Source organism: Chenopodium album, chromosome 11 (assembly GCF_948465745.1).
Source record: "Chenopodium album chromosome 11, dcCheAlbu1.1, whole genome shotgun sequence".
Taxonomy (NCBI): Eukaryota; Viridiplantae; Streptophyta; class Magnoliopsida; order Caryophyllales; family Amaranthaceae; genus Chenopodium; species Chenopodium album.
In genome coordinates, this window is record NC_137844.1 from 2,932,121 (window position 1) to 3,076,299 (window position 144,179).

A 144,179-nucleotide genomic window follows, 5' to 3' on the forward strand; every position below is an offset into this window, starting at 1 on the left:
TAAGCGAACTTGTGTAGCCCCACATTTGTCGAGAAGCAAATTAGGGAGCAGATTTATTAGCTAACGACTGTTACTTAGTTTCGATTATTAAATATTATTTTATATAATAACTAAAACTTATTGTCCATCACCAATATATATGAATTATGTGTTTCTTTTGTAGGAATGGTCTCAATATAATCGAAATTTTGCTCACCTAACAAAAATTAACTCCTTATGCAAAACACGTTATTCCACAATTATTAGAAGTTGGCAATACCTCATCTACAAATTTACCTACAAACACTATAATGAACTTATTTATCTTATGGAAAAAAAAATTGTGTGTGAGTGTATGACCTATAATAATCACTTATTAAATGTGGTTAATATTTAAAAAGATGCTTGTATATTTTTGTCTAAAGATGACAATAATCCTAGTTTACCAAGATAGAGCATAAACTTGCACAAAGAAAAAGAGCAAAAAAAAAAACAACACAAGCACTAGATGGATGTTAAAGCCTAAAAATTATAAATGGGGTGAGAATTTAAACCCATAACTTATCATACATAGCTTTCAGCCTTTTCACTCTGAATTAGTAGACTAAGGGCATGTTTACATTTACTGAAATGAGCTGAACTGAACTGAACTGATTGGAGTTGAACTGAACTGAACTGAACTAAATAGAGCTGAAATGAATATTTTCTGAGAGAAGGAAATTAGGAGCTGAATAGAACTGAACTGATTGGAGCTGAACTGAACTGATTGGAGCTGAACTGAACTGAACTGATTGGAGCTGAACTGAACTGAACTGAAACTAAGCTGAAGTGAACAAGCCCTAAGACCTCATAGTCCAAAGTGCTAAGTTATGCAACACAAACTACACAAGCCAACAACTTTTTATGTACCAAGTGTAGACAAACACAATAGTGGATTAAGAGTTTAAGACCAATCCATTGTTTCATTTTTACTTCGGCCAATCTAGTGGGAAATTTTTTACCTACACCCCTATATAGGTAGCTCTACTTACATCCCTTCCATCACAATGACGTCATCTTATAATTTTTCGGATTTTGAATAACATATAAAATGTTCATTTTTATGTATATAAATGTTCAATTTTGTATCATTAAATGTTCAATCCTGTTAATGCGATTTGTTATATTCAAATTAGTATTTTTTTTCCTTTTTTATTTTTAGATAGTTTTCTTATTAACTTGTCTTATTATTTAGTTAAATTAATAGGCTTAATTTGAAAAAAAATATCTTTTAATGTAGAATAAAATTAATTCAATTACAATTGTAATATCATTTCAAATAAATACATACTCATTGTTTCTTAAACATAAAAGGTAACTCTTTTAACTTTTCAAATGTACATATGCTTAATTTATTAAAAACAATAAAAAAAAAGTGCAAAACTTAAACTTAAAAAATGTACATATCATATATATGTGCCTTACACAATGATTATTGTATTTAAATTCAATACATTTGGTATTAATAAAAAGTTTATAGAATCATCGTCCTTGTCATACGGTTATACCCCTTCTACTCTTATGATGTTGTGCATTTACCTTTATACATATCTTTTTCTCAATATATACGTAATTGTCTTCAACTTTTTTAATTCCATTGTCCTATGTAATAAGAGATCAAAATATTTTAAAGGAAAATGTTAGTAACAATAAAAAATACACTATAAACAAAGCAGAATAATTAAAAATATTTATAAAAACAAATTTGAACACGTTGCCAGAAAATGAACATAGTTCAATATGAGAATGAACAAGTATTAAAATATATATGAACATCTTTCGACATTAAAATGAACATATACCAAAAGTCAAATGAACATCTTCAATACGAGAATGAACAAATATAAAAATTTAATTGAGCAATTTTTAATATAATAACAAACAAGTATTAAAAATTGAAACAATTATCTTTTAATATGAGAATGAACAAGTGTAAAACTACATGAATAAGTTTAGATATAAAAATAAATATTGTATTAGATTGAAAATGAACATCTTTCAATATGAGAATGGAAATGTAATGCAAAGAGAATGAACATGTATCAAATTTAAATGAACCTATATTAATATGAAAATGATAATAAATGAACATGAATTCCATTTAAAATGATCTTTTTCCATCTAAATCGAATAGTTACGATAGATTAAAATTTACTTGCTAAAATTCGTCAAATAACAGTTTTTAGTGACAAAATAAATAATTATTATTAAATGATAATTGATGTTCAATTTCATAAATCAAATTGATAATTTGTTTTTAATTTTAGTTACTATAATTTGAATTTTTTTTACAATTATAATTTGAATATTAGTCCTTCTACAAATGAACATAAAGACCATCTAATATGAACATTTACGGTAGATTAAATGTTCTAGTCAAAATTCACCGAATAGTAGTTTTAATTAAATTATGTTATAATCACGGAAAATTTCTATAACACAACTCAATTATAAAATCACTTCCATTAAAAACTATGAGAAATTACAAAGTCTAATTGAAATTTCTTATTAGATTTGTGAAGAATTCTAATGATTATTTATTAACATGTGAATGACCATATACTAATACATAAATGAACATTTATCAAAATGAAAATGAACATTCATACAAAAAAAATAAATTCTGCTACGAACTAAATTTACATTTCTATAATCCTACGAAATAGATCAAGTTGTCCATTATATTAGGGTAATTGAACTGTATTTTTAATTATTTTTGTCCAGAAATTTCAATTTATAAGCTAATAACACACACCACAAGTTAAAATAACTTAAATAGAGTAAACCAAACATCATTCTACTATAATCATAAGAAATCATTATTATGATAAAAATTATTAGAAATCATGAACTGCTACTACTAAAATTTCATATAATTGAAGAATAAGACAAAAAAAAAAAAATTAGGTTTTGAACTTTTTTTCAAAAAAAAAAAAAAATTATCAACTTACAATTTGATTATTGATCGTTCATTTAGAAGAGATTTAAGAGTATTTTGATTTATTTTTCAAGAAAAATTTGGAAAAACTTGGTATTTTAGGAGAGAAAAAATTGAAAGAGAAAGTGGTAAAAATATAAGGAGAGAGAAAATGAAAAGAGAAAGTGGTAAGAATATAGGGAGAGAGAAATTTTAAATGTTGGTAAAATTATAAAGGAATCTGATTTATAAGAGGAGAGAGAAAAATAGAAAAAACTGATTTTTATTGTAAAAACTTTTGTATAGAACAAGCGGAGAGGGGGTGCAGGTATTAATACCTACACTAGGGTGTAGATATTAATAACTAGCCAAAAGGCCATGAATAGTTTACTAAAGGAGCTCATGTGCTCAGAGCGTGTCACGTGTCTTAAGGGCCTCATGCTATTTACTAATTTAGGGTATAATAAATAGTACTTCAATTTTTACCATAATCGAGTACCATGCCAGGGGGAGGACACAGACAAAAAAAATTGCTAGGCCTCTCCTCGGCACAGCCCAAAGACCCACACTCCACTTCGTCAACGCGAAACTGGTGCTCGTGACCAGCACGGTTCGAGCCTTGAGCCTCCTTGGAGCCCTCAAACAATGCCAACCAACACCCAGTTGCACCAAGCTATTAATGTAGTCAATCAGTTTTTGGAAGCTACGGAGAAGTACTCCGCTAATTATGGAAATTGAGAGATGCTCATTAACCATAATAAAAGAACACACCCGAATAAAAGCACACAATAACAGTTTTATTGTACGTAGTATTTAGAAATCATGTACAACCCATATTGGCCATATAGCAACAATACAATGCATACACATAGAAACACTAGAAGTCATGAACATTACATATACGTTCACAACAATGCATACATACGTCTTATAGATATGTGGTGAGATAGAAGGTTTTGTTGAACATCACCCATCGCATTGTTATTTTATATATATATATATATATATATATATATATATATATATATATATATAGGCATCGCAGCAAGCTTGTTTTACCTTCAGTCTTGCGACAGATTGTTCATACATTTTAGTTAAGACAGAGTAAGTCTGAGCAACATGACCCAGTGCCAATCCCACAAGCTTCACCTTCTTCTTTGCAGTATTTTTTGCAAGTACCTTTAATGCAAAATCTTTCCGAGCAACATGCCCCGACGCCAATCCCACAAACTTCACCTTCTTCTTTGCAGTATTTTTTGCAAGTACCTTCAATGCAAAATCTTTCATTGCAACAAGCCCCCTTGCCAATCCCACAAGAATCACCTTCGTCTTTGCAGTATTTTTTGCAAGCTCCGTTAATGCAAGATCTTTCCGAGCAACAGGCCCCCTTGCGAAACCCACAAGATTCACCTTCGTCTTTGCAAAGTTTTTTGCAAACACGGCCACTGAGGCGATTGCCAACATCATCAATAAGTACTTTTGCAAGCTCATCAGACTCCATGATGTTTGAGAGGGGAACTGATTCACTCACCACCACAAAGGCAAGGAGAATTAAACTAGCACACAACTTGTTATTCATATTGAATTGGATATTTGATTTATTGTGTTTGCTTATTGTGTCGTAAAAGAGTTTAGGGCCTGATTTTATAGCCATGCACAAGCCAATATCTATCTACAATTGTGTGATTGAAATACTTGAAATATTAGAGAATACTTGAAATATTAGATACACAAATAAAAACGTGAGTAATATAGTAATACTAGGTGCTAAGATAATAATTGCGAGTTGGTTGAGATAAAGAGTGTGGTTAGCAGATCAAAATGCCACATACATTGTGCTTGTAATTAATGTTGTGTTACTGGGGTGGGGCAACCGCCCAGCCCCAAAATCCTAGTTAATCTTAATGATTTGCTTCATATGTCAATCTACGGGTAAAACTGACACTCTAGGCTCTTCACTGAAAGACAATACAGTCAATGTAATGTTATGATCTGGACAAATACTCAAATAGGACACGTATGAAATATTACTGTAACGGCGTTGCATTGACAGATTCTTACACGTTAACGTCAACTTGCGTATGTGACGTTAAACTACTACCAATGATTTCTCTAATTTTAGCTGTAATCAACCGTTCAACTTTTTTTTTTTTCCTTTTTTAGACAATCGACAATGCAACATTAACTGCACTAGGAACATTTACATTGTTGAGACAAACCAACAGAATTTAAAGTATGGAGGTGTTAATAAATTAATATAACTCACATTTTAAAAAATTTAAGTGAGTTATATTAGCACATCCAGTCATCCACACCAATACAGAATTATATTTTGGTTTTTGAATCATAATTTATTCATAGGATCGAAACATTTGGAGGACCAATAGAGGAAACTGACCCGGCCCGTTTTAAAAAAAACCATCCGTTTTAAATTGTAGCCGATCTTATTTAACCCGATTAAATTCAAGACCCAAAAAGTAATTGACCCGAACTCAATCCAAATCCAAATTTGACCCAACTTGAATTTAACTTGAAAAGAATTTGACCCGACTTGAACTCAAATCAAACTATTTTGCCCCGATTTGAACTCAAACAGATCCAAAATTAACCCGATTCGATCTAATCTACTTTTACCCGAGCTAGAGATGAATAATAAAAAAATAAAAATAAAAATAAAAAAAATCAGGCCAAGCCGACCCATGCATAAAAATATAAAATTAAATCTTGTGCCAAAATCTGTAAAATAGTGTCGGGCTTATTGGGCCAAAACAGGTTTTTCGAGCTTTTTTGGGTCGGACTCGGGTTTTAAACTAAAAATGCATTTTTAGCCTTGTCCAAACCCGTACTTTATTCGAGCCAACCTGTTCAGGTCATTTATGATCACCTCTAACCTGAAATGATATTAAAACGACCTAATTTTAACCCGATTTGATTTTAATCCGACATAATTTCAAACCAACCATAACTTTAACCCAACCTATTATTTGTTTATTTCAATCCAACCATAATTTTAAACTCAACTTCAGAACTCTAAGGACGTGTTCTTTTCAACTGATTAAAAAAATATAATAATATTGCCTCCGTTGAAAGTTCACTTAAGTAAGTTTGACGACATTTTATTGGTTTATACAAATAAATTAGTATGTGGGAATTTATTAGATTCACCTTATTATAAATTTTCCAAATATCAAACTTTATAATTTTCACTCATACATAGCCGAAAATATGCATAGTCGAAGATGGTCATTCGAGACCACGTAAATTTGAACCGAGTCAAACTTTCGGGAATATTACTAACTACACCCTCCATTTATTTTAAAATGGGCACGGAGTTTTTAGAAGAGTAATATAATATTGTGAGTGGGTGAATAATTTATCATTGTAAAATAAGATAGTGACCATGAAAGAGAAATTATGTAAGAGAGTAGATATTTTTGTTATTTAAGTGGGGATTATAAAAAAGAAAGAAATAATAAAATAATTTAAGTGGGGTTTAAAGTAAGAGGGAAAAATAATAAAATAAAAAATAAAATATACAGTAGTATGAAGTTACCAAATATAAAAGTGATGCATTTTTTTTAAAAAAAAAAACACCCATAGAAGATAAGTGATTGTATGCATTTAAAAAAATAAAATAAAAAAAATAATTAAAAAAAAAGTATTATTAATATGATGATGATGATGATGATAGCAACAACAACAACAATAACAACTTCCAATACGTTCTATTAAGTTTTAATAAACAAGTAATGATCAGCATCAGTTACACAACTTGTACTTGTTCAATGGATAGAAAAGATTAAGGCCATGTAGCCATAACCATGGGACATGAGAAAGCAAGAGAAAATGAGAGATAGTGAGCAAATTTGGGAAAGCAAGAACAGGAGGAAGTGACAAGGAAGACAAATGGGGAAAAGAGCTAAGATGGCAAGCACGTAAAATGAATCATGCAAGGACAGGGCCGTGTTAAAGGTGGTCGGATTGAATTCAAATGTCCAAAAATCTGCACATAAACCATAATCTCATCCTAGAAATCACTCAACAATCATAAATTAGCATCGACAACGCTCAAACAATCACCAAAAACTAACACCTAAAAATCCTTATTTCTGATTGTAAAATAAAACCCTAATTCCCAAACTCAACACAAAAATCCAACCCAAAAATCACATTTAAAACCAAAGAACAAAAAATAACACCCAATATCCCAATTTCAACAACATTGAAAACCCCATTTCCCAAACACTAGTAGAAAAATATATTTTGGCACCGGTTCAAAAGCCCTCTAAGGCACCGGTTTTGAACCTTTGAGTATTAGAAGGATGCCATTTTATCCAAAAAAGCCATCGGTTAACCAGTGCTAATATTTATTTTTGACATCGGTTAACCGGTGCCAAAAAACCTTACCGCGTTTTTTTAAGGGGTTTTTGGCACCGGTTCCTGTTCAGAACCGGTGCCCTTAATGGCCAATTTTTTTTTTTTCACTTAAATTGATATATAAACACTAACATATATATGTACTTACATATTTTCATAAAAAAATGCTATAATATTACAATTTTCATCCAAAAAAAATACTACCTCCGTTACAGGTTATGTGCAACGATTTGACATAAAACAGAGAAGGAAAATGTCTAATCGTTGCACATAACCTGTAATGAAGGTAGTAAAATAAAATACAAGGTTACAAACAAAGAGCATGCAATATGCAGCTGCACAATAGCAGAACAGGAGCACAGAAGCAGCAGCACAGCAACACAGAAGCAGCAGCACCACGGCAACACAGAAGCTGCAGCAGCAGCCGCCTAGCGAGGTGGCAGCTGTACCAGCATAAGGCAGAACTTGGAGCTTCTTGGCTGAGTCCATGCACAACTGTACTGAATAAGCCCTAATATCATGAAGATTCACCTCTACTATTGATAAAAATCCTTGCACACAGATCACATTGTTCAAATAGGTGCACAAAGCCAGAAATAACTGCATTTGATTTATAAAGAAGCAACCATGGTAAATATATTGTATATACTACATGAAAACTCATGGCATGCTGAATAAATGTCTCCCGATTCTATTACTCTTAGGTTGGGCTTGAGGTGCAAAAGTCTAACATAAACAAATACAATATCACTTTGTAATGTACTGCATCATGTAGGGAATATTTCAAGCCCCACACTTGAGCCCCACTGTGATCATACACTTAAGCATGGTGGCGTCCAAAGGGAAGGAAGTTAGAGTAAAAAGTCGCCAACAAGTTTTAGGAACTTGTAAACCGTTCACAGGGTGAAGATTACACCCCTTCACGATCCATGAGATCGCTAATTCCATAGTTGTCTGGAACCATGACTGGATATTCGGGAATAAAAGTACAAATCCAACCTAAAAGAGATTAAACCTGCCCTAATAGTAAGCCTCTACATTATTCTTCTCGTATTCATGTGCGCTTTCTGACTAACATACAATCAATATATTAACCCTAAACCTGTTTAATTTATGTTGGTTGAATATTAATGCACAAACAAAATTATTATTGGCGATCACTTGAATTATAACCATATTAGCCTAAACAAGATTATTAGTTATCTTATTAAGCGTGATTACAAGTACAAATTCCCTTTAAACCTGCAAGAAGGGCGTGATCAAGCAATAACAATAATATATATCAAGCAACAATAAATAATATCAATCATCAATCATAATAATCTCAATAAAGCATAATAATAATAGCAAGATCCTAGGCATGATACTAACAAGATTAATAACAAATCCTAGCATGTCACTAAACAATAAAGATCAAAGGTTTAGCCCTAACATGATATAAAGAAAGAATAGGAAGCATCATACATGATAATAGAAATATTAGTTATTACCCTAAACATGATACTAGGAAGCAATAAAACATCCTAACATGATACTAGGAATTAAAATAATCAAAGCATGATTTCTATATCAAAAGATCAATAAAGTAATTAAATTACTTACTTCGATCTCTTTCTAATAACAAAATACACGCGTTAGTAACTTCAAGGAAAATAATAAATCAAACAATTAAATTAAATAATTGAAATAGGGATTTGGGACCAAACCCTCAGAAATTATCAACCTTTCATGTCTAGGGCGAAGGCAACTTCGAACTTGGCTAGGTGTGTCTAGAATTTGTGAATGTGGAATTTTGTAAGAGGGGAAGTTTAGAAAAAGAATAGAGAGAGAGCTTCTAGCTTTAGAGAAAGAATAGAATTAGATGATTATTGATTGTTGATGATCCAAAACGGGGAGATACGACCTCTATTTATAAGAAAACAGTCTGGAAACAATAGAAAATACTTCAACTTCTATACGGAATAAAACTGGAATCTGTCGCCAGGCGACATACATCAGCGCCAGGCGACAAGACCAGCGCCAGGCGACAGATGTTAGCGCCAGGCGACAGACTTTGTCGTTTAGCGCTAATTAAAAGATAAAACGCGCTTTTGTACGGAATCCTCTTCTTAATATGATTAAGCAGCAAATTCCGTGTTTATCAAATCAAAATCAGGTTTATCATAAAACACCTATTTTATTCCAAATAAAACTCTTTAAAATATAATTATTAATCCTAATTCCATTAGAATTAAAAGGAACCTTCTAAATATTCTAGAAGATTAAAATCAATTCTAACAACTTTAGCAATAATAATTAATAGGCCCTCCTCTAGATCATTGGGCCACATATATAAAAATCATTTCGGGCCTAATTTAATTTAATCCATAACCACAAATTTTAAGATGCACCATGGTGCACCTAGAAATAGGTGCGCCACGCCTATAGTTTTGAACATTTAGTAAAAAACGCCTATACTTTTGAACATTTAATAAAAAAAAATTTAAACAATTGCAAATTTTGAACATGTAGTAAAACATCTGAACATCGCAAATTTTGAACATTTAGTTAAAAAATCTGAACAATCGCAAAGCATCACGCCTATAATTTTGAACATTTAGTAAAAAAAATCTGAACAATCGCGAATTTTGAACATTTAGTTAAAAAATCTAAACATTGCAAATTTTGAACATTTAGTAAAAAAAAAAATCTGAACAATCGCAATATACCACGCCTATACTTTTGACCATTAATATTTAGTAAAAGTATATGAACAATAACAAATTTTGAATATTTAGTAAAAAAATCTGAACAATCGCAAATTTTGAATCATTACGAGTGACTCATAATAATTCAATAGTTTTGTAATATAAACTGAACATTTCTTTAAAAAATATGAACATAAAAATCGCATGTTTATGTTCAGTTTATGTTTATGTTCAGTTTTTGTGACATGTTCATATTTTTTTTACTAAATGTTCATTTTTGTAAAATGTTCAATTTTTTTTACTAAATGTTCAAAAGTATAGACGTGATGCACTTATTTCTAGGTGCACCATGGTGCACATAATACTAATTGATCCATAACTTCCTCATTATTCATCGGAATTGGGCTTATAATATATCGTTGGAAAGCTCTTTTCAAGCCCAATCCAACTACACTATTATTGGACCTTTATCATGGACTAAACTAAATTAAACTGGCTATTTTCATAAATAGAGTAAGAAAAAAAATATTTTCAAAAACAGAAAGAAGAGATATTTTAATAAAAACAACCACATCACTAGACTTTTCACACTTTCACCTCGTTCGATAATCAAATGACATGAAAGGTATTCATCACTGGGTTTGGTTTTAGGGAGAAACATTTGGGTGTCTACAGTCACAGTCACTCCAAACTGTACAAAGTGAAGTAATTAGCAACATAATATCTTTTTAGAAAGCAAAGTCCAATCAAAGAGCCGAAGATTACCTTTGTATAAGCGTCATACATGGCATCTACTGCAGCCTGCATAATCAAAGTAAGCATCATCCGCTTGGGAGTAAAGCTGCTTAGTCAGGTCATGCACCTTGGGGACCTATTAGTCCATTTAAGGGCAAAGCAACGCAGATGGAGGCAAGGAATCACCTCTTTCTTTTGGGGACGCTTGCCCTTGGATTTCTCACACCCACTGCTAGAAGCATGGCGGTTAGGGGGGAAACTGGAGGTGAATCCTGAGAATAAGAGATAAGAATTGGTCAAAGAGATTGACATAAAAATGAATCAACAGAGATCAAGAAGCAACCCTTACCGTAGGAGGGGTTGGAACCATCATCTCCCTCTCTTACAACAATTTCATACTTAGTTTCTCGTTTAACTTGTTGAAAACATTATCTGCACACATCGACAAGCAGGCAATCAGATAAGTTAAAGGCATATTCCTCTGTTCATTCCATGCCCCTGCCAATACAAATCAAACAAACTAAAATGAATCAACCACTCCTCACATTTAAGGACCTTGATGATTTTAAGCCTTTGTACTCAAGTAATTGTAGACACCCATTTGTGTCTCCCCAAAACCAAACCCAGTGATGAATGCCTTGCACGTTGTGTTATTATCGAATTAGGTGAAAGTGGTTCGAAAGTCAAGTGTTGCGGTTTAGTTTTAATTAAATTCTTTTCTCTCTGTTTTCGAAAACCCACTCTATTTTATGAAAATGTCCGTTTCAGTTTATTTTGGTCCATGATAAGGGTCCAATAATGGTGTAGATGGATGGGGCTCGAAAAGACCTTTTCAACGATATATTATAAGCCCGATTCCGATGAATATTGAGGAAGTTATGGCCAAAATACTAAACTGGGCCCAGTATTAATTGTTATTCCTAAAATTATTAGGATTAATTATAGTTTTCTAGAAGTTTCTAGAAAGTTCCTTTTAATTCTAATATTGTTAGATTCAATAATTAATTAATTTTAAAAGATTTTTATTTGGAATAAAATATGGTTTTATTATCTTAAAAATATATTTTATCTTCTGTACGGATTCCGTAGATCAAGTTGATTAAAGATCGGATTCCGCGTGAAGAAAAACGCGCTAATACAGGCTGTCGCCAAACGACAAGTCTGTCGCCGCGCGACAGACCCTGTCGCGTCGCGACAGAGTTAATTCCTGGCGACAGCGTGGAGTTTTATTCCTTATCAAATTCTATGTTTTTCCGAATTATTTTCATTATAAATAGCGTCCGAATTCCTGTTTTCAAAAATCATTCACAATAATCATTCACAATAATCATTCACAATCATCAACTCTTTCTCAATTCTCTCTATTCCCTCTCAAGAATTACTTAATTCTTTTCTTTCTCTCTCTTTCTAAACAACCTTTTTTTCAAATACAATATTCCGCATTCACAAGACTTAGAGTCTCTTAGCCAAGTTCGAAGTTGCCTTCGCCCTAGACGTTCAAGATTGATATTTTCTGAGAGTTTGGTCCAAATCTAGTCTAAACTTTATTTAATTCTTTAATTCTTTGATTATTGTTTATTATTTTCATTGAAGTTTACTAACTTGTGTATTTTGTTATTAGAAAGAGGTACGAGGCTTCAAAGTATGTAATCTTATTACTCTCTTTCAATGTAGAAAGCATGCTTATTATTGTTTATGCTTTCTAGTATCATGTTAGGATGTTATTATTGCTTTCTAGTGTCATGTTTAGGATGCCTTTATGCTTTCTAATATCATGTTAGTACCATGTTAGGTTTAAAGCTTTGATCTTTATTGTTTAGTGACATGCTAGGGTTTGTTATTAATCTTGTTAGTATCATGCCTAGGATCTTGCTATTATTATTAAGCTTTATTATGCCTTATCATGCTATTATCATTATTGTTTATGATTTATTATTATGTTGCTTGATATATTTTATTGTTATTGCTTGATCACGCCTTTTATGATTGTTAAAGGGAATTTGTACTTGAAATCACACTTAATAAGATAATTAATAATCTGGTTTAGGCTAATGTGATTTTAACTCAAGTGATCGCCAATAATAGTATTATTTGTGCATTAATATTCAACCAACATAGATTAAACAGGGTAGGATTAATATAATGTTTGTATGTTATTCGAAAAGCGCACGTGAATACGAGCAGAACAAAGTAGAGGCCTATTTTATAGGGCGGGTCCTTTCTTTTGTAGATTGGATTCGTACCCTCATCCCCGGACCCTATTTGGTTCAAGACCTTATGGAGTAGCTGACGGTCTTTTGGATTGTCTTTTGGGTTTACAAGTTCCTAAAACTTGTTGGCGACTCTTTTTGTTCTTTGTCTTTCCCTTTGGAACGCCACCGTACTTTAGTGTATGATCACAGTGGGGTTCAAGTTTGGGGTTATCATAATGCTTGAAATATTCCCTATAGTAATAATCCTCTCTTTTCCTAAAGCAGCACCTAGAATCAAAACAACACAAATTACAACAAGAATATGTGATCAAGTGATGGCTAACAAATGCAATTTACAAATCTATTCTCCTTGCACTTACACTTATTGTGGTAGGAAATATTCCCATCATTCCACACAATAATTTTAGATAAATCGCCCAAAATAGGCTGTGTTTTTGTGCTAACAGATTTAGTTCAGTACTCTAAGAAAAAATATACTCCGTATTTTTAGAATAAAACCCTTGAAATGTAATAATTTCAAACAAAACTAGCTACAATTATTCTATCATACAGAAATCCAACAACAAAGAAAACTATATGAATTTGTAAGATTGTAACATTGATTAAGCTTACAAAATTGCAGGAAACCATTAATTCATGAAACCTAGACTACGGTGAACATGAAATTCTGAAATATAAAAGGCATATATAATTAAATTATGACTTGAGAGAGCTCAGAGAGAAAATTAGGCAAAAATGTGTTTTTCTACTCTAAATCTAACAAAAATCAATAATTAAATGAATTACTACTAAAATAAGCACATAAATTAGCAATACAAAGCGAAAATGTGTAAAATTAAAAAAAAAAATCAGATCCAGATTTTACCTCTCTTCCTGTTCTTCCCTGCCTTTACCTTGTACCCTAACCCTAAACCCCCAAATTTAAAGAGAACCCTAGACTCGAATGTGAGTATAATAATAGGTAAGAACAAGTGGCTAGATCTAGAAGCCATGAAGAATTGAAGAGAGAAGGAAAACATTGCTTGCGGCGCAATGATGGTGAAGGAGATCGAAGTTAAGGAAAGAGAAAAGGAAAGGGAAATCAGCGGTGGCTGAGGGATCTGGCCGGCGATACCTTAGAGATTTGGTTGGCGGTGGCTGTGATTGCATGTGACTGCGATTTTGAGGAGAGAGTAGGCAAGAGAGAGGAGAGAGAGCAAGCGAGGGCACTAGAAAGAGGAGAGGATCGAAATAAGTTGTTTTTTTTTTAAGAATTCCCACCGGTTCAAACCGGTGGCATTTCACTAATTTGGCACCGCTTTGGTTTGAACCGGTGCCATTTCTACCCGTCTAATTTAATTCCCATCGGTTTTTAAGAACATGTGCCAATAACTCGGTGCCAAAATGTTTTTTTCTATTTGTGAAATTCAACAAAAATTAAAACCCAAAAATATCCATCAGATCAACATAATTCATCAAAAAACGCTAAATCAAGCTAAGACATTAAAATTTAAAAATTAAATTAAAGATGATCATACCTCATAGAAGAAGAAATTAAATTCTCTACCTGTTTCTCTAATCTCTGACTGAAATTCGCGCAAAATTGAGAGCAAACGGGAAAGCAAGTCGAATCACACAAAACTATGAATCAAAATCAAGAGAAAATGAGTGATAGCTAAAGTAAGAGAGAATGAGTGATAGTGAGCAAAAGCAGGAGAAGAAGGACAGAAAGTCACAAGGGAAAGTGGAAATTTCGTAAAATAAATCAAGAAAAGAAACAAGGGTAAGGAAGGAAATGCACTGTTACTAAGCTACAGTAACAATGAACAGTATTGTTACTACTTATATTTTAGGGGTTAGGGATTCAATAAGGTTTAATAAATTCAACGTGTTCTAATAAATTTCAATAAGTTTAATAAAAAGTTTAATAAGTTTAATTTTGGTAAATTAAGGTCCAATAAGGTGAAGATAACACCTTAACTAATATCTTATATCATGAATTGAATTAGTAAAATATCAAACTAGCAATTCTCGTAGTATAGCCTCGTTGCAAGCAAGATTGTACGCACGGTGGAAGAGTAATACTAACCTTAAAAGGATGAGTAATACATCATTTATCTTCCCACTTATGTGGTTTGATAAGTTATCGATAATTCGATTTTAATTTGGATTAAAGATAAAAATGACACAAAACCGTTCACTGAAATATGAAAAAACATTGCCCCCTTCGTTTTTCAATAACATGGTTGCTAAACGTAACCCTTACTTACTTAACACACCCCCTTGGAATACCCAAATTACCCATTCCTATTTTATTTCTCATTCATGCTTATTTTCTGTTCTCCCCCTTTGCTTCTGTTCCCTATTCAATTGTTGCGAAATTTGAATCTGTAAATGGAGCAAAATTTGGATATTCGAAGAATTAGAGCAATATTTATAATTTTATATACACAATCAAAACATATGGATTATGAGAATTACTAATTTCTTAAAAGTGGGGTATATAGTGCGTGTTTACTATGGTGGGTATTAGTGTATATTACTAGTGCTGAGGTGAACGAATTGCTATTTTCTTGAGTGGGCTTGTTGAAGATTTAGGATTGCACAAAATTTTGGTTGAAATATAAATGTTGGCAATGATCCTGTTGAATTATTAATTGAGATTTCTCAAGTTCTAAAAGAATGAAAAAAAAAACTTGTAGCTTTGCCATTGAAATTAAACACTCTTGGTCTATCATTCTTGCTTTCAATGACCATTGACCAACAACTATATCCAGAATTTCTAATTGTTACTCCGTATTTGCTAGCTATTGGTTGGGCCTCTTGTTTAAGAGCACTTGACAAATGACGGTCCTTCCTTTCATTTCTTGTCGCTGGTTTGAAATAGGCCCTTAAACTATTTTGTTCAATATGCATGAAATAGCTTTACATATTTTGTTCAATCTGCGTGAAAAATGATTTATACTACTGTATTTGATTTGTGGGAAATAAAGTTATATGTTTCATACATATTACATAGGATAAATGCGGGGAAAAAAAATGACAAACTTACATAGTGTTCGAAGTCAGAATCATCATATATTAGAAGCCCTTAGTTTGATTATAATACACTTATCACAAGAAAAATACTTTTCTCTAAATTTGTTAATCACTTTTATAGAAGGTAAGGAAAAGATAAACAAGTACAGTACATATTATTATGAGGAAAAGAAGGTTGCGCTAAGTAAAGTGGGGTTGCGTTTAGCACTCCCCTTAAATAATCCCAACACTTATCTTTTATATTTGTTTTATAGTAATTTCAACACTTATTTATTTAATAAGGACCCACTACTATTTTATCATTTCTCTTTTCTACCAACCCCGACCACTTCTTGTTTATAGTAGTTCAACTTATTTTTACTTATTTCAGAAAAAACAAGTTCAGATAAAAAAAATAAGTTCAGATCAGATTATCGTTTTACGTACAATTTTTTTATCACTAAATATCTTTAATTTCGTAATAAAAAAAATATCTTTAAATATTTACCACTACTGCTACTACTGCTGCTCCTACTCCTGCTACTACTACTGCTACTACTGCTACTACTGCTGCTGCTACTACTGCTGCTGCTGCTACTACTACTGCTGCTATTGTTGCTACCGCTACTACTGCTGTTGCAACTACTGCTACTGCTACTGCTACTACTACTACTACTACTACTACTACTAGTACAATTATTCTATTGCAAATGTTCATTTTAGATGGAGTTTATGTTCATTTGTAGAAGGATTAATATTCAAATTATAATTGCAAAAAAAAAAAATAAAAAAAAAATTATAAATTTATAATAACTAAAATTAAAGACAAATTATCAATTTGATTTATGAAATTGAAGCATCAATTATTATTTAACATTACTTATTTTATCACTAAAAAGTGTTATTTGACGAATTTTGGCTAGTATCTATCATAAATGTTCCATTTAGATAGAAAAAAATCATTTTAAATGGAATTCATATTCATTTAAGATCATTTTCATATTAATATATGTTCATTTAACTTTGATACATGTTCATTCTCTTTGCATTACATCTTCGTTCTCATATGGAAAGATGTTCATTTGCATAATACAATATTTATTTTTATATCTAAGCATATTCATTAGTTTTATACTTTTTCATTCTCATATTAAATGATATTTGTTTCAATTTTTAATACTTGTTTGTTATTATATATTAAAAAATGCTTAATTAAATTTTTTATTTGTTCTTTCTCGTATTGAAGATTTTCATATGACTTTTGGTGTATGTTCATTTGTATGCTGAAAGATATTCATTGAGATATTAATATTTGTTCATTTTCTAGCAATGTTTTCAAATTTATTTTTGTGAATGAATTAATTGTAATATTTTGTTTAATGGAAGTGACTTAAATGTTCATTTAGAATACAATACATGTTTATTTAGATTTTATACATTTTCATTCTGATATATTGAAAGATTTTTATATCTTTATAGTGTGTTCATTTCTTAATTCTAATTGTTATTCATGCGTAAATTAAACGTTCAATCTTGAATCCTTAGATTTTACATACTTTTGTTTGGAATGTGTTGTTGTTGTTGTTGTTGTTGTTGTTGTTGTTGTTATTATTATTATTAAAAATAAAACCTACAAAGTCAATCAAATTACAAGAAATTAGTGGGGAGCCGAGATACTATCTGGGCCCCCACTCCTCTAGCTATAGCGAATCCAATCCTATTGAAGATGTGAGCCGCTGCACGAGCACCAATATCCTGAGTCTTTGCGAACGCCTGAATCCTCTTCAGCAACGCAACAACATCCTTCTCTAATTCCCCCAAAGAAGAAAAGGAGAAAGGAAGAAACCCATAGCCAATAGCCCTGCAACGCGTGCCATACTTGTCCCGCTTCCGCTGAGCCGCAACCGACACAACACGACCAGGAACGAAGTCAGACAATCCTGATTGTGTCAATGGAGAAGACCCCGCTCAAGTCAACACATACATCAAGGCCTCTGTCCCAGGAGTAAAGCAACACATCTGCTGGTCGAATAACCCCGTCATTTCCTCCCGTTAACCCAACGTTAACCTCCTTTCTTGCAGAAATCCCAAAGCGAAAACAATTATCAACAAGGGTATCACGAACAACATTGTGCCGATGTTTAATACCCACCATTCCAGCACAAGACACTGCATGATCCCCAAAAATATCCCCGTCGAAAACCCTTGAGCAAGCGGAACACGGTGCCGAAACGAAGAACAATGGAACGCCCAATCTATAACAAAGAACAGAATGGTAAGTCTTACCGTTCATAGTCTGACCCAACCCCGATATTGGGACGACTCGCAACTAGTCCGAAGTGTGATCCCACTGCGGCTGGGACTTCCATAAGGCAACCTGACGCAGAGATAAGGAGAACGTGGATGTTGCAGAAGCAGTAACCTTCGTAATATATATATCGTCCAATTTCTTCATGAGTTTGGGGGCAGCGATCTCACTAGGGTTATGCATAAGGTCAGTCTCCACGGTTCCATTAAAAAGACATAGAGCATCATCGAAGGCTGGTCCTGAACCTACAATACCAGAATCACGAAGAAGGGTAGCCTGAAGACCAGTAGATCGCAAACGCGACGCAAGGAAAGCATAGTGTCGAACATCACCCGCTGAATAAACACCCAATCCACCATAAGCAAAGGGCAAGGTGGCAAGTCGCCATTGCCAATCACCAAAACCAGACCCCGAAGCAGTCACAATGCGCTCTAAAGATGCCCGAAGAGCCACATTAAACGAAATTTGGGCTGCTTCAAAAAGACGAGGGGGACAAGTGCGCATAGCAAAGTAGAGTTTGGAAACCCCAGTACACGCACGAAGAAGTAACAACTTACATTGGGGATCATCGAGCTTAGCAACAACATCCATTAGCACAATAGTCTTCGATACTCTCTTCGAAACAAGCTCACCACAGAAAGCGGAGCCCGCACTGACAAGACCACCAAGCAGCTTAACACCATGCATAGGACGAGCAATATCCGGAGGAAAGACACCTATGAGACGGCTACGAGGGTCCTCCGTGGGCCAGAAAACTTCCGTTTTCTCAACGTTGACATGAAGGCCAAGACGAGGTCCCTCCACCAAGATCAAATCCATAACCTTACCTACCACCAAGGTGTCACCAATATTAGTGCCGTCATCCAAATACCAAGCCTGTAAACATAAGTCAAAAGAATCCCTGATTCGGCACACTAAGAGGATCTCCCTGTTGCACTCCCTGACAAGACCATAAGGTATGCTCCCCATAAAACAGCCTGGCCGGAGTAGAGTAACAAAATTCAACCCAACGTGAGAGAGCTGGACAATGAAGACGAACCTCACGCAACATAGCCGTACGGTCAACCAAATTAAAGGCATTCTGGAAATCAACCAGAAACATAGAGAGGCTAACATCACCACCACGAGCCTCAACGAAACGATTAACAGCATGGAGAATAGCCTCACCACGAGCCTCAACGAAACGTATTATTATTATTATTTTATTTTTTTAATTTTAAAAAAACTTGAACGATCTCTCATTGTACAGGATAATGAAGTATGGAAGTTGAAGGCAACATATATATTGTGCTCAGATTATATTTTTCATGGAAAACACACAAGTATATGATTAGAGTTGCAACAAGGAGGATATATATATACACACTTTATTATATCAAATGTAACAAATAATGTTCATTTAGCAAGACACATATGTACATTTGGTTCAATTTCATGTTTATAGAACAATTACATGTAATAGTATAGCTGTATAGAAATATGTTATCATTGTAATTAAATTAAATTTATTTTATATTGGAAATTATTTATTAACAACGTTTTATTAATTTAAATAAATAGAAATGAACATTTGATGGTATAAAAATGAACATATGTTGAAACACGAATAAACAAAAATGAACATTGGATGACGCAATACTTCTTATAATAAAAATGATTTGAACACAGTAATCCTTATAAATAAATTTGCTTTCCTTTTATCTACAGAAAATTCTTAAAATTCAATTCAAAATATATATTAATTTGAACAAATAACTCATTGTTATAGAAATGAACATCTTATGATACACAAATGAACATTTACCAATATTTAAATGAATATTTTATAGAAATTTGCAGAAAATTTGTAAATGAAAAGAGGCGGGGGCAGAACATGCGCAGAGGGTGGGGGATGGAGGCAGTGTTCCTTGGTAAAAATTTGTAAATCTAATGATTAAAGAAAAAACAATCTACATGTTGGGCCAAATTGAAGCCCAATCTAAATCAACAGTCCAACACCAAGCAAAACACAGTAGAAGACTAGAAGAGAGAGAAAGAAGAAGCAAAGAAAAAAAAAATGAAGTTGATGAAACTGATCGTTGATGAGTACGATGACTCACTCACTAGTCAAAAATCTGAAAATGCCAACACTTCATCATCATCCAACTCTCAATCAAACCAAAAAAAAAATTAAATAAGTAATTATCCACTTTAAATTCAAACTAATTTAACCCCCTCCAAAAATTAAATCAAATCAATTTCAAAACTCCATTACAATTCCAACATTTTTACGCAAGCTTAAACAATAATGGCAGCTTTTACTTTCATCCTCCGCCGTAAACTCCACCACCAAAACCGCCATATCTTCGATCCATTCTCTCTCTTCCGGCAGTTTTCGTCGTCGGAAAACTCTGGCGCCGGGAAGAATCCGATGATCGAGAAGATTTTGGTGGCAAATAGGGGAGAGATTGCGTGTCGGATTATGCGAACTGCGAAGAAATTAGGGGTTCGGACAGTTGCAGTTTATAGTGATGCTGATCGAGATAGTCGGCATGTTAAATTTGCTGATGAAGCTGTTCGTATTGGTCCTCCGCCTGCAAAATTGAGTTATTTGCAGGTTAATTCGATTATTGATGCTGCTAGGTTGACTGGTGCTCAGGTTACTTTTTAATTTTGCTGATTTTTTTTAAGGTTTTTGTGTGATTTTGTTTATCTAATTAATTTTTTGGTTTATGGTTGGATGATATGTGTCAATTGATTCACGAATTACTATGCTTAGAATTGTTATGTGATTAAACATGCGTTAATAAGAACAATTGACGCGTGATTGTCATGAATTTCGAAACTATATGGAAGTTAATGCTAGGGAGAGTACTAGCTTAGGAATTGTATTTCATGATTTCATGCTTATGCTTAGCTCTATTATTATTGTGAGATTATAGAGTTGAACTTGTGAGATTATATAGTTAAACACGTGAGATTATCTTAGGAATTATTCTGAACAACATGGAGAAGTTCAAAGTTGAACATGGCTTATTCTTTTTGGGGACAGAGGGAGTAGACTATTATGAACTTCTATGTTGCTGATTTCACCATCTTAGGGCTTGTTCTCTTCCGCTTAATTTCATTTCATTTTAGTTCAGCTTCAATCAGTTCAGTTCAGTTCCTAATTTCCTTCTCTCATAAATAATTCATTTCAGCTCTATTCAATTCAACTCAGCTCAGCTCCAACCAGTCAGTTCAGTTCATCTCAGCTCACTTCAGTAAATCAGAATAGTCCCTTAATTCTTAAAGTGTTTGTCATAATCAAATTTTCATAGAGTAAGAGAGAGCGAAAGCCTAGTACTGTACAGGACTAGGTTTTAGAACTTGCATTTGATGCGCCAAGTGATAATGTAGAAAGTTGAAATATCATTAATAGGTGTTATGTACAATGACTCAAAAGTATAAATGTATAAGGTTATGATGTATAATACATAAGTGGCCATATAAGAAATTTCATTGGGAATTTTATGCTGTTTAATAACATTCTTTGTAGATGGAGCCCATGGAGGCTATATGAGTTAAGCTCTTAAGGGTGTTAGGCATTTGGAAATACCTGGAAATTTTTGAATAATTATGGTTGAACTTATATCCGATGAGCCTTTTGAAAAATAATAAAGAGAGTCCACCTTGCAGTGGTTAATAACTTAATACGAAGTATGAGTTCTTTTTCTGATGAGATATCTACATTGTAAAATGTGTATTGAATTGGAGAATTCAGAATTGGCATTACTGATGTAGTGCTGAAGGCAGCTTACTTATAAAAGATCTGATTAGCAATTGCTGGTAGCACATTTGTATATATTACCTGATAATTGGCTCTGTTTAACATGTGGCATGCAGGCGATCCACCCTGGTTATGGATTTTTGTCTGAAAATGCCGAGTTTGCTCAGAAGTGCGAAGACGAGGGCCTCTCATTTATAGGACCCCCTGCTTCTGCAATACGAGATATGGGCGACAAAAGGTGAAACAAGGAATGCCTTATGGGTTGGTTTTTTTTTTTTTTTTTTTAATTTTCAATTTGACTTTATTTGTGGATTTGAAGTGGTTCACATATCTTGTAATTGTTTGGCCCTGATGAGGTTCTCAAACTTGCCAATGTGTGCCATTTTTCTGTGGCTTGCTCTACTTATGTTGTTGAAGAATGTAAGGGTATCTGATATATTAACCTTTCGTTTGGTTCATAGTGCTTCAAAGAGGATAATGGGTGGAGCAGGTGTTCCTCTGGTGCCTGGATATCATGGTAATGATCAAGATATTGACCTAATGAAATCAGAAGCTGAAAAAATTGGTTATCCTATTCTAATTAAGCCAACACATGGAGGTGGAGGAAAGGTGTGCCATGCCTGCCATCTCTTTGTGTTTACTATTTTCTAAATCGAGTCATCATTTATTATGCTTGACTAGTTTTGATAGCGTCACAATGGTATTCTAATTTGGCTGACTCTTGCAAATAAATATTAGATACCTTTACGAATTTGTATCTTAGATTTTCCAAATTGGAACCACTTAACCACATTAAACTTAAACATATGGCTGGATAATTTCTGGGCTTGGGAAAGATATCTGTACAAGTACATATTGGTTAATGTACCGTAACCAAATGTGGTTAGAGACAACTTTTAAACCAAAAAGATTTTGTACTATTTCTATAATATTGTTAATCTATGTTTACCTTATGGAACCAGCTATATAAACCAATTTTTTTTTTTTTTTTTTTTTTTTTTTTTTTTTATACCGACAACGATTTCCTTTTCCATTGGTTCAGACCTATTTTTGGGCAAAGATAGTTTGTTAGTTTGATTTAGCACTTCTTGAGCTCTTGGTGATATACTGGTTACACTTCATCATTTTTCTGAAAAGAAAAGCAATACAGTGAAGCTATAACTTCAATGATGTTTTTGAAAATGAACCCACTCCAATATGTACTGCTAAAAAAAAATCCTCTTTTAGTTTATTATCTTGAATAAGGATGCCTTACAAATTTCTATATGCCTTTTTCTGCTCTTTTCTCTCCCTAGGGCATGAGGATTGTGCAAAACCCAAATGAATTTGTTGAAGCATTCTTGGGTGCAAGAAGGGAGGCAGCTGCTTCTTTTGGAGTGGACACAATCTTGCTTGAGAAATACATCACCAGGCCTAGGCATATAGAAGTGCAGGTCTCCTCTTCTCTAACTCTTTTAATAACTGTGGCTTTCTGTTGGAATTGAAAATATCATTTTTTTTCCTTATACTGTGTTATTGTTATAGTGACATCAGACAGAAAATTTGCATGCTTCAAACTCTGTGAAGCAAAAGATGGGCTTTGTTTTTTCCTTTTTAGTTTGGCCAAACTTGTTAAGTAGTTTTTCTTATTTTATTTCATCTATCTGCTTTTTAGATTTTTGGAGACAAACAAGGCAATGTTATATATCTATATGAGAGGGATTGTAGTGTACAGAGAAGACACCAGAAAATAATTGAAGAAGCCCCAGCTGTAATGCCTCTCTATATTTTGTTCAACTTTAAGATTGTAGATTGGAAGAGGTTTTAACTAAAGTTCCATCGATGCAGCCCAACATTAGCAATGAATTTCGCTCTCAAGTGGGTCAAGCTGCTGTTTCTGCAGCCAAGGTATGCTGCGGGATTTACTTGAACACTGGCTTGATTGTATTGTTTGTATATCTTGTGTTTTCTTATCAATGCATCATTATCCACATCCCAAAATTGTTTCCATAAACCTTTTTATTATATTTTCTCCTTCTGCTTGGAACTTAATTGTTTCGCACACGGCTGTTCTCTGGTTTTGATTAATTGGGACTGGACTGCTAGTTCTAGGTTTTTAGAAGCTTTCTGTTTACACTCAGCATATTGCTTTAAAGCCTGAAGCATAATTTTTCCATTAGGTTCTCTAATTTCTTCAACTTTTGCTTAATCTTTCAATTTATTGCTCTGCTGAATTAGCATGTTTTGGGGTGAAAGGCAGTTGGCTATTACAATGCTGGAACTGTTGAATTCATTGTGGATACTGTCTCAGGTCAATTTTACTTCATGGAGATGAACACACGGTTGCAGGTGCTACTATTTCTTATATTTGTTGGTGTATATCTACAGCTCTACATTCTTGTGAAGTGGACTTGTAACTGGTGTCATGCACATTTTTGCAGGTTGAGCACCCTGTGACAGAGATGGTTGTTGGCCAAGATCTTGTAGAATGGCAGATTCGGGTTGCTAATGGCGAGTCTCTTCCTGTTACGCAGTCAGAGGTGCCATTATTAGGTGAAAATTTCACTTCAATCAAAACCCTTAGTTAGAAGAATAAAAGTATCTTGCTGAATTTCTGAGCTAAATGTAGATGCTGCCATTGTGCCCTTCAGATTGCCTTACTGCTGTTGATGCTCATTTTCTAGAACTATTAATTTATTGGAAAAAAGTTAAGTATATGAATGGGGAAATCAGGATTTTCTAATACTCATGGTATAGACACTTGTAATTGCTCCGAACAAATTTACACTTAAATTGCAATTGTGGTTGTTTTATAGCCAGTGTTACAATAGGTAGAAATTGAGTTGATATATATATCGATGGCATACAAGAATATCTGTTGACCAGTAGGATGCCTTGTAGATTTTGTCATTGGTTGTGTTTGAGGCTTAAAAAATTGCTTGGTCTTTAATTTTTTGCTACAGTTTTTATTTTTGAGTTGTATAAATTAATGGCGGTTGATAAGGCTGCTGCTTCAAAACAATGACTAAATTTCCTTTTTAGTTACCACTATTGGTTTTGATCGATAACGGTAATAAACATGAGTTGACAATTGTAAATTCAAGGCAATGTCTATCAAATTGACAGTCATGCTAGTTGGGTTTGACAATGGTAATAAGTGTGGGTTATTACAGTATTTGTAATTTGTCAAGCATGGTCAAACACCAGATGTTTGTTCTGTAGATCTTTCTGCTTATTTGTAGTTTAAGTAGTTTGTGAAGTTAAAATACTTCTATTTGGTGGCAGGTCATGCATTTGAAGCCCGTATATATGCCGAAAATGTTCCAAAAGGGTTTCTCCCTGCTACTGGGGTTCTTCATCACTATCGACCTGTTCCAGAATCAGAAACAGGTTTTGGCACCTTTTGTTAGTTTTTATGAGTACAATTATAAGTTGATAACAGTGCACTTTTAATAATCTTTACCCCCACTGCCCCATAATTTAGTTGTTTACAGGTGGCTTTGTTAGATGTGTTTATTCGGTTGTATCCTCATATCTTGTTAATTGTCGCACCAAGCTCATTCAGTTTCCCCTTCTATTGGAATGATCAATTTCAATATTGGAGGCACCCTTTGGTTTTTATATTAATGGTGTAGGTGTGATGTGTCTAATTTTTGCATGTTTTTATGATTTGTTAGTGTGTTTCTCCTTCACATATCACATTTGTTACTCCACCTGCCATTTTTGCTGCTCTATAACATACTTGTCAAATAATCAAGTTATTTTCTTTGAACAGTTCGTGTTGAGACAGGAGTTGAACAAGGAGACGCTGTTAGTGTGCATTACGATCCCATGATTGCAAAGCTTGTTGTTTGGGGAGAAAACCGTGCTAATGCATTAGTTAAGCTGAAGGATTGCCTATCAAAATTTCAGGCATGGATCTAGAACTTCCTTTTCACATGCTTTAAATTGTATCTCCCTGGGAGGTAATTTCTTTTGAGGATGTCCGCAGCGAATTAAAATTGATAGTAGAATTAGCATTACTGGTGCACATATTTTTACTCCAACCTTTTCCCTTCTTCATTTGAAGCAAGGAAGGTGGGTTAGGGACCATAAGGGGGGCAAAGAAGGGTTGGGGGCGGGGGGGGGGGGGGGGGGGGGGTGGGGCACGTTTGTTATAAGGACTGACTTGCTGAATTTTCCATAAAAGGTCTACCCGAATGATCAAAGTCACTAAGTGAGATCTCTCTCCTATTTTCCATAAAAAATAGGATAGATATCTCACTTTCCTATATGTTGCAACCTTGGGTGGCCTGTTAGGTTCTCGTACTTTTGGCTTTTTGCTGTGAAGTTCTCACTTTGGAGGTGTGCTTAACAAGTTAACAGTAAAGTTGGTATACTTTTTGCCTGAATTTGACTGTCAATGTATGTTGGAACTCATTTCGGTTCCTTTCAAGCTTCAAATTAACGTGCAGTCTTGCCTACTTACCTCTCTCAGTGAGGATCAATAATGTTAACCTCAGTAGTTTATCTTCTTAAACTGTAAATAAATTGAAAATATGAATTTTTACTATTTATGGGGTGTTTGGTATGAAAATTTGTAATGTAGAAAACTTAAACAAATAAGTGTTTCCATTTCTATTAGTTTGGTATGAGCTACAAGTAACAAATACCGTTTCCAAAGGGTAACTAAATCCCCCAAATTGTTACCCTTATCCAACTAGTGGAAACAAACTGTGTTTCCCTCCTCAATCATAAACTTCTCAATTTGTTTCCATTCCATAAAGATACCAAACATGTATCAAAGGTAATGTGTATCATTACCCTTTCCCTTACTTATATAAACCCTTTCCATTCCGTTTACGGAATTTATACCAAACGCCCCCCTTAATGTTATCTTGTAGCCTTGTTGCATCTGTTTTTGCATTCTGTGCTTGGTTAATAACTTAACATCCAATTATTGTTGATACAGGTTGCTGGTTTGCCGACTAACATAAATTTTCTACTTAAATTGGCCAACCACCGGGCTTTTGAGGATGGGCAAGTTGAAACTCATTTTATCGAGCACCACAGTGATGAACTATTTGCTGATTCAAATAATATGGAGCTGGCAGAGGAAGCATGCAAATCTGCTACACATAGTGCAATGCTTGCTGCTGCATGTCTTTGTAAAATGGAAATTAACATGGCAAAGGGAAATTGTCTGGGTAAACAAATAGCTGATCTATTTTATAATTATCCTAGCAAGGCCATTGAAGCACTGAATAAATACTGACAATTTTACAGGGGAAAGAAGCCCTCTTTCAATCTGGTATTCTGATCCTCCATTTAGGGTCAACTATTGTGCCAAGCGTGATATAGAATTTGAGTGGGAAAATGACTATGGTACTACTGGTTCAGTGCCCTTGAAATTGGCTCTTGCATATCAGCAAGATGGGAGCTATCTTGTTGAGGTACCTATCCTTATAACTAAGGCTCACCTTTTCAAGCATTCCGTGTAATTTTCTTTGTTTTTTGCTAAGCTTAGTCTGTTATTCCTTTGATTGCCATAACTCAAAGTTAGTTTAATTTCACAGGCTGGAGATTGTGGTTCCCCTGGTATCGAAGTTAATGTTGTGCAGCTAGGTGATCAAGATTTTAGGGTTGAAGCACAAGGATTAAGTGTGCTCTTAACTTTAGCTGTCTATACAAAGGTGTGTATCTTTGCATAATGCGATGTACTTCCTGAGATATATGTCACTACAAAAATAGGGAACTGAAAATTCCGTTGCTGCATTCAAGTCTTTCTGAAAGCATTAATTTTCCCACCTGCTTACTCTTTACTGACATGTGATTTATGAAACCTGTGATGCATGCTTGAGTTACCCTGAGATTGAGAAGGTTGTGAAATAAATAGCTTACCAGTTATACGTCTTACTCTCACCATCTTGGATGCTAACAAACTTTATGTTAGATATAAGGCATGCTGTAATTCTGGGATTGTTTTAAAATGTTGTTCCTGCTCGGTCTGCTTGACTTGCAAGAACTGTCAATGATCCTTTAAAAATTTAGAGCATATATCATTTTTTGGCTAAATTTTCCCATATACTTATGTGATAATTAAGAGATACTGAATGTGAAAGTGGAACTGTATATCTTAGCAAACAGAAATTACCCCATGCAACCTAACACCCTTGGATAGTGATTTCCGCTCCAAATTTTGTCATGATCACTATATAGCCTCTATATGTAATGCATGCCTTTCATTTTCGTTGGGTCCTTAATTGTCCAAATTCTTGTTTTCGACTAGGTACTGTAGTCTTTATCAATATTTATGGTGTATTTGGCAGGATAATAGCAAGCACATATACATTTGGAATGGCCTAAAATATCACCACTTTCGGCAAAAAATTGGGCTGGAATTGTCTGGAGAGGATGAAACTGAACAAAGGCCTGCTAGAGGAGCTGAGAAGGCATCTCATTCCCCAGGTTCTGTATCCGCGCCAATGGCTGGTTTGGTGGTCAAGGTTCTCGCAAAGAATGAAGAGAAAGTAGAGGCAGGGCAACCAGTATTAGTCATGGAAGCTATGAAAATGGAGGTTTGTGACGCATACAATTTTTTGTACAACTTTTATCTGTTCCAAGTCTTAGATTCTGTAGTCTTAAAATGCTGTACTTCCTGTTCCAGCATGTTGTAAAGGCTCCTTCCTCTGGTTTTATTCACGGGCTTCAAGTAGCTCCTGGGCAGCAAGTTTCAGATGGTAGCATTCTCTTCATTGTGAAGGTGTGTGTCATCTTCCTGCTGATCATGCTTTCGCATATGAAAATTAAACGATTTACAGATATGATTGCATAAAGTAATTGTTACTACGCTGTTGAGACATGGATTTTGAATATCTATGTATTAGATACTGATTAGAACTTCTTCACATGTACAGGAAAAATAATAAGGTTTTGAGCAGCGCAATTCTTTCGCCAGGAAACAGTGTAGATCTAATATGTAAATGATCTCTTATTCATATGTAAGCTCTGTTAAAAGAATACCAGAAAGGCAGAAACCTAGCTAGTCTTCTTCACGATGTAACAAAACTAGGCTGCAGTGCTGTACAGACTACACAAATAAACCGGAAATTCCTACTTGTATATTACATCTATTTGTCTGATCTTGGACGCTCAGGCAGCAATTCCTTCTGAACTTTGCAATGAATTTCCATTTACTTACAGTTCTTCCAACGGTGGCCTATAGCAATAACAAAGGAAGAGGATGTACTATGCGTCTAACATCTTGCAAATCTTGAAAATTGAAATGATACATAGAATTTTTTATTTTCCAAACTAGTATAAAGAATCATTTGAAATTTGCAAGTAAACACAAGTAATAAAGGTCTAAATAAGCTAAAAACTATTTGGGAAATTCTCTTTGGTAACAATCTAGTTTTTAATTTTTTCAGTGGTGAATTGCGAAAATTCTTATTATCTTTAGTAAATCTGAATTTTTTAAATTAAGTTAACCATGACATTAATGATAAATTATAGTTAAATGTTTAACTAGAGTTAGTTTATTTATTTATTTTATTATTATTTTTTTACTTTAAAAAAAAAAAAAAATTTTAAAAACAAAATAAAGCCACCCCTTCCCCCGCCAACCAGCCACCATCCCACCACTCAATCTCCGCTCCCACCCACGCCGGCGCCTAGCCCCTCTCGTCGGCACACCGGCCTCCCCCTCAACCGATATCAGCCAAGATCGCAACCATGAATTAGCCAACCACCTTACCCGCCCTCAACTTGTACCTTCAATCGTCGACGTCTTTTTTCGATCCTGCCCTATCCTCCTCCCCTGTCCTAGCCACCATTCCTCCCCTTCGTCTTGAACCCTCGCTGAAGCGACGAACCTTAACCAGTCCCAAGCCGCCTCAACCTGGCGTCAACGCATCACCGCTGTCACCTAAGCCCAATCGACGATTCAATTACTTCAAGAGGTTTCACGTTTACTTCCATTTACTTCCGATTCAATCGCTGTCACCCAAGCCCAAGCAGAAATTATGGTTTTACTTCCAGACGATTTAATTATCTCAAGAGGTTTCATGAGCTTGAAATCTTGAATATCGCCATTTTGATGTTGAATTCCTGTTAATGGTGATAATGTTCCAGAGGATGATGTGAATCGGGGCGAGGGGTTGAGACTTGAGAGTCGAGGTGTGGGAAGGAGGGAGCGAGGTCGCCTCTAGGCGGCCGACGCAAGGTTTAGGGATGGCCGGCCGGTAGGGGACGGGCGCCGGTAGGGGAGAGGGAGGAGGGCTGCCGCTGGCAGGGTTTGGGCTGGGTTGGTTTGACTTTTTTTTTTCTTTATTTATTTATAAAATAATTTAATTATTAAAAAACTTAAAAACTAATCGTGGTTAAAAAATTTAACTAGATTTAGACTCATAATTGCATACAATCATCATTAATGTCACCATTGGATTAGTATAACAAATTAGAGTTTACTATAGATAATAAGAATTTTTACAATTTACCACTGAGAAAATTAAAAATTACGGTGTTACCAAATAGAATTTCCCGAACAACTTTTACGAGATAAGAAAACGAAATTCAAAATTCTTTTGGCTAAAAGCCTACGCATCAGAGATATTTTCTTTGTACTCCGTATGATTGTAAAACCAAAGTCAATTGATGAAAACGTATACAAAGTGTAATGAAAGAATTCAAAATCAATAGATTTTAGAGCATTTGTCGTAAAGGTAAGTTATATACGTAGGAATGACAAATGATCGAATTCGGGTTAGGAGCTTCACCGCATCCACCCACTTGCTCCTCTCAATCCACCCATCACCCGTAAAACTCATCTCCCCCATCCGATCCATTCATCATCTACGGGTGAAACAGGTGGATCCGTTAGTAGATGATAATTATAAAATGTATACGTAATGAAAGGAGTCAAGATTGTTAGTAAAGGCACGGCCTCGACACGATTCCGGCACGATACGGCGGCCCACTTGTGGGTCGTGTCGTGAACAAAATTCTGGAAAATTGGCACGGGCACGGCGGGCGGCACGGTCGTCGGCTCGTGAGTCGGCAAGCCGACACGGCCCGCCAGCCCAGCACGTGGCACGGCCAAGCACGGCCCGGCATGACACGTATTTATTATTATTATTATTATTAGCAAAGCATTATTGTTTTTTGCTAAATTAATAAAATTATTTATATAAACTTAATTAAATTAAGGCTATTCAAAAAAAAATATATTAACATTAACATAAACATAAACATAAATTAATAAAATTATTTATATAAACTTAAGTTGTTCAAAAAAATAAATTATATATCAATTTTTTTAATATAAATATATATTTTTTTAAAAAAAATCGGGTTGATCCGCAGCCCAGCACGGCACTGCCGGGCCGTGTCGTGCCGTGGGCCGGGGTGTGTCAAAACTTGGCACGGCACGGCACGGCCTGTCGGGAATCTGGCACGACACGATGTCCTGTATGTGGGCTTTAGAACGCAGAAGCCCAAGCCCATCAAACGATAAACAAAGAAGACCAATTAATTCGCGCCATTCTTCCTCCTTCGACATTTATAACCACTTTCCCCATTCCCTTTTCTCTTCAGTCCGTTTTCTCTCTCATAAACTCGAGTGTTTCGACACTCTCTCTCTGTGGTTCTTCGCAACGGCGCAACAATGGCGGATGGCCATCTCTTCAACAACATCTCTCTCGGCGGTCGTGGTGGCACTGTTAGTCTCTCTCTCTCCTCATTTTCTGCATCTTTTCTCATTTTTCTTTGTTCATGTGTTTCTTTCATTTTTCCGCCTAACCCTAATTTTTCATGCTAAACGCTCGATAATTCTACGGTATCTTTCTTAGGGTTTGGTTATACTGTGTATTGATCTTTGTTTATTTACATGAAATTAATTTTGAGTGCGTGGAGAGATTTTTATAGCTTATTGATTAATTAATGTTTTTTCTAGGTTTTACAGGTTTTGTTTGCGTGAAATTAGGTTTTGATGATTGAAATTTTAAATATTATGATGAATTGTACGAATTTCGGCTTTGGATGTTTTTGCTTTTAAATCTTAAACCCTAGTTATTGAACCCTAATTCACGCTACCTAGCTTGATTGAATTTTGATTTGCTGTTCGATTGAAAATTTTGATTGCCTTTGGTACTACTAGTCTTATTCAGAAGAACTTACTTGAAAATTGAAGAAGGTTGTGTCGAGGGGATGGAGAAGTTGGATAGGAACAGAATAAGTTGACGCAGCGATTGAATGCTATAAAAGATATTGAATAGTAGAGGACTTGTTAGATAGAGAAGAAAAGGAGAACATGGGAATAAAAATCTTTCTTCATTTCAAATCAACTATGATCAAGCATTTAATTGTGCTATATTTTGTGCTTTATTACTTAGATTAAGAAGCTGTTATTGTGATATTGGTATTCGGGATGGACAAGTAGATTTGTATTAGCTTTAAAATAATTGACACTTTATGATAAATCATGAATACGTGAGTTTAGTTGAGTAAATTACTGATATGGAATGTGTATATGTGTGTGTGTGCACGAGCACGTTTGTTTTTACAGTTTGTTGGAAAGCAATGTGGGATCAATGAAGATGGTTTAGTATCATCTGGTATTTATTACAAATGTCTCCCATACTTTCCAGTTAGACGTTTTAGTATTTATCTAGTCCAAATGTTTAACACTAGTGGCTATTTCACCCCCCCTCCCCACCCCGATCGCTTTGTTTGTGCTCACATAATGTAGGATATTTTTAAGTAATTATTGATTTATATGTCTGTATTAAGTTTTTCATTTGTTATCGTAATCATTTAATGTTTATCTTTTTTCTGTCCCCTGTGTGGGCTTGCAGAAGCCAGGGCAGATAAGAGTTCATTCAGGTGGGATCCTGTGGAAAAAGCAGGGAGGTGGTAAAGCTGTAGAAGTTGATAAGAGTAATATCTCTGGGCTATTCTGGATGAAGGTGCCGAGGTCAAATCAACTTGGAGTTCGAAGCAAAGATGGGTTGTACTATAAGTTTATAGGTTTCCGGGATCAGGTATGTGATTTTTTTCCAACGAACATTTTTATTTAATGTTTATACTTCTGATAATGTCACTTTGATTTCTCAAAACTGTCTTATTTAATGCTTACGCAAGTCCTACCAAATATGGGGTTTCTGAGTTTTGACCTCCATTAAATATGTTAATATGAAATAACTCGAAGAGTATGGAAATATCTTTAAGGAATCAACTAAATGAATCTTATTGGATTCGAAGGTCCCCCCTCCCCCCCACGAATTTGGTTTAGATCTTTTGACATCCCTTATATACAACCATTTACTGCAACTATTTTGGATGTTTTTAAAGTTATGTGCTATGTAATTTGTACTACCTACAATGCGTGCATAATTTATTTGCACTTAAAACCAGTTTAGTGGGTTTGGGGAAAGAGGTGAAATTTGACAATACTGCCTATGCGATTAGAAAGGGGAGTGTGCTCAACAAATTTACTATATAGATTTGTCTCCTTAAATAGCAAATAATGAAGTAATTTCACCGGAGAAAAAAAAACTCCTTTCCATTGAGGGAAATGATGTATGTATTATGAAACATCCCAATATGGAATGTGTCGCATGTATTAAGAAACAAAGATATTATATAGAACAGACTTGTGCTTGTAATATCTATATTGGATGTCCTTTTGTGTACTTATATAAAGTAGTACACAATGACAATCTAAGCATCAACTTCTGATGCCTCTGTGGAAGTTTTTGCCATGGGCAGCATAGTCCATGGCATTCATTTTCGGATCAGAAGGAAGGGCCTGTAAGTGGAACATATGCTTTTTGCGTTCCTTTGCTTCTGTCTTTCTTTTGACATAGGGGTTAGCAGTGTTTAGTCTTATCCTTAAGTGAGAGGCATCCTCCATAATAGATCCAACTGCTTGCCAAATTATGTCAAATAAGTAAGCCAACAGTTGGTTGATCCATTTTAATATAGTGAATTTATTATTATATCATCTAAAATTCTAAATCAGTAGTTACTTTTTAGATTATATTATCTGAGATGAAATGGGAGTTGAAAGTTTGGTTTATTTGTAAATATAGATTTTGTTAATATATTATTTTTTGTCATCGCCTCACATAATATTGTCAGCAGAACATATTTGGATACATGGTCTTATGAGCCTGAGAAGGCTGCTTATGGTTGTTAGCCTACCGTCCTTATGTAGATATCCATCAAGCAACAACTATTATTTAATTAAGTTCAAGATAAACAAATATATCAATGGTGACAAAATCATGTTGAAGGACTCTTCCACCCAAATTTGTATTGATTATACCAATGTCAATCATATAAACTTCCGTGTATTTGGTGTCATACCTTTGAGCTACCTAACTTTTGGTGTCCCACGATTATCTCCTACCCTTGAGCTTCCCCAAAACTTCGGTGTCTTTCACTAGAGACGTCCTCATGCACACCTGTGCTGTATCTTTAGATCTCAATCTCAATCTCCCGCATACCCTAACCCATAACATATAATCCATATTATAGGCTAACAATCACCTAATTCAACTAGAACTATGATTTCCTTAATACTACCAAACTCCTAATAATATCTTACAACAATGATAACATTCCTAATTATTATTCTAATAATGTAAGAAACATAGCAAACTAACAAGATCCAAAGTGCAATGCTAACCTAACTTTATTTGTCCATCAAGATAGAAACACATCTAACAAAGTTCATGATGTGTTGCTGCTTAAACCAATTCTACGTGACTTCAGCCTGCACATATGCTACTCTATTGCAAAGCCTTCTCTAGTTCTCTACTCCGTAATCTTGGCTCGGTGATTGTGGTTCAGTTACTATGTTGGCCTTGGGACTTGTTGAGCTTGCAATTCTAACAATGGTTGATTTGTCACTGATTATTCTATTTATGTACTTGGCAAACCTTGTGGATATAAGTATATGACAATGGTTAGACCTATTACTGATTTTTTTAATCCAAACATTAATTCAGTGCAGAGCTTGTTAGACCTTTAATCTCTTCCAGCAATCTTGTGGATATAATTTTTTAATGTGTTTCGAGTGCATCTACATCTCCTCGCTGTAATTGTTTATGCTATGTTTTGCATAAAAATTTGGCGTTGAGTTTATTACCTTTGTTGTGGCTCCTTTGTTGCACTCTGTAATATTGGCCTCATTTCTGGATGTTGCTCAGTCTGCTGTTTGAGGTTTTTGCAAAAATTTGAAAGCCTGATGCATGTTAATCATCAAGGAGAATACTTCATGACAGCTGATGAATTCTTTTGTTTGTATAGGATGTTGCCACTCTGACTACTTTCTTCCGAAACAGCTGTGGAATTACCCCTGAAGAAAAGCAAGTATCTGTCAGTGGGCATAACTGGGGAGAAGTTGACTTGAATGGTAACGTGATTTTCTTTATCCTTTTACTTATTATCCCTTTCCTGGCTCTGTATTTATTATCTTAAGCTGTATAGCCTTTCATATGTCCTCAAGAGGTCCCAGCTTGAGTAGATCCAGATTTACAGTTGCATTGAGTTACTAAAACACCGAGTCACAATTGTTTTGTACATAGTGTTTTTATAGTTTGGAATTTATATGATAAATATTGGGTGGATGCATAATTGCATATATTGGTGATATTTGATATTTTTAAGCGCCGCATGACTTATGACTGGCTATTTAAGGTCGGGCTTTGGGTTGACTGGGTTAAAACCTAATGGAATCAAAGGGGACAAACAGCAAAAGGTATGAGATTGAATATTTTGAGCGACTAATTAGTGGTTAAATAGTGGACAAAATCTTGGGAATTACTTTCTTGGAATTACTCCCTTCAAAACAGAGGAAATTCTTTACCGTCAACAGATTTTACTTCATGAGAACTGCAATTTCATGAATTGATCACTTATCCTATAGAGATGGCCTATTAAAGTCATGTTTTATTTAATGTGCTCTCTGCCCTATATTGTTTTTCGGTTTTTCCAATTGTGAGTACAAAATTAAGAAATTTGGAACATTTCATTTGCAAATATTATTTTACATTTGTATTTGTACTTTTATTGGAAAGTATCAAAGTACACAATTCAATGTTGAGGAGAGAAAAAACAAAAAATAATTTTGTTGTATTCACCTCATCCTTGAATTTATTAAAAATAAAAAATAAAACTTTATCTTGCAAATTTAATTCAATTTGGGCACAGATTTTTTTTATTTTTTTAATGTGGACAAATGTCTCAATAAATAAATTTGAGGTAATTTAGGAAGAAGTGATGAGTTTGAAAAGGGAAAAAAAAAAAAAATGAAAACAAGAGTATCTTAGGTCACCATAAGAAAATCGGAAATCTAATATGGGATGAAGGGAAGTAGCCATTTACAGGTACCTTAATTGGCTATAGCATTCTAAGCAGCCATTGGCTTCATCGCTCTATACTTAAAAGCAACATATTCCCAAGCTAATTTATGGGGATTTTGGTATGAAATTTTGCCTGCCTGCTTATTAGCAAAAGCTCATTTTAGTTTTTAGCTTATAGAGGCTGTCATTAATTTTGATCAAATTTTGACCTTGCTGTTATTGCCCTTATTGGTGCTTTTTACTTATCATATATGTCTTGCCCCTTTATTTACTCCTTGTCTTCTTGATCTGTCTGACACTCTGAACTGAAATTTATCTGATGGTAAACTTATGAATTTCATATGCTTCTCTCAGGGAATATGCTGACTTTTCTCGATGGCTCAAAACAAGCCTTTGAGCTATCTTTAGCTGATATATCTCAAACTCAGATGCAAGGGAAAACTGATGTTCTATTGGAGTTCCATCTTGATGATACATCTGGTGCCAATGAGGTTGTTCTTTTATCATGGTTTAGAAATTCCTCAATGTATTAATTTGTAGATTCGTGCATTTGGTAATGTTGGTGGCTTGGTTGAGTCAACATTATTTATTTTCCTTTTCCTGTATCTTACAGAAAGATTCTCTGATGGAGATAAGTTTCCACATACCAAATTCGAACACCCAGTTTGTTGGTGATGAAAATCGTCCTTCAGCCCAAGTGAGCTTCTTTTTGACTCTCAGAATCTTACTGACCAACAATTTGTTATCTGAAGATTTGTATCTTAATGTTTGGCTGATTTTCCCCTTAGGTGTTTCATGATAAGATCATGTCTATGGCTGATGTTGATGCAGAAGAGGCTGTTGTCACATTCGATGGTATTGCTATTCTTACTCCAAGGTTTGTGCAACCCAGTCTACTTTTACTCTCTAGAGAATATGCCAAGTGTTGAATTGTTTGTCTTTTTATTATCCTTTAAGATGAACATGAATTGCTACTGACTGTTTTACTCTCTATTAATCTAGGGGTCGGTATAGCGTTGAACTGCATCTTACATTCCTACGTCTTCAAGGACAAGCAAACGATTTTAAAATCCAGTATAGCAGTGTTGTTCGACTTTTCTGTCTTCCTAAGGTTCATTACTTTTAAAACTTCTGTTATCTTTTCTGATTGGAAATTATATGCATTTTTTTCTATTGCATTGTTCATTCATCTTCTGTTATGTTGTTGCAGTCAAACCAACCGCATACATTTGTTGTTATCACTCTTGATCCTCCAATTCGTAAAGGGCAAACGCTGTACCCTCATATTGTGATGCAGGTATTTGCGGTTGCATTTTCTGGACAATTTCAGGTCTTTCTTTAATTGATATATGCTCTATTTGCTTCTTCCTTTTTTCAGTTTGAAACCGACTATGTTGTTGAAAGTACTCTTTCCATAAATGAAGATCTCTTGAATACCAAATACAAGGATAAGTTGGAACCTTCATACAAGGTAATGCTTAGAGATTTACTTAATGAATATAAATTTTGAATTATATTTGTCACTCAGATCTGCGCATTCCTTTTGATTTTTATTCAGTGATGTAGAATTTGTTGTTGGTTTCCCATAACTCAGGGTCTCATTCATGATGTGTTTACAAACATATTGCGTGCCTTATCTAGCGCCAAAGTCACTAGGCCTGGAAAATTCCGCAGCTGCCAAGATGGCTATGCTGTCAAATCATCACTTAAAGCTGAAGACGGGATTCTATACCCACTTGAAAAGAGCTTCTTCTTCTTACCCAAGCCTCCAACCCTTATTCTTCATGAGGAGGTGATTTCTGTATATGTGTACTACATTTTATGTAGCATCATGTGTATAATTTACTGGATATCTGTTTTCTAACAAACATTGATTCCATATATACCAGATCGATTATATGGAGTTCCAAAGGCATGTTGTTGCAGGATCCAACATGCATTATTTTGATCTTCTTGTAAAACTGAAGACAGATCAGGAGCATCTCTTTCGGAATATCCAGAGGAGTGAATACCAAAACTTGTTTGATTTCATCAGGTTTTAACAAGCTTCCAAATTCCAACATTTGATTTGAAACTTTAGTAACACCTGGTTTTAATTTGACACGTTTATATGGTTACTTGCAGCAACAAGGGCTTGAAAATCATGAACGTGGGAGACGGTCCTAATGCACCTTCACTCTCCATTGCACCTCTTAGCAGTGATGATGAAGATCCTCATATGAAGAGAATCAGGGATGCACAAGATGAGAGTGATGAAGAGGTATTAGACTGTTCCTGTTCCTTGTGCGTTATGTAATGGACTAGTTGATGTCTTCTCTTTTTTCTTTTATTTCTTGCTTTCCTGTGAGGAGACAGCTATCAATGTTTGCTGGAAAAGGTTTGAACATATAGATTTGACCTCTTTACAGGATGAAGATTTTGTTTTAGACAAGGATGATGGAGGATCTCCAACTGATGACTCTGGAGAAGATCAATCGGATGCTAGTATTAGCGGTGATGAGAAAGAGGTAAGTAGCTGACCAAGACGTTGTGTCTGTGCGAGATATATATTAACTTTATTTTTGCCAATTAAATTCTCCAAGTAATATGAAGTATTTGATACAGAAACCTGCTAAGAAAGAAAAGAAAGACTTGGCATCAGTTAAAGCTTCTTCAAGCAAGAAGAAATCTAGAGATGGAGATGAAGACGGATCAAAGAAGAAGAAAACAAAAAGGAAGAAAGATCCAAATGCCCCCAAAAAGGCAAAAACTGGTTTCATTTTCTTCTCTCAAGCTGAGCGGGAGGTAAATATGGCAGCAGATACAGTTGTTTCGTATTCATAATATCCATTGCAGTACCTGAGAAGTATCTTTTAATGTAATTTCGGGTGTATTTTATGCAGAACACAAAGAAAGAAAACCCAGGGATTGCATTCTTAGACATTGGGAAGGTTCTTGGGGAGAAATGGAGGAAGATGTCAGGTATGATATAAACAGAGACACATTATTATCTGCCTTGTAAAGTAGAGTATCTCAAACAACCCTAAATTGGTTTGTTTTGTTTTGCAGCTGAGGAAAAAGAACCTTATGAAGCAAAAGCTCGTGCTGACAAGAAACGGTACAGTGATGAAATTGGTGACTATAAGAATCCACAACCTGCAAATGCAGACTCAGGGAATGAGTCTGACAGCGAGGATTAGTGTAATGCAAATCCTCCTTTGTACGGAGGAGTAGTGTAATGCAAATACTCCTTTGTAGCTATCTTGGATGAGGATCAATTATCATTCTACCTTGCACAGTTATGTTTATGTATCAAGGGTAGTATAGCAGTAGGTGGTTACAGAGTTTGTCGTTATATCAGATGACTAAAACTTTGCTGGGATAAGGAGGTATCAGGGGGGTGTATAGCGCATTGTCATATGATCATATCCATGGTACTAAACGACCAATCAGCGAAACCTGTTAGGCTGCTAGCTCATCCAGAGTTTTTTTCACATTACTTAAAACTAACGATAAAAGGAGGAAGGGAACAAAAAAGAAATGCTGAAAGTTTTTACTGATAGATTTCTCTCTTTTTTTTTTGGCGAAATATTGATTGATTTCTACATGCTTTCTGATAATCATAGCTTTAATTTTATGACACTCAGTGAATGTAATAAATCTTGTAGCTATTTTCAAAATAATCATATATGCTTGAAAGTATTTTCATTATTAATGACCCTCTGATTAAACATTTAGATGTCAAAGGAATAATGCTCTAAATGCGAGTATTTGACCTTCTAATTAAACATTTAGATGTCAAAGGAATAACATCTCGTCAAAAAAAAAAAAAAAAAAGAAAAAATGGCGGCAAATGAGATGGTGATACAAGTAAAACAGTAATACATTTGAAAAGAAATTCTAAAATAAATCCCAACCAAATTATACGAGTAAATAAAAAAAAATAAAAAAAATTCATTAGTATTGGGTGAATTTTTTTTTTTTTTTTTTTGAACGGTAGTATTGGGTGAATTTGTACTTTATACTTCTACTGCGTATCTGCTCCTTACTTCTTAAATTTGAGTTGCAAAGGAATATACTCCGTAGTCCGTTGCATAAGCATAATTTTGCAAAGATGGTTATAAAAGTACTATCTGTCTACATTTAATTATGTTTCTTACATCATCGTATGAGAAACCAAAAAGAGCATGCATGAACAGCCACAAAACAAAACAAAACTAATTGAATTTGGCTAGCTTCTCGTTGGCTGTTAGAAAATGTGAGTGCTCCCTATCTATGTCCTTGTCCACCGTACCAACGAGTACCGCACCGTTTCACAAATCGCGGTTCATCTCTTGTTGTCATTGAATTTGTTGCTAATGGCTTCTTTTCTTCATAAGTTAAGATTTATTCATCTTGTTCACAACATTTTTTAATTAAACCGAACTTATCAGATCTGAATTAATTGATCTTATTTAAATTTATTAAAACCTACTTTAGTTGCAATTTGTATATGGATAATCCTTATCAGAATTATTTTTTCAAACTTATCTAATCTGAACATGAATAAGTGAAAAATATGATTATGACTCTTACCGTAACAAAGTTATACATATTGGTTATTGGAAACCACGTATTAATTACTTCGTCATAGAAATCACCCTAATTACAAAGTTTCACATATGCTTCCTCTTTTCTGTTTATTTTTAATGTTTGTACAATACACAATGTACAATGAGATGTACTATACACAAATTATAATCGGGTTATACATTGAATTGTCCAATGTACAAGGAATAATTGCTAACTCGGGAGTTCATGCTTTACTATGTTCATATAATGAAGTCACCATTTGTAAAGCAAATCACGTCTTACTTCTTACATACCTGAATAATACTTGTACAGTTGTACGTAGAAAACCAGGCATTGTGGATGTCAACAATTTAGATTGGTTAAAGTTTGGGAAATGAACCCAAAATTTGAGATCAAGTACTTTGTATCATTTGCCTTTTGCAACTCTTTTACACTAAACCAATAATATTACGTGAAGATACTTTTTTTTTTTACACATATAAGACAGTGTTAGGGTTTGTTCTGATTTATTGAACTGAGCTGAACTAATTGGAGCTAAATTGAATAGAGCTGAAATGAATTGTTTATTAGATAAGAAAATTGGGAATTAAATTAAACTGATTGAAACTGAACTAAACTGAAATTAAGTTGAAAAGAACATGCCCTTAGTATAAGGTGTAACTCATTTACTCATATTCAGTATGACACTCATTAGAAGAATTATCATACTTTTTTTTATGAAGATTATCATATTTTGAGTAACAATTGAATCAAAATTTTATATGATTCTCATTTCAAAACAGATTATGAGTTATCTTAAACCTATTCTTAAATTTTAATTTCTGTAATTATTTTTACACGACCTTTTCTTAACTCAAGTACTTTTAATGTCCTTTAGCGGCATGATGAGTCACAAATTTATTTTTCCCTCCCTTCAAAATTGGAAGTAACATATATTGCTTTTTTTTTTTTTTTTTTTTTAACGGGAACATATATTGCACTTACTACTATTAAAAAGAGTTAAATTTTTTTGTCACACTATAAAAATACAATATGATCCAAAAAAAGATAGCTTAATTATCCCAGGCAAAGATTTGGATAAATTAATATCCTCATTGATTTGGTCTGATGATAATAATCTTCCTATTATAAAATTCTGCTCCGAATATCCTAATTGGTTTCAACTCCCAAAATAACATTCTCAATTTCTCACCCCATAATTTACTCGTAATTATTTTATGCACTGTTCATCTAATTTATCCATATAATTAGATAGATACCCACCAAAATTTTTACACTATTTTCTGGCCACTTTCCCTCAAAATTCCTTGGTATTTATTAATTCAAGGGGAGGTTTATTGTCATCCACAAACCCCTTGAGAATTTCTCGTTCATCAGTTATTTTTCCGGTTTTTTTGTCTCTGATTTATTCAGTTGTTTTTCTTTGAGGTATCTCTCCTTTTCTCTATTTTTTGATTAATTAGTTGGTGTTTTTTTTTTTGAAAGAATTTTAGTTGGTGTTTTTTCTATTGGTTTTTTGTGATTTTATTTTTGTTTGTTTGTTATCTGTTTTTATTTTTGTGGGTTGTAAATTTTTGTTGGGATTTCGTTTTCCTCATGTTTAGGGGTTGGAAAAAGGTCATTTTCTGAGTATTTGTTATTAGAAATTTACCTTTAGTAATTAATTCTGAGTTTGATGTTTTTGTGTTTCAATTCTGTTTTTTTTTTGGTGAAAGTTTTGATTTTTTGTTAATTTTAGTATAAAAAGGTTAGATTTTTAGTATTTAACCTTGTTTGGAGTTGTATTAAATCATCATGATTTTGATAAGTTTATAGCTTTCCAATGTTAATTTCTTAATTGCCGTCAAATTTTGTCAGGGTAACTGAAATTGTGTTTCTGTGCGTCTGATTTTATTGAAATTTGAAAAAAAGTTTAATTTAGGGAGAAAAAAATGGAATCAAAGAGCAATGAAGGTGATGAAAGTGTTGTTGAAGTGGCAGAGAATTCTTCTGATAAGCCTGTTGAAGAAGCAAAAGGCGATCAGAAGCGTTCTCTTTCCAATTCGACGGATTCGGGGAATTTGACTGCAAAAAACATGATGTTTAGGGCTGATATGATTGATTTCAAGAATTGGGATATTCATTTGGAGAAACGTTTGAGTAGGGTTTTTTCTCGAGATCGAGATCTTAATGCCACCAAGAAAGAAGAGTGGGAAATGACTTGGCAAAACTCGATTTGAAGCACAATATTGCCCATGGCACATATGGTTCTGTTTACAAGGCTGTTTATGATGGAAGGGATGTTGCAGGTAATGAAAACTAACTTTTATGTTCTGTTTATCACTTTATCTCATGATTAATTTATTATCTACTATTATTTTGTCAAGTTTAGTTTTATATGATCACAAGTTTGAGTGTGGGAATGGAAATTGTACACCAGGCATGGCTTGATAGAATTCAATATCACAGGAAAAGGAGACATATGATATATTTTTGTATCCCTATACCGGGGACTAATCTATATGTTGGACTATTGTAATGTCTACATGGTTTCGATGAGCTCTTCGTGTGTGTCTACCATTAATCTGATTACCTTGTCTGTTAACTATTAACTGTTACTACAGATTGATTAAAATTGAAATTGTTTCTTGACCTTATAATGCACTTAATCATTAAGCTTTGATCATTATTCAAAGAGGTGTCATTGTTGGTTGAGGTATTCTTGTAGCACAAAGTGCCATGTGCTGGGCTTATAGTGTGCTCTGTCAATAGCTGAGGGATCACCATCCATATTTGTAAAAGAAAATGTTAATGGACTATCCTGTCATATGTATAGCATCAGTGATTTGGTATATGGAACTCATGACCCCCCTAAATTTGACAAGTTTAAAGATAATGGTAATTTGTATAGTTCTTTGCTGATAGGATTATATGGTAATCGGGGTTCAGGTGGCAAAAGCTGGATTTGTGATTGTTCATTAAAGTGTTAGGTATATACTTGCATATGACATAGTTTTGGTTGATAATGAAAGTATTAGATATCTCTTTAACCTATACAGTTTCAGTTTCTTATGTCGTGACATGTAATTTGTAGGGCATGTCATATTGGTACATACAAGTAGTAATTTTATCTTAATGCATCTTATTTTGTGCTCACCTGTTCCTTTTATAAACTTTGCTCATATTTCTATGCCAAATTCAATTATCTTCTGTTTGGAGAAACACTATTACGTTATAATTCTTGTCGAACTTCAAACTCTTGTTTCCTTACTTAAACGGTTAAATCTTTGAAGTGTTGGATAAAGCTTGATCCTAAAGCAACCATTTGATTATCAACATTGATAAGAAACTTGACTTAAGCAAATTTGTTGGTTAATCTGCCATTTTATTTTATGAAAGAATGAAACTACTTAAATTTTTATGCTATCCTGAAAGTTTGAAATACATCTTAGTAAGCATGTGAAACAAAACTAAAGATCAACTTAGGGCCTAATTTACTCAGCTGAACGTAGAATTTGTTATATACACCTTTGTGTACCCAACTAACCCAAAGTTAGTTTTTGCTCTTCATTTGATGATTAAATGAAAACCAATCATCAAAATGAGTACAAAATACCCATGGGTGTACGGTACACTCGGGTGTATATAACAATCTCTCAGTTGAACTAAACTGAATTGTTAATGAGAGAAGGAAATTAGGAACTGAACCGATTGGAACAGGTCCTTAAACCAAACGTTTACTTAATTGTTTATCAAGTATCTAATTATTGTAACATTTGAATGAATGCAGCAATGAACTATTGACTATATAAGAATAATATATATACATATCTACATATACTTCTGCTACCCCATATTAAATTAGCTTGAATTCTTATTTAATATGCCTCCGATACTGCTATGTATAAGAATACAAATATCTCATAGCTACCATTACTTCTACTTCAATAATTTTATTTTTTATTTTATTTTTTTTTTGTGGGGGGGGGGGGGGGGGGGGGGGGGTGCTGCATGTATTAATGGGATACTAGCTTTATGTATTTTTATGGGAGTTAGGAAATGAATTCTATATATTATCTTCATTGGTATGTTTGATTGGTTTACTTATTTTTTTTGTGGGTATACTATAGTGAAAGTTTTGGACTGGGGGGAAGATGGTATGGCCACAGAGGCTGAAACTGCGGCTCTTCGGTCCTCATTTCGGCAAGAAGTTGCTGTTTGGCATAAACTTGACCATCCCAATGTTACAAAGGTTAAAGCTGTTAGAAACTTATGCTATGTCTTTTGATTTTTGTGCCTTTAGTCTGATCACATGTGACTGACCATTTTTTTTTTCAAATGTAATGGCATTTTTTTTTTTCGTATCCATATTTTGTAGAATAAATTTGCTAAGATTTGAACTATCAAATATATTTTGTAGTTCATTGGAGCTTCAATGGGAACTTCAAATCTTTTAATTCCTACCAATAGTGGCAATTTGGGCAACTCTCTTCCTTCTAGGGCATGTTGTGTTATAGTTGAGTATCTTGCCGGAGGAACACTGAAGAATTATTTGATTAGAAATAGGAAGAGAAAACTTGCTATCAAAGTTGTAATTCGACTTGCTTTAGATCTTTCGAGAGGGTAAGTTCTGTATAACTTGTACCTTTATTTGTTACTTTATCATAAGAAAGTGATGAGATTGTGTACCTTCTTATATGTGCAGATTAAGTTACCTTCACTCTAGAAAGATTGTACATCGTGATGTCAAAACTGAAAATATGCTACTAGATACTAGTGGTACATTGAAAATCGCAGATTTTGGTGTTGCTCGAGTTGAGGCACAAAACCCACGTGACATGACCGGAGAAACTGGTACATTGGGATATATGGCACCAGAGGTAACGATAATGTTATTACTTTGACGATGTTTTTATTAAAATTATTAATTTTGGTGAAATTGATTGAAAAATTAACTTTTATTTATCACTTTGACGACAGGTTCTTGATGGTAAGCCTTACAACAGGAAGTGTGATGTATATAGTTTTGGAATATGCTTGTGGGAGATTTATTGTTGTGATATGCCTTATCCTGATTTGAGTTTTGCGGATGTCTCTTCTGCGGTGGTTAGAGAGGTTAGTAGTGTACTTTCACGAGTTTTATGTATAACAATTTAATTTCAATTTTTACCTGCTTATTAACTAAGTTAAGGTATTTTTTTATTTATTTGATAGGGTATGCGTCCTGATATACCAAGATGTTGTCCACCTTCATTAGTGAGTATCATGCGCAAATGTTGGGATGGCGAACCAAACAAACGCCCCAACATGGATGAAGTAGTGAGGTTATTGGAAGCTTTTGATACAACCAAAGGCGGTGGGATGATACCTGATGATCAAGTTGTTAATAGTTGCTTTTGTTTTGGCCCTAGTCGTGGCCCGTAACTCTCATCAGTTATGTCGTCTGGATTAATCGGTTATCGTGCCCATCCATTTTGTCTCGGGCTAAGATTTCTGTAGGTTATACGATTTTAGGATATTAAGAATTTTAACAAATTTTGTTCAAATTTTTTATCAATGGAATGTGCTTAATTTTGTATTATTGTTCTTTTATTGTAAAAAAGGTTATGTATATAATTTATGATTTTTTTTCCTCTAATTTTATGTTATGGTTACATGATATGTATAGGGATTTTCAAATGTAATTAACAAGAATAATATTTGTGGAATGCTTTTATATATATATATATATATATATATATATATATATATATATATATATATATATATATATATATAACTTCAAACATCATTAGAATAAGGCATAAACAATAATAAATTAATGCATATTGAGTGAACAAACTTCTAAAGTGTAGGAAATTTTGTGTGCATGTCATTGATTGAATGTCTAACACCAATATTTATAGGCTTATAGCTAATTGGAGGATGAAAAAAATGACTAGAATTACCTAAATTTTAAAGTACTTAACATTTAGAATTTTCATGAACCATTGTTCCCATTTCCTTCCTATTTCAAGTGTTCTCTAGAAAGTTTGAATGACTTACATTAGTTACATAATACAAGCTTAGAGATGTATCAAGAGAAATCATGAGCAAGATTGCAAAAACTTTGTTTGATTTATTGGGAAGCTTCTAGAACATGCATGCACATATTCTTCTACTAGAATATTAACTTGTTTATTAACAACTTTTTCCCACAATAATGTGGTGTTTCTACAAACATCATTATTGGACTACAAACCTCATAATAAACCTTTTGGTAGTAAGGTATATGATTTTGACCATTAATATCTTTAATTTTTCAATGTTACAAACTATTTAAAAAGTTGATATTTTTGTAAGACACTCTAAAATGATGATATTATGAAGATATATACATTAACAAAATATTACATGATACACATATTAGTACAAATGTGGCACTGAAAAACAAACGGTGGGAGTATTACCCTAATTTATTAACAATTACATGTCCAAACCAATTATCAATGATAACTTTTTTTTAATCAAATTATTCATCTCCATTCAATTATACTCCTTCGTCTATGAATATTTTATACTACATTTGTGCCTTTTTTTTTTTTTTTTTAATTTTGAATGCTTGTAACACCTTTTGATTTTATATAAAATCACTAGTATTTTATTGTTCATTTCTCTCAACCACTATCTATTGCAACTTTTTTAATCAAACCATCATCTCTATTTACACATACTCTGACGTTTCTAAATACTTGTAACAATTGTCTTTTTCATTTGTTTCTAAATGCATGCAACACATCCTGTTTTGGTTTGAAATCACTATTGCTACAAGTTCATTCCTCTCACTAATTTCACTGGTATAAATTTTTGAATTATCTCTTTCACACAATTAAAAAATATACCCCATTAACTCCCCTTACATACTAGTTTATTCATCTCTATATACTAATGTACTATCTACTACCCTTCTTAAAATGATTCTAAAAATCAAATATAGAGTATTATAAATACAACCTTTATTTCTTATTATTTACAACATAAATACCTTATATCTCATAAATAATACCCTTTAAAACGAAGGTAATATTAAAAATCAAAATGAGCGAGCATTTGAATAAAATATGGTTGTGAAATCATAGGTGGCGATAACTAGTAATACTCCTCCACGCACTAAATTGAGGAGAACGTGGGTCCATGTGAATATGCATAACAGATTACATTCATAAACATAAACTAAAACAAAAACAAAATATCTGATGTACAAGATTACAAGAATAGTCCCACCAAAATCACAGGTGTAAAATCTAAGCTAACGCTTCATACTTCCATTTCAAGAAGTTACGCAACTTAAAAACGCCGTTAATAAATTCAACTCTTATTAGAAACAAGAAAGAAAAAAGAAAGAGAGAGAAAAAAAAAAAAAAGAGTAAGAGTAAGAGTAAGCTAGCTAACTATAAAAATGTCGTCAATAATGTCGAAGATTCTGGAAAATTCCGGCGGTTTCGCAATCGTCGACGGCGGACTTGCAACGGAGTTAGAGCGTCACGGCGCCGATCTCAATGATCCTCTTTGGAGCGCTAAATGTCTCGTCACTTCTCCTCACCTCGTTCGTCAGGTTTCTCTCTTTCGATTTTTGCTGATTTTGTGATGAATTTGATTCTTAATTTGGAAAATATGCTCAAGATTTGTATTAATTGTTTATAGTTCTTACTATTTTTGGCATTTTTCAAGATTTTTATGGATTGTTTTTAGCTCTTACTCAGTACTAGGTAAAGAAGCATCTTGCAATTTTGATTGAGACTTTTTTTTTTGGATTATTGGAATTTATTATTCATGTTTATCCTCCAGATATTCGCGCACTAAGTATGAAAAAGTTAGATATGATGAATAAAAGAGGATTTTAAAAGGAGATGTTACGGAGTATTTGTTTGTAATATTTGAGTCAGTCTATCAATGTCAACCAATTAAGCAAACTAGCGTAGTTGGTTTAAGTCTTGGCGTAGTTCCAAAATATTAAATCCCGTCTATATCATTTGCTCTTAATTATATAATATCTCCCTTTCATATTTATTGCAACTTTTGCCAAAAATGGATGCTACACATTATTTGCACTAATACTTTCTTTCCTTTTTAGGTTGTCATTTCTTTCTATCTCTCTCCTCATCACTTGCATTCCTATTTGTTTCTGTCTCTATCTTACACTCACAAACAAATTTTGCCTAGAAGTCCGTGTATCTTTCAAAGTTGCAAAAAATGTGAAATAGAACTAATAATACTAGTTGAATGTGCAATGTGCAGTAATGCTACCTCCTTCCGAAAATGATCTTTCCTATATTCTTTTTTCAGTCTTGAAGAACAAACTTAGAGAGCTCATTGTAGATTGTAATTAATTTTGTAGATTAATCGAGTAAATCACTATATTCATATGTATAAATGTGTGACAATGTAAATATGTAATGCTTCAAAAGGCAAACAACAAGATTATATTGAGATGGAGGGAGAATTGGAGACTCGGAGTATTAACATTTTGCTAGAATTTGAAAATTTAATATTAGGTCACTTGTCACATATCAACCTTTTATTGCTACTTAGTAAAAGAAGCTTTGGTCATATATACTTTGTGTCCTATTTTCTTAAAATTTTTGGGTGTCATGTATTAAGTTGTGTTATTTATTGAAATTTGACTTAACATATCAAAGAATTTATGTCTTTGCATCCTCTATTAATTTCTTTGAAGACAAATAATTAGCAGGACACCTGATACCTGCCCCACAGTTGTCTTGGTGTGGTGGATATCATGTTGGAAAATTTTGTATACTACTACATATGCCTTTCTTTCAGTAGATGGGTTATTTTGTTTAAATTTTTCAGTATCAATTTGCTAGAAATGATCCGGACTCTTGATTTTGTGTGTTGGTATACCGTTTCTGATGCTTAATCAATTATAATGTAGGCTTGCCATTCCTTTATATATATTTGGCCACAAAACCTGTTTAATTGCTTGATATGACGTACATGATGCTGCAGGTTCACCTTGATTACCTTGAAGCTGGTGCTGATATCATAATATCTGCATCGTATCAGGTAGCCTTCCTTTAATCTTGTATCATTTATTAGTTGCTGTTTTACTACACAGACATTTACAGATTTATAAATTTTCCTTTTGATGTACCTTGATAGGCGACCATCCAGGGTTTTCGCGCCAAAGGGTTATCACAAGAAGAAAGTGAAGCCTTGCTAAGGAAAAGTGTTGAAATTGCCTGTGAGGCACGTGATTTATACTATGAAAACTGTGGAAAGGCTTCTGTGGAGGCTAGACATGATAGCAAGATCCTAAAAAGTCGGCCCATCTTGGTTGCAGCATCAGTGGGAAGCTATGGTGCTTATTTGGCTGATGGTTCTGAGTATAGGTAATACAAAGCCACCTCCCCTCCCCCTTCTTTTTTCATGTAGTAGTACTATTCTATTCTTATCTGTTTTTGAATTTCTCGTCCCCGTGCATTCTAGAAGTACCCATAGATGTGAAATGTCACCACTAATCAGTCAAATATCTTACTCCAAGTTTCAAAGACATTGCTTTACTGTATTTTGACCATTGATTAGTTATATGATTTATAAATATTATTACAATACTTCCCTCATCTACTTGTTGTAAAGCTAACTTCTATTATTCAGAATGATTGATGTGTAATACTTGCTATGTTCACCTTTCTTACTATGCTTGCATGGTAATTGGTCAATTAAGACTAGATTTGGGGGATGCATATAGTGCTAACCTGTTCTCTAGCATGATTTGGTAATGCTGCTCTATGCATATTTATGTTTCATTGGTGATAGAAATGGACGTAATCATAACTTGCTTCCCACTAATAGTGTCAATATTGTGAGTACTTGTACCTAATGATTATTTCTAATGTCATAAGCACTTGTAATATTAGTATACATATAGGGGATGGAAATTGGTGGGAAAGTGATGAAGGAGTCTATCAATTTTTTTTTTTTTTTTTTTTTTTTTTTTTTTTTTTTTTTTTTATATGGCTCATGTTCTTGAATATTGTGCGGGGAAGTAAAAGCTACAGGTGTAGTAGTCAGAATGTCAGACTGATGCGTCTTTAGATATATTTAGTTAGAGACTTAAGAGTCTCGTATTCTATATGGTAGTGGCATGAATAATGGATAAGCTATTATCTTGGTGCTGCCTTTCTCCCCTGTTTATCTGTTCTGTTTCAGTGGTTCAATGTTTTCTTTTACGCCTTCACTAAAACCTCATTGTAGTAAGGGGATAAACGCTTTTCTGCGCTGTCAGATACACTACTAATCACAATCTTCTCCAATGTGCTGACAATAGCGACCTACTGGCTTATCTTATCCTTTTTATTTATTTTTGATATTTTTTATGGTTTACATAAGTTCAGATCATGTTAAGTAAATTTGTCTCTTCCTATGGAATTCTTTGACAGCGGGAACTATGGTACTACTGTGACACTGGATTTCTTAAAAGATTTTCATCGGAGAAGAGTTCAGGTTTTAGCTGAAGCAGGTGCTGACCTAATTGCATTTGAAACAATTCCAAATAAAGTAGAAGCACAGGTATGTTGGAGCTGTGAAATATTATCTGCTAAAACTGTTAGGATACAAATTTTGATCCTGAGGTTTCTGAATTAAAATGTCTGTTCATCTTGATTTTTCTACTTTACATTTTGAGATATTTTATTAATTGCTGGATGCCAATTTATGCAAAATTCAATTAATCTATGCTACTATTGCAGCTCTAGGGCTCCATAGTATGCATATTCTGTCTAGTTGAACTTTATGGAGGGGCATCAGATTTGGTTAAAGGCACTTACAATAGTTGTGTACATTGTCACTCTAAAATGACCTTTACCTTGGCTGTTATGTCCTATGTCCAGGCTTATGCTGAACTTCTTGATGAGGAAAATATAAAGATTCCAGCATGGTTTACTTTTAGCTCAAAAGATGGTGAGAATGTGGTCAGTGGTGATTCCTTGCCTGAGTGTGCATCAATTGCTGAGGCTAGCAAGAAGGTTGTTGCAATTGGGATTAATTGTACTCCTCCCAGGTTTATTGAAGGACTGATTTTGTCAATTAAAAAGGTAACATTAGAGTAGGTTTTCATCTGTTATGTTCTTATATAGTTATACTGGAGGAAATTTAGGATTATTTGTTGTTTTTCGAACTCTATTGGCTCATAAGGATACCATTAAAATTTCTCCAAAAAAAAAAGAAAAAAAACCTGATATTGTCTCTGTTTCCTGCTATAGTGTTTTATGTGTACTCAAGCAGCAATCTGGCACTGAGATTCTAATAGCATATCTGATGATTATTTCAGGTGGCAACAAAACCAATTATTATATACCCAAACAGTGGTGAAACCTATGATCCAATTATAAAGGAGTGGGTGGTAAGTTTTCTCTTCAGTTTTGTTCACTAAATGGTTATTATTATGAGTTTTTACTCTGCATGGGGATCTATTATTGGATATATATGTCACATAACATTAGTGAAAATGATCTTTCATAGGCAATGAGTTATGGACTTATGACCTGAAGACTATTCCATGCAACACTGGATAGTATCTACCAGAAGGATGAATTTTGTCATGTGCTTTCCTTTTAGGGCACTAAGAAAATTATGAATTGTGGAGCAGGATGCTAACTAGCTAACTAGTTTAGTTGGTCAAAGCTTTGATGGGTGGTACCTACGACCTTGGGATCAAATCTTGCTATATCATCTGCCCTTTGCAGGTCTCTCTAGTCTCTACACCAAACAATAAAAAACAGAACATGATAAAACTGGAATTAGGGAGTTCTAGGCTTCCTGGTGATCAGTCGTATCAGGGAAATATTTTCCCCTTACATAACCCATAGGTCATACCTATCTATTGCAAACACCACTTGTAAGATAAGACTGAGTTTTGGAAGTCTCCTAAGCTCTCAAACAAACTCTTAAAATTCCCTACGCATTGGCTATGCTGCATCCACATGTTGTAGATCCCATTTAGAATGTTGTGAGACTTTCCAAGGTTCCAACATCTGCACTGAGGCCTGAAAGTAGCCTGATGAGATTATTTGATGGTCCCTTCATTTTGGTTTGCCATGAGATTTATGCTTTGTTTGTCTCCTTGGCGCATTATATGAGCATTAAAAAGTTATAATAGGAATTGGAGGGAAATCTTCTGGGCTATAACTCTATAAGTCAAACCATTGAGAATTTTTTCAGGGGTAGAAATGATGGGAGATCTTCTGGGATCATCTGGTGCTTGTTTGACACCATATCCGTACTCTTATTACCCCTAAATTGAAAGATCATTCTATCGTTGGGAATTTGTAATGGATACATCAACTGAAAATACAAGAACATTAGAACTCATGATGTTTGAATGGCCACTTGATTGTATTTTGTATAGATACCAGATTTAAGATTTATTGCCTCGTTCACATGCTCTAAGTAATGTTCTAATTCTTCTAAACACTCATTCTGGCTAAACATTAATCAGAGTGAAACTTACCAGGTTTTTTTTCTTATTAATATATTAATAGTCTCCTAGGTTGCCTACTTACCATGTGTCAATCTATGAAATGGGACCTGAAAAGATCCTCAGCCTTCCTGCAATTTTTTTTCTCGAACACCACTAAATGTTATCAGAAAAGCTGGAAAAACAAATCCTTTGGCTATGGAGCAGTCTTTTGAGGGTCTCTTTAGTTCCTTATACAATCTGCTTCAGTAGCTGCCAACTCTGTGGATTAAGCACTCTCAATTTGAATTATTACACTACTAGAGAGTAGGGAGTGATATGGGAGTGCAAAAGCTCAAATCTGGTTTTCCAATTATTAATCTCTGATTGGAACTTTGGGTCATTGATATTTAAGATCTTTTTATAGTTCTGTGTTGTGGGGGTGAAAAGTAGAGACCTACTTTACCATGCTTTTTAAATGCACTGCAGAACGTCTTCCTTTTGATGCAAATTCAAGAATAATTGAACTGGCGGTCCGTTTGGAGTAAAATTATAGTTGTTCTAAACTGATTTGTTAGCCTAGGTCGAGGCAGAGTTATTATGTTGTGCTTGTTCAGAGAAATTTGTTTCTTCTGTATGTGAAAATTTTTTGTCTACTGCTATTATGTACTCCGTAATTATCTTCATATTTCGGTCGTATTGGTGACTTCTGTCATAATGTCAAGACTTGAGAGTAGCACCACCAGACTAGCTTAGCTTATGTTGCCAGAATGCCTGGTATACTTTTCAAAGTATAACTCTCATATTTTGTAGAAATGGCTGGGTTTTCAGAATTATGTCAAGGTATCCACCTTGCCCATTTCTCTGTCACTAATGGGTAGCTGCTGTTATCTGTTTGATTTGTAAATTCATGCCTCTGACTACTCGGTGCATATCTTGCAGCAAAATACAGGGGTTCTAGATGAAGATTTTGTTTCTTATGTGAAACATTGGCAGAAGGCAGGGGCTTCTCTATTTGGTGGTTGCTGTAGAACTACTCCAAAGACAATAAGGGGAATTTACAGGACTCTTTCAGAGCAATCAGTGCCCTCCATGTTACGAGTAACAAATAACTGACGCTTTCGAGTAGTAAATGATTAACCCGGAAGTATGATCAATATGCCTGTTTACTATTGCCTTCACTGTTTCATAGAGTTTTGAGGATTTCCTTCTTGACTAAGCTTGTTTACTGAAGGCCCCTTTACATTTTATGTAATCTGTATATAAAGCATGGGGATATTTGCACAAAGACAAGCTTTGCACACAAAAATTATGTACTCAAATAATATAGGAAGCTTTTATCTCGAAGTTATACTGGATATCTTGCTTTGTCTCTGTCAAGTTACTCTCTTAAAGTAGATTCATAATTTTTACAATGAATATATAACGTGGAAATTTAAAATGATCCTCTTAACTCATGATTGTTGATGAAAAGATGTTAATTTTGATGCATCATTTATTTCCCAACAACGTGACTTGGTCTATGTTAAGCGCATTTATGGAGAAGAATGTAGCCGCGGCTTATACACTTCGTACTTTCAGACCAAAATGAGAGATAAAAATACCATTAGGCCAGAGGTTCTACCTAAGCTATACTTATCGCCAATTGTGAACTGGTCTAGGATCATTATGTTTTGTGGCAAGATTAACATACCCTAGCTGAGGCAGGGTTCACAACCCTGGCTGCTTGGGGTGGGATTCCTTTGGGCCTTTGGCTTACACGATGTCTAACTTCTGACAAAAACTTAATGAAAATTACTCCGTGGCTTCATACCTTCATGCATGGTCACAAGTTTCAAACTAAAGTAATTTTTTGCAGATTAATCTTATTAACCAGCATCAGTGCAATTTACAAACTATGAACTGTATTACACAAGGCAAATTTTGCATATGAAAGGATACTAAAATCACACATTATTCATTTATTACGGAATCAGTCTGCAAGCCATTACACAGGTGGGACATATTATTTATGAACTACTAAAACAGAACCTACAAAAGACACTCTATGCAATTGAGAACTCAAACAACATGCTGTGTTGATATTTTTTACCAGGTTCAACAACAACAGAAGGGAAATTCGGTTGGTTAATGGCATTCGGGAATCCTTGCGTCTCAAGGCAAAGTCCAGCATGTTTGTTGTAAACAGCCCCACCTTTCCCACTGACTCCGTTCACATAGTTACCAGTGTAGAATTGCATGCCAGGGACACTAGTCCAGAGGTCAAGGACCCTTTTGCTCAAAGGTTCCCTAACTTTAGCAGCGTGTTTTAATCCTGTCTTTTCATCCCCACAGTCAAGCACATAATTGTGATCATAGCCCATGCCAACTTTATCGATATCCTGACTGATCCTCTTCTCTGAAGTGAAATCGAATGGTGTGCCTTTAACTGGGACAATTTCTCCGGTTGGCACTGTGTTCTCGTCAACTGGGGTGTAGTGATTTGCCCATATTCGAATATGATGGTCAAGCACAGGGCCTGAATTGTGCCCTGCTAGATTCCAATATGTATGTTGAGCAAGATTGACTGGAGTCGCCTTGTTCTCAGCCACAGCTTCCATGTCTAGCCTCATGGTTGTCTTGGAAGTAAGAGTATATGTCGCAGTCACAGAAAGATCACCAGGATAACCTGTTTCATGAAGAACATTTCTTAGGGCTTTGTTTGGAAAAAGAATAGATTTAGCATCACTTAAATTTACAAATAATGATAGCGTTAGCAGATTCTTTCAAAATGTATTTTACATATAATTCAGGCTTACAGAAACACGGTAAGGAATTACAAAAAGAAAATTGAAAATAAAAAATATGCTAAGTCATACTTCGTATTCTCTTCCAAACACTTAATTTAATATATAAACTAGGTGTTAAATACGCTAAATGTTCTTTGATGTAAACTCTGAAAACACGCGCTAAAAAATTCAGTAGTCAGCAGAAGGGGGAGGAGACAATAGAGAGCATACCTTCCTCGCCATCATGACTTTGATACTTAAAAGTAATGGAGGGAGTGTTGCTTTTCTCGTATGCAACTACATCCCATATTTGCTTGTCAAATCCCTTATGGCCACCTAAATGAAAAGATCGAAAATTATAAGGAAACACATAAGGAAATAAGGTTAGCATACCAGGAATGCAGTAGGTTCCAGCTATCTGTACAGTTAAAAGGAGCATAATTTAATCTCTAAACTAAACCACATAGAACTAGAATCCAGGTGAAACAATGGCTCAATTTGAGTTCACACAGTATTAAGATGTTAATAATGTCAATTGTAGTGCTTTGGCCACCAGGTCAATTTTTGGGCCTAGATTAATATAGGCATAAATGCAATGTGGCACTTGATAATCATATAAAAAGGGAAAGGAAAAAAAAAAAAAAAAAAAAGCACCTAGGCCTTCAGTGTTCTCGCTGTCTTCACTTAGTTCAAGAGCAGTAGGTTCAGGTGGAGTAAGTTAAATTCAATACCACTTAGTTCAAACAAGTAAAGTTAAGGGCTAATAAGGGATACCTAAATTCAAACCACAACAGCAAGAAGTCAATATGTACTATATTATAAAGAGAATTTAAAAATTAAAAACCAAGACAAGTGAGTCTCACATGACAAGTTATAAACTAAGGAAAGCAACGAATAATATCATCTCATCTGTCAACTGTTGCAGAAACATGTATACAGAAATAACACAAGCTTAAGAATCTAAGAAGCTAAAGTTATCTTACCATGGAGACTATTTGGGGGGTTGTTCACAGGCAAAGAGTGCTCAACTCCATTTAGTGTAAACTTTCCATTCTTAATTCGATTTGCAACACGACCGACAATGCAACCATAATATGATCCAGCTCCTTGCTGAGTTACAAAAATTAGACAAAAGTTAACGACAGAAACATTGATGATCTTAGATCATTACTTGTTGCAAAGAAACCTGACAGCTCAAATGTAAGAAATTCAACAGGAAGAACAACTTTTTTTTGAAGGCCAATAGGAAGAACAACTGATGTTGCATTCAGCCTCAAAGGCAAATACGAGTGTGTTCGTTTCAGGATCCAAACTTGGGATTGGATTTACAATTGAGTTTGGGTGACTGCAGGAAAAGTCTCACTTACTGAATCACCTAAGTGTATTATCATAACAACACTACAACCTTTAACATTTTCCAGAATTGATCTAGAATACACAACTTAAGTTATTAAAATTCATACTCCTATCCTACATATATTGAACTCCATTCATAAACTTTTTAATTCCACAATGTTCATGAATTTAACCAACAAGCTCATGCCATCAAAAATTATTTTCATCAGAAATTCCAAAAAAATCAATAGGTAATTTGCGAAATAAACAGATGTTATTCATCAATAAATTACAAAAATTCAAAATAAAATTATTAATCAAATAAATTATTCAATTCAAAATACTGGAAAGAAAGAGATAAATTACCAGGTAAGGGTCGACAGAGTCAAATCCCAATACAACATCCGCAAGTTTACCTTCACAAAAATTAGACAAAACCCATCAATAATCATACATGCAATGATAAAACCCAGAAAAGATATTGAGTAAAAAACTTAAATTAGATGAAAAGATTAAAAATTTATGATCAAAGTGTAAAAATTTATTGAAAATTAATGTACCATCTTTGTCAGGGATTGATAAAGATGTGATTGTGCAGCCATAATTTGAGATTTTGACATGCATTGAGCCATTGTCGAGCTCAAAGATCTCAGCCTGCTTTCCTTGATCTGCCATTAGAAAGAGAGAAGGGAATTTAACTGTAGATGTTTATCTTTTTCTTTGTGAGGATTACTAACTTTATCAATTTTATGATTTTAGCTTATATATATGCTCTCAGATAAATGGATATGGATTAAAATTTTAATATGGATCATATAAATATAAATTGTGATGACATCATTGATTTTTTTGGAAAATTATTGACTTATCTCTATTAGTTTAAACTAGCTTGTTAGAGTTTGAAGGTTTTATGCTAGCTTGTTTGACAAATGGTTTGTATTGGCGTTTTGTGTAAAAGTGTTTTATAATTAGTCATTAATTATTATTTTTTTTTTTGAAACATAGTCGTTAATTACTTAATTGTGTAAAATGGCCAATAAGTCAATAAGGATATAATCCATATTAGTTGGAGTATAAGCATGAGCAAACATAGTAAAGGGAGTAAATTTGATTATCTTTTTTTTTTTTTTTTTTTTTGGTGTTTAGAGAGCCACAAGGGCAGGAGTGAGAATCGATCTCAAGATCTCTTAGAACAAGGAGGGAAGCTCTCACCACTTGAGCTATTCCTCACTCTCTGATTAACTTTATAGTAGAGGAGTTATTCCTCTTATCTACCACAAACTAAAGATGGCACTGGCTAGGTTGCCCCATCACAGAAAAAAAAAAAAAAACCCGGCACGACACAAATATGGTGTAGGCCCACCTCAGCACGTTATTGTGCGTACCGAGCTGTGGGCCTTCATTTGGGAGAAGAACGATAAGGCACGGCCTGACCCGACATGACAAAACACGCTAAAATTTATGAAATTTTGCTTAGATACACAAGCTCGATATGATGGCACGTGGGCTTAGGCCGTGCATGGGCTAACCTTTTAAAAATTTCGACCCGGAACGTAACTCATGGGTCAGGCCTAACTAGCTCCAAAGCACGTGGGGTCAACATGAGGCATGAACCAGAGTCATCTTTACTACAAATCTCGTGTACAAATAAACTCTTACGAGTTTTATTAGTTTTTTCAAAATTAATGTTTGACTCAAAATTCTATTTCAATTATCTCTCAACCAAACCCTCACATTAGAAGCTTGAGTTAATCATACCTGTTCTTTGTCTAATTGCCTCAAACGACCAAACATCTCCTAACCAAACATCCCAAATCATCTAAATAAGATTTTTGCCGACACAAAACTTTGACTACAGTTACCCCTTATGGACTTTGGACTTATTATCCTTGAATCCTTTTTTTTTTTTCACAAAGGTTTTATCCTTGAATCCTTAGTTAAGGTAAAATACGGTGCTTGAACTTTTGTATTTGTAGCATTTTAGTCTCTTAATTTTTAAATGAAGCAAAATGGTCATTTAACCACCAATGACTCACTTTTTAGGTACAAATTAGCTGACTAAGCATAGTTTAAGGACCTTAGTGCACAGGTGGCAACAAATTTAATGATTTTAAATGCAAAGTTTAGGGACCTTCAGGTGATGAGTTGACATTAATTAAATTAGAAATGAAAGTTTAGGGATTTATAGGGTGAGGTGGCTAATGTAATTATTATAGGCCAAAGTTTAGGGACCTATAAGGACACATGGTGCTCCCATACAAGAGTGATTATAAGTTTTAACCAATAAGTGTAATTTAGTTCAATTAAACTAATTTAATTTCAACTAAATCAATTTAATTTTAGTAAAAATTATTTGTTTTATAAAAATATATAAGTGAGATAATTTAAGCTAACTGTGAATTTATGGTCACACTAGTTAATAATCTAAGGCAATTATGTTCTCCTAGAAATTAACATAAGAAAAAAGAAAAAAGAAAAAAAAATAAAGCAAAAGGAAAACCCGGCCCTTAAAATTGTCACATAAAACCCAAAAATATTGAAAATCATTTAGAACACAAAAAAAAAAAAAAAAAAGCCTTGAAATCCACACACAACCACCCAAAAAATTGAAAACCTTTTAGAACATAAACTCATGAAAAATAAATTGTGGATTATGAGAAAAGTGGGGTGGTATTATTTTCATTCTAGTTTCATAATTTTATTTAGTTTTATATTATAGAGTTTGGATTTGTCTTACTCATTCACTTTGAAAACACATTATATTTTTTGGTTTTATTTATTTTTATTTAAATTTATTTTGGTGTGTGAAATATATAAGGGGTTAGGGGTTAGGAGTTACGATTTAAGGATATGTGGTTAATGAATTTAGTTGTGATATATTGTAAAAAAGATTGATTACCAAAAAAATATAAAATATATCATGATTATCAAATTTTATTAGCAGTTTTTATTTTTACCAACTCACTTTATAAATATTTGGTTAAAAAACACTCACTTTGTAAATCCCTAACCTTTTGTTTATATTTAATTTAATTATTTGACTTGTGATTTAATAAGTCCTTAAACTTTTGTTTGAAAAAAACAAGTGTAGTCCCTAAATTTTTGTTGACTCGTCATTAGAAGTTCCTAAACTTTGGCTTAGTTGGCATTGACATCCTAAACTTAGAAAGATCCTCCACTAGAAATGGTGAGGCAATGATGGTTGAGGGATTTTTTTTGCCTCATTTTAACATGAGGGACCAAATATGCTATTAATGGCAAAGTTGAGGGATGTATTTTAGCTAACTCCTCGAATCCTTGATACTCCGTAACTAGAGCAGTTAATAATAACACTACCTTGTATAATAACCCTCGCTAAGTGCTTGGCCAAAGGGTACTTTAGAGTACAGGAGTATTAGTATCTCCCACTCTCTTCCTTCCGCCATTGTCAGTACGCCATTCGGCCGAATTACATTCAATTAAATTGAGCCAATTCAACAGCAGTCATCAGGTTTGTCCGTTTTTTCTTGAAAAATTAGGGGCTTTTTTGTTGCTAAAATTTTATTTGCACTATTTTGCAAATTTTCGGGGGTATTATTCTCAAATTATACATGTTTTATAGTTAACTTCGCTAATTGAAGCTAAACCCATATCAATTACCCATTTCATTTGATGAATTCAAATAATTTAATTGTTTTTGTTATTGAAAATTATTGATGGGTTTTGTTGGGTTAAGCTCTCCTAGGCAATAACATGATATGAACTAGGAGGAACATGATTTTTCTGGGTATTAGATTGTAACTCTATGTCGGAAATTTTAACTGTATCTGCTAGCCAATTTATTTTTATCATGTAATTATAAAGTTAGGTATTTTTTGCTATGTAATTTAAGGATATCAATTGGGATGTATGCAGTCAAGTATTGTAGTAGTTTTAGTAGTTATATAATTTTTGGATGGTATTGAGAAACAGAAGAAATAGTTTTGATTTCTTAATTTATTGTTATTGTTAGGTGTTTTTATTGTAAATAGGTTTCCTCAAGGTGGTTAATTCCTTGAAATCAGGGACTGCTATAGGCCAAATGAGGCTGAGGATCACCAATATAAATTTCTGATGCTGCTTGATTTATTTGGTCTTATATTGTCTAATTTATGCGGATCATTGAAAAAAATAAGTACATATAAGTATAATTGTTGTCACTCCGCATTTTTTGAATTTAATAGAACCTTGCAGGCGAACTTGAATTTATTTGACTTGCAAATGTTGAAAATAAAATCAAGAGCTGATAGATCAGCCTCCCTCCCTAACTAGGCTCCTGAAATCCAGAAAGATTATATCTGGTGTTATTTGTAGAAATTATGCTTTTCAAAATATATCTGGTTTCTTCTTTCCAGGAAGTTCAAAGTATATTGATGTTGTCTAGAGGATCTTTCAAGTTTTTGAAGCAAAACTACGATTTTTAATTGTTGCTTGTGTGTTGAGGGTCATAATTTATCTGTGTTTTCTGAATTTTGCTCCCTTCTTTGTGAAGGCTTAGTAAGGGTGTCTTTTGAATGTGGCTATAGTGCTTTACTGCTGCTGTACATTGCTCATGGTGTGATTTGAGGATTCTGTGTGATGAGCAGTTTGCTTTTGTGTCAGCAAACTTATAAAATTGTTCATGTTTATGTCACTCTATCGTTGCTTGTTGATTTAGCAGGTTATCATGACTTTTATTTCATTTATTCAGCTTCAGGTTATCATGATTTAATGTGAGTTGGGGAAGTTGGAGTGTCCAATGTGTAGGAAATTTAAACTCGTTCTTTTAATCTAACATTCTAGCCTATTGGCACATTCTTGCTACTGCAGTTTGAAGAAGCCCGGTTTCTAGTTGCTGTTGTTTTTTTCCGGAATGGAGATCGAAACTGATGAAAAAGACAGGGGTCTCATTCTGCTGAAGCAAGGTGCTGAAGCGGTGAGTTTATATGTACTTTACCAAGGATAAAAAAAACATTTATTAAGTAGATGGATGGCCAGAACTCCCATCCGATGCTCCAATAGAGGTCTGAGTGTCATCTGTTTTATTCTCCGTGAATCTTCTGGAACCATTTGCTGTGGTAGAAACACTTCCATACTTTTTTTTTTGGGGGAGGGGGGGGGGGGGGGGGTGGGGGGGTGGGGGAGGAGCTTACTACAGTATTTGTGATATTGTCTCCTCCCTTCTCCCTAATCACCGCTTCCTTCTGTCAAAATATCTAACTTTGATACATGAGTAATAAGACTGACTGTCTTTCATTGCCCAAAGTACTCCCAACAGAATGGTGTCAACTCATGCTTGCTTTCAATGCTTTGTGTTTTAATTTTATTCAAAAGTTTTCAGAGACAACTAATTTGATCTTTTGTCCATGCTGCTTCAAATATCCACTAATTAATGTTTTATTTCTTTCATATTCAGAGAGTTTTCGAGTCAACCTTTGTTGGAAGAAGATCTATTGTAAAGGAGCGGTTTTCAAAGAAGTATAGGCATCCAACACTGGACTCAAAACTTACACTAAAGCGCTTGAATGCAGTAAGCTGTTTAACGGGCAGTCATTTAATTCCTAACTTTTCTCCTTTTGTCAAATTTGTCAGTGAACTATTGTTTACTAACCAATAAAATTTTGATTTTGACCAGGAAGCCCGATGCATGACAAAAGCGAGAAAGTTAGGAGTTGCAACTCCAGTTCTATTTGCAGTGGACCCCGTATTGCATACTCTAACATTTGAGTATGTTGATGGCCCTATGGTCAAGGAGCTATTTCTCGAGTTTGGGGCTAATGGAATTGATGAAGAACGTTTACAGGATATTGCAACACAGATAGGGAACTCTATTGCGAAACTGCATGATGGTGGCCTTATACATGGAGACTTGACAACCTCAAATATGTTGATTCATAAGGATACCAATCAACTGGTGGGATTCTACTTTGATATTTGTTACTGTAGTTGGGAAGGAAAAAGAAAACTTTAAATTTGGAGAGAGGAGGGGGGTCGAGGTGAGCCCATCAGAGAAAGATCTCTTAGTGTTTTCTGTGATGTTTTTCAGGTGCTCATTGACTTTGGCCTAAGCTTCACATCTACTTTACCAGAAGACAAAGCAGTAGATTTATACGTACTTGAAAGGGCATTGATTTCTATGCACTCTTCTTGTGGAAATGTGGTAGGTTATATTGGATCCTCTTCATGATGTCGTATGATCATGCGGATAGTTCATTAGTTTATTTATACTAAACCACAATCAACGGCTTTTATGGGAATATGTATGTAGGAACTGCTGGGTTTTCCATTTTGTAATTTTTCATTACTTTGCTGCATCAATTGTTACTCGACAATAGTGGTCCATCACAGTCACATTGGGTGCAAGATAGGAATGTTAATTAAAAGTATTTAGAGGAATTGTTTTGTTTCCATTGTGGTTAAAAACAAATATTCTTGTGTAGATGGAACAAGTGCTTGCTGCATACAGGAAATCCTCAAAGCAGTGGTGCTCCACAACAAACAAGCTAGCTCAAGGTACTATATTTCCTTTGTCTTCCTTCTCTTGATTTGCTGCTGTTCCTCTGTGTATCGGTGCTCACTTGTTCTGTTTTATTGTCGCAGTTAGACAAAGGGGTAGAAAGCGCAGCATGGTTGGATGAGCTGCAGAAAAATCTTCATAGAATTGATCATGTAATATCTTCATGGATTACTTCTCTTATTAATTGTATCAAGCTTACTTTTAAACGTAAGCTTGTTCAGTATTAATACTCAATCCATGATTTTTTTTTAATGTTCCAATTTGTTAGGGTTAGTCTTGTAATGTTAACAAACTCATTTGCATCATATCAGATTATCAGTGAACCATTCAATGTCTTATAAGAAAACTCATCTTGTATAAGAAAATTGAACTATGCTCGTATCATTATAAAAGAACAAATTTTTCTGATTTACAAGTTACTAGAATTCCACATAACTAAATACAAAAATTATTTCTAATTATTTACTCTCTTCTGGCAATTTCAAAGAGAATGTAGCAGGGAGATTCCTGTTTCTGAAAAGAGTATGGTCTTAAATCATCTAACAACTAGTAGCCAAAGGTATGATCCTGTTGGCTACCAAATATGCAATTGCCTTTGATTGGATCTGTTCTAATTACATGAAGTACTTGTATTATTTTTGTTATTGACATCTTCCTTCCAAGTACTATGACAATAGAAGGGTAAAAATGGGTCAATTTTGGTGAATTGGGACTTTTAAATGACAATGATCTAAATGAGATTCATTTTTTGATTTAGGCATTAGCTTAACATAATAACATATGGTCCTTTTGTATTTGCCCAAGTTTACATAGTTTGGACCTTTTGAAAACTGAGGTTCACTCTAACTAACTACTCCTAGCATGCAATTTAATTGTTTCTATGATATTGCAAGACAAGCACAATTCTTAGAGTGTCACCTAGTTCACATTTTCAAAACTTCAACTACTCTTTATCACAATTTCAAAACCTCAATCACCAATAACTAATTGTCATTATCTCAAATAATTTCCTAGATGTCTCCAAAGGGCCAATAACTTCCCATATACGAGTAACTATCAATTCCATTTCTTATGTTGTTTTTTTCTAAAATATATATCAGATTATCAGTGCATTAGCACGGTACATTCTAGTTTCAGATTTTAAAAAGTGATGAAATGATTAATGAAACAAAGAATCATAGATTACAACAATACGACGCAAATAATTAGGCTAACAAACACAAGAATCCTTAATCATTTGACTCACTCTTAAACGCCATTATTTTTAACCTAATTCCCAACCCCAAATCTGATTAGGTTTTTACTTGATCACATCCACCATAGCTTTCCCGCCAAAACCAGTCCCTTCCTTGTAAAGTCACCAAAACCCAGAAAAACCAACCAATTTCATTCAAATTCCCAGAATGTCAAATCATCCAAACAAGAAACCAGCAAACTATGAACCCTCAATCAACCCCAATTCGCTTCACAACATCAATGTCAAGCTCCTCGCTTTCGACCTCAACTCTTTAACCCAATCCCATTCTCTCTCCTCCTTTTCTTCCCGCGACCCGATTGTCTTCTACCGTAAAGGAATACCCATTTCTCGGGTCGAAGTATTCGGAGTTGTTGTGACCCGAGACCTCAAACCCGACAAATTCCTGAGGTTTTCCATTGATGATGGAACTGGGTGTGTCCAGTGTATTCTTTGGTTGAATCAGATGACTTCTGCTTATTTTTCTCGGAGATGCCCATCAGATGTTCACTCAATTGCCCAAATGGCAAACATTCAGTCCAGTCGAGTTGAAATTGGTTTTGATGCCAGGGTTCGTGGCCGGGTTTCGGGTTTTCGGGGTACAGTTCAAATTACGGTGGATGATGTTGTGGTGGAGAGAGATCCCAATTACCAGATTTTGCATTGGTTGGATTGTGTTAAGTTGGCTCGGAAGCGCTATGATGTTCTGTCTTACAAGAAATGAGGTTAATTGTCTTTTAAGCTAAACTTTACTGATTTACTTGTTAAATTCTTTCTGAATATGAATGTGATTGTAACATAATGTTCATAGTATATGGTAAATTGTTGAATTTATGATGTAGCAATTAGAATTTAGATCATTGTATGTCAAGAGCTAGAATTGGTTGTAGTGTTTATGAGAGTATTTGGAGCTAGAATTGGTTTTAGTGTTTATGAAAGTATTAGGAAGCTGGAATTGGTTGTAGTGTTTATGAAAGTATTAGAAGCTCGAATTGGTTGATCAAAAGCATAGGCTATATAAGTTATATTGTATGAGTGGTACAACCATACATTATTGTATTAGAATGTAAGTTTCTGAGTATATATAGGACATATAGTTATATAAATTCAGTAAATCACTTGCCAAATTTAATCTGGTTTAGTCTGGACAGGTTTGATTTAGAAATTAGCTTCATAAATTTAGCATAAAGGTTCTATCACCTGTTCTTAATTGATTAAATCTAGTGATTTCTGAAGTCTATTGCCCTAAAGGGACTATTGTTTTATCCTTGGTGTATTCGTGCTGTGCTATATGGGAATTCCAGGAGATATCCTAGCAAGTATTTTCTTTAATAGTGATTCAAGTGAACAATTACCAAACATGAGAATAAAGGTGAGAACTTGAAGCATACTAGCCAATGCAATGAATATGCATATGGATGATTTAATGGGACAACTTAAGAGTTAATTCTGTTTGATGCTTAGATGGGTCTTTTTGTTGAGGACAACTTTACTTGTACCATCAAAGATTTCCAAATCAAGTACGCAAGTTGGATATCCTTGCTAAGTTTTACAAGAATCATATACACGACCACATGTTTTCCAGATCAAATGCTTGTACTTAATTTATATTAGGACTAAAAGGGCTATTACTGAGGAACACAACACTGGAGGTACTGAAATTGAAGAGTCAAGGAACCTCAAGGCCACATAATGAGAGGTTGTAGATCTGCATTTGTGGTTTAAGAGTTGATTGGAACTTTAAGATCTAATGCTAAGGGCATCTTCATGCTCATGAGCAATGTCTTAACAAGTTTATATGTAAGTGCAACTAGTAACATGTTTTGGTGGTTTTTATTTATTGCTCAAGGGTATTGTGTAGAGCCTTGAAGATCTCAACATTTTTCTTATGGAGATTATGGAGCCACTTGGAAATGTATATGAGGTTTGAAAACATTATGACAAGGAAAACAAAATGAAGTTTGTTTGGAGGCAAAAAACTCTTATACCCTAAAAAGGTTACAATTCTTGATGTCTATGTGAAATGAGCCAATAGTATGAAAATTTGAATTTATTTGATGGGGATTTATAAGTTTATAAGATACCAACAAGCCTCCTTAATAAGTTTGGGAAAAGACCATAGTTAGAACCTTAGAGGTCGCTTTGTAAAAAAGTAAACATCCCTTAAACCCTGAAATCATATTCTTCATGGTTTAAAGGTGTTTATGCATGCATCAAAGGAAGTAACCTACACCAAGAGGTGAGAGGGGCATAAAATGAATTTATTAGAAGAAGATCAAGGAATGCTTTGGTTTTAGTAACCAAAGTACCAAATTTATCTATAGGTACTAGCTAATACTATAAGTACAATTTTAGGAGACAAGAAAATATTTATATTTTTTTATTGTTAGTGGGCTTAACGCCTTCATGTTTGGTTAAACATGTGAAGGGAAAGGAGGGGGCAAAAAGAGAAGGAAAGGATGTGTGAAGGGAGAGGTAAGTGTGTTTCCATTTTTCTTTCAACGGGGTCAAGAAAGAATGATCGACTTCATAGGTTTGAGGTCAGATCCACGTCATTCTAGACTGCACGGGATGGCCAGGTCCTCGTACACTAGCTTGAAGCTAAGCAGCCGTCATAATTTTCCTCAAGAACTACGTGGGATTTTTGTGTGCACACTACTAGGCCATGCACGCACATCACTTCCCTAAGTGCGGGGAAGGCCCCTAAGGTGCACTTGAGTTGCCCACCGTCCCCTATGGAACTTTAGTTTAGATTTCGATATAATATAATAGCTCAAAACTTGTGAAAATGTTATTATAAGTTTATAACACCCCTTTTTTGTCCAAAAATCCAACATATGGTAAAAATCTTGAAATTAGTTTTCTCGAAAATATATTGGAAAAATAGTGTAAAAAAGGGGAAAAAAATGGGGGGGGGGGATCCCAAAAATTAGGATACTTTTGGGAAAGATATGGGGATGGGTAATTGACACATTGAGTATCTCTAATGTTCCTAGTGTACTTGTTTTAGGGGTTCGGAGCTTGTTTTGAACCAAAAATAGGATAAAAAAAATGTGGAAATGAAGAATTGAGTTTGTGATTGGAGTACTGTTTACATGTTTGTGTTTATAATTCTTTTTCGTAAAATATGATATTTATTTACTACTATATAATTATTTGATAAAACGGAGTTAAATTGGGGAATTTTGCAAAAATAAGTGATGATTTTCCGTCATTTATGAATATGATTGTTCTTGCCAACCATGAGATGATGTTCCTTTGAATACTTTTATAAAGATTTCACTATGAACAATTGTAAACAACCTCAATCAGCAATGGTAATTAGGTGTGTAACACCAATATAAACAATCCATGCATCGACAATGGTAATGGGTGGGTGTGGCTACAATACACTAATGAAGGATTTCTGACACCTTAATAGGACCCTAAGGGACCTAGTTGTTGATTGATAATATTTGTTGCAAGTTGCAACACTTAACACAAATTTCTCTAAAATAACCATATAATTGAACCAAACTTATTTTTGGGACTTTGTAGACCAATTGGTAGACCTATTAGGCTATCATGCTTCCAAACCAACTTTTATGATCCTAAGTGACATCTTTTACATTCACTTCAATTTTGAAAAAAAATTCTCGAAATTAGTCCAAAAACATGAATTATAGCCTTCATTTTTGGACAATTCTTGACCTTTTTAAGTCCGGAAAGGAATGAGGATGACGTGCTTTTCATGGACCCCATGAGACCCTGAGAGACCATTTGGGTGGTTAGAACCATCCACTTTATCTATTAACTATCATTTTAACCAGTTGCTTGCATACCTTTTTTCAATAACTTAAAACCACTACAAGCTTTTATGTGACCGACTAGTAGCTATGTATGGTTCCAAACAATATTATAGGTTCTCGGGATGCATCCCAACCATTACTTGAATATTTGACGTCGGGTATAGCCTTCAAATTTAGCTTCCATAGAAAATTTTCAGTCTCATCAAGGTTAGGCATCGAGGTGCTTTATGAGGTTCTCAAAGGGCCTTGGGAGGCCAACTTGGTGCCCAAAACCAGCCATTATAAGCCTTGCCCACCACTTGTACTAATGTCTTAAGATGCCTTGCCTTGAATTGGCCTTGCCTTGCCTTTAGCCTTAGCTTGGCCCTAAGGTAATTAGGCAAGCCAAGACACTACCCTCTATTGCCATGCATAGGTGTTTTTTTAAGGATGAGGTGTTTTTATAATTTATCCTTGTGCTCATGCCCCATGCCTAGGCTATAGACTGTTTTGGTTGGGGAGCAGCAGCGGCACCCATGCCTTGGCCGGGCAATGACAGTAGCATCAGCACCCAAGGGTCTAGACATGTGGTCATGGGCAATGGCAGCGGCATCATTGCCCAGGCCTTGTGCCTTGGCCCTCACACTAAATATATTTCAATCCTCTAATAGTCGTAGAACTTTGTTTATATAGGGGGGAGATGGATCCCTCCAATTGGTTTCCATACCCTTTGTTTATTTCATATCCATTTAAGAAAAAAGGTTTCTCACTTACCCTTACCTTCCTTATCCTCCATATTCTCTCATCCAAACACATAAATGTTTAACATTTCGTAATTATGAATTAATGAGCTTTCTGCTAGGAATTAGTACCCAAAACAGTAAGTAAGCAAGCTAATTAGATAGAAAAGGGTAGCTAAGGGGGATAATTTGTATACATCATGCTATAAAGCAAAGAATTAGTATACATCATGCTATCTGAGTTTTTATGGAGGCACATACAGAGTTAGTCCTCTTAAGGCTTGATGAACCATATGTGACTATATGTTGATACCAAAATTTTCAATCTGTAGAGTTTGACAAGGAATTAGATCTCAGCTCCTAAACCTCTTTAGAAGTTTTAGAAAACCCACTTCTCCATGTTCAAGTTTGTGCCTCAATACACGTTGTATAGGCACATAAAAGAACATTGTAAAAAAGCTTCTTTCTTGCTTAAGAGTTAAAATTATTATCCAAAGGCCATGACCACTGGGGATTACCATCTAGAGGCTTAAGGAGGTGTTGGTATTCTCTTAAAATTGTAGGAGAGTTAAGCCACATATCCTATAGTCAATGTTATGATAAACGTGTGATAAAGGTGCTTAGGAGGAACTTAAAAAATGGCTTGTTTGAAAAAAGCTCATTGCAAATGGCTATTTTCTATAATATTGTTGTGTTAGTGTGGCCAATTTGAAGAGCTTGTGTGTAGAAAATTCCACACACTTCCTCCACCTCCTTACATCACTTATAAATATAAGGTGTTGGGCATCATTTGGAGTATGTTTCCACTAACATATCCTCCAATACTCCGATACCTTCATACACTCTATGAGTGTCCCTCTATGCTTAGAGAGAATTTACCTACAAATACAACTCTCTAAGATATCTATCATGATTGGAGTTTCTACATACACACAATCTCCCTAATCCACTATTCTTAATTTGTATTACTCCTTTGTGAGTTCATATAGTGAGAGTTCTCTTATAATACTCACCCTTTTAAGGGTTCTTGTACTCTCCTATTTTCATTTAGTGGATTATTTCGACGCTCGTCGTTCGTTGGTTTTTTTATTTTTCCCACGTTAAATATTGTGTGTTCAATTCTCTACTGCTTATCTTGCCTTTATCTTTCTCCTACTTATCTTATCAACCTCTACATCTTTAATTTGCTTCCGCTGTGCACTTACCAACCCTAACAAATATTTACCCACCCACATCCTAGAAGTGAAAGTATAGGCTTCTCTTTTCCCTATGGTTTCGTGATCATCATGTATCCTGTAAGCTTCGACTCTCAGGTAGAAAGCACCTTCAATATTAGGTTGACAATTTTAATTACTACTCTTATCCCACATGATATTTATCAGTATATGCACTATTTAGTGTGGACTTCATTAAGGTAGGGGCTGGCTAGAATATCAAATCCCTGATGGGCTTGTGAAGTGCTGTGGCCTGTGGGGTCGTCCAGAGACATGTATCTTGTCATTAACCTGTGGGGTGCTTATGCCGAGGAATCAGCATTTTTAGCTGAACATGTAGCAGAATCTATTAAACCTATACAATTAAAATGGCAATAGTGGGCAGTCAAGACAAAGTTTAACTCTTGGTATGAACTTGCTGTTGCTTGTGGTTGTATTATTGTTTATCAGCCCTACTAACAGTTCACTTGTCACATTTCTCCTTAATTGGAAATGAAATTCATGAGAGGAAGTTTTTTTTTTTTTTTTTTTCCTATAATAAAGTGGTTGGTCTTGAAAAATTTGTAATTTTCTTTTCCTCTGCAGCTTTACTCAAAACATTACTCCGTATTTTTATTTAGTCTGCTTTGTTAACTATTATGTGAAGAGATACGAGGAGAAAGTATGTGAACACTGAATCAGTATTAGCCTTTTAGGTAAAATGTCGATCTTTGAGGAATGTATCAATTCTGTAAAACAGGATTCTATGGCTTATTCAAACATGCACACTTATTTACTGTAAAGTAGTAGAAAACTGTTGCTAGATCAAGGATCAAGTGTAAACAGCCTCTATGTAAAGCTGCGATACATCCGAACACCTCACCTCACTCGAGATGCATCCTCTTTAGGGACATTGGATTATGTTGATATTAATATTGATTGTATTACTTTAGTGAGATTTAAATTTGATCAAACGCTTCATTAAATTTTCTGTTGTTGACTAATTTGCCAGGATTGAGTACAAACGACTTTTTAAATTTTCACTTGATGCGCACTATCCTTACAGCTTCTTTAAAGTGCATGCATCTCTTTGTATTTCCAATTAACCTCCTTTCAAATCGTTTACCATTTAATTTTTGATGAACAGGAAGATTTTTCTACCACATGCAACAGAACCTGATCATGCTGTATATATAGGATTTTGAACGGAAAAAGAAGCTCTTGAGGGGACAGGTTAGCCTTTATCTTTGAAAAGATTTTCCTACTGTCTATCTCAAACTTTCCCCTTGTAGCCTTACCTGTTAACTTTGAATGTAGTGCCACATTATCTTAACAAAGAAAGACTGGTTGTAAGCCATTCCATAAAATGTGGTGTGCCTTAATTTTCTCCTTCCCTTCCCCTTGCATGACTACTGACTTGAGCAAAATCACTGGTTAAATTTTTAAGCCAACAAGTTGCCTTATATAATATCTGGGTTTGTCTCCTTTTCCATGGGTGCATTTTATTTGTTATTCCTTGCTTTTACACTGCAAAATCCACACTTGGGTGAATCTTGAGCTAGGTACACCCACAGTACTTTTTTGCTAATTTGGCATCCATCTCTATCTTCAATTAGATTAGGGCGTAGTTTATGGATGTCATATTAATTATAGCTACTTAAGGTGATGTCATGCATGGATTTAAAGATGAAATTAAGTCTGTAGGCCTTGCCTTACTGGGCAGATGTACTATTACTGCATATTGTACCCCTTGTTGAAGCACAGAAGACAATGTTTAAATTTGTTGGCAGAAAAATTATTTGATCTTGTCTCCTACATCAAATCTTTAATGTGTTCATTATTTCAAATTAAAGCTGCTTTTTATGTATATGCAATTTTATGTGAATGGCCCCTTTTTAGGTAGGGGATGGAGGAAGCCCTTTTTGTCAATGATTTTATGTACAGGCATTCCACATTTGTGTGGGTAGGCTAAACTAATGAACTGTAGTCAAGTTGTTAAATAAGTACCTTATTTTCTAGTTTTAGTCGATCTAATGTAGTCCGCTGCCCACCATATTCCTTGACATGGCTATGATAGTTGTAATTCACATCCTGCTACTACGTTTTTTTAGCTTTAAAGACCAATCCATTTCCCTCTTTCCTTTGTCAAGATTTTATTATTCAATCTCTTTTACCCATTCTTTGCAGGAAATAGAGAAAGGTATTTCCGAGTATAGTTAACTCCTTGTAGTCCCCAAGTTTTAGTTTTCCAAAGTTGATCCTATTGGAGTGAGAGACCACGGTCCTTGAAATTTAATTAAGCATTAGGGTGCAAATAAGATTTAGGAGAGTTAAATTTGAGAGTTCACTCTTAGCTTTATTTTCTTCCTAATGCTACCCGCTTTAGTAAAGGGAAAAAATAAATCCAAAAAATGCCAGAATTTACTTTAAAATGCCTTGGTGCACATGAATCCATTCTTAGAGATTTGACAATCATCTGTCTAAAAGATGAGGGATGCACCCTGAACCTTGATGAGTGTATTGACTTTACAACTTAGCTGTATGAACTATAGGAACTTTTGATCCAACAGGTGTAGAGGACCTACTGTTTTGGCTTATGGATCTGATGAGAACCCCACAGGGTCTACAATGTTAAATATGATGGTTCCTTGTGACATATTTGATCCAATTAGTGTTGTTGATTTAATAGTTTTTGAAATGAATGATGTCAATTGTCAATGGCAGTTAATTACCTCCTCTCTTTGTAGGAAAAGTTTGATGGTTTTACGAGGGTTACATGATTTAAACGAGTGGTCTTTAATTTAGAATGAGAACTTTTTTATTACTACTTTTAACTAATATACGATATGAAGTATGAAATTATGAATAATACGCTTTACTCTTGATGTTAAAGCATGGTTCGTTTCCCACACCACCCATATTCGAACTTTGTACCCCTTTCTCTCGTCACACGTAGTTAGGCTTCTAACAACCTGGGTTTGTGGCTTAAGTGGGCCAGCCCAGGTTGGGCCCATGTTTACCCATAGCATAATAAGTCCAAGAAACTTGATCAAATGATTATGCAATTGTAAAAAGTAAAGCCATATAAAAATTTGTTGGTGGACACAAAATAAAGGTGAAAATGTAGTTTAAGGATTCAGGCTTACATGAATTTTTTTTTTTGACAAAAGGCTTACATGATTAAACGAGAGCAACGAGAGGGTAGGAAAATAGAAATTTTATATCAAAGTGCTCTTTTGTTCCAGGCACAAGGATAATGTGATTGGGCCAGTGAGCTAGACTTCAGTCCAATCCATTGGATTCGTTGTGATTCAGAGCTAGCTAAACATTCGAGTTTGTCGGTAATGTTATTAAAATTCATTCCTAATGACACGCTAAAAAATTTTCATTAATTAACTAAATGCTAATCTTCTGTGTTGTGATCCTTTGTTTGGTCTTGAAAGATATCCACTATCTACACTGTGGCCTGATATGATGTCATGAAATCTAAGGTCTTTGTTTGGTAATGGAATATCCTAGGTTGAATATGGGAATTATGATGCAATGATATTGGACAAAGATTGCGACATTTCATATTCTAGTTCAATATGATAAAAGAGGATTTTAGACTTGGTACCTATGTGTAATAACATCATGACAATTTGCTTGATGACAAATAATTTTTGGGCCTGTTAATTTAGTACATCTGACTGTTATATGGTTTAAAACAGGTTTTGGAATACTTTAATCAAGGTTTTTTTTTCGTTTTATTGTCCTCTGCCTTGTCCTGCACTTTGCAGGTGTAATAAGCATTAGTTTGGCAGGCCATTTTTGTTCCTTTCTACTTGTTTTTGGTCATTATTATCTGAATTAGGATTTCCAGAATTTTTTTTTTATTTTGTATGCGTCAGGTTAAGGCTTGGGTGTGGTCATCATCCTTGTTTATTTTATCAAGCCATTGCTAAATTCTCAGAGGTACTCCATAGTAAGAACTGAGGAGTGAGCTTGCATTGTACACGCACTCTTGTGAGTTCATATAACTCAACTTCTGTATTACTCGTAAAGGTTACGAGTATCGGGTATGGGCACATAGCTAAGTTTTGCTACAGATTAATTACGGGAACCTATTATTGTAACTAAAAGACTTTTGCACATCTTAACATTTTCTCTTCAAATATATGTATTAAGATAATTGAGTTGTTGAAGAGAACTTACTCTTGTTATAGTGTCGATGGTCTAACATGACTACTTAATAATTTGCGATAAATAGAAGAACTAGAAGTATAATTGCTTAATATTAATTGGCATGCGTCATGTTCAATACGTAGTATATCCTTTTAGAATGCTTACACAGTATAAGATTTGTCAATATTTGGAGAAAAGTCCCCCCTAATGTTCTGATGCACCTCTTTGAGTCCTTTGAAGGTCCACTTGGGCACTAGGATTTTAGGACCATGTATGAGAAATTGGTTCACAGATTCACTGTAAAGTATACCTTTTAGCAGAATTTGAATTATGAGTTTGTAATCAACAACATTGTTGATAAAAATTTTGGTTCAACTTTGTATGAATTAAGCTAAACAATTTGGTTCATATTTTCAAATATTCAAATATCAATATTGAGGTGAGAAGGTGAATTCCGCACAATTTTTGAAACATAATTGCCCTCACAAAAGGCCACAATCATGCTAATGAACTTGTGATACCAATCCCTAACATTATTTTCTCAATTAGGAGGAAATAAACAATCATGTGAAGCCAGATATATGAAAATATGAAGGACATAGATTTGTTTGGATATTTTGTTCTCAATTATTAACACGACAAATGGTTTATTTATGATTATCTTTATTGTGAGTTTAGTTATACATGTTATGTTTTAGGGTGTTCAACTTGAGTAGAGCACTGTCGTCCTATACTGTGACAGCATTTGTTATACTCATAAATTGTAAGTAGTTGTAATTGTAATACATACCGTATACGGTTCATAGTTACATGTTGGAGAATAGTAGACATCATTGTCCCATTTCTCTGTCTTTTTTGCAGCTGCAGATTTCTGCTTTGGAAAATGCTTTTATTTTTTTTATTTTTTAAATAAAAAAAAATTGTTCAATAATATTACTATTTTTTCAATGTAATTTAATTACTTTTGAATTTATTATTTTTCTGTAATTAAAAATACTAAATGCCACCACCAATCCATACTTAAGGTTGGAAGAAAATTCTGAACCACAATACAAATGGCAAGCAGCTTTAAATTTGATGTCTTTTTTGCCAAAATTGTGAAGAGTGAAATAGTGTATAAGCTTAAAATTGGAAGGACGGTGTTATTTTAATAAAGCTGAAAAGTTAAAAGAAACGGTCAAGTGAAAAACAAAAATTCTACTTACAACTTACATGAGGAGATGAGAGAAGAGATTCTTTGCTCAAAGTACAAATTCAAGGAACATCTCTTTGACTGCTTAGCTTAGCCCGGTGGTAATTGAATAATGATGCAATAAATTTTGTTTTTTTAAGCGGAGTGGGATTGGTAGATAAGTTTCAAATTTTATGTCGAATTCGGTTAACTTTGATCATTAATAGTTGGTATATACACCAAAAATAAATTGTAGGCAACGATCCCATTACTTAATCGATATCAATATTACAAAAACGATTGGTGTCTCTTATATCATACCTTACCAAGTAAAGAGAAAGTGAAAAAAAAAAAAAAAAACTACTAGAATCCTTACTAGTACATGTACATCCTTCCCGTACACCCTTATTAAGATCAGCCACCACCTCTTATATCATCATCAAGCTATAATTACTATCCATCCAAATTGCTTATGGTGGAACCTACTTTAATGGCATTGGTTTTTATTGGCCAAATCACACTTAAGTCAACATCTTCTATACCATTGGCCATCTTCATCACTTGTAAAGCTCATGTTGCTAATACAACTCACATCATGTGATATAGTTCCGAGTTTTAGACCAATAACTAGTTGATTCGTGAAATTAAGACATCATCTTACCACCTGCTATAACATGAATTATTCAGACGCTTATATATTTTAAGTTATAACCACCAACAAGTTTGTATATAAATAATTCAATAATATTCATTTCGAATTTTACCAATAGGTTAGAAAGAAAGTTGATAATACCCCACAGTAAATTGCATTATAATGGTGTGATTCTTCCGTATGCTTTTTGAACTCTTCTTTAGTACTTGAACTGTTTTTTTAGGGTATGATTCTAGCAAATTTGCTTTCCTTAGTTTTATAATTATCCATTTTGGGTAGAAATCTTGTGGTTGAAGAGATGAGTTCCATCACGTTGCCAAAAGAATACTCGACATGATGTGGTGGTTTGCGTGTCAATCAAAGACGTTAAGGATAACCTACAAGTCATGCAAAATTCAATATGGAATGTAAAATCATTAATTCATCATGTCTTTATTAAATTCAAGAATTAATGATAGGCTCATATTGGTTGTAAAAAATTTGATTTACATCCTCTAATAATTTTTATCATTTTCATGTTACTATCTTCTTCTTCGACCTTGTACATTCTCAAAAGAATGTTAATTAGAAACAAAAAAGCTTTTTAATGTGAAGAAATTAAATTAGGTAACCCTCGAGTTTATGAGATTTTAAATCAATCTTTATTGTGAATTTGAAAATATAGTACAGAATGGAGTACAATTTTTTTTTTTTTTTTTTTTTTGTAGGTTGTTTGGGTAAAAATTGAAGAACATTGCATTTACTTAAGAGGGGCCATTTCCAACTTTTTACTCCTTTCACCTCCTCGTATGTATTAGCTTGAATTTATTGTTTGGTTGTAAATTATTGGGGCTGAAGTCGTCATCATCCATCAGGTGATATTATAGCGTGCTCATACTCTCACTATAAGGTCTATAACTATACTATACGATCCTATCTATAAAAACCAAATAATAAGGGATATTTGTGATAGTTTGATAGACTTTAAAATATTACTAAAACTGCGTTAGCTACTTATTTAGTAGAGTTTTTAACTTTAGTTAGGCAATGGTATTCAAAACTTGAAATCATATCATATAACTAATATATAAAGCTAAACTTTTAGCCAAGTCACGAGACAGTGATACTTGGTGATCCAATTTTTCGCCAAGTGTCATGCCACGTTGGATAGATTTAGATAGACATAATAAGAGAATATATATATATATATATATATATATATATATATATATATATATATATATATTAGTTTAAAATTCTATTTTCAATCTCATTTGGATAGAATTTTTGGATAAAATTGTTAATTTGGAGTTTTATTTTCGATAAAATACTAGCATTTCAGATGTACAAATTGAATTATGATTTTATTCAAAAAATATTTTAGATTATAATTCTTAAAAATTATTATATAAATTCATTTTTAATATGTAGTATCATAATAATTTTTGTAGCGAAATAAGTAGTTTAAAACGTAAAACATCCATTTATAATATATACTAATCGGTTAAAATAATATACAGTACTTCACAATCTAATATAATTTTATTACTATGTAGACCTATCAATCAGGGTTGAGTCATGAGTCATCTCGGATCAGGTCATTTCAAGTTACAGACCAAGAAATGTTCAGCCCTTACCCAAAGTTTTGGGTTCGGGTCAGCCCAACGGGCTTTGAATATTTTTTTTATTTAATTTATTTTTTGTTTTTTTTATTATTTTTTTTATGTCATTACATGCCTATTAGAGTGGTAGATAGCAAATCATCACAAAAGCACATCAATAGCTAACTAATTTTATATCAATGATATATTTTGAAATTTGACATATAGATTAAAAATTAATAAACAACCCGGTCATCGCACGGGGCACAAAACTAGTATATATATAATATACTTGCCTTTTTTTGAGGATTAAATTTGGAAGTAAATTTTTAGGTTTGAGGCAAATTTTTAGTATTAAAGAGTAATTTTTTATACGCTTGAGTTGAGAGTAATATTTAAAATTGCAATTTGGTATCCTACTAAAGTTCTATCATTTGCTCATTAAAGATTAGCTAAGCAGCCTAAGATATTGTTGCAATGTAAATGTAGTCAAAAAGGCTAACCTTACCTATTAATTAAGTATTCCATAAAAAAATAGAATCAATTTATTTGTAACATTATTTATACATATAGAAATTATTATTTTCCTCTGATCAAAATGAACATATAAGTACACTTGAAAGACATATAAAAGTCAAAAGTCAACTGGGATTGATATATGATGTCCTTTTTAATGAACTTGTTGCTATTATTTATCATGATATTTCAGATTATTTGCTTCTATTTTAAGAAACATTTACTGATTAGAACCACACAAAACATTATTTATTCTAAAATTGGAAGCAATTATCTCTTTTGGAAGATTATGGTCAAGTGTTGGGTATCCTTTATGAGGAAGGAGGTGTTACGGTAGGATGGCCGAATTCATTTAAGTATAAAGCTAGGTATAGTAGGTCAATTTGGATGTGATATCTATCAAATTTGTGATTGTTAATCATGAAAAAGAATATTCATCAAGTTTTCTCTCTCTCTCTCTCTCTCTCTTAATATAGGGGTCTAATAATCTAATATCTCATCTATGGACTATATATTTTTACTAAAATGTTTGTTACTTCATCATAAATTTTCAAAGTACTCCATAATATATACTCCGTACATGTAAAATATGTATGCACTATTATGTATTAAGACATATACAAACGCATCAAGTAGGATTATATATAAGATGAAACATGTACATAGTGTTTAAAAATATTTAATAAGGAGTATGAAATAGAGAGATGAGTATACACTTTAAGTCTTTAATTAATAACATGTCAGAAACGTAATATGTAACCTATTATAAAAACACGAATTACGGACTTGGTTCATAATAAAGAGAGAAGTGCAATGTATGCCATTTGGTTTAGTTTATGATGCTAAATTGGGACTAATTAGCTCAATGTTAATTGGCTTAATTTGAACTTTACTAGTTAATTGTGCTTGAGAGAATTCACAAGCTGAGACAAATACTTGATTGCTACAAACCTGGCCTAGAACAATGAAAAATTAGAGACCAAGTTAGAGAATCAACACAGTCCCCCCACATGCAGCATGTGTTTTACAATTAGTCAAATTAATTAGTGAGCTTAGTCCAAGAAATCACTTTGTTTTCCTTAATTATTAATCTCTCCTTAATTAATAGATTACCAATAACATCAACGTACATTAGACTACATAACCATATGTTCATTTGCGGGGCCCACATGGGATTTAGTACTTTCAAAGGTTATTTGTTTAACTATTGCTTAATCCAAGATCTAAACTTGCTTTAGTATGATAATTAAAGTGCAAAAGAATAATTTATTAATAGTAGCACGAAATTCTATGAGATCGTGTTGTATGGGGTTGATCTGTATAGGGGAGTCTAGCTAGGTCTAACTAAAAATGCTTTTATGGGCTAATAAGATCCTACATAGATGTAATTAAATAAATACTTTGCATGTTCATATGAGTGTACTTTATACTAATCCATGCATAATTACTTTATTTAGTCTATAAGATTAGACGTGAGTTAGCTAAATCTCTTTAAAGAAAGCCAAAATCTTGAGATGGGGAGATCTGCCTATAGTATGCTAGACACTAGTCTAAATTTGAGTCAAAAAGTGGTTCAAAAATATGCTAAACATTCTAATTACTAGAGCATATTTTGTTCTTGTGTAAAGTAACAATTGAGAGGTTTTAGGGTAGGCATGACCACTAAAGTTGGAACCCATGAAAAATTCCATGAATCTACTTCATCTAATACAAAAGTATGGGTTTGGATAGGTTCAAGACAAGACGGTTATTATAATCTCGAATGAGGAATAATTAAGGCAAAGTTTTAGATGTCTTGTGTACCTTATAGATTATAACGTCATATACTGATCCTATCTCTTCAAATATATTTTGTTGTATATGCTATAAGCATATGCCTATTTCTAGGAATACTCGGGTGTACCTAAAAATAAATTTTGCATATGAGGTTTAGGTTTGGGTTTAAAACATTCTCAAAGTCCAACCCCCACCCAAAATATGAGTAGAAGAGAAGAGTGTTTATTGCTCTAGATATAAGGCAAAGTACAAAAAGTGGATGTGGCTGTTAGCACTTCCAAAAGGCAAACATTCAATTCTATTGGAGTTTGACATTAATTTCAAGGGGGGAAATTGGAAATGGGTACTGTTTTTATCTTGATTACTGAACGATGAAACGCAGAATTAGAAAAATTGCATTTACAATGAGTTCTAGCTTCCTGGTTCAAGATCTTAGGAAATAGTGAACTTGATGAACAATGGTGATGATTTTCTATGATGTGGGTGCATGGTTCATCTTGAAAAAATGGCAAGATAAAAAAACCATTTGGAAAGATTGATCATTGATTTTATCCGAGGATGATAATCTATACGGACAAGTGTACGATTTAAATACATCATCAAATAAAGTTCCTATAATTTAAATTTAGTTGAATAGAACGCAACATCTATTAATCTGAGTAAGTGAAGTTTATGAAATTTGTCGTATGTTTAAAAAATGTAATTTGAATTTGCTCTCTGAATTTTATTTTCCTATAATTACATAATGTGCAAGTAAATTAGAGTCTTGATTTCCAGCAGAAAAGTCTGAAACTAATTAAAAGTTCACTGGTAGCAAACTCAACCTGCTGTAAGCTTTTATTAAAGTAGTATTAAATTGATAAATTTGAAGCTATTTGTCTTAACTAAACTTGGCATGTTTCAAGAATTGGGTAACAAACAATTAATTACGACAACAGCTGCTTCATAAAATCTTGGCTGAAATTGTCAAAAGTTGTACTTCTACTAGCAGTTAATAATCTCATTTACTGTCTCATCAAAATTTATAAGGGTTTTCTGAACTTCAATTAATTCCACCCAAAATTAATAGTTATACTATTATTATTTTTCTTATAATAAAACTTGTGAAAATATAATGTTTTATGATTGAATTTTCAAACGTCACTTGAATAAAACAACGTAACGTCCTTAGACCTTAGTTATTAAAGGTTGAGATAATGCTAATAAATTAAGGAAGAGACCTACGAGACACTATAATCCGAACTCTAGTCGATAATTTATAACTGTTGTTGTTATCATAGGAGGACCAGGATGAAGAAGAAGACAATGCCAGGGTGTTTGGAGTAGGAGTAGGAGTACTACCCTGTACCCAGCTGCGCAAGGTGAGTACTATTATGGGAATGGGATAGGTTGCAAAGGTTGGGCAGGTGAAAATTTGGTAGATAGATTACCAGTATACTTATCCAAATCTGTGATAATTAAACTATCATTAATTTTGTCGAAAGCAATTGTTAGTAGTTGATTGCTCAAATTGATTGTTAATTAATTTTATTGGCAGGTTTTATTTTGAGAATGTGTACATTTGTAATGTTGGACCTTTGTGTCCCTTCTTAGGTATAAATAGTTCCATAGAACAAGTTTATTTAATGATTTGAGCATGTTTAAGATTGAAACTTTTCAAATGGACACAAAATTACATTATAAGTTTCATCTCGACTGTTTTGAATTAAAAAGTTACGACTGTGAATCATCTTAGTCATCACTATGGAGTGTTATTTTGATTTGTATCATACAAATCCAAAACGTTTGCTTACCACATTACATTTAAATAAATCTCAAAGCTAATGGCCACCGTACCATTTATATAATATACGTATACCTTATTCAAGTATAAAATATAACATTTGGCTATGACATGGACAATTGAACATGATGATCGTAAAGCGGCAATAGTAACAAGTCATGGAGTATAATATATTTTAAACATTATATATTTATCATATTTTTAAAAATGAATTTTTTTTCACTAAGTTCTTCGTATTAACTTTAATGAATAATACAAAATCTTTGATCAAAATCACGATACATAACAATCAAAGTATTTATATTAAATGATGATCCGTACTCCATATGATGCAACACAATTATTGTTATTCCTTAATTTGAATGGATGTATGTGCAACAATGCAAGTATATGATATGTTACTATAAATCACTCCAATACTAGAAATAATCATAATTGCTTACATATTCTTTGTCACAATGATAGCAATATAGCATATAAGGTACAATATATAATCATGTAGATTTCACATACATACACCCAAAAATAAATACTTATACATATACAACTGGACTGTATAAGGCGGTATAAAATAAAACCCGAGTGTATAATAGACACGTTATGTTGTCGGGGCCTGAAATCAGAGTAAAAAAAGCCTAGAATGGAAACGAGTGTCTCTCTAAACTCTCTACTCCCTCTCCTCTTCAACTGCAGCACTTTATTCTCTCTCCAAAAATTCGATACTTTGCCTTACTCATAACCAGCATAAGAAGAGGAGAGATTACACCCTGCCCTTCTCTTTCTTTATGTTCCCCACATTGTCTTGTTCTTCTTCTCTCAGAATCTCATTGTCATAAATCATAATTCATAATACTATTATATACTTCTTACTTCATTATTTACTGTCTCAATCCCTCTCTTTCCTCTCTTCATTTGTCTCTTGCTATGTTTCTTCTCTTTTGGCTTCCTCTGTTTTTTCCCCCTTTTTTCTCTTCACTTCAAATTAGATTCAATGACTTCTGTTTTAATCAAATTCCTAACTGGGTTTTCTTTCTGTGACCTTCTTGTTTAAAACCCGGAAACCAATTTGATTTTAAACCTGTATTCTCTTTGTTAGCCTTGATTTCTTTCTCCTCGTCATTTAAAGGGTAAAAAAATAAATACAACCAAAAAGATTTAATTTTTTTTTTCCCTTTTTCTTTGTCACATTTCTTGTAAAGATCTTTCAATCATTGGTATAAGAGTGTAATCTTGATTCTTTTTATCAATCTATTATTGGGAATATTGCACATTTTTCTAATTTCTTCTCATTTTCTAACAAATTTGTTGCACAAATAATTTCGAATTTAAGTACCCTAGAAAAAAAAAAATTAAGGGTGTGGGAAGTGTTCTTCCCATATGAAGTACTGAAAACAATGACTGATGGAAGCTCCAAGAAAACCAAGGTTTGTGTGTGTTTGTATAAGAAATGCTCATAATTTTTCCCTCTTTCATTTTGTGAAAATAGATTTATGAATTTTAAATGTTTTTTTATTTCTGCAAAAAATACAGCTTTCATGGCCCAAGACATTGGTAAAGAAATGGTTGAATATCAAGAGTAAAGCTGAAGAATTTCATGCGGATGCTGTCTTCAATGAAGGTAAATTTTTACCTCATTTCTTGTTCAATTAAACCCCCAAGAACCATTATTTGTGCTGAACCACCCTTTTTACCAGGGTAAATTTCTGTATAATTTGATGTTTTTCACATTCTTGTAGACTGTGCAATTTCATCCTTATGCAGTAATTTCTGATTCAAAAACTGTTTTATTCAATTATTTTTCTGGTTTTATTGTGTCATGTATGAGCTCATATTTGACAGTTAAAGATCCCTAGTTAAGTCCCACCATTTTCCCTTTACAAATGCTCTTTTTCCCTCTCTTTGGGGCTAAGAAATGGGGTTGTTTGATTTCAGAAGTTGAGTGCAAGAATACTATTGCTTTTTAGTACCCTTTTTTTTTATGGGTTATGATTCTTTTTTCAGGTTGTGATCAAGATTGGAGAAGCAATTACAGGGAGAGAGAGGCATGCACTCTAAAGAAAAGCAAAACAGGTTCAGTATCAATGACATTATATTGCTTTTTGGACCACCCTACTCTTTGAATTTCCAAATTTATTCCTATTTTCCAAGAATTACTTTTTCTATTCAAACTTGTGCTTTAATCTCTTAATAATTGATCTTGTTCTTATGCTTCTTGTAAATCCTTGTTTTATCAGAAAGATCATATAGGAGAAGTTCTGACCGTGCTCGGCGAATTAAGGTTGAATTAGATAAATCTCAAGTTACTGATGTAGAAAATTATAGGTTAGACACCAAATTTCCACCAAAATGATGGTATAAGTTTTAATTTTTGCATTTTTGAGAATTAGTGTTCATTTTTCTTCATTTTTGGTATGGATGTAGGATATTTGTAGCCACATGGAATGTGGCAGGAAAATCTCCACCTAACCATTTGAATCTTGAAGATTGGCTTCACACATCACCTCCTGCTGACATTTATGTTCTTGGGTGTGTTTTTCATCTTCTTTACTTCATATTGAGTTCCTTAAATATTTGCATTTTCTTGCAATGTATAAGCCCTTATTGCTGTATATTTGGATTTTAGTTTTCAGGAAATTGTTCCTCTGAATGCTGGTAATGTTTTGGGTACAGAAGATAATGGTCCTGCTAAAAAGTGGCTATCATTAATTAGGACAACTTTAAACAGTCTCCCCGGCTCAAGTGGTTTCTATCAAACACCTTCTCCAATCCCTGATCCTATTGTAGAGTTAGAAGCCGATTTTGAGGGATCAACAAGGCAAAAGGCCTCCTCATTTTTCCACAGGAGATCATTTCAGTCACTGAGCCGGAGCATGAGGGTGGACAATGATATGTTGGAGCCCCAACCACGGCTTGATAGAAGATTCAGCGTTTGTGACCGGGTTATGTCAGGACACAGGGCTAGTGATTATGATCCTAATTACAGATATTGCTCCTCAGATGAAGAGAACAACAATGAATCACCTGTTGTTCCACATTGCTCACCTATGTCCTATCACAATGGATCTAACCCTGGGGATGACTCTGAGAGACAAAGAGGTCAGTCTAGATACTGTTTGGTTGCAAGCAAGCAAATGGTAGGAGTATTTCTCACTGTTTGGGTAAGAATTGATCTAAGAGATGATGTTCGGAATATGAAAGTATCCTGTGTAGGAAGAGGATTAATGGGATATCTTGGAAACAAGGTACTTGAATGTGTTTTTGTGAAAAGTGTGCCTTTTATGCTTGAAAGGGTGGTAGGATGAAGCAAGAACTCTACTGATGCTGGCACTTGGTTTATAATTTTTGCAGGGTTCAATTTCTATTAGCATGTCTTTGCACCAAACGAGCTTTTGCTTCGTCTGTACTCATCTGACTTCAGGGCAAAAGGAGGGCGATGAGCTAAGAAGAAACTCTGATGTCATGGAGATACTTAGGAAGACTAGATTTCCTAGAGTTCCTGGCATGGGAGATGAGCATTCCCCTCAGCACATTATGGACCATGAGTGAGACCTCTTCTCAAGTCTATTACTTATGTATTACTTCTTATTTGGTAGCTTTGCTTTGGCAAATAGCAGCTCATTGAGTCATTGGCCAACTTGTGATGTGTGTTAAATTTCATTGCAGTCGAGTCATTTGGCTTGGGGATTTAAATTACCGAATTGCACTATCCTACCGAACTGCTAAGGCTCTGGTTGAGATGAGAAACTGGAAAGCCCTGCTACAGAAGGACCAGGCATGTTTCTGAATTACAAAGCATCTGGTTTTATCAGAGATTATATTCTGCATATGCAGAATAATACTTGGTCTAAATATTAAAGTGTTTGTGTTTTATGCAGTTGCGCATTGAACAGAGACAGGGCCGCGTTTTTGAGGGATGGAATGAAGGAAAGATATACTTCCCTCCGACATACAAGTATTCCCATAATTCAGATAGATATGCAGGTGCTGATACTCATCAAAAAGAGAAACGAAGAACTCCTGCATGGTAAATCTTATGTATATTTTTCAAATTGTATACTTTTGCCTAATGATGCTGATATGTTTTGTACAAACCCAAAGAACATTAAACAAGAATTATATTATAGAAGTCTTGTTAATTAATATTATGTCCAATATACATTTGGTAAGTAGACATGTGAGGATTATAACATCTGATTAGGCTGTTGATTGCCTGTGAAGGTGTGATCGTATCTTATGGTATGGGAAGGGCCTCCGTCAACTGTCCTATGTGCGTGGTGAATCAAGGTTCTCCGATCATAGGCCAGTTTACAGCATTTTTTTGGCTGAGGTAGAATCTCTCAGTCGAGGCAGAATCAGGAAAAGTATGAGCTGTTCCAGTGCTCGTATAGAAGTGGAAGAGCTATTGCCACAAACACCTGGATACACAGGATTCAATTTCTATTAAAGGGATTGATTTTTGAAAATCAAACAATCAGGTAATCTCCTTTGCTCTTTTCTTTGAGGCATCTTAATATCACTTTCAAATCCTGAAAGTACCTGAACTTCTGTGCAGAAATACGTGTCGCAAACAATGATAAGGTTGTTCCATGAATAGGTGGACATTACAAAAGAACCTTTGAAAGGTAGGTTACCAAAATAACTAAAGCATTACAATCACTTTGCAACAATCTTATCTTTGATTTTCCTGCTATACATCTGTTTCATCCTTCTGATGTTGCCAATTGCTTTACACTCCGTATCAAATTTTCAACTTAGCAAATTTAGCATGACCCCATCGTTGTACGTACCCTTAGGAGGATACAAGCAAATTATAGTACTCATGTCTTTGAATTTAGTTGATCTTTTCCTCATTAATAGCATGTTTGCACAATTTCCTTTTTTCCTCATATTTCACCCATAAGTCAAATTTGTGTCCAAATTTCTTAAGATAAGTAACATCTTTGTTTTGGTCCCCCTAATATGTAGGTAGGGAACTGTTGCAATGGGTAATAAGTATAATGGTTGAAAGTGACATGTTACCATCTTCCTTGCCCCAAAAAAGGTTAGTTCTTTTACTCTTTCTGTTATTGCTGTTATTCTTCTTTCCTTGTGTATTTTTTCCCTTTGTCTAATTCTCTTTGTTCTCCCATAATTTTCTTCAGAAAATACAGGTACCCTTAACCTGTAATACTTTGGTGATTCCTTGTTACTACCCCACAAGTCTGCAACTTACGATTCTTTTCCACTGCCATTTAACCCTTGGCATATGCAGCTATGCACACAGTTTGAATCAAACAATAGCTGTAACGGTGAGTTAAACGACGAATTGGACTAATCTCTGCCATATTTCACCCTTTTGTGTTAAAATTTAAGCTAATTAGTGAATCTACTTGATTTTATGCAGGGTAATGATGGCTCTATTCAAACTTGTCTATGAGCCACCATCGTCGTTTTGACACAGAATTACCATTTATTCTTGTAAAAACAAGTATAGAGAAGTGGATATGAGATGACAATAACTAGCAAGACTCAAGAAACGGTCCAATTGACATTTCATCACTAGTTAGTTGCTTAACTGTTAGTCAATTAGCCGGACTTTTAAATTTTATGTGTAGAGTAGATCAAAGACGAACATAATCATTGTAGATTGTTCAATTGTATCATAAAAGTGCTGTATAAAACTATAGATTAGAATTTAGGAGATGGGGATGTGGGGTGACAATCATTTGTTGGACAGAAATACAAAGTAAAAGAGCAAAGAAAAATAATTGGAAAATTTGATTGATCTTTTACCCCCTTTATCCTTTTTCTTTTTTCAGTAGTTGTTCTGATTCTTCTTTTATCTACTACTGTTGATGATTTTACTGGCTAGGAGAAAAATACAAAAAGAAGTGATTTTTATGTTGTTTGTCTTCATATTCAATTATGCACAGCTTTGCTGCTCCAATTTTCATGCTTTGAAATGGAAGTTAAAATTGATGAAGGTGAAAAAGAATCTAGTTATTAAACACACATCATACTTCATGGCTATTGTCAGCTTCTTACAGAGATGTCATTATATGAGCATAAAAAGAACAAAAAAAAAAAAGGTTTTATCTTCATTTTTAGGCAATTATGTGATGATTTTATTATCTTATTTTATTTTGTTATGTTCCATTTTTGAGAATTGACTTTCTAATCCAAAACTTAAGTTGGGACAATTTGAAAGCTAATTTTATACATGTACTTATGGTACAAATATGGATTTTAGATATGTTGAAATATTTTCCCTTATTCTAATTACGTCAATCCAATTGTTTCTAGATTTTAACAATGCCATTAAATTTAAGGTTTTCAAATATACCCTTTTGAGTGATTGGTTTTAAATTTCATTGTTGTAAAATTGAAACCGGCCAACTAAACTATCATGTGAAATAAATTACAATTACAATTCAATAGTAGATGTAAGTGTGTTGTTTTGTTGTACTCATGTTTATAACTTTATAAATATGGAGTGTTACACAATATTCATAGTCTAATACGAGCAATAGTTCATTTCAGCTTATTTTTCTTTGTTTTAAATATAATAAGTTCATATTAGTTCAACTTGTTATATTTAATTATACCTAGGTGAAAGATGAATATATTGTACCGTTCATCAATAAAAGTGTTATTTTCCTTACCTTTACATATTAAAAGAAAAAAATAATAATTAAAAAAAAAAAAAAACAATATGAGATACAAAAGTACTACTTATAATTTGTGTAGGAAAATAGTGGTAGTAGGAAATAGGAATGGTAAAATGAAGACAAAAAGAAGAAAAACACCCTTAAAGATTGGGGTTTTGTTTCGAAGGACATGTCACAGTCTAACTTGTTAATAGAATTCTGTGCACACTTTATCATTAGACATTAGATCATGTTGATTTGTATACGTGGCATTTCACAAGATATTTTTGTGGGTCCTAAGATTCTTATTGGTCATTAGCTTGGCCAATTTTCCAGCTGGCACCTGTGCCACACTCATAGATTGTCTACTTTTACTCCGTACATGTAGTAGACTTATACGGTACGAGTACTGTATTTGTTTTTTGGTTTTATGGATTTCCTACTCAATTTTGTTTATACAAATATATAAATCAAAAGAAATATTCATACTTTGTACGCACATCATATTCTCTTCATCTCTTTGACGATTATTAAGAAAAATAATTATCTCAATTTAGTCAAATAAACATTTAATTATTCTGTATAATCATTTACCATCTTAATCAACTATTGTCTCCGTACTTTCTACAATTTTGTTAGTTAATTTATTTAAATTTTGTCTCCGTTCTTTAATGCTCTCTTGTATACGTTACTCTACAATATTGTCCATGTTTTGTGGCATTATGTAATAGTGATTGATTGATTATTAACAACAAAGGAGCGAACTTATAGCTGTTATAAGTGTATATATATTGAATGTTCAATTAAAATATAAAACGTTATATATAAAAATTTAAGCATTCCAGTGATAATATGGGATACTATATTATTCCGTACAATTTACCCTATGTAGAGCTAATTATATGGAGTGCGGAGCATTTAGTAATTGGGCTTATTGTTTAAGCATATAGGTTAAAGAGACAACGCAATACAAATGAAGAATATAGATAAAAGTAGGATATGATAAGTGCAAATTCCAAAGCTAACCTAAATTTTGGTTAAGCCGACATAAAATGGACGTTGTTGAATGTTGATGGTAAAGGAGAATCTAACAAAGCCTGGTTTTTTTAGACCAAATGTGACTTGGACTCATACTTGTCTTTTCCTTTTTTCTTTTTTTTTTTTTTTAATCGTTTTTTTAATGTGAAAATTTTCTTTTTAAGAAATCCAGAATTTCTTTTAAGAAATCCAGAATTTCTTTAGAATCTTCAGTGGCGGCCTTGATTTTGCTTAGTAATAGGATTATCCTTTTGCTTTCTACTAATCATTCATTATGTGTCAAACTTACCCTTGTTAAAAAGGTGCTATTTTACTGATTCACCTTTTTATTGCTTTAAAGTTTAAACGTTCAAGTTGAACCGTTGTATAGTATGGAGTATATTGCTATGGAGTAGTAATTATTAGAGTATGCTATATTTACGTATTAAGTATTCTAGCTTGAGCACATAATTACTATCCTAGGCCTCTTAAAGATTGTTAGGCTTAATTTTAAATTCATTCATGGTCTTCAAAAACACGACTTAAATTATTCATACAAAGTATATCATACTTTTATTCCTGTGTGAATAGTATAAAAGTTGTTACTTCTATCTCTATGTGTACTATATAAGAAAATGAATCATTAGCTAGATTCAATTTGTCACATTTGATTGAATGAGATGAAAAAAACTCATACATAATACATAGTTATAAAAATGAATTACAATTTCTTTATGTTAACCTAACAAATTAAAACAATTTAGTGATACAAGGGTAGTAATTAACTTTCGAACCAATGCAACCAACCAACGTACTACTCTATGTTGACTACTCATAAAGTCATAATTTTATACGAAAGAGCCCCTAAAAATGTCAATAAATTTTAGATCAAAGTATTATTTAGCTATTATTGAAACCATAAATTAAAGAACGCTAGAGGGCCTAGGCTCAAGTCACTCGTTGCTATTGATCATTATTTGCTTCTCCTAAAAAATACTCATGAATCATGATATAGGGTAGAGTACTCGAATAAAATAATTTGTTAACTTCATAGAATCACAAGGTGTTGTAGTTGCCCCACTATGAACCTATTAATCATTGAGTGGTCCCTAAACCCTTGATTTGGTTTAGTGATATAAATATATGGCTTGATTATCATAATTAGATTAATCAACCATTATTGTTCAATTGTGCTGCTTGAAAACAATACAACACAGTACACTACCAATTATATATGGAAAATACAACGTACTCTCAATCTTTGTATTCAGCCCCTAAATCCACATTTACTTTGGAGAAGAGTTGTTAAGAAAAATTTATGTAATATAAGGTATTTAATGTATAAGTAAAGTTGTAATCTCCATGAATAGAAATAGAAATAGAAATGAGACAATGTTTTAATGGCGATCTTAAAAGTGACCTGGACAAACAATTAGTGAAATAATGTATGAATGCGTGATTATAGTTGCGTTTTATAGGTTATAATATATGTCACCTAGCTACTCACAATCAAAATATTAATAAGTGAATCCTATTCAATTTTTGGATCGTGTTGATGTTATGCAACATACATGTATAGTAGGAGTCATCTTATTAATTAGTATGAGGGCTAATTAGCGCTTACGCATACATAATTGCATATATGTGACCATTCACGTGGTAGGATCATTCACATCTCCCATTTTTATGCATTTATATATATGCACGAGATGATCACGTGAAATCGTGGTCCAGAAGGGGACTGTTCTACTCCTATACCAATTTTAAGATTTTGTAAAATCAATGAGGCAATATTTTTTTATTTAATGGAGGCAATATTTTTTTTAGGGAAATCAATTATGCAAAAGTTTATTTACTTAAATAATTCATTTAATTATCTTTCTCGTGGGATAGTATGTAGTAGTCTAGTAGAGTGAGGACGACCAATGAAATGAGAAATTCTAAAGCTATAATAACTTTAATCATATACTACGAGTATGACTATAATAAACTCCGTTCGTACTAATCTGTGTTTAGATGTTATCATTTTATACCTTGACCTTGTTAGCTTAGCTTGTTGCCTAGGTTTGGTCTTGTGATTTCTGATTTTGGTGCTTTGACATGTTTTTAAAGTTCCAAAACCAACTTCTATGGCCCTCGGAGATAGGCCACACATTTACTTCAACTTATGGGAAAATTTTCCAAATTTGGTCAAAAGAGAATGAATTATAGCCTTTAGTTGTAAACAATATATGTATGACCATTACAAATCTGGCCTTAAAAGGAAGGAGAGGTATGTCATGCACCCCATGACATAATGGGAGACCATTTGGGTGGTTGGACTACCATCCGCGTGCTTTGCCTTTAAATGGTCAATTCAGTCGTTTATGCAACTTCTCCTTTAATTGAATTAATAGTTAGACCATCACGAGACTTTATGCAACTGACTATTAATCTTGAGTTTTCGACATCAGCTATCGAAATCTCCAAAATTGATCCGATTTCATTTATTATAACCTTCAAATTTAACTTTGGTAATATTTTTGGACTAGACAAGATTATGCACCGAGGTGCTTTCCGAGGTAGCCATCTCACTTATGCCTTTACCCACCCTTCATTATCATAAGATGTCTTCCATTGTTGTCCTTGTTGCCTTGGCTTGGCCAGCCTTGTGATGCTTTGACGTGTCATTATGGTTCCAAACTAACTTATATGATCCTAATGTATAGCATAAACATTCACATTACTTTTGGGAAAAAAATTCCAAATGATCTAAAAGCATGGATTATAGCCTTTAGTTCTGGTAAAAATTTGGAACCCACAGTGAAAGAGGTTGGGGTGCTTCCCATGAATCCCATGATACTTTGGGAGCCCATTTAGATGGTTGGAACCATCTAGTTTGCCTTTAAACTGACAATCAAGTATGTAGTCATTTATCTATACCCTATGCCTCCCTTCATTGAGTCAAGTCAACCTCCAGGACCATTATGCGAAGGACTAGTGGTTGCATATATATAGTTCTTCATTATATATTTACCTTGAAATGCATTCCCTACATCCCTTAGCTTGAGTTTTTGACAATGATGGGTACCGAAATCTCCGAAATAAGTTTGATTACGTGAATTATATATGGTCTTTCAGTTCGGCCTCCGGAGAACATTTTTTGGATTGGCAAGATCATGCAACGAGGTGCTTACCGAGTCACCAAAGGACCTTAGGAGACCTATTTGGTTCACAAAACCATCTTGTTTATGCCCTTTACTCACCCTTTGTTATCATGTCTGGAGATGTCATAGTTTGCCTTGCCCTTAGCTTGTTACCCTTCTATTTAAGACCCTAACCCCAAATTAAGGTGAGTCCTATTGTCACAAAATGCACATCTAGGAAAAACTCCCCAAGATCGAGATCCCCCATTCTAAGACTACTCCCAACCAAGCACGCTTAACTGAGAAGTATTTTAGCATACGAGTTCCCTAATAGAAATATGTATCTTGTTAGTATGAGTAGTATATTAAGTTCCTTTAAAGCAATCATGAGGGGTATTACATTCTACCTATCTACCATAGTGGCATAGCCCTCTCATAGGTGAAAATATGAATTACCTAGATAATTTTAACTAGGCTAGAGAAGTTACTGTGATTTAAGAATAATACTTGGTAGTTAGTATACATTTTTCCCCACGCTTTCAAAGGTATATAGAGTGCACTGAACAGTGAACATGCACTTTCTCGCTGGTGGGTTATGGGCTTATGGGTTGGTAATTTCTAAGGTTAATTAAAAAAAATGAAATGAAATGGGATTTCCCCGTAAAATTTCCTACAAACCGTCATGCATACATGCCCACATTCTCTTAATCCCATGCATATCCTCCATGATTGTTTATTACGTACTTACTACTTTTGCTCCCTTTTCATCATTGTTATAACTACTTCTTTCATGTATAAACGTTTTTTCTATTTTGAGTATTATTTTAACCAATCATCGTCCATTCAAAATAAATTTCAAAGGCGTATGGAGTAGTATTAATTAATTTGACTAGCTAGTTGTTTTTTCTTCTCAATCCCACATAACTAGTACTGTATACGAAGTATTATGTAAGATTTAATATAGAAACTTGGTAACTTGGTAATACTCCTCAATTTGACTATGCTTAAAATTATTTGACATAGTTGAACTCGAATTTAACTTCCAAATTCAATCAAGTTCACGATAAAATTTAGTTACTCTCTGTAATTCCACCGAAAAAAAAAAAGAAAAAAAAAAAAAGCAAGAACACATTAAAGAAATATGAAAATTGGGCTCCACTAATTAATAGACTTTGGTAATAAAAAAAAATTAAAAAAAAAAAGACTGCAGAAGCATCATCTATCTCTGACTTTAAGAATTAGAGAGGTAAAAATGTACTGTAATAAAAAAAATAAAAAATAAAAAATGGCAGTGTAATTAATGAGTAAAGTTGATGGGCCAAAGTGATGGGCCTGACTTTAATTCTGAAAACTCAGAGAGAAGGGCTTCTTTTGGGCCGCTGACACACCATATTGTTAGCACGGTCACAGGATACTTACTATGTCTGTCGCTGACATAAGTTGCACGCTTTCGGAATTTTTTTATTTTTATTACGTAAATACGCAATCATTTTTGGTCCATCCTATCTTAACTCGATTTCCCAATCTTTCTTGTTGGGAGATAAAGGTTCTTTCTATGGTGTTGTCCATGCTAGTGAAATTAATTTTTTTTTTTTTAAAAGTTTTATCATCATAAAACTTGTTACATTGATAAGTAAGCAGCACGAATTACAAAATAGGTATTAAACATAAAAAGTTCGATCATCTTAAGTTAGGTCACATCATAGTCATATATCTTATTACAAATAAAGTTTAGTTTCATGTATATGATATATATGATGATTTAATCTTATTAACCTCTCTTCTACCCTACCATGATTTGCTAATATCTACATATGATAATTAACAACCTTAGCTTTAATCTTACATAATGATAACATAATATAGCAACATGACATGCGAACTCAATTAAGAATAGAACATGCAATTTAATGTATAAACTTTTTTGTATTACTCCCCTACCCCTTTTAATCTGATCTATCAATTTAATTACACTATAAACCCAACCTTCATATTAGACTTAATTATTTGAATCAATGTCTATGTCCTCTAACATATCCATTTATGTCACCTATATATCCAAGCTTCGCGTATTAGCTAGGGAAGATATATAAAGTAGCAAATTAACAAGCATGTAGAAAAAACCATAAAAGAAGTTAATACAATACTTTGCATTGGTGAAAAGCCATCAAAATCAAAGAAGTTTAGCTAGGTGAGTACGGTTAAAATAATCCCTCCGTTTTTTTTTTATTTGCATCAATTTGACCGGCACATTTGTCAAGATGTAACTTTGACCATTAATATCTTTAATTGTTAATTAGTAAAAATTATAATAAAATTATATTATGAAACTAGACATTATGACGAATCTAATGATATATTATATAATAATATTTATTTATTTTATAGAGGTGAAAAAATTAAGTCAACCATAATATGTGAATAGCGCAAAAATCAAAGTGATGCATTTAAAAAAAAACGGAGTAAGTATAAAGTATTGCCAAAAAGAGGAACAACCAAGTAAATTGATCCAATTACCAAATTTCACCAAAATGACATATGCAAAAGCCTATAAATCAAACAAACAAACTATTTGCAAATTAAATGCAAGCAATATTTTTTCACTACTCGTATTACATTTAATTTTACTTTGCTACATTATATTAGCTTGATTATGTAACACGGCATCAGAATATCTGCAGTGTTACAGTTGAAACAAAACAAAAGCACACGATCGATCGAACTGAAGTTTAACGTACATACGTAAGCCAAATTTTAAGGTTGAATTTGTAGTATCAACTCGTTACTTCCCAGTTCCCACGTGCATGCATGTACTATATATATATATATATATATATATATATATATATATATATATATATATATATATATATATATATATATATATACTCGTATATACTATTTTTTATTTCTATTTATAATATATCTCGTATATTTTTTGAACTATAAATTCTTTATTTGCCCAAATTTAGTCAACATCTATCTTTGATTCTTTGAAAGGTACATTGTGTTTTAAGGTGGTGCATGTTTGGTTTGGCTTTTTTTTCTTACTACATAAAACTTTATTCTATTCTTTTCACTCTATAGTTTCACCAATAAGGTAAAATATAACATGAGGTGAAAAATATACTTAGAGTTTTGGGTTATGTTTAGTCTACATCACATGATCATGTAATAGTACACGTGGACCATGCATATAAATAAATTGGGGTAGTATATAGTGGTGAAAAAGAGGAATTGGTAGCTAGGGTTAGGTTTTGCTTTCCTAGGATGAAATTCTAGACGTACCAATATTAATTGTATTGTTGTGAAATTTTGATTAGTATATGAGTAGTGTAATCACTTGATGAGTGACTGAATTGACATGGGTCTCTATTTATGTCCTTTTGAGTTTGGTGTGTGGTTGTTGACATAATGAATGCGAATTGAGCTAGTAGTCTCCAATCAATCTCTATAAAGAAAAGAGAGGTTATATGCTTAATTAGTGTAACATTTTCTATATTGATAAGTAATTACCTATTTGCGACTTGCAAGTGTATGGTGACAATATTTAATTAGGAACCATTTAATTATTTACCAATTACATATTATGAGCAATTTAAACAATAAATTATATTGAAAAAATGAATAATGATTATGGGACAGAGAGAATACTGCACTACATAATTGGATCTACTTTGTACAATATTATGATATATGATTTAAATAATTGACAAGTGATTTGATTAAGGGCATTGACTGAACTGAGCTGAACTTATTAGAACTGAACTGAACTGAACTGAATATTTCATGAGAGAAGGAAATTAAGAATTAAAGTGAACTGAACTTATTGAAACTGAAGTGAATTGAATTGAAAATAATCAGAAGATGAGAATAGGCCCTAAGTAACACTAACACATAGAAGTGATTGTGAAATACTTTCAGTCATGCATGCAAAAGACTATATTTAAGTCAACTCTATAAATAAGACATGTTACAAGGGCACATGTTTGTTATTGTTAGACAGACAAACAATTTTATCGTTTTTAGAAAATTCTTCTCCTAATTAGATTGCCATGACATTGCGTAGAATGCATGGAAAAGGGTAGTCGAAAGCAATTAAAGTTGCAGATTATAATTGATTAATGACGTAATATAGCAAAGATATGACTAGTATTGTGAAAGCTCCATGGTTTGTATTTCATGTGCATCAACCTTAGCTTTGTCACACCATTATTGTTGTCATTTTCAGTCACCCCCTATTGTGGATCTTGTCGACTAGTAGTCGTGATAGACTTGCTACAGCCAAGGAGAAAGTGGTGACTATTGCATTTAACAAACTAACTTTTATCTTCTTTTCCAGTTTCAAAATAATTACGTGTAACCATTTAAATTAACTTCTTTTCATATCAAGTATTACTATTCATTAACGGTGTAACTTTTTTCATTAACTCCAACTATGAGCCATGCACTCGTATTAGTGTAAATTTTTTTATTTTTTTATTTATTTTTTTTTTTGACAAGAAGAAAAGGGATTTCATTAATAAAATATAGTCAAACGGCACTTACATATCATTCCTAAAAAATTAAGAATTCCAACATAAGTACACACCTTAAAACTAAATACATCGTAGATTTGATTAACAATTGTCTTAATAAAAAACTTCATCTGAAGCAATACAATCTGTGAGTTCGCACTAATTCGGCTTGAAATCCACTGATGAGTAGTCGTCTGAGTGAAAATACTCACGTGGTCCTAGGGTCTAGGGATCAAATTTTAGATCTCTAAGGTCTAGGGATCAAATTTTTATGTGGTCGCACTCGTATTAGTTAACATCACTTTCCACTTTAGATCTCTAGGGTCTAGGGATCAAATTTTTTTTTTTTTTTTTTTTTTTTTTTTTGGTGTAGATAGGGATCAAATTTTAAAGGGCTTAAAATTATTTTTCATATAATTCCCCTCAAATGAGTCCCCTATTCCTTGCCTACAAAAAAAAGACTATGAAAAATTTACTCTACAAAAGTTCTCATAAAAAAAAAAGGAAAAAATGAAAGCAAAATTGCAAACCTTAAACTATTTTATAAAATTATCAAAGACCAAGTTTTAACAAATTAATATTTTGTACTTAAAGATCTAAATATGACACAATTTAAGCAGGCCGGAAAAGATATTACTTGAGAGCTGAGATGAAGTCTCTTGCATGACAGAATGTTACAGCCCATTGGGCCTTATCTCTTCCAAATCCAAGAATGGACATTTTGATCCACATGAAGCCCAAATTGGGATATCATTGACACAGTAACTATTTGTGAACTCAGATCAATCTCACAAGTTTCACAGTTATATTTTTGACAAGGGTCTAAATGTCTAGTTAAGTCATTACTCCGTATTACACAACGAAGTATTAAATCAAATGTTAAGGTAATTGAAGACATGTTGAAAAATATTTTTATCTAAGATAGAGGTACATAAGACTACAAATTCATCCAAACTTTCAAACTCAACTATGCAAGCAAATGCCTTATCATAGACAGCAAAAGCACTAGTAAAAAGAAAGCAGGCTAAGCAGCAAAAGAAAGGTCAGGAATAACAGTTAAAGACGCAATACAGAAATTTAAACCGTTACCGTCTGAAGCAACAAACCTTGGTTGGTTCCATTGCAGCCATATATGATATAAGCGCAAACAAAAACTGACGCCATCTGTAGGTAGCATTCAGAATATAGGTAATTCACAGTAAGTCATAACATATCACATAAGAAATGGAGGATAATGTCCCTCCCAAAGAATTTCTGCAGTTTCAAGAGGTAGCTTGGTTCAATATCATGGGATGGAATAAACTTGGATCATGAGGCATCTTCAGATTACACATTTACATCAACTTACTACAACTTATCCTAATAGTGAGACCATTATAGCTTAACTAATACAGATTGACCTCTATAATATCGGTATGTAGGAATGAGGAATGTACATTTCAATAGGTACTTTATATTCTGCTTGACCTTTATAATATCGGTATGTAGGAATGTACATTTCAATAGGTACTTTATATTCTGCTTGACCTCTATCAGTTAGTATTCATACATGCATACCGAAATGTACTTCACAGTAATATTCACCTATGCGGAGTATATAGCTACTAATCCACTTAGCATCAGTTCTTCAGTACAGCATCCCATGCTAAGCATGCAATAAACCAACATGAAAAAAGCGCAACTACGCAACAGAAAAAACCTTAAACATAAGGGCATGACGGTCACTTATTAGATGTATCACATGTCCTGTTTTTTGCTATGGGCTGCTTCTGCTAGATTGCTAGAAGCACTAAATTCCTCACACTAATAGGCAAATAGAATAAAATGTTGGCCGCCTAAGCTCGACTAAAGAACACAACTTACAAGTTACAACACATAATCTATTTGAGATTAGAGTAATTAGATAAGTTGCACAACTGGAACAATATACTATAGATTATACTAATAACTTACCATCACTCCGATCATCTTTTTATTACTTGTATATTGGTATTAGAGCATTGTTGTGATCAGAAATTATTATCCAAGTAATGAACAGAACAAACAAAGTTCATGCTAAAGAAAAAAAAAGCCAACTAAAAAAAGTTACTCAAAACATGCGTGATCATTATTCATTAAGCTTAATTATATACATTTATTTGGAGAGGTTACTTAAAAAATCATAAGTACTCAAATTATGAACAACCTTCTAGCTTCTATGCTAAGTCAGAAAACTATCTGTAAAGATGTCTGGAATAATAAAAAAAATCAGACAAGAACTACTAAGATGTACAGAAACGTACAAATTAGTTCCTGAGAAATAATTTGTCTAATTATTAAGAAAATTTAAGTTTTTAAATCTCTACATTGGAAAGTGCTAGCTGATCCCAAAAACTTGAAAAGCTTGCCACTTCCAGATGTAGTCATATTAATTTATCCCGACAAGATAGCCTAGGAAGCACCACGCTTCCCAGACTTCAGCGACGTTTTGCAGTATTCATTCCTCATCTCCATCGATGATATGTGAAGTCTATCCTTATTAATCTGTTTCGCACGACATTCAATGCTGCAAAAGGCTCCAAAGTTGCTGTATGTGACAATAAATTTTTTTAAATCAAAATCTAAAAAAAAAAAGGGCAATGCTATACATAACCCTAAGGGTTAGGGTTATGTATAAGCATTATAAATAATCTTGAAAATTGTATAAAATTAGGAATTCATGACAAAAACACGCATAGCAGTGTAAATAGTGTATTTTTGTCATGATTTTCTAAATTTAAACAATTTTAAGAGTTTTTAAACGCTTATATGTAGCTGATAGAGTATAAAATATATTCTTGGGCCTCAACCATCAGTTTAAGCTTTTGGTTGAGTTGGTCCACTAACATGGTATCAGAGCCAGCGTGACACAAAGGTCACGGGTTCGAATCTCATCCGCCCCTCCTTCAAAGTGGAATTAATTCGCAACAGGTATGAGTAAATTAGCGATATGCAGAGATTTTAAAGAACAAAGCAATAAAAGTAATATTCTTAGGGCGTTGATGATAATTTTGTTTCGCTGTTTTCCCTCGTATACAATTTGTATAAATTAGCATACAAAACTTGTTAATTTTACGCCTAAAAACCTATGAGTAAATTTCTAGTGTGATTTATAAAATCCTGAGTAAAATTTTCTAAACATTACTTATTTCTTAAAACTAAGTATTGTTGAATAGCAAATTAATCGAATTTCTCAATTAAAAAAGCATAATTTAAGTAAGGAAACAACCTGAATGAATTAAGTGATATTATAATGGCAATATTATCAGTCAATGAAATAACCTAAGATCTTAATCCGTTCAAAATTTGCTTCAACTACGAATTCTAACTATCCCACCTTCAAATTTACGTCTCTATTATTTTTCAGAACTATTAAAATCTGCTTAAAGTTTTCCTTCACTTAATTATTTATTTATTTATTTTTCCTAAATTTTAAGGGTACAATTCGCTTTTTTTTTTTTTTTTGTAAAAAAACACAATTCACTTCAATTAGCAGAACATAAGCACGCATAATTAAGCTGAAACTAATGCTTACATACTAATAAACAAGAAAAACAGAGATTTTTTAAAATAAAAGCAAATCAAGAAATCTATCAACCCTAAACAAAAAAAATCACACAATAATTATAAAAAAAAAAATCGACAAATTATAAATTATATTCCATTATATTACTCTGTAATTCCGTATGAAATAAATAAATAAAAAAAATTAAAAAAAAAAAAAAAAAGAAAGATTGCAAACCTATAATATAAATTCCCGAAGTACTTTCGATCAAATTCTTACAAAAGAAACACTTCTTAAGAAATTCACCAAATGGCACTTTACTCTGATCAAATGGTTCACGTGTTGCCTGGACTATCGTGAATATTGACGGTCGACTATAATCCGGCGGATTTCTCGGAACTATCGCCGGAAAATTATATTCAGGAAGAATTGTCATCGGAACAGTAGGAATCTCCGGCGAAGGTTGCGGAGGAGGAGGAGGATGAGATTCCGACCACCAAGCCTCACCGTAGAAGATGGAGCTAGATGGTCGACAAATTAATTTTAAACTACATAACTTTAATGACATAGGAAAAACAATAAGCTAATCGAACAAAAGTATATTAAATATCTTTAACGCATAGTTCGAGATTGTACTAATTTACACTAATTTGTAATTATCGGTATTTTCATTACTGATTTTTTTTTTTTATTAAAAGAAGTCATTTCATCCTTAAAAAAAAAAACATGCTTAACACATTTTGTTTTCTCTTAACTTTCACCGTCTATTTTTTAATTATTAACATTTTTGACACAATACTTATTAACATTTAAATTTATATAATATTAATAAAACATGGTCAAAGCAAAGAAAAATGATCAAGTAGGTCAATTATTCTGGAACGCAGTGAGTAGTTTATTTTATTTCGAAATTTATACTAGATCCAATCCATCAAAATTTAATTCTAATTAATATTTAATTTTAATCGGGAAGTTTCAAGTCGGATTGGACCCAACTTTCAAAACCGAATTTTATTTTGGATTTAAGTATTTAATCCAAATCCAATCCAAACACCAAATTAACACCCTTATTAATAAGTACAACGGTATTTGGTGAATGGATATATTATTCGATTATACTTTCGTATTTTGTATATAAATTTGATTTTGAGTTTTTCTTCGAAAATATTTTCAATTGAACGTTTTATACTCTTTACATGACTTTAGTTGTCATATATTGATATATATGTCTTAGCATAAAGCTTGTTTGCTTTACCTAACATGGTCGATTGAGCAAAGTCTTAGAATTTTCAAGTAATGTTGAACAAATTAAATACGGAGTGCGTAGCAAGATTAAGGTAAATAATATTTTTAAAAATTTAATTTTTAACAATATTTTTTAGGGGTTTGGTTGATAATAATCCCAAAAGTTGTTTTCAAAAAAAAAAAAAAAAAAAAAAAAAAAAAAAAAAAAAAAAAAAAAATGTTGTTACACAAATCCTGTATATAATAAAAGATCAAATTTTACAACTGAATCCCACCTAAAGTGGACTTCTTTAGTCAAACAAACAACATTTCATTAGGGTTTTTTTAATTTTGTGTATATTTTTTCACAGTAAAGTTAAGAAGCTACCATGGACTACTTGGGTGGCTATGACTCCAATGAAGACTTCTACGAAACCAATGAGGATTACTCCGGCACAAGGCCAATACAAACTACACCATCTTAGACGAAGCCGAGATTCGACGTCGACAAGATGATCAAATCTCTCATATCTCCTCACTCTTATCACTATCCAATGATCAAGCAAGCCTCTTGCTTTACCATTACAATTGGAAGGTTGATAAGTTGCAAGACGATTGGTTTGCGGATGAGCACGCTGTTCGTGACAAAGTAGGGCTATTGATTAACGATAAAAACATTGACAATAAAGAAAGAGATGATGATATCTGCAAGATTTGTTACGACGAGTTGGAATCTACAAACTATCGATCCGTCTGGTGTGGACATAAGTTTTGTGTTGTGTGTTGGAAGAGTTACATAAGTGTGGCTATTGACGACACGGGTGCTGGTGTTTTGTCCCTCAAATGTCCGGCAATTAAGTGTGAAGCTGCTGTGACTCGAGACTTGATTATTGAGTTGGCCTCGAAAGAGGAGAAGGAGAAGTATGATGAGTATTTTGTAAGGTCTTTTGTGGAAGGAAGGAAGAATACTACAAAGTGGTGTCCTGCACCGGGGTTGTGACAAAGCTGTGGAATTTGTGCTTCAAGACGGTGAAATCCATGGGTATGATGTTACTTGTGTGTGTTCGAGTGCCTTTTGTTGGAATTGCGGGGAGGAGCCTCATAGACCGGTGGATTGTGAGCTTGTTGCGAAGTGGACCTTGAAGAATTCATCGGAGGCTGAGAATACAAAATGGATACTCGTGTATGCTAAGCCTTGTCCAAACTGCAAGCGCCCTATTGAGAAGACTGTTGGATGCAGTCATATGACTTGTTCTGCCCCTTGCTGGTAAGATTGAGCTCCTACAACTTTTAATTTATTTCTGTACTAGTATTATGAAAATGGAATAATCACTTTTGATTGGGTAACCGTTAATTTTAAAATAATACCCAATAACCATATCCGATAACAAATTATCGGGTTTTTAGTTTTTCGGGTAGTTTTGCTCAGCCCTGTTACTGATAGTTACGGAGTATTATTTTCTAGGAAAAACAAAGTAAATTATATACTTATAGTGGGTTACAGGGATTAATAAGACTCTAATAGACTCTACAATTGGGAATTTAGAAATTGGTGTTTTGAAATTAAAATATGAAAAGAGTTAAGTTTGACAATACACCAATTGATGGAAGTGGAGTGATCTTTACGCCTAATTATTTGTTTAGTTGATTTGCATCATATGAACTTTAATTTTTTTTTTTTTTTTGACAGAGTGAACATTATCTTAGATTATTATGTTAAGTGTATAATGTATGAATAATTTGGGTAGGTTTGAGTTCTGTTGGTTGTGCCTAGGGAATTGGCACAAACATACGGGGTGCAACAGATTCAGTGCAGAGGATAGAGATATCGATGAAAGAATGAGGAAAAATGCTCAACTATCTATTAGAAGATACTCACATTATTACGAAAGGTGGGCAAGCAACCATAAATCGCGACAAAAAGCCATGGATGACTTGCAAAGAGTTGAGGAGATTGATCTGAACAAGCTGAGTGGCAGGGTGAACACCCCTACAACACAGCTAGAATTCGTCGTGCAAGGATGGAAGCAAATCATCGAGCGTAGGAGAGTACTGAAGTGGACTTACGCGTATGGGTACTACCTAGAGGAGGACAAAAAGGAGGACCAAGACTTTAAGATAAAAAAGGAATTGTTCGAGTTTTTGCAAGGTCAAGCTGAGACTCAGCTTGAGAGGCTTCATTCTTGCGCTGAGATAGAACTGTCGCCTTTCCTTAAAGATGTTGTTAATGAAGATGATGATGATACAACTATGACCAACCCTGATGATATGGATTTCAGTAAGTACCGCATTAAGCTGGTTGGTCTGACAAAGGTAACTGGTAAACACTTTGAAGAGTTGGTTAAGGCGTTGGAGAATGGTTTATCGGAAGTGGATCTGGATCGGAAGATAGGGCGCAACAACAGCTCGAAGAAGAGAAAGGATTCGGCTTCTTCTTCACTAGGTACTCGAGATTTTGATTATGATCCGGATGTGGTGTACGACTCTTGGCAGTGTGATCAGTGTACCTTCATTAATATAGGCACAGCTACTGCGTGTATGATGTGCTATAGGTTTGATTGAAGGATAATGTCTGTTTAAGTTCCTAAGCTAGTACCATTTACAACTATTACAAGACATGGAATTATGGTTTATCTGGTTTTGAATTGAATTGAATTGGAATTTGAACAGACATTATCCTAGGAACTTAAACAGACATTATCCAGACATGGGATTATGGTTTAACCTATGCTTGCTTTGAATTGGAATTTGTGAACAAAATGTCACAGGATTATGATTAATTAAGTTTTCGTTTTAAACTATTGTAATTTCATTTATTTGTCTTTGTTTGTTTTTAATTGATTTTTACATCCTTTTGTTAGGAGATTTTACTCTCCAGCAGCTAATTAATTAAGCTTAGGGTGCTGCACTCTTCTGCATTGTGGTTTGTGACCATCTAGATTGAATCGTTGGAATACAAAATTTTACTTAAATCTATCAATTTCACATCATAGAGGAGGAGGAGGAGGCGGAGGCGGAGACTGAGGCTAATCAAGGTCGAAGCCGTGATTCGACCCGTACCGTGTTTTCTTAAAGATATCCTAGAAGAGACTTTTCTAAGGTTATCCTTAAAAATCATAATACAAAGAATGGAATTCCATCTCCTCTATTCTGATAGGGGTGGCAATGTATACCTTACCCGTACCCGAAATTTGTTATCCTTACTCATATCCTACCCAGACCCTTAGGGTCAAAAATTTTAAGACCCTTACCTAGACCCTCCTTTACCTATTTTCATCCTCAAATTCTAATAGCCTATATTGTAGAGTACAACTGTTATAAAGCGCAATAATAAAGTAATAATTTACGTGAATATGTATATGACTGATTGGTTAATTAAACTTATAACCTATTGTAAAACAATTATAAGAAGAAAACTACTCCGTAATACGAGTAAGTATAATGGGGGAAGGTTTCCGACGAGGTTAGGGGTGGGGTTAGGGTTTGTTGGTAGGGGAAGGTGGCTGGGAATTTTGGATTTTTTTAAAAAAAATATTTTGGGTTTTTCTACATAGTAACCCTGTAGTATCAGGTTTTCTAAGGTGTGCCCACTCTTTTGAGAAGTTCCACACTATAACCCCATGGTACAATTAGTAACTCTACGGTAACCCACGTCAGCGAACATTTAAGACAGACGTTAGAAGAGCATGTACTCCGTCACCTAATCAACTAATCTACACTTTTAATTGTACCTTTCTCTCTCCTAGCCTTGAAATTAATTCCCTCCTTAACTCTACTCTCTATTTCATTCTCTTTCATTTTGAAAAAAAAAAAAAAAAAAAAACTTGAATCTAATCTCTCACCCACAAAACCCTAAATCCTTGAAATCATATTCTTCAAACAACGTATTTTTAAGGTTTATTGAAGGGCAACATTAGCATTAGTCAGAGGAGAGCAAGGTGAAGACGGTGTAACTCTGTAATCCTTGGTATCTTAAGCTTCGCAAGTTTGGAAGGTGAGAAATTGCATCGTGGGCATAAAAATTCCAACCCACAAGTCGAATTTGAGGATAACGAAAATTTTACATGATAATATTGGTGAATGAAGAACACTATAATGGAACTGTAATAACTTAGAAAAGGAAGGGGAGTAAAGCAAGGGTTAGTAGGACTTAAATAAGAGGAAAGGGGGAAGGAAAAATTCCTACCAATACTAACAACCAAGTGAAATGCTGGAAGAGCATAAAAACATAACTCCGTTAAAGATAAACTAACAGCAAGGCTACTGTAGAGTTACTAACTGTACCATAGGGTTACAGTGTGGAACTTCTCAAAAGGGTGACCACAGCTTAGAAAACTTGATACTACGGGATTAATATATATAGAAAAACCCAAATATTTTTTAAAAAATTTTGGACTAATCACGTATATATTGAAGGCAAACCCATAGCATAGTTGGGTTTATTAGGTAATAAACATTAGTTGGGCTTATAAGAAGTAAATCACCAATAGGTTTTTTTTTTTTTTAAATTTTTTTTTTTAATTTTTTTTATTAAGGAAGTAAATCACCAATGGTTAGGATTATTAAAGTGTAACTTTCTTAAAATAAATGATATAGATTAAATATTTAATTAATATCAACAACGCAAATTAAAAGATAATAATGCTAATGTAAATAAAAAATAATAATAAAAATAAATAAAAAAAAAAAAAAGAGAGAACAATGCTACAATATTTAGATATGAAGGGTGTACTCCGCATAAAAGAAAATTCTCTACCTATTGAAATTCAGTCATAAACTTACTTCCATTAAAATACGGAGTAATACAATTACTTTCCATAAATTAATATGCAATTACTCGATCATATATTCGGATTAGGGTTCCTATAATAACATCGCAACCCCTACCATATAACCAATTGGTAGAAGCTCCCCTAGATTAGAGAGAACCCTTTAATTTTCAATAATCTGCCCAAAAAAAAAAAAATCGTTGACAAGCCATGGAATCTGATGATGATAACATGGAGTTTTACGACAGTGATTACGATGAGGAAGAATACAACTGCGGCAGTGATTCCGACATGGGCAATTATAGCTCCATGTCGGAGGATGAAGATGAGTCTAATGTCAATCACTATGGTACCTTCAAGCCCAAGAAAACTTATACAGTATTGAAGGAGGGTGATATCAAGAAACAGCAAGAAGATCAAATTTCTCATGCTTCTGTTGTTTTATCTATACCAGAAGTTGCTGCAAGCAAGCTACTTTATTACTATAAGTGGAACGTATCTCAGCTCCATGATCAGTGGTTCGCTAATGAAGATAAAGTACGCGGTGAGGTTGGTTTGCCTAGCGCAGTTGTACCCTTTTTAACCACCGAGGAATCGATCACTTGTGGCATCTGTTTTGATGCCCTGCCTCGGGAAGAATTCTATCCCATGGTTTGTGCTCATCCGTACTGTAAAACATGCTGGGGAGGGTATATTACTACGTCGATTAATGATGGGCCAGGATGCTTGTCGTTAAGGTGTCCTGAGCCTTCGTGCAGAGTGGCAGTTTGTCGAGACTTGATTGATGATCTAGGAACGGAGGTAGAAAGAGAGAAGTATCATCAGTATTATTTAAGGGCGTATGTGGAGGAGAGCAGGAAAATTAAGTGGTGTCCTATGCCAGGGTGTGAGAATGCAGTAGAATTAGAGTTAGGAAATAATATATTTGATGTTACCTGTCTTTGTTTTGGTAGCTTCTGTTGGAATTGTGGGGAGGATGCTCATCGTCCTGTGAACTGTGAAACCGTGTCTAAGTGGGTGTTGAAGAACAGCTCTGAGGCCGAGAACACAAAATGGATCCTAGCAAACTCGAAGCAATGTCCAATGTGCAAGCGCAACATTGAGAAGAACAAAGGGTGCATGCATATGGTTTGCTCTCCACCCTGCAAGTACCAGTTCTGTTGGCTCTGTCTCGGGGATTGGAAGAAGCACGGCAAAGAAACTGGGGGTTTCTATGCGTGCAACATATATAACGATAAAAAAGAAAAAGGATTGTTGGTCGAAGAAGAAAGCATCAGGGAAATGGCAAAATTATCTTTGAGTAAATATGCACATTATTATGAACGGTGGGCAGCTAACCAAAAGTCAAGGGAGAAAGCAATTGAAGATTTTAAGGCATTAGACACTGGTATACTGGTGAACCTTCGCAACAAGACCGGTGAAACAGAGGTACAACTCAAATTCATAGCAGAAGCTTGGGAACAGATTATAGAATGTAGACGAGTATTGAAGTGGACTTATGCGTATGGATTTTATTTACCTGAAGACGAGCCTGTCAAGAAACAATTATTTGAGTATCTCCAAGGACAAGCTGAGGCTCAACTTGAAAAACTGCATAACTGCACAGAGAAGGAGCTTACGAGTTTCCTTGAGAAAGACGATGAAGATTTTGGAAACTTTCGTGTGAAGCTTGTTGGTTTAACTGCTGTCACTCAATCCCACTTCACAAAATTAGTTGCATATTTTGAAACTCAGAAGTTGTAAGCTAGATAACCTCTGAATCAATACTATTAAGCTTCCCAAATACTACAACAATTGTTTATGTTATTATTAGTTATGGCCCTAATTATCAATCTATGAACATGAAGAAGCAACTCCAGAAACAGATTATGAACCAGATTTGCTTGTTTTAGACGGATTATCACGTTTGATTTATGTATATTATATTGGTAGTTTTACACTTAGTCTGATTAGGTGTTTAATAGCAATAGTATGATTTTGTATTATCTATTTAGTGTACTGTTTTACAAGATCTTGAATATTTTCTTTTATTAAGTAGATATTCTGAAATCAAAGAAGCCAGTTTGTTAGATGCTTTCAATTTTTAGTTATAACATTAATTAACTTTAATAATCAAGAACTGAAAATATTAATGGACAAAGTTGTACATTGTGAAGCACAAAACTTGGACATGACAATTAGTATATTAAAATGGTGAAGTATGACTAAGTTTGATGTACTTGGACTTAATTGGATTGTTTATTAGTGAAAACTACTTTAAACCAGATTCTCAGTGAGATTGGCTTGAAAATTAGGCTCTTAGTGAACTTAGACTTTATGTTTAGTTCATCAAAGACAAGCTTGAAACTAAAATCTGAAACAAAAGCTCTTACATGCATAAGTCAAGAACACCTTGAAACCAAAATCTGAAGCAAAAGCTCTTACATCCATAACTCAAGAAAATTATAACTGGCAAGGATCCAAATTTTCTTTCTATTGTCAAACCATTGTTTGGTTCGTCGTGCATGTTTTTACATACAGAGCAAATCAATCAGCCTAAAACAGGATTGACTATCTTTTTATCCTCGATACAGGAAGGATAAAAGAACAGAGGATGACATGCTAAGGTCACCCCTGTATATGCCCTAAACTACTAAAAAAAAGTAATAATGAACTGGAAAAATGGATGATAATTAATACATGTAGATCTTGGAGTACATATAAGTTAATTAAGTTGCCAATTATGTTGAAACAACCCCAATTGAAAATGTGAAACAGATATCAATTAGGAGCAGAGGAAGTATTGTTAATTGTCTTGATCCTGGCCTGATGTTTATATTGTGAAATTGATCGATACAAATTCAAGCAAGAGTTGAGATTCTTCTTTAACATGAGGTTCTTTGATGACACAGTGGACTGAAGATGAATGGAATGAGGCAGAAAAAAAAATATACGAAGTATCATTTTCACATAGCTGATGACAATAAACACATGATCTTTTCTGAAGCAGCATTACCTTGAGGCCTTGAATAGCAAGTCTTTGTACTGTGCAAATTTGTTGCCTTAATAGTTCAAGTGAATTCTGTTGAAATCATTTGACCTCTGAAGTTGTAAGGGATTGTTTTGTCTTCATGACTAAAAGGAAGATCATCCGAAATCAGCATAATTTTTTTAGGCGCTGAAGGTTTACTCAGTTGACCTTCACAAAGTGTGAGATTCCTTCGTCTTGTTTTACAGTTGCATCAGATTCCGACATCCAATTGCTTGGTCATGGAATTGGAACTTGATATCTGCCAATGGAAATTGATTACCAAATCACATTTGATAAGTCAAAAATCAATCAGGCAAATCAGCAAATGTCCTAAGTTGAAATAATGGGGGAGTGGGTTATTCGCATCTGTTCTGGCCATTGGTTGCTCCAGTCTACAGTTGAAACAGTGTTATATAATTTCGATTGTTTTATAGTTGTTTCGCTTGTTTATATAAATTCAAGATTGGGAAAAATCTTGGATGATAATCAACTACATCCTCTGTACACTCAGGCCAATACGTGTTGGGGATTTTACTTGAACAAGGGTCACAAAGATAAAGTTAGAATTGTACAACAATTAACCTTCGAGGCGTGAACAGAATCACTTTCCCAAAAGTAATATTTCGACCCTTATACTACACACCGGGTTTCACGAAATTCACTTAGGAGATACAACGAATAAACAATCAAAATTATGTATAGTATAATTATGATTCAATGTAAACAAATTTTTGAAAATTGTGATGATGATAAATAAGAAAATTGCAAAACCAAAGAGAATGAAACAAAGAAGTTACTCTACTTCTTTTTATTGACCCTTTTTTTATTATATACTACGAAGTATATATATAGAGCAATTAACTAACCATGCAAAGTAACCGCCATCCAATAGACATAAATGAATCATACCCAATCAAGGCATTGCTTCGGTACTTAACCATGCAAAAAAAACACCAACTGACATTATATGGCGGTTGATAAATACGACCTTTCGAGGGTCGTAACTTGCTTGCTCTAATCCTTTGTTTACTTAATTTGTAACACCTTAACCCGACAAATTAAATCAAACAAACATGAAATTTATCTACATACTCTAAATTATTCTACAATATGAGTGTATGACAGGGAATTGGATATCTCATCTTCCAAGCTGTATCGAGGTGTTCACTACTAGACGTCTACACATACATGTATACATTGTATCAGACCACTACTCGGGTTGCTGACCCTACCCATTTTAAGCATGGTTATAAATTTGTAACTCAACAGTCGCAGAGATATCCTATAACACAAGAACTATCAATTTCTATAAAACCCATTATTAGTTGTTAAAGTAAATCAAAGCCTACAGAGACTTTCTGAATAGAAGGGACAACAACAGATGGATGCTTTGACTTACCATTGGCTGGCTACCTTCCACTACCTTCTCCTCTTCCTTCCAAACCACTCTAAGGCTGTGGCTCAACCCGTTGAACTGGAAAAAGAAACAAACCAACAACAGCGATATAACTATAAGGGTTATATACTTCATTTAATATAAATTATTACCTATATTAATGTGCATTGTCAATGTTTTAACACCAATCAAGTATTAATTGATGCAAAGTTTGTGAAACTACTAATACTATAGAAATAGCAGAATATATGATGGTATAACAAATACACTAATAATCAAGAACTATTAACAAGGATAAATGCACAAAATATTACACGTTTCTTCATAAAAATAGTAAACACAACCAAGTTTGTATTAGCCAAAGCAAAGGTAATAAAACCTAATCAGCAATCCAGACTGTACTCGCAAAATAAACATAGAATTATAGACGAACTCATATTGAGCACACAAGAGGAGACAGTAAAGGTTCTCAAAAGAGCAAAGATCAAAGAATATGTGGCAATGTAGCCTTGACAGTTTCACAGATAGTACAGAGCACTTTGGGATAGAGTTATCCTAAACTACAAATTTTACCAACATTGGTACAAAGCTACAAACAGGCAAGACGATTGAAATAAATAGTACAAGCTGATTTCCTTTCTTGATTGGTAATCAGGTATCGTCAATATGGCACCAGGGTTTCTTAAAAATTCTGAAGTAAAATTTGATTACATCTTTCACATCTCTCAAGTCAATCAAGCTTTGACACTCTTCACCCTCTGCACAGCATAGTGCCACTTCCTGACAAATAACCACCTTGAAAATGTTTTAAATATTTATATAGCTCAGAACTCTCTTTATTTCATATTATGTGTACATTAAATTAACTTGTGAATTTTAAATTCCAGTATTAACTTGTGAGTATGCGGTATGCATATAGCAAGTTTAGGGTATCTGAGCCTATAAGCATTGATCAACTTAGCTTATGGCTTGATAGTCAATATCCTTTTCTTAATGCAGAAGAGTAAAAGACCTTTCAATAAAGGAAAATTTCCAAATATTTATATTTGAAGAAGAGACTAAATCCCGATATATCCAAACACAAGATTCTAAATAGCTTCAATAGAGACTGAATATCAACAACTAACATTTGTAATAAGTACCTTAGTTCAACAACCAATTCCCAAATTTTCAATAAAGGATTCATATATAATACTATTGATAATTTTGAAGATACTGAATCCAGGTTCTCATACAAATTCAAATTCTCCAAATTATTAAAAATAAAAAATAAAAAAAAAACTGTTATTTTCATTCCCGATACTTTTTTATAATAAACCGTAATGCTAAACTTTCAAACTAGAACCCCCCTTCCAGCCTTCCTTATAATGTCACAACCTAATGAAAGAAAACAATCTAAAAAAACACCAAAATTACCGAAAACTCTCAAATAAAAAGGCCAAAAACAATTAAACAAACCCTGATATTAAATTTAAAAGCATCTCCAAGAGAGTCCCTAATCAATATTTATAAATCTTTTAAGAAAAATGCAAAAGACAAAAACTTAGCTCAAAAGATCCATATTAAAGAACCATAATAAACAACAATATGGTGTATCAATGCAACAGCTTAAAAGCTAGTTTCATGGCCTAAGACTGAAGAGTTGGATCAAGCCCAAGCAATCAGGCGCAGTCAAGTAAGAATAGAGCAGCAAGCTTACTGTTCATTTCAACTTTCAAGTGTGGATGAATAAGATTAATTATGAGAAGATGTTGCTTTTTATAAAGGTGATAAGATTTGTTCAAATCTCAAGGTCATTAGACCATTGGAACAAGGAATTGAATGGTAAATTAAACATTACAGGTTGCTAATTACATAAAAGATATTGAAAGACTTAGAAGCATACCTTGGAAACAAGTTGGACCAGGCAATTGGCAATGCTATGATAACTATCGGATATGAGTAATTTTGTGCTTAAGCTTTTTTGAGAAAATCCAAGAAAAGCTAACATGCATTGACATGAAAAAGCTTTACGTGAAACTCCACAAATTATAGTCACAGAAGAAGTAAATATAAACTTGTTAAGCTCTTTCATCTTAAGTCTTCAAAACTGACAAGCCTCAACAGCAAACCACAAAATAGCCACAAGTCACTGAAGACACTAAGCTGCTTAAATTCCTCTAAAATAAGCCAACCCATTTTTTGAAAGCCAATGCAGCTTCTCTTTTCTTTGATTGGGCTTCCGTCTGATAATTTGGAGCCTTACCCTTATAAAGTGTCTTATGATACTTCAGAAAGAGAGTACGGTACCTATACTTGTCAATGAACAAGTTTCCTTTCTCCATCATCTCCACCACCTCATTTGCACGATAAAAAAATCCACCCCTAACAAAAGTGTAGAGAACAGAATCCAGAAGTTCCTGATCAAACTTCATTGGGGTGGCAGTAGCAAGACTTTTCATCTCACCCCAGAGCTCTGCCACCTCAATGTATTTTCCTCCAATGGCTGCATACCCAGTTACCATAGAATGGAAAGTTTGCGCATTAGGGGTGTGTCCCAAGCTTCTCATCTTCTTTAGAGCCTTCTCTGCATCTTGCATTAATCTCTTTTTACAAAAAAAATGAATCACACTATTCCAATCATGGACACCACAATCTACTGTCTCGCCCTCCTTAATTTCCTGCAAGAGTTTGGCCATAAAACCTGCTTCACCGCTCTTTGCACAGCTCCCAGACAGAACCTCATATTCTTTATGACTAGCTCTTGGTAAATTAGCTTCTTTCATTTCTTTGAAGAGATTGAGAGCCCCCTGAGTATCTCTCTGTAGCACCTTGGCCTGCATTAATGCTTCATAACAACTTGCATCCAGCTGATTCCCAGCCGTTCGAACTTCCCGAAGAAGTGACGTAACCTCTTTTAGCCTTTTTTCCTTACAGTAAGCTTTAAGAAGCGAGGAGTACACAGAAGAGCTGGTCTTGATCCCAGCAAAACGCACTTCATCAAGAAGATCATGTGCTTGATCTAACCAGCCAAGGGAGATGCATGAATTAATGACATCGGCCAGCGGTGAATTGTTAACAGAGGATAGGGAGTCTTCTTTCTCTACCTTGATCAGAAACTCAGCCAAGTCCTTAGTTTTACCAGCGTCCAAAAATGCCTTAGCTAGCTTCACATATGTTTTCTCTGTTGGTTGAAGAATGCCCCGTTCAGTCACGATCAATTCTGTTTGCTTCTGCAATTTCAGCGACAAAGTAATCAGTATTTTTTTTGCCTCTCCCTCCATACAAATGAAGTTCTGGTCTCTGCTGAAATCTTCAAAAGACATAAAAGAGCCTGGCTGACTCTCACCTTTATCGAAAGTACGTATCTCCGTTGTGTTATTGACATTTATGGAAGAGTATGAATTTGCAGGTTCAAACCTGAGTGTGGCAGCAGCTAGAGAAGTTTTAGCTTCTTTTGCCTTACGAAGCATCTCCAAAACCATTTGAGAAGCGAAATCCAGGTCTCCAAACTTCAAGTAGCAGTTAAGCAAGCAATTATAGTATTGTCGAAACTGAGTATCATCAAGGTTGTGAGCTTCATCAATGTGTCTCTTCAGCTTCTTTAGTTCTTCTCTTCTCCCATTCCTTTCATATATATGTGCCATGAGGATTAATAGGGTAGCATCAGTTTTAACACCAATTCTAGGCATCATGTCAAGCAGCTGCTCAGCTATTCTTGTTGTCCCAGACACAAGGCACCCAGCTATAGCAACACTAATGGCAAGAGTGTTAGGCTTCATTGCAATTAAAGGTGCATTACATTTCTTACGGGGGTCTATCCTGTTATCCTGAAAGAGGTAACCTATCTCAAGAATCAGCTCAGCAGCAAGATAGGCTCCAGAGGATGACAGAGACATGTAAGCTAAAACGGCAGACCATGCTGTTACTGGGGGATATTCTTCCATTCTGATCAACTTCCTTAAGATAACAGATGCTGGCACTGGCTGACTGCATCTAGCAAGAGCATGAGCAAGGTATATAAGAGTCACTTTCTCGAATAATGTCTGTTTACCTTTCTCAAATGCCTCTTCCACCAGCCCAAAAGCTCGTTCCAGCAAATGGGAGTCCAAGGTTTCTGCATAACCCACCAGCAACTTGTTTACCACCGATTTCCTAGGAAATCCTTCCATCTCCAAATGCTGCTCAAAATATCTCCAAGCATCATCATACCTATGCTCATCAACTGCATTATGTATATCCAAACTCAACTTTGCTGGGTCACGAGCCTGCACCAAGATAGAACCAGAAGATGTCGAAAAGAATTCTGTTCGCTTAAATATATGGCCATGATATATCAAACTGAGAGCAAGCCTACTTCCATTAACCAATGAATAAACGGCAGGTTGAGAGAGATTTCTTTCTCTAGAATTTGAAAAGACGCTAGGTGTAACATAATGAGCACCGCCAAGCCATGATGACAAAAATTGGCATCTCAGCTTCTTGATTCTCAGCATTCCCACTGTTAATAAAATTATATCTGCACCAAGGCATCCCACTAATTGATGAATCCATCAGCGGGGAGAAGAGAAAAGACATCAACTCACTCCATCCAAAACAAAAAGTCACACATACATTTTAAAGATACCCGGAAAATGTTGTAACATTTCCTAAGATAATAATGGATATTGATTAAAATTCCTAAGCTATTGCTGGAGTAATAGAGCTATTATCAATAATCTTCTAGTAAAAACATATCAAACTCTTTACTTATGCAGGACTGAGACAATGGGATGATTAATACCGCGTACTCTAAGATAAAAGCAGGCCTGTCCCTGAGCCAAGGCAGGGGGGCGGCCGCCCTGGCTCAGGGAGAAAAGGTCCATTTTCATAGGTCCATCCTAACATTAAAGGGTTCTGCAACACATTAGCAACTAAATTTGATGCAAATATCAAATTAGCTCGAAAATTCACATATCTTAGGTGCAAAAGGTCCAATTTCAAAGGTCCAATCTAACATTAAAAGGTTCTGCAACACATAAGCAACCAAATTCGATTCAATTATTAAATAAAGCCCAAAAATCACATAATTTTAGGTAGAAAAGGTCCAATTTCATAGTTCCATCCTAACATTAAAAGCAAATTTGATTCAATTATCAAATTAAACTCGAAAAATTACATAATCAAAATCGCTCGTTACAATCTTTCATAACCTTACTAATTATAAGCAGTAGTTCAATAATCGAGTTTAGAAGAACCCTAACATGAGCAATACAGACAAAAAAATTACCGATAAACCCTAGAATGTGAAATTGAAATTGGATGAATACAAAAGGAAACAACATCTAACCTGAGAAGCTGCTTCAATGGAGGATAGAAATATGAGAAAGTTTCCCCAAAAAATTAGTCAGAATTCTTGCCAAAGAAATGGAATTAAGAACAGAAGGAAAATAGCACGAAGTAGGAGTAGGAGTACTAAAATGGTGTAATAATCATCCAACAACAGAGTAAGAATGAGAGAGAAAGAGAGCAGAGGAGGAAGAAGAAGAAGAAGGGTGAAGTTAGCGTGAGAGAAATTAGTACGCCGACCCGTATACTGATACCAATTTTTATGGATCGGGTTTAACTCGGGTTTGATTTGAAATCTTTGGTTTTTTATTTTTTTTCTCCTTGGTAAGATTTTTATTTTTTTGATGCTTGAGAGCCACAAGGGCAGGGTGATAAGAATCGACTCCAGGAGATCCTGGAATCGGGAGAGAAGCTCTAACCAGTTCGGACGTTGCAAAATCATGCAATTGAAATTATTTTGGTCAAACGGCCAAAAATTATGATTAGTTTTATCAATATTTTCATTCATAACTTTACAATTAGAACGCAAATACATAGTATTATTTATATAAAATTCAAATATTTCATATTATTTGAATTCAACTCTAAATACCTTTTTGTAAAATAATATTTATTATTATTATTATACTCTTTATTTCAGATTAATTATATATAATAATATTTATTCATATTATACTCTTTATTTCAGGTTAATCACAATAGCATTGCGCAAAATTTAGGGCAAGTTATAGGTAGCAACGATTTAACCCTTAGCAACTCTAATATAGTTGGAAATATCTCAAAGTTATTATAGAGTAATGTAAGTTGTAAAGAAAGAGAATTTCAATAAACTAAATTAAAAATAAAATTAGTTATAACAAATTAATTGATGGAAAAAGCATTATTGTAGCTAAAGGAAAAGCGTTATTGTAGCTAAAGTTAACATTGTACTATACTTACTGTAGTTTTTAGCTGTCTCAATTTCTCAAATATTGTTGTAAGGTTACAAGCTAAGGTTTTTTTCCCGGCCCCTATCTTAATCTCTTAATTAATTAATGCCTGAATAAACCAAAACATATTCGATTAAAGGCAAACAACACGGCACTGCTCTCATGTATTTGTTCTACGAGGATGTGATTAATGCTAGTGCTAGCTTTACTTATTTTAATTGTATGCATGTTAAGCGTAGTGGGAATGTACTTGCTCATAGTATTGCTCGTTGGAATACTTCTAACTTTTCGGAGTGCATATGTATGTCTTCTTTTCCCCAAAGTTTAATCACTTTGACGGAAATTGACTTATGCTAATAAAATCTTCGCTTGCTTGCTTCAAAAAGAGAGAGAGAGAGAGAAAAAAAAAAAAAAAAAAAAATATGAAGAATAGAAAGAAGTTGCACAACAAAAACTGGTAGTACATTTTATTACCACCTGAACTCACCTCCTCATACTATTATTTATGTAACAAAGTTTGGTTAACTTCGGCTGTTACACTTATGATCGAGGAGAGTATCTACAACAACAAGAACTACACAGGAAAACTAAATTACACAACAAGAACGGATCCTTTTTACTCTCTACAAAACCAAACAGCTTTCAAAACTCGGGATTGGTTAGTCTCATTCCTTAGCCTTAGCCTCAGTCTCGGAGTCAGACTCTTTCTGGCATCTTAGATGATGGAGTAGCCTCGGCGGTGCTCCTGCTGCCTCGGCCCTTTGAAGAAGAACTCTTCTTCTTGATTCCTAAACACCTCATCCACCTCCTCTGCTGAGGTTGCGAAGGCCAACTCCTTTGCCTCCTTCTCAATGTTCTTCAGTATATTCCTTTGTCCTGTGTTTTACACACATGAGATATACCATTATTATCAGAATAAATATGAAATGTAACCCATAATTGGCTAGTATGATCAAAATGAATAACTAAAAATAAATTAATCTAGTACATATAAAGATGTTTACTAGATAAGTTGTACAAGTATCTGTTGTGTTTTTTACCTGCAAGTGGGAATTTATGGTTGTTCTCGGCATTGATCTCAAAGCAGATGACCTCTAAGTTTTCATCCTCAGAAGCTACAGTGACGAAGGGGTGACCAGGAGGGACTACGAACACCGAGCCTTCTCTGAGCTCTGAGTTGATCTTCTCATAGTGGACCGGGGATGTCTCCTCTTCGCCTCGCCTGCTTTTCTCACTGTGGCGGTGGTGGTGCTGCTGCTTGTGGCCAGACTTAGATACATGGGGACATGCCATCTCAAAGTAACCTTTTCCATTTAGCACCACCGCTATCTTTGTGGCCCTTGAGTTGTAGTATGGAGTGTGCATGGATCCCTGTCAAACGAAAACATCATCATCAATATTAACACAATTTTGATACAAAAAGCATTAAAACAAATCACTAACAACATAACTTTAGTGACGGTTCACCATTGACAAACCTGAGTGATGTTTGCAAAGGCAACAGCAACATCGAGGTCTCGAAGTTGTCGGTAATCGTTAGAATCAACTTCAAAGAGTGACCCAAAATCATTAGATTCTCTAGGATTCTGCCTTAAGAGATGAAATGGGGCTGAACCCCTTGAACCCTTCCCTCCAAATGGCCAGTGGCTGCCTTTTTCATGGGTCAAAGCCCTGATTTGTTCCTCAGATGCCTTTATTATAGCTCCCTCTCTCTGCTGTGAGAATATCCTCTTTAGACTATCCTCTGATGTCTGCAATCAATATAAGTATGTCAGTGTTGCAGGCATTGATATATGAGTATTTTTTGAATTAATCCTGACTGAAAGATGTTTACCTTAAAGGCGGCTTCGAGTATGTCAGAGCTGAAGGCGTTGAAGTATGATTCTGGGTTGTCGCCTCCTGGCCCAAAGAATGACTAAAGCCACAGAATAATTCATAAAATTAGAAAAACTACTTACATGAAAAATATTGTACAAGGAATAATTTAAGTAAATTACCTCAAACTTTCCGATGTTCGAAACAGGATTGATGACCTTGACCAAGATTAATTTGTCATTGTTTCCTCTGTTGATCAAATATGCAGTCACTCCAGCAGGTATCACCATCACATGACCATGTTCTATATTGAAGCTCTCCCTCCTGTCTGTGTAAACTAGACTCACGGTACCCTTTCCTAATATCAATCCAAAAACAACAAATATACATAAATACATTAATAAAAAAAATAAATAATAAAGTTCAACCTATATTAATGATAATTAAATACGAAGTACATAATTCTTTAAAATGGAGTTAAAGTGTCTTAAACATGGATGTAATGTGAAATGAAGGTAAACTTTACATAGATTAGGCCTCTAAAGAGTATCACTCGCAATACAATTCAATTCTATCATCTAGGCAATTAAGAATCCTAATTCTAATGCAATTTAGAATCCTAATTCTATTCAAAGTGCATGTATTGTAAACGAAGGTGATATAATTTTACATAGATCAGGACTCTCGGAATACTACTTGTAACAGAATTATATCATCTAGGCTTCAAAGAATCCTAATTCTATCTAAAGAGGGACTACTTCTCTCATCATAAACCTATAAATATAGGTCCATACAACCAAGTTATTCCCACAACCAGCAATCAGCTTTATCAACCATAAGCAAGAAAATCACACACTACAAAACAATGGCTCGTCAACTTTTCCTCCTCTCAGTTTTCGTTTTTCTCCTTTCAATTTCTTGTGCCTTGGCAACTGATTCTTCTAATGCAACTGATTCACCTAATACATCTTTTGTCAAAAAGACTTGTAACAGTGCCACAAACGTTACCCTGTGCTTAAACACCCTTCTCCCCCAAGCCGGCCGCATCAACAGCCATCCCAAAAAGGCCACAAGCCTCGCCATCATGGCAACCATAACCGAGGTTCAGACTGCTACTAGCAAACTTACCCACCAAGCCAAACAACCTAAACTCAAAACCCATGAAATTAACTCCCTCAATGAATGCAGTAGCATGATCTCTGACTCAGTCTTGGGATTGAACCAATCATTGGAGGCAACCAATCACTTGGGTGGCGGCAGTAAGGCGGATAAGGAATCCAAGAGACAAAGCATGGTAAACGACGTAAGGACAGTCCTTAATGCTATCAATCACTGCACAACTTATTTGCAAAGCTCACATGCTAGAGATGTTCTGCTCAAACGAGTTGACGATATTGTCACACCACTCAATCAGCTTGCTACTAACGCCGTTGATCTCATCCATCACATGGTGTTTTAATTAACTCGATTATCCCTATCTAATATTCTTATTACTTAGATTATTGTTACTATCCACAATTAGTTTTCTATATGTTCTCAATAGTCAATTAGAATTGCATCTGTATGCAGTTTTATTAGATTATTAGTTTATCATTATTTGCATTATTTCTTTATGTTTCTATGCACAATTAGTTTATTGCTTTTATTATGTAATTTTATCTTATAGTAATTATGGATTATTTTTTCTCAATTTTCATTCACTGACCAAGTAACCTATATAACACTGACAAAGTAACCCCTCACATATAAGAATTTGTGTATATTTTATTGCTCCAAAAAAAAAAAAAAAATCCAGACAAAACTTAAAAAAAAAAAACAAGTAGCGGTAAAATATACTTACCCTGGGCAACAAAGAGGACAACATCAGCATCCCAGTGATTAGGAACAACAAAAGTCTGAGGATTAGCCTCAAAGATCAACACCCTAAAATTCTCAATCCCTTTAAAAAGTTTAGACCTTTTTGTAAACTTCTGAAGAACTCTCACTCTCCCTTCTTCTGCCTTTAGTTTTGTACTCCAATGTTGATCATCAAACACATAAGGCCTACCTTTACCACTGCTCTCTTCCTCCTCTTCCTCTTCATCTTCGCTTCTCACCTTTTTCCTTCCTACAATCTCATCATCCTCATCTCTCCTCCTCCTAATCTCCCTCTCCTGCTCTATCTTCCTCTGCTCGCACTCGCTCTCGCAGACCTGCTCCTGTCTCTTACCCTCCTTCTCCTCCTGGCACCTCTGCCTGCACTCTCTGTACTCCTTTCCGGGGTCGTGCCGCGACTGCGGCTCATCCCTCTGCTCTTTCCTCTCCTTCTCTCTGATGTACTCCTCACAGGCAGTCTCACACTGATGCCTCTGTCTGCTGTCAAGCTGCCTCTGCTGCCTGCAGTGTTCCTTGCATAGTCTCACCTGTTGATCTTCCTTAGATACAGAGAGACTAGCGCATAACACTACTAGCAGAGAAAACACCAGCAGAATTACAGACACTTTCCCTTTTAACAACCCCATCTTTTTTTTTTAACTACTTATTCTGTATTTTTTCAGCTAGGCTTTTTATCAAACAGTTGGTGTGCACTGCTTTGGTTGATGAATTAACTGGGTTGAATGATGATGTTTATATAAGTGATCAAATGGGTAGTGAGAATTTGGGGTTTCCATGCATACTGCCATCTGTAAATGGGTTTTGATTAACGTGGCAAATGTAAGGAAGAATATGATCGCCGTGTAAGAAAAAGGACAGATGCTGAAAGAATGGTATATTTTGTAGAAGTTTTGATTTAGATGTTGATGAGTGAGTGAAGTAGTGGAGTGGAGTGGAGTGAGTGACAAAGTCGAGTATATCATAAAATTTTGAGATTGGAATGAATTAAATGGGTAAATTGGCAGGTTGTTGATGCTGTTAGATCAGTACGGAATTGCGCTGATTTTGAGAGTTTTGTTGTTTAGTGGTATTGTGTACGGAGTATTATACGCCTATACGAAGTACAAAGACAGGAGCAAATACCAAGTTAGTCTTAACAGGTTCAAATTTCACCAAATTAAGGGCCTGTTCATATTTACTTAATTTCAGTTCAGTTCAGTTCCGTTCCAATCAGTTTAGTTCAGCTCTTAATTTCCCTCTCATATAAAATATTCATTTCAGCTCAATTCAGTTCAGTTCAGTTCAGTTCAGTTCCGTTCCAATCAGTTCAGTTCAGTAAATATGAACAGGCCCTAAGGTGTTTAGGAATGGTCGAATGGAAACTTCCTTGCTTTTTATTGAAATATGATCAGAGTCATTCTCTAAATTTAAAGTACGGATCAGTGACAGGTACAAGAATATGGGGATAGAGGTTCGAATGGTGTTTGATGGCTTTTCTTTTTCTTTAAAGTTGCTGAATAATAGTTGGCTTATTAAGTCATAAATCTTTTTGTAAAACTCTAGATTAGTTATTTGAAGTTTTGAACCCTAAATACATAGATGAAGTCTAATTAAAACCTACCTCCAAGTCTCCAACAAATATGATCACTAATTGTTTAAAATGGCCTAAAAAAGTGACTTCTTATCAAGCAAGATGAAGCATATTAATACGAAGTATCACATATCCCGAGTAAGAAAACAAAAAATTGCAGCTGTTATTCAATGATTTAACAGTGCAGTACATGATAGTCATCGGAGCATAGGAGTGAATGTAGCTCATCATAATGGATATGTACACTTTTAAAGAATTGGGACTCTGGATAACTTATCCAAAAGAGTGACAAATCAAAAACAAATTTTATGCTAACATTCTGTTCTTTAAACTCATGACTAGAGCTAGGTATGAGCTAGGACGGTCAAGCACGGCACAATCGTGTCCCAGCATACCTAAGCTCGGCACAAGTGCTACACGAGAGACAAATCAGTGGGCTATGGGTCGCATATGGACATCATGTCAAGCCTAGCACAAGCATGATGGTATGTTGGATTGATTCAAAGCATTTCCTTTATTTTAGGATAAGAATTGTTGAATATCGGTTAGTTCCTATTAGTAGTAGAATGCTATGTTGATTTTATTAAGTTGTTGAATTAGTGATGTAAAACGTGGGTTGTTAGTTGCTATTTTTTATTTTTTTTTAGTGGCATTATGTAAGTCTATTTATATGGCTTAGTATTTTCAATTTCTAATGGAATGTAATCAGATTGATAAAATATCTCTCTTATCTCTCTCTTTATAGTTTCTATTGCCAAGCTCATAGCCTCATACCCATCTCTATAATTGGGATTTTTTTTGCTTAATCAATGCATTATACAAACATGAATATTTTTAGTTAATCACTTTTTTTTTTTTTTTTTTGAGAAATTTCAGTTAATCACTTAGAAATATATATATATTAAAAATAAATAAATAAATAATCATATATTTTAAAAGTCATAGTAAGATCGATCACTCTGAGCCAAACACAGAGGTCGAACAAATCTGAAATTGAAATTTATATTCTAGCTTAATCGTTCTACTGTTGTAAGTCCTATTGTCAACAATATTATTATTCTATTTTGTAGTAAAAAAAAAAAAAAAATATTATCTAGAGGCTATATTATAAAAATCTCCCAATGTTACCCGATTAGCATGAAAAATACTACGCATACTGCAGTTTGAGAGAGAATTTATGGGTGCGTTGCTGCCTCCTGAATTCAACATCCTAGTTTCGTGCCTGTAAACAAGAAGAAAATAAATAGCATCCATTTAGTTAATCTATGATCAAAGGACTACAATTCTTATGAATGAACATACTACGGTCAGCTTTTAATGCCTTCTCGTTTGTAATATAGGTTAGATACATTGCATAAATAACATGAAGGGGTTAGTGAGCTGAATTTAACCGACCCGACCAGAGATCGGTGTTGGACCGGTCAAGTTAACATGTGAAGTATGGGGGTGACCAGCACAAACTAACCTACCGAAGGCTAAAATAGTTAGCCCAAACATTATGGACGGATTTTAATGAGAAATACGCAAAACTCTTAGCTTGACGCCTTGATTCACCTTGCCCGGAACAATTATTGCTCGTGAATCAGACCAAACTGCATTTAACTGACCCATTGGCCATTACAAGGGGCCAACCCATGTATAAATCAGCCCCAGCTAATATATAGACTGTCACATAGGACTATAGGAGTACACATCTACAATGAAGCATGAAGATTACTTACATCCGTATTAGTTCGGCCACAAGCGTTCTCACACTGAGCGTTGCACGAGTCTACAGTTGGTCGGCCCACAGTTGGTCGGCCAGCAGATCCTACATTGTCGATCTCTTCCATGCATCGATCAAAACACCCAGGATCACATCGTTCAATCCTAGACACTGCTGAAACCTCAACCATATTCACGGCAAAAATAACTACTACACACAACACAAACACAGCAGCAACCTTGTTGGCCATTTTGTTCTTGGTCACTTATTTTTCTTCACTTTTGTAAATTTGAAGTTGATTATTCACAGGCGAGTTTTTATAGGAGAAAGAGCTTATTTTATAACTCTACAAGGCTTGAGAAGTTTTTGCTACTATTTTTAGACATTTGAATATAAACCAACAAATAGGTCAAAAGACCATCAACTGCTACCAAAAATCCCTCGGCAATTCAGCATTGCCCAAATCAGTCTATAAAACTTGTGGCTGTAATGCTGTATTTACCTGAGGATTTAAATCATGTGCGAACACTGAAATTATGCTCCAACAATCATTTCCATTGTTGCTAGAGAAAAAAGGTAGTCCAGTCTATTATTACTCCATTGCCAAAAAAAATAAAAAAAAACATTTCCATCTTTCCTTTAACATCAATTATTCATCTATATGACGGAACAAAAACAATCATAGATACCACAAAATAATAAACTAAATAAAGTTCGAAATATTTTAATGATTTTAACATGATGTCGAGTATAAAATTACAAGATATCTGATTCCAACCAAAAACAAAAGACTTAAATTGAAAACAGCACAAAAGTATGTAATACTCCAATATTGAAGCGTGAATAGGATTATATTCTCTGAAAATCAAAGTCTTAACATTTCAAAACCGTACAGGCTGAGTAGTCCACACCTTTAAAGGTCACGAAATAGAAAGCCTAGTCTAAGAAAACATAAAACAGCTTCTGCTGTGATTCCAATGCTACACTTCAGGTCTTCAACGGTACTGAAAAAACAAAAACAAAGAAATAGGTCAGATGATATAAAATACAGGCAACGACCTTCACTTAAAACACAACAAATTAAATAGAAGTACAATGGAAAGCCAAAACACTCTTAAACAATACTGGCAACAAGTATAAGAGGCATCACCAATCGAAATGGCTTAGTCGAGTGATGCCTATGATCATAGTAACAAGTAATTGAATAGCAAACATGTAGGGTAGAGTAGAGGAAGACAGAGTTAACACTTTCAAAGCTTTCAAACATTGGAAGGACATGGATTGTTAAAAGGGGAAGGGTAATGGATCCCTTCAATTCCCTTCCCTTTACTTCCCTTCCCCTTCCAGCTTACGTTCTTTCTCCCCGTCCTATATCAAACATGACAAAATATTGATCCCCACTCTAGTCTCTACCTCCCCAGCCATTAAATCCAAATTTTCAGATTCACCACACAATAAGGTTTACCAGTGGATATTTTCCCAACTGCAAATCATCGACATAAAAGTTCCAGGCATGTTCTTTACTATTCAATGTTCATAGACTCTCACTGCGAAAGCAACCAAAAGATAGGACTATAATCATATTCAACCAACAACAAGAACTCCTTAGTAAACTTGATCATCTTTAAATGTAAAATAATGTTTCGTCTTAGCAGAGCATTAAAGGTTAGTACGGACTACCCCATCAAAAAAAACAAAAAAAAAAAGTTAGTTCGGACTACAGAGTAGCTAAAAACCACAAGTAAACAGCTGACTAGATCATCCAAGTTCTTCCCCAAAAACTGATGGAGTGGGATTGAAGTAAAAGTTCCAATAAAAAAAATTCCGACACTAATTGCTAGCAAAATTACACACAGCAGCATCCACATTGCAATTTTCAAATAGCACCAATCACAAGAGTATCTATTAATCATCTGAAACTACAAATCAACACAGCAAACACCATAGTTCAAATTAATACATCATCGAACCAACTCATAGCAACTCCCATTACGTCTCCTCAAAGTTTCAAATTGTACAGGCAAATCAGGATATCAAGGTCACAGAACCAAGTCAACAATGACAAGATTGTCTCACCGATCACAACTAGACCTCAGCTTAAAACCTATGTTACTCGGACTCTTCGTTTTACCTCAAGTACCCGTGTCGGACCCTCGACACTTGGACATGGGTATGACACTCGGACACTTCATTTTAGTTCAAAATCATAAAATTTTTCCACAAAGTAGCCGAGTCGGACACTTGGACACATACCCGTGTCGGACATGGGTACCCGAGTCCGAGTAACATAGCTTAAAACTACTCCGTAGTAATCAATTTATCAAGATGTACGGAGCTCAACCTCAAACATTCTAAGCTAAATAGAAGCACATAAGCTCAAATTAATTATCGACACCAATAACTCAAATAATTAACTCCGCCTCTGGCACCGATTATTTCAACCTCCAACACTCACAGCTCAATAAAAGCACAACAACTCAACAAACTAAACAGAATGGAAAAACACATGAATCTAACATTCATTTATACACTAATTTCGCTTACATTACTATCCTATCTTAGCTAATAACAAATTAAAACCATTAATTTCCCGATTCACAAGCATAAGATCAGAGATAGCAAAATCACAATGCAGAATCAATTAATCAAGTCAATAATATCAGGTCAATGCAGAATCCAATAATATCAGGTCAATTAATCAAGTTTAACAAAATCAATCATGCCAGTAAACCAAATTTAACAAATATAATCATGTAGATAAACAAATAAAAAATAAAAAAAAAAAGTTAATTTGGTAAAAATTAACCTTGATGAAACCGATTTCCTTGGCATTGCTGCGGAAGCATTGCCTGCAGCACATCAAACCATACTTGCGGATGATTGCGTGAGGGTTGCCGCAAACTCGGCTGCCATAAATTAAGCAAATCAATGTCAAATAAAACACATAATTAATCGAAAAAAATGGATTAAAATTGGAATCTGCTGAGTTTTGGAAAGAGAGAAGGATTACCAGGCGCGAGATCCAGGACCGTAGTTCTTAGGGTGAGCATTCCAGATGTTAGAGTGACCCATTTTCTTCTTCGATTGACGATTTCGGATAACCCTAGAACAAGAAGAGTAAAGCGCCGCTTCTGTTTCTGAAAACCCTAGCAATCTGAATTTTGTGAGATGTAAATGATGGGTTTTTAATCACTGTGTCAACACAATCACCACCGTGCTCAAACGCGCCGTTTTTGTGGTTTTTTTTTAAAAAAAAAAAATCAATTAAATAAAAATAATTTCAATTCAACAAAAATCAAGTTAACAAAAACAAAAAAAAAAAACATTTCAACAAAAATCATTCTTTAAAAAAGACGACAAATAAACTATACTTATCAAAGTTATAATTAATCTTATACATGATATCAAATCCGATAACTAATACGGAGTATTATACATTTGTACATCATTATATTCTCTCTTTAAACCAAATGCAGCAAAATGTTACTTCATATTAAAATACTTGTACATGCCAAAACTTAATGAGGCTTATCATTAATGTTGTATCATCAATGGTAAATGGTTTTTATTTTTGCTAAGTACACTAATCTTAAGATGGTAAAACGATCTTACATAAATATTTTTCTTTATTTATCTGCATTTGAGCTTTGAAAACAATTAATACTTAATTCTTTTTTTATCACTCGTTAGAGTCAAAATATATATTTAACTTTGCAACATTAGTGCTCAGTATCCATGACTAAAGATGGCAACGGGACAGGCCGGCCCAAGACCTGACACAACCTGACATGAAAAAAGCATGGCACGTTACATGCGTGTCAGGTCATGAGCCGCCTTTATTTGGGAGAAGCACGACACGATTTGACCTGGCACGACAAAGCATGCTAGAATTAATGAAATTTTGCTTAGGCACACAAGCCCGACACGACAGCCTGTACCATGCAGAGACAACCTTTTCAAAATTTCGACACGACACAACACATAACTCGTGGACTAAGCCATGGGCCGGACCTAACTAACCCTAAAGCATGGGCCCGAAACGACCCAGAGTCATCTTTATCGATGACATGTCAATGGATTAACAATGATACTAGATACATGTAAATATTTGATACTAGTCTGCTATTGTAGTTAGTGAATGTTACAATTTAATCATTATTAAATGAAGGGTAATGCTATATGTAACCCTAAGGGCTATATATAAGCATTAAATACACTCTTGATAATTGTATAAAATTAGATTTTCATGACAAAAACACGTGTAAATCAGTGTTTATATTTTGATGATTTATTAACTTTTTATGATTTTTAAGTGTAAATTTAATGTTTATATGTAGCCATAAGGGCTATGTTAGATGAAAAGTAATAATACTCTTAAAATTCTGTTATACTCTACTCTTTAAAAATTAAAATACTACTTTGTATAACATTTTCTACGTATATGTATTTAATCATCCTTACAAAAACATAACCACAACATTATATGTTGAAAAATACCAAACAAAGCTTGATGGAGTTGGTGGGGAACTCACCTTGTGACTTTGAGGTTATGAGTTCAAGCCCCACCAACTACAAAATGCTTGGGAGTAGGGGGATTCCTCACTCTCAAGTGATGACCTACGAAACTGGACTGACTAAATCTGTGAGAGGTGTCGGTTAATAGGGTCCTTCTTCTTACCCTTAAAAAAAAATTAAATTAAATTAAATTAAATTATATGTTGAAAGATTATTATGCGAATGAATTCAATCAATCCATTAATTTTACAACCACCTTGTGGATTTGACTTAAAATTGTGAGGTAGCCCGGCCCAAAAATACGTACTTATCCTCAATACACAGCCACACAGGTACTCCAAAATTAAGGTTAGCATAAAAGAATCTCTTTCCCTCCACAGCTCTACTCTTTCAAAATCAATTCAGTTTGCAGAACAAGTTTGCAGACTGCTTTAATTGATTCTTCTAAACTATGCACACTAGAAAGAAAAGAGTACAATGTTCAACTATGCTAACCGCAGGTTTGCAGCAGTCCCTAGTGCAAGTGCCAAAAACAAGTGTTACTTGTCAAATGAACAGCAACGATACATGACCAAAGACTACAGCATTATTTGCTCAGGCGAACAACACATCTACCACCCATCTCGATTAAATAGGAACCCAATCTTGAAGAAATCACAGAATTCAGTAACCCTTTTTATGGGAGGTAAATTGATTCTAAATAAACAAAAATAACACCAATATATTCCAGGGCAATAGCTTGTAAAACAGCAGGAAACTGCATTCCAGGGCAAGAACATAACCTATATATTTGAAACATTCAAATCTAATCCATTCATAGAATCATAGCAGATTAAAATTCCAATGGCACACAGGTCCAGTTGTTTTACATACTCCAAAGTCTAACATTTAAGCAAAAAAAATAAAAAAAAAAGGTGTTCCATAACTCAATCTACAAAAACTTCAGAGCTGCTTCTGCATTGCTGCCAAATTGCACTTCAGCGGTACTGAAAGAGGAAAAATAGAAGTTATACTTTATGAATCAAAACATTTCCTTGGTAATTCAAACATACAACTCAAGTTACAAGAAAAAATCCGCCAAATTAACAAAGTATGTCCAACTTCCTTGAATAAAAGTTGGTAATAGACTAATAGTAGTCATTAAAGCCCCTGAACTTCATAGCAACCTTTCAGTTCGAAAGATATCAGATAGGTGATGAATATTGTCCTACTAACATGCAATTTCTCCTCTTAAAAGCTAATAAATGGAATACAAGTTCACCAGGAAATTAAAGATAAGTATATGACATATCCTCGATAACGGCATATTGCATAGGCTGATACATGATTCAAGAGATTCAGTACAAATTACAAAAACTCAGCACAATCTTGCCAACTTCAAGTTAACAGCCTACCACACACTTTATATTTATTCCAAACAAAGAAAGCCGGATAAATGTGTATAGCATAATATCCTCCTCTAAACAAAGTCAACACATAAGCAACATTGTAATTGCATTCCTGTTTCACCTTCCTAATTCTTTAGGTGTAATATAGGAAAACCATATGTTTGTCACTGATGCATCTTTCTCCAAAAGCAATGATCTTCTTCCAAATAACATATTTTCCCCAACAATAACGCCATACATTGTTTACAAACCCCAAACTAAACACCGCAAAGACAAAGTTTACCATCCCAAGCAAGAATCATTATGCTGATAAAACAGTTGAGAATATCGTACTGATAAGCCAAAAACACTTCAATACAACATACTAAGTTTCCTAAAGCCTAAAAATCTGTCAATGAGCACCAGCTATAAATTGATGTTACATAACACTCCCAATTCCCAATCCCTAAAAAGACATTGCAATATCTCCAAGTGCAATATCATCATCAAAAAGCTCATTTCAAACTACATTCTCCGAACTCTTCACTTCACCTCAAGTACTGATGTCAAATACAGGACACCCATATGTCTACAATGTTACAACATCTAAACACTTCACTATTAACAAAATCAAGATAGAAGCCCCCAAAAATTAAAGTAAAATTTTTAACCTCAAAATTACTTGAAATTAGCACAGTTTATGCATAATGGATATATGAAAACAGAGAGAATTGACAAGTTAATTCACATTAAGGTCTACAAATTAATGGAGATTAAACAATAACACATATACATATAATCAAACCCACAACACCCTCTCAAATAATCCGGCAAAATCAGCAAAAAAAAAATGTAAATTATTTTTTTAAAAATATATTAATTCTAATAATTATGTCAAATAAAGTATACCTTGATGAAACCAATTTCCTTGGCATTGCTACGGAAGCATTGTCTGCAGCACATCAAGCCATACTTGCGAATGATTGCGTGAGGATTCCCGCAAACTCGGCTGCCAAAATTTGAATGAAAATAAACAAACAAATTAAACCCAGAAAAATTAGAACAGATAAATTTGAAATTCTGAGTAAAAAAAGATGGATTACCAAGCGCGAGATCCAGGACCGTAGTTCTTAGGGTGAGCGTTCCAGATGTTAGAGTGCCCCATTTTCGTTACTTTTTCCGGCGCTTTCAAAAGCTCTCTATAAACCCTAGAAATTATGTCGATAATTTAGGGAGATGAGAAAGGGGTTTTATTTGCTGGATTTTAGATCCAACACCCAACAACTTAGGGTTCGTTTGGCAGCAGTTTTCTGTTTTTTTGGTTTTTTGTTTTTTAAAAGTATATTATATATGTCACATAATGAATCAAAATTTATTTAGTCTTGTTAAAATCATGATAATTTTGAAAACTGACAACCGAAAAGTGGAAACACCTTTTTCTGGTTTCCTATTTTTGGTTTTTAGTTTTCAAAAAAACAGGAAACTAAAAACCAAAAATGATGCCAAACAAGCCCTTAACTTCTCCAACGCGTTGTTTTGGTCTTTTTCTTCTAGGGCATTTGTAAGATAAGACTAGTAGAGTAAATCAATATCTAATTAATTTGTTACTCCCTTAGTCCCTTACTCGTATTAGCCAATGATACTTGTATAATTGTAAACTACGTACTTTTTGAATTTTGACTATGTATAAGATGAACATGAGATTCAGTAGTACGAGTAGAAGTGTCAACTGAGATGTTTGGGTCTGGTTCGGTGAAATCGAGTCAGATTTACAATAAACTGAAGTCATGCTAAAAACGAGTCGAAATATAATTTTTTTTTTTTTTAAGCTGGCCAGATTTTAAAATTTCTAATTACGATTAGTATTTATGTATTTATCCTTGCCGGTAAATTTAGTTGTCAATTATCATCCACTTGTATTTGCCTCGATTGTATTCACATTCATTTTAATTGCTTAAGAGCTAGTAAAATGGTATAGATTAGCTTATCGAAGTATATCTTACATTTCAAATGAGATGCTATTTGCTATAATTTTTTGTTCTATGAACCATTTCGAGAGCTTATTTGCTCATCTACTGCCCTCTAAAATAACAAACGAGTCACATAAATAAACTTAGTTACACAAGAGTGCATGATGAATTTTGCACATATTTTGCTACATCTCAATTCTTATGATTTATGTCTCGGCGTGGATAGAGTCACAAGGACAATGATGTATATATAATTTGATCTTAGTACCACCCTTCAATACTTTAACCAACAAAGTTAGTTAACATCCACTTATAAATGCAAATTATGTTTAACTTCTTAAGCATTTATGTGGAATTTAAGAGTCAGATTATGTTTGTGTATTTCATCAATTTGTATGTCTATTCACAAGATTGGAATTGACAAATTAACCACTCAATTTTCGAGGAGAATTCACCCTTCATCCTATTAAATCTGAGTGCATAACTCCTAGTTTGCATTATGATGGGCAATATTGTTGGAGTTATTCTCTTATTCCTATATTACAACTCCAAGACTAGGTTCATCAATTTTGCTTCAAAAGATCAAAACTCAAATTTGATTGCCTTAATTAATATCAATCAGTTGACTTTGATTATCACCATTTTCTCACTAACCGTTTGCTTATTGATACTCTACAAAGTTGGAAGCTAATTGATAGACATGCATAATTAAAGGGAGGTAATTTGATACTCTTTGACTTTGGGGTATGCATGTTTTCCTGTGAGTAATGAGCTAGTAGTCTAGGTTCATAAATAAGAAATTGATTTGTTCACTTATTTTAAGGGAGATTGATACTCCTTGATTTTGGGTGATTGCATAATAACCGTGAGGGGTTGCCTCTTTGGGGTGGAGTGCTCCACTATAAATTGATGATCCTCCATTTCATTCAGATACACAAAAAAAATAACATACTACATCTTATTCTTTACTCCAAAATGATACACAATACTATAGTCTCTAATTGTTGGGCAATGTTCAAAGTGTTCTCAATCTAGCTCTTCGTGGTACACCGTAGAGTTGGAGTCGTGTATCCCTGGAGGTCGGTTGCTACGAGTCCGTGTGTACTGTACGGGGCAAATTCGACTTTAGGGCAGTGATTTATTGTCACGCCACGACAATTTCAGATAAGCCGTTCTAATTTTATCCTCTAGTAGTCATACAATATTATTCTATAATAGTTATACTTCTTACAATCTAAAGTCGAATTTTACTCATATATTATGGCCAATATTCCTACTGCTGTACCTCTTCATTCCACCATGTTACCCAATACCTTTATCCCTGACATGTCTAAATTAGACCCGTTTGACGAAAAAATTATAAGATGTGGTCTGATAAAATGGAATTCTTTTTGGGACAAATTGGTGTTGATTATACCTTGCTTGTTGATGTTGCTCCTGTTGACTCTGTTAGGGATTTTGTTAAGGATAATAAGACTTGTCGTGGAATGTTGTTGCATTATATGACTGCTCCCTTATACATGATTTATAGTAAGTCAAAAAATGCTAAGGATATTTGGGATGCGTTAAAGTCTAAATATGGTACTGATGATTTTGGGACTAAGAAGTATGCTTGTTCACGTTGGTTGAATTTCCGTATGTCTGATGATATGCCTGTTCTTGATCAAGTTCATGAGTATGAAAATTTATGTGCTGATATTATTGTTGAGGGTATGAAAATTTGTGACCAATTCCAAGCCAATTGCCTTCTTGAAAAATTACCCCCTTCTTGGCAAAACTTTGTTCATTCCATGAAACACAAACAAAAAGACCTTACCCTTCAAGAGTTAATTTCGGGGATCAAGATAGAGGAGCAAAATCGTATCCAAACCAAGGGGAAAACTCATGCCCATTCTTCTTCTGCTGCTAACCTTGTTGAATCTAAAAATGCAGGTAATAACAAAGGACCGAAAGGCAAAGGCCCTAATCAATTTCATGGGACCAAGAAGAACAATTTCAAAAACAAGAGGCCATTCAATGGCAAGTGTTATGCTTGCGGAAAAGATGGACACCTTGCAAAGAATTGTAGGGAAGGACATGGACCTGGAAAAAAGGAGAACAAAACACAGGTACATCTGGCCGAAGATGATATAATTGCTGCTGTCGTGTCAGAAGTGAACCTGGTAAGCAACATGACCGAATGGGTGCTAGATACTGGTGCAACTCGCCACATTTGTTCCAACAAGGAGATGTTCCAGGATTACCAGAAAGTATCCGAAGGAGAATGCGTCTTCATGGGAAACTCTAGCACTGTGAGTGTTCTTGGCAAAGGAAAAGCTTTTCTAAAATTAACTTCTGGAAAAACTATTGCTTTGCAAAATGTTTTACATGTACCTGAAATTCGCAGAAACCTCATTTCTGGTGCTTTATTAAACAAGGCTGGCATTAAATTAACTTTTGAATCTGATAAACTTGTACTCACCAGAATTGGAGATTTTGTGGGTAAGGGTTTTTGTAATGGGGGGCTTTTTGTGCTGGACATTGTGACTGATAATAAATTTGCTTCTACTTCTGTTTATATTGCTGAGTCTGTTTCTTTATGGCATTCTAGACTAGGTCATGTCAATGTGGCTTCTGTTAAACGTTTGAAACAACTTAGTCTAATTCCTGACTTTAGCAATACTACTTTTGATAAATGTGAAGTATGTGTAGAGGCTAAACACCCTAAAAAGGCTTTTAATAAAAGTGTGAATCGTTCCTCTAGTTTACTTGAATTAATTCATAGTGACTTAGGTGACTTTAAGAACACTATGAGTAGGGGAGGCAAACGATATTACATTACCTTTGTTGATGATTTTTCCCGCTTCACTAAAGTCTATTTACTAAACTCTAAAGATGAGGCTGAGGATAAATTTCTTATTTATAAAGCCGAGGTTGAAAACCAACTAAACCTTAAGATAAAAAGACTTAGATCCGACAGAGGTGGGGAATACGATGGGACTCCTCTTAAGAATTTTTGTGAAGCAAATGGGATAATTCATGAGGTAACCGCACCCTATACTCCTAAGCAAAATGGAATAGCTGAGCGGAAAAATAGAACTCTTAAAGAAATGATGAATGCCATGCTTATTAGCTCAGGTATGCCTATTTATATGTGGGGTGAACACTACTAGAAAACACCTTATTTCCGACGGAATCCCTCCGACGGACCATAATTTCCGTCGGAAGGTTTGAAATTTACGACGGAAATGTCATCCTCGAAAAATTTCGTCGGAAAATAGATCTTCCGACGGAAAATCCGTCGTACATTTTCCGTCGCAATTCAAAATTTCCGAGGAAATTTAATTCCGTCGGAAATTATTAAACACCAAAACTTGCAATCCCGTGCTTTACCAACAGAACAGAAGGGAAGAGAGAGAAAGAAAGGGGAAGAGAAGAGAGAGAAAGAGAAAAGGACCGCCACCGCCACCGCTACCGCCACCGCGTCCTTTTCTCCCATCCGTCCGCCGTCGGTGCGCCCTCAGGTAAGTGCCGTCGGTCCTTTTCTCGTATTTTTTTTTTTGTTTTTAATTTTCGAAGAACCCTAACTCGATTTTTCTCCAGCCACTGCCACCGCCACCACCACCGCGGTCTATTTTTCTCCCCTTCCTCCTTCGTCAGTGCGCACCTCAGGTAAGTGCCGAAATTTGTTTTTTTTTTTATTTTTTTTTTAATTTTTCAAGATCCTAACCCTAACTATCTCCAGCCACCGCCACCGCCACCGCCTCCGCCTGACGCGTTGTTTTCCTCCCCTTCATCCACTGTCGGTTCGCACCTCAGGTAAGTGCCGCAATTGGTTTTTTTTTTTTTTTTAATTTTTTTTTAATTTTCGAACAACCTAACCCCGAGGCTTCTCCAGCCACCGCCACCGCCACCGTCCCCTGAGGCTTCTCTGCCACCGCCACCGTCCGCTGAAGCTTCTCTGCCATCGCACCTCAGGTAAGCTTCTCTGTTATTTTTGTTTTTTTTGTTTTTTTTTATTATGTTAAACAATTTAATTAATTGAATCTCACATTACACACTCTAAATTATTAGTCAATTAAATTTATTTGTTGTAAGTGTGGTTTATTTTGGTGTAATTGTTAATAAAAAGGGTAGATCTAGAGTTTAATGACATTATAAAACTTAAAATTGTTAGTTTAGTTGATGAATGACATGTTAGTGAATATATAAATTTAATTGTATATAGAAATATGTTAGATTAGTTTATTTGGTTAAAAATAGGCATTAGTTTTGTTTATTTTGAAAATGGTTATTAACTTAGTTAAATCTAGTTTAATTATACATGTTAATTATTTATAATGTTAACATTTTTGTTAGTTTAGTTTATTTTAATTATGTATGTTAGGTTATTTGGTTAAAAATGGGCATTAGCTTTGTTTATTATGAAAAAAAATGTTAACTTAGTTAAATTAAGTTTGATATATGTTAATTTATAATGTTAACATTTTGTCATAGTTAAGTTTACTTTGGAAAAAATAATATGTTACTTTATTAAATAGCTTATTTAATTATGTATGTTAGTTTATTTGGTTTATAATAAGCATTAGTTTAGTTTCTTTTGATAAAAAAATATTAATTGCCATTTAGTTTATTTTAGTTAATTTAAAGGAGAATAACATATTATTTGCATTCCCATGACACTTTGATGGGTAATGAATATTCAACACATTTTGTGACTAATGTGATTAAACATTTGCGTGAGTTGTGTAGAAGTTGTAATCATGAAACGAATTGAACGAAGCTGGATGTATGAAAGGAAAGTTGGACAATCTGTTAATCCAGCCTTTGTGAAAGGGGTAGATGAATTCCTTAAATACGTGGAAGATCATCCCGAAAGTAGCAACCCCAATGAAGTTAGGTGTCCATGTTTTAAATGTAAGAACAAAAAGCTTTGGGACTCGGAAACGGTTAAACTTCATTTGTACCGGAACGGTTTTGTGTCATGGGGAAGGGTTTCCAGAAGTTCCTGAACGAGAGGTGAATGAATATCGTGAAATGGTCTTCGATGCTTTTGGTCATAATGAAGATGAAGACCGAGGGCATTCGGAAGAGGCGAGTGTTTCTGAAGAGGAGGAGCCTAATGCACAAGCTAAGCAATTTCTGGATTTGTTGAAGAATTCCGAACAACCATTATACGAAGGGAGTTCAATGTCTGTGTTGGAGATGGATGCTAGAATTACTAGTCTTAAGTGTGAGTATAATTTGCCCCACAGATGTGTTGACGGGTTTGCTTCTTTGGTGAATGAAGCGATTCCTGACAACAACCATATGGCAGACACATTCTATGAGGTGAAAAAGATTGTGAAGGGGTTGGAGTTGCCTCATGAAAAGATTCATGCATGCCCGAAAGGATGTATGCTGTTTTGGAAGGATGATGTGTTGTTAACCACATGTAGGGTGTGTGGTAGCGATCGATACAAGAAGACTTCTAAGGGTAGCTTAGTGCCTCTGAATGTTCTATTTTATTTCCCGATCACACCCAGGTTGCAAAGGCTCTATGCAACCAAGAATGTTGCGAAGGAAATGACATGGCATTCGAACAATCCTCGGGTTCAAGGCATGATGGCGCACCCTAGTGATACTGAAGCTTGGAAACATCTTGATAGTTGCTTTCCAGATTTTGCCAATGAGCCTCGTAATGTTCGACTTGGCTTGTGTACAGATGGTTTTGCTCCTCATGGTAAGTTTGGGGGACAGTATTCTTGTTGGCCTGTCATTTTGACCCCTTATAACTTGCCACCGTCGATGTGTATGAAAAGGCAATTCATGTTCCTTTCATTGCTCGTTCCCGGTCCGAAAAACCCTAAGGGCAACTTGGATGTGTATATGCAACCGCTGGTAGAAGAGTTGAAACAATTATGGGAAGTTGGGGCGAACACATATGACATTTCGAGGAAACAAAATTTCACACTTCGAGCAGCCATCCTTTGGACTATTAGTGACCCGGCGTATGGCATGTTGTCTGGTTGGACTACAGCGGGTAAGAAGGCTTGTCCTTATTGCATGGAGAAAAGCAAAGCATTTTGGCTTGACCATGGAGGAAAAGTTCCCTGGTTTGATTGTCATCGCCAATTCCTTCCAGTTGATCACCCTTTTCGAAAGAGTAAAACTGCATTTTGTAAAAACAAAGTCGAGAAAGGTTCACCACCACATATCATGTCTGGAGAGGAGTTGTGGGAATGTGTTAAAGACCTTCCAAGGGCAGTGGATGGGCCGGAAGCACTGAAACTTCTCAAAAAAGCCAAAAAAGGGTGGTTCAAGCAAAGCACGCTCTGGGACCTTCCTTATTGGAAGCATTTGCTCGTTCGTCACAACTTAGATGTCATGCACATTGAAAAGAACTTCTTTGATCAGTTAATTCACACTATCATGGATGTTAAAAAGCATACATGTGACACGCCATCTGCCCGAAATGACATTGCCAAATACTGTAAACGGCCACAACTCCATCTTCAGGAGGATGACAGGGGAAAAGAGTTCATGCCAAAAGCCCCATTCGCCCTTGACAAGGCTCAACGAAAAGTGTTGTGTGAGTGGGTTAAACAGTTGCGGTTTCCTGATGGATACGCCTCCAATCTGAGCAGATGCGTAGATTTGCAAGCATGTAAGCTTCATGGAATGAAGAGCCACGACTGTCATGTGTTCATGGAGAGGTTTTTGCCCACCGCCTTGAGGGAATTGCTCCCTATCCATGTTTGGAATGCGATTACAGAGATCAGTCTATTCTTCCGCGATTTGTGTTGCTACACAATCACAGTTAGTGACATGGAGCGGTTGGAGAAAAACATTGCTGAAATCCTTTGTAAGCTTGAGAAGGTTTTCCCCCCTGCTTTCTTTAACTCCATGGAGCATTTACCTATTCATTTGCCATATGAAGGCAAGTTATGTGGTCCTGTTCAATATAGATGGATGTATCCCTTCGAAAGGTAATTTCAACACCCTTTCACATCCTCTTTCTTAAAAACCATTCATTGTCATGACTTGTTCAATGTAATTGAAGGTTCTTGAATCACTTGAAACGAAAAATTGGGAACAAGGCTCGGGTTGAAGGTTCCATATGCAATGCTTATCTCTCTGAAGAGATAGCAAACTTCTGCTCAAATTACTTCCAAGCGTCGGTCGACACAAAAACACGAGATCTCGGTCGTAATGTGAATGTAGATGTTGATAGCAATATGGACAACGCAGATTTACCAGAGTTGTTCTCGGTGGACAGTGGTCGTGTCTCAACTGAGGGTAAAACTCGGTATTTAGATGACAAGGAACTCGAGTGTGCTCATTTGTTCGTGTTAAGAAACAGTGGTGTTCTTGGCGAATACGAAAGGTATTCAATTTAAGGAATGAATTGAATTCAAAGTTCTAAACAATTAAAATGTTTGAACTACTAATTTATCTTGGTTCATTTATGAAATAGGAAGTTTGAGGACTACATTCTTAGTACTCGACCTTACCTGCGTAGAGAAGAAGTCATGGAGAAATGTGAATCTCAATTCTCTGATTGGTTTCATCACAAGGTGATAGAAACTTTCTAGCTTTTATGTAAAAATGAATTATAGATGTTGCAACGTTATCAATTTGATGTATTGTGACATGTGTAGGTGGTTGAAGAAAAACCAAATTCGGATGTCTTGCAAGCATTGTCCATGCGCCCTTTCAAGCGTGTTTGAACATGGAAGCAGATTTTTGTTGGTGGATTTAAATTCCATACACATTCCCATGGCAAACACAAGTCTACCATGAATTATGGTGTGTGTGTGTCTAGTGAGGACGGTGGAGAGTACTTTGGGATTCTAGATGACATCATTGAACTAGTCTACACTGGTCCGGAAAAACAGTACAAGACTATTCTGTTTAAGTGTAGTTGGATGGATTGTGGTAGGGGTATGAACATACATGAACAATACAAGCTAGTGGAAGTAAATCATACTAAAAAATACCCCAAGTATGATCCCTTTGTGTTATCTTATCAAGTGACCCAAGTGTACTACGCATCCTACCCTAGCCTAAAACGGGATCGAGTTCAATGGTGGGCTGTGTTTAAAACACAAGCAAGGTCAGTTGTTGATGCTCCGGTAGACCTTGAGTTCTTACAGGCACCGTCCCCACAAGTACATGCTACGCTTTGTCCACCAAATGACATTCCTGACTATGACCTTGAAGATGATGATGAAGATGAAGATGATGATGTCGGCCTAATTATCTCAAGCGATGAGGATGACGAATCTAGTGTTGACTCTAGTGACAGTGACGAGGATGATGACATCGATGTGTTTTTAGATGATAGTAGTGATGAATCCACTAGTGATAATAGTGTTGAAAGTGATAATAGTGTTGACAGTACTGATTAGGACAATTTGTTTGTGTCATATAACATTGCTCTATTATGAAACTCTATGTATTTTGTGTCATATAACATTGCTCTATTTTGTATTCTGTCTATTACATAACACTACATTGCATTATATGTATTATAACGCTATATACTTCTAATTACAATTATTTGGCTCATAATATCATGTATTCGTTACTAACAATTTTTATCTCAGGTGGTTATGGCGGGAGGCAAAAAAGGGGAAGCATCGAAGAAGAAAAAAGGAAAGGAGAAAGCACGTGCTCTGGTGTTTGATGATGACGTGGAAATGGAGGAAGCGGAGGCTCATGATTTGAGTGACCCTGAGGATCCCGCCTTCACCCAATCTGAATTTCAAGTACAAGGCAATGGGCAACAGCTTCAGCGGCACCAGCGACACCAGGGGCAGAGGCAGCAAGGACAGGGATCACAGTCTGCTGAGGGTCTGATGGTATTAGATCCTGCTTCGCTATGGTATGTATGTAGATTTGTTTACATTACTTGAACTTATATTCCAATTTTCATATTTAATGTATATTTGTTTACATTACTTGAACTTATACTCCAATTTCCACATTAAATGTAGGTTTGATAATGGGGACGTGATTAAGTGCGTCTCCGGTGTCCTGACAGGCTACTATCGAGACCCTTGGCGAAACTATGGAGAGGTTGATGAGAATACGAAGACACATTGGTGGAACTTGTTCAAAGTATATCATTTTCTAGTTTAGACATATATATATTACTAAATGTGTTAATGGACATGTGGTTGCTAACTTTAAAAGTTTGTCATTGCAGAAACAATGCACATGGGCTCCTGAGTTGGAGGACCATGTGCAGAGAGGCTTTGAATTGAAGATGAGAGAACGGCTGAGAGACATGTTCCACACAATCACCAAAAGGATGAATGGCGTCAAGCTTGGCTGGCTTAACGAGGAGGTCCACAAGAAGATGATGGACATTGTTACCAAAGATGAGAAATTTTTGGCGCGGTCTGAACAGAACAAGAAGAACAGAAGAGGTGGTTCTATGGACAAAGTGGTTCAACCAACACACTATCAGGGTTCAATTTCAGCTTTGCAGCATGCAAAAAGGATGGTAAAGTTGTTTATTACGCAAGTGAAATTCAAGGTAATTGTGTTATATAGTGAAATCATGTCTAACACCTCTCCTTTCTTTTTATTGCATGTACACTCAAAGGCTTCGAAGAATAAAGGCCAATTCCCAACTCCGCATGAGCTTTTCATGAAGACACACTTCAAGGATGTCCCTGGGAAAGGACCAGTGCCTGCCAATGACCAAGTTAAGGAGATTGCGGTAAGCATTTGAAGCCATAACCACTCATAACTATGAAATAGTGAAGTAATTTGAGAAAGAATGAGTTCATAATCCTAGAAATGTAGAGAATAGGCAAACTAGAAAGCCTTTTGCCCTTATTTGGCTCTATTTTGAGTAAAATGGCTCCTATACTTAGCAAATACCTCATTAATGTCATTTGAAGCCATGATCACCTATAACTATGTAAATGTGAAGTAATTTGAGAAAGAATGAGTTCATAATCCTAGAAATGTAGCGAATAGGCAAACTAGAAGGCCTTTTGCCCTTATTTGGCTCTATTTTGAGTAAAATGGCTCCTATACTTAGCAAATACCTCATTTAATGTCATTTGAAGCCATGATCACCTATAACTATGTAAATGTGAAGTAATTTGAGAAAGAATGAGTTCATAATCCTAGAAATGTAGAGAATAGGCAAACTAGAAAGCCTTTTGCCCTTATTTGGCTCTATTTTGAGTAAAATGGCTCCTATACTTAGCAAATACCTCATTTAATGTCATTTGAAGCCATGATCACCTATAACTATGTAAATGTGAAGTGATTTGAGAAAGAATGAGTTCATAATCCTAGAAATGTAGAGAATAGGCAAACTAGAAGGCCTTTTGCCCTTATTTGGCTCTATTTTGAGTAAAATGGCTCCTATACTTAGCAAATACCTCATTTAATGTCATTTGAAGCCATGATCACCTATAACTATGTAAATGTGAAGTAATTTGAGAAAGAATGAGTTCATAATCCTAGAAATGTAGAGAATAGGCAAACTAGAAGGCCTTTTGCCCTTATTTGGCTCTATTTTGAGTAAAATGGCTCCTATACTTAGCAAATACCTCATTTTATGTCATTTGAAGCCATGATCACCTACAACTATGTAAATGTGAAGTAATTTGAGAAAGAATGAGTTCATAATCCTAGAAATGTAGAGAATAGGCAAACTAGAAGGCCTTTTGCCCTTATTTGGCTCTATTTTGAGTAAAATGGCTCCTACACTTAGCAAATACCTTATTTAATGTCATTTGAAGCCATTATCACCTATAACTATGTAAATGTGAAGTAATTTGAGAAAGAATGAGTTCATAATCCTAGAAATGTAGAGAATAGGCAAACTAGAAGGCCTTTTGCCCTTATTTGGATCTATTTTGAGTAAAATGGCTCCTATACTTAGCAAATACCTCATTTAATGTCATTTGAAGCCATGATCACCTATAACTATGTAAATGTGAAGTAATTTGAGAAAGAATGAGTTCATAATCCTAGAAATGTAGACAATAGGCAAACTAGAAAGCCTTTTGCCCATAATTGGCTGTGTGTAGGTGAAATTGGTGCCTAATTTCAAGTATTTGGTTGTTTTATTTCATTTCTAGTCATGGACACCTTTAAAAACTATTAACTTATGCTGTTTCATGTCTTTTTTATTTAATATATGTTTGTGTAATGAATATCTTGTAGGAAACCTACCAGAAGAAGGCTGAAGAAGCAAGTACTCAAGGGCTTAAGAAGAGTCCCAATGAGTTGTATTGGGAGAGTGTGGGTGGCCGCAACAAGAAGGGTCGAGTAAAGGGTCTTGGTCAAAGTGCGGAGTTGTACTACAGCAACCGGATGGGTCGAGTTTCTAGGTCGTCACAGCAGTACACACCGTCCATTGTTTCTCAGATGCAGGATCAGATGGAGCATAGGGTTCAGGCTCTTCGCGATGAAATCAGAAGTGAAATG

General features: G+C 34.4%; 7 protein-coding genes, 1 long non-coding RNA gene and 5 pseudogenes across 12 annotated transcripts; 9 read left to right on the plus strand and 4 right to left on the minus strand.

The window, feature by feature from the left end:
- Window positions 1-12,868: 12,868 nt before the first annotated feature.
- On the minus strand, window positions 12,869-14,620 carry LOC145568222 (uncharacterized). The gene is made up of 2 exons (XR_014095788.1): window positions 14,465-14,620; window positions 12,869-13,214 (listed from the first exon to the last, which is right to left on the minus strand). It is a non-coding gene; the product is annotated as an uncharacterized LOC145568222 (long non-coding RNA).
- A 5,691-nt stretch (window positions 14,621-20,311) lies between these two features.
- On the plus strand, window positions 20,312-29,132 carry LOC145567168 (methylcrotonoyl-CoA carboxylase subunit alpha, mitochondrial-like). Its single transcript, XM_081626404.1, has 16 exons — window positions 20,312-20,890; window positions 22,117-22,238; window positions 22,462-22,609; window positions 23,296-23,433; window positions 23,655-23,750; window positions 23,828-23,887; window positions 24,236-24,328; window positions 24,421-24,532; window positions 25,265-25,369; window positions 25,755-25,891; window positions 26,931-27,165; window positions 27,245-27,411; window positions 27,535-27,651; window positions 28,288-28,536; window positions 28,626-28,721; window positions 28,876-29,132. Exons 1-16 carry the CDS (start codon window positions 20,540-20,542, stop codon window positions 28,882-28,884), a joined length of 2,235 nt encoding a protein of 744 aa, XP_081482530.1. The 5' UTR covers window positions 20,312-20,539; the 3' UTR covers window positions 28,885-29,132.
- A 2,404-nt stretch (window positions 29,133-31,536) lies between these two features.
- LOC145568223 (FACT complex subunit SSRP1-like) lies at window positions 31,537-40,021 on the plus strand. 2 transcript variants are annotated; one of them, XM_081627658.1, is made up of 17 exons: window positions 31,537-31,676; window positions 32,812-32,997; window positions 35,270-35,375; window positions 36,679-36,815; window positions 36,938-37,021; window positions 37,113-37,201; window positions 37,327-37,435; window positions 37,535-37,621; window positions 37,703-37,795; window positions 37,919-38,116; window positions 38,214-38,359; window positions 38,449-38,584; window positions 38,733-38,831; window positions 38,929-39,108; window positions 39,207-39,285; window positions 39,373-39,516; window positions 39,551-40,021. In XM_081627658.1, the coding sequence occupies exons 1-16, from the start codon at window positions 31,623-31,625 to the stop codon at window positions 39,501-39,503; spliced, it is 1,914 nt and encodes a 637-aa protein (XP_081483784.1). In that variant the 5' UTR covers window positions 31,537-31,622; the 3' UTR covers window positions 39,504-39,516; window positions 39,551-40,021. The 2 variants fall into 2 exon arrangements, with proteins under 2 accessions (XP_081483784.1, XP_081483783.1); XM_081627657.1 differs by having other exon boundaries at window positions 39,373-40,021.
- Window positions 40,022-41,931: 1,910 nt separating this feature from the next.
- On the plus strand, window positions 41,932-46,435 carry LOC145567169 (serine/threonine-protein kinase 52-like; annotated as a pseudogene). The gene is made up of 7 exons (XR_014095511.1): window positions 41,932-42,303; window positions 42,787-43,163; window positions 44,985-45,106; window positions 45,275-45,477; window positions 45,560-45,734; window positions 45,835-45,969; window positions 46,069-46,435. The product of XR_014095511.1 is annotated as a serine/threonine-protein kinase 52-like (transcript).
- Window positions 46,436-48,134: 1,699 nt separating this feature from the next.
- LOC145568224 (homocysteine S-methyltransferase 2-like) lies at window positions 48,135-54,671 on the plus strand. Its single transcript, XM_081627659.1, has 7 exons — window positions 48,135-48,448; window positions 49,861-49,917; window positions 50,014-50,243; window positions 51,294-51,423; window positions 51,744-51,947; window positions 52,184-52,255; window positions 54,251-54,671. The coding sequence occupies exons 1-7, from the start codon at window positions 48,293-48,295 to the stop codon at window positions 54,422-54,424; spliced, it is 1,023 nt and encodes a 340-aa protein (XP_081483785.1). The 5' UTR covers window positions 48,135-48,292; the 3' UTR covers window positions 54,425-54,671.
- A 573-nt stretch (window positions 54,672-55,244) lies between these two features.
- Window positions 55,245-58,226, minus strand: LOC145568225 (uncharacterized). Its single transcript, XM_081627660.1, has 5 exons — window positions 57,972-58,226; window positions 57,778-57,827; window positions 57,060-57,186; window positions 56,308-56,412; window positions 55,245-55,976 (listed from the first exon to the last, which is right to left on the minus strand). The coding sequence occupies exons 1-5, from the start codon at window positions 58,084-58,086 to the stop codon at window positions 55,354-55,356; spliced, it is 1,020 nt and encodes a 339-aa protein (XP_081483786.1). The 5' UTR covers window positions 58,087-58,226; the 3' UTR covers window positions 55,245-55,353.
- A 2,436-nt stretch (window positions 58,227-60,662) lies between these two features.
- On the plus strand, window positions 60,663-64,309 carry LOC145568226 (uncharacterized). The gene is made up of 7 exons (XM_081627661.1): window positions 60,663-60,901; window positions 62,239-62,344; window positions 62,825-62,938; window positions 63,044-63,322; window positions 63,455-63,568; window positions 63,849-63,921; window positions 64,009-64,309. Exons 2-7 carry the CDS (start codon window positions 62,282-62,284, stop codon window positions 64,044-64,046), a joined length of 681 nt encoding a protein of 226 aa, XP_081483787.1. The 5' UTR covers window positions 60,663-60,901; window positions 62,239-62,281; the 3' UTR covers window positions 64,047-64,309.
- A 983-nt stretch (window positions 64,310-65,292) lies between these two features.
- Window positions 65,293-65,931, plus strand: LOC145568227 (CST complex subunit STN1 pseudogene; annotated as a pseudogene).
- Window positions 65,932-83,160: 17,229 nt separating this feature from the next.
- On the plus strand, window positions 83,161-88,235 carry LOC145568228 (type I inositol polyphosphate 5-phosphatase 4-like). The gene is made up of 14 exons (XM_081627662.1): window positions 83,161-83,925; window positions 84,032-84,119; window positions 84,503-84,571; window positions 84,736-84,823; window positions 84,923-85,027; window positions 85,125-85,743; window positions 85,850-86,043; window positions 86,165-86,273; window positions 86,377-86,525; window positions 86,720-86,976; window positions 87,054-87,123; window positions 87,467-87,542; window positions 87,643-87,789; window positions 87,885-88,235. The coding sequence occupies exons 1-10, from the start codon at window positions 83,896-83,898 to the stop codon at window positions 86,943-86,945; spliced, it is 1,677 nt and encodes a 558-aa protein (XP_081483788.1). The 5' UTR covers window positions 83,161-83,895; the 3' UTR covers window positions 86,946-86,976; window positions 87,054-87,123; window positions 87,467-87,542; window positions 87,643-87,789; window positions 87,885-88,235.
- Window positions 88,236-101,824: 13,589 nt separating this feature from the next.
- LOC145568083 (putative E3 ubiquitin-protein ligase ARI8 pseudogene) lies at window positions 101,825-105,095 on the plus strand (annotated as a pseudogene).
- Window positions 105,096-107,512: 2,417 nt separating this feature from the next.
- LOC145568084 (putative E3 ubiquitin-protein ligase ARI7 pseudogene) lies at window positions 107,513-109,045 on the plus strand (annotated as a pseudogene).
- Window positions 109,046-109,744: 699 nt separating this feature from the next.
- Window positions 109,745-117,234, minus strand: LOC145567170 (pentatricopeptide repeat-containing protein At1g03100, mitochondrial pseudogene; annotated as a pseudogene). 2 transcript variants are annotated; one of them, XR_014095513.1, is made up of 4 exons: window positions 117,017-117,234; window positions 113,594-116,206; window positions 111,712-111,786; window positions 109,745-110,571 (listed from the first exon to the last, which is right to left on the minus strand). The product of XR_014095513.1 is annotated as a pentatricopeptide repeat-containing protein At1g03100, mitochondrial pseudogene, transcript variant X2 (transcript). The 2 variants fall into 2 exon arrangements; XR_014095512.1 differs by having other exon boundaries at window positions 113,594-116,224; window positions 117,017-117,233.
- A 1,150-nt stretch (window positions 117,235-118,384) lies between these two features.
- Window positions 118,385-122,275, minus strand: LOC145568229 (vicilin Jug r 6.0101-like). The gene is made up of 6 exons (XM_081627663.1): window positions 121,600-122,275; window positions 119,942-120,117; window positions 119,779-119,859; window positions 119,423-119,695; window positions 118,985-119,315; window positions 118,385-118,820 (listed from the first exon to the last, which is right to left on the minus strand). Exons 1-6 carry the CDS (start codon window positions 122,258-122,260, stop codon window positions 118,660-118,662), a joined length of 1,683 nt encoding a protein of 560 aa, XP_081483789.1. The 5' UTR covers window positions 122,261-122,275; the 3' UTR covers window positions 118,385-118,659.
- Between the last annotated feature and the right edge of the window lie 21,904 nt (window positions 122,276-144,179).

Coding starts and splice junctions, on each gene's coding strand:
- LOC145568228 (XM_081627662.1), top strand. CDS start 83,896: ATGACTGATGGAAGCTCCAAGAAAACCAAG. Junction 83,926..84,031: donor GAAGCTCCAAGAAAACCAAG/GTTTGTGTGTGT, acceptor CAAAAAATACAG/CTTTCATGGCCCAAGACATT. Junction 86,526..86,719: donor AAACGAAGAACTCCTGCATG/GTAAATCTTATG, acceptor TTGCCTGTGAAG/GTGTGATCGTATCTTATGGT.
- LOC145567168 (XM_081626404.1), top strand. CDS start 20,540: ATGGCAGCTTTTACTTTCATCCTCCGCCGTAAACTCCACCACCAAAAC. Junction 23,434..23,654: donor CTAGGCATATAGAAGTGCAG/GTCTCCTCTTCT, acceptor TCTGCTTTTTAG/ATTTTTGGAGACAAACAAGG. Junction 27,412..27,534: donor ATGGGAGCTATCTTGTTGAG/GTACCTATCCTT, acceptor TTAATTTCACAG/GCTGGAGATTGTGGTTCCCC.
- LOC145568226 (XM_081627661.1), top strand. CDS start 62,282: ATGGAGATCGAAACTGATGAAAAAGACAGGGGTCTCATTCTGCTGAAG. Junction 63,323..63,454: donor ATAAGGATACCAATCAACTG/GTGGGATTCTAC, acceptor GATGTTTTTCAG/GTGCTCATTGACTTTGGCCT. Junction 63,922..64,008: donor AACAAACAAGCTAGCTCAAG/GTACTATATTTC, acceptor TTATTGTCGCAG/TTAGACAAAGGGGTAGAAAG.
- LOC145568229 (XM_081627663.1), bottom strand. CDS start 122,260: ATGGGGTTGTTAAAAGGGAAAGTGTCTGTAATTCTGCTGGTGTTTTCT. Junction 119,860..119,941: donor CGAACATCGGAAAGTTTGAG/GTAATTTACTTA, acceptor CTGTGGCTTTAG/TCATTCTTTGGGCCAGGAGG. Junction 119,316..119,422: donor CCTTTGCAAACATCACTCAG/GTTTGTCAATGG, acceptor TTCGTTTGACAG/GGATCCATGCACACTCCATA.
- LOC145568224 (XM_081627659.1), top strand. CDS start 48,293: ATGTCGTCAATAATGTCGAAGATTCTGGAAAATTCCGGCGGTTTCGCA. Junction 48,449..49,860: donor CTCCTCACCTCGTTCGTCAG/GTTTCTCTCTTT, acceptor ATGATGCTGCAG/GTTCACCTTGATTACCTTGA. Junction 51,424..51,743: donor CAAATAAAGTAGAAGCACAG/GTATGTTGGAGC, acceptor TCCTATGTCCAG/GCTTATGCTGAACTTCTTGA.
- LOC145568225 (XM_081627660.1), bottom strand. CDS start 58,086: ATGGCAGATCAAGGAAAGCAGGCTGAGATCTTTGAGCTCGACAATGGC. Junction 57,828..57,971: donor ATCAATCCCTGACAAAGATG/GTACATTAATTT, acceptor ATTTTTGTGAAG/GTAAACTTGCGGATGTTGTA. Junction 56,413..57,059: donor CCCCCCAAATAGTCTCCATG/GTAAGATAACTT, acceptor CTTTTCATTTAG/GTGGCCATAAGGGATTTGAC.
- LOC145568223 (XM_081627657.1), top strand. CDS start 31,623: ATGGCGGATGGCCATCTCTTCAACAACATCTCTCTCGGCGGTCGTGGT. Junction 37,436..37,534: donor GACTTTTCTGTCTTCCTAAG/GTTCATTACTTT, acceptor ATGTTGTTGCAG/TCAAACCAACCGCATACATT. Junction 37,622..37,702: donor ACCCTCATATTGTGATGCAG/GTATTTGCGGTT, acceptor TCCTTTTTTCAG/TTTGAAACCGACTATGTTGT.